Below are 144,179 nucleotides of genomic sequence, written 5' to 3'. Positions count from 1 at the left end.
ATATATCAATGCATAATTAAAATGTAAGTACTCTGGTAAAAAGAGTATAAAAATCGAGTGACTCTAGACCGTTTAATCTGCACTAAACACAGCTCATTATTTCCTTCCGGGACGAAACAAAGGATTGGCTTAGGCGACTGTCACTCTCTCGCAACCATGGCAACACCCCCGCTGCTACATGCGCTGCCCACATGCGCGCACTCGTTTGACTCGAGGAGGGTAAGAGACTAGTAAGAGACACAATTACATGCAAAACACGGCGTATATGTTATGAATCTTACACGAAATTCACCTTCATCACAGTGTAACTGATTGTAATGGGAAAACGTGTATCAATGCAACCTGTTTTTAGCTTTGCTTTATGTTACTAGCTCGTTAACGAATCAAACTCAATATATTTTAAACTTTACCAGTATCGATATGCTAGCTTGATAGTGAGTAGCTGTGAGCTGTCGGCATCGCGCGTTCATGTGTTTTGGGGGCGTGGTTTTGGAAGGAGCCCAGAATGGATGGGGTGGAAGTGAATGGAGATAAGTAGCTGTGTTTATTACAGCCCTGAGAGGACTACAGACACTCGATTTTTATACTCTCTTTTCCAGAGTACTTACATTTTAATTATGCATTGATATATTTAGAAAGTTTAAACAAATTTGGCAAAAAGTTTTTTTTTAAAAAACCCTACCTACAATACCTTTAAATGCTGTAGAAATGTACTGCAAGTGCTTAAAGCTGCAGTCTGTAGCTTTTCTGGGGTTAAAAATTATCCTAAATACATATTTGAGAAAATACATAACCAGCCAGTGTTCAAAACTATCTGCTTGCCGTAGCTTGATTCAAAGCGGTAAGCCTGTAATAATGTTTTTAATTCCAGTGGTAGGCTACTGGTAGCCTGGCTCCGCCCTCCTACGCACTTCCGCTCAATTTTATTTTCCTTCAGTACTACGTCTGGGATTGTGCTGTAGACTTTGGTTTCCAGAAATAATTTTTTTACCGGTCCAATCAGCGAACAGAGGGAGTGGCTGAGAACGATGACGTTGATGTAGCGCGTCAGTTTGAGTTGGAGTTCAGTAACGGCAGCGGAGAAAGACGTGAGAAAATCTATTCGGTCCGTTGTTGCAAAACTGCCGAATATCCAGAAGTTAAAGCCGGAGCAAGATCAATGTTTGCTAAGTGTTGTTGGTGGCCATGATGTTGTGGCCCTCCTCCCCACGGGGTTCGGGAAAAGTTTAATTTTCCAGCTCACTCCGCTAGTGGATGAGTTAGCTAAGGCGAACGATAGGATGCAAAGCCGATAGTTGTTGTCGTCTCCTCTTGTTGCACTAATGGAGGACCAAGTGAGGGAGGCAGAGAGGTTAGGAGTTGGTGCTGGGCAGCTCGGCGTGCACGATGATCACTGTACAGCATTTGCGGCAGATCCGAAACGACCGCAGCGGCGTATTGTTAATGATTACACCCAGCTTCGACAGTTGACTGAATACATCACTGTCCTTAGTGTCAAATATACATTTAGAATTGTTCCTTGAACTCTTAAATTCGATGAACAAAACATGCAGCTCTCGTTGACAGACATCTTATTCTAAACATAATCCTCTGATCATTCGGACTTGTTTTTTTTTATTGCTTAAAACAATACACAAGTAATAACAGAAAACATAATACAAAAACAAACAAAAAATAATAATAAAAACAAAACAAAAATAAAACAGTAGGGGGATAATATAAAATAAACATGAACAAGTTAAGAGAATTACATGACACTGAAAAAAGGAAAATAATTACAAACAGATAATGTTTTTAAGGCTTTTTTTTGTTCTCAGACAACTTAATTGAAAAGAGGTATTTTTAAAATTCTTTCACAAATATAAGAAAGAGAGGTTTAGCATTTAGATATTTAGATTTATGAATATGGAATTCGGACTTGTTGTTTCCAGCCGGTTTCGGCGCATGACATACGTCACGACCACACGTTAGCGATTGGCTATGGCAGATCCTGAGTGACGCTGGGCAGATCCAATAGTTTTGATCTTTAACAGAGAACCCGCCTACAAGGAAGTAAACGTTTCTCAATGGAGCGAGGCCAGACTCTCTGTACAAATGAAATGTACGAGAGTCTGGTAGAACCAGGCTAGGCTACTGGTGGATTTCCGTGGGAGATTCGAGCATGTTTTTGCGTCATTACGTCACATCTGTACACATAAAGGAGGAGTATCGGGCTAGTAGGCTATATTGAGTGTGAGGATGCTGGAGGTGGAGATTTATAGCCTTTTCTCACACCACTTGATATAATTAAACTTATCAATTTGATGGCGGATCCAGAAAGGTTCAAACGACAATCACCAGTGACAACAGATTCACCCGTTGTAAAATGCAAAAGACTTCGTTCGGACTTCGGAGTTTTTTACAGAAAAAAAGAGACTGCAACCGGCCCATGCGAAAACAAGGATACATATCGGAAGGACATACATGTAGTCACGCAATGCTGACGTTGTTAACATTAACAATTTGAGAACAAAGTATAATTTGCACGGTTTTGCATGATATGATAAGCGATTTTTAGATTTAATCAGTGCGATTTACTGCAATGTCAGAACCAGAACAAAAGTGGATGTTACTTAGGCCTACTTGTTCAGATGACATTTTCCGGTGAAAATTATTATGTTGGTCATACTTCCAAAAAGAATAATCTGTGATTCTGAATGACAAATCCACACCGGCGCGGTGACTGACAGCCACACACTCTCCTTAAAGGGCTTTATTATTTAACATTTTTCGATAATATGCACATCAAGCCTGCATTTTTTTAATCAAAAATACTTTTTTTTAATTTTTTTTTACAATTTAAAATAATGGTTTTCTATTTTAATATTCTTTAAAATATTATTTATTTCTGTGATGCTAAGCAGAATTTTCAGTATCAATACTCCAGTCTTCACTGTCACACGCTAATTTATTATCAATGTTGGAAACAGTTGTGCTGCTTAATGTTTTTTTTTGGGGGGGGGGGGGGGGGGGGGGGGGGTTTGGAACCTGTGATATTTGTTTTCAGAATTCATTTTATAAGTTTACTTATAAAACTTTACTATCACTTTTTTTTTTTCATTTTTTATCATTTATCCTTGCTGAATAAAAGTATTTTTATTTATTTTTAATTAAGGAAGAATTGTGTATATTTGGTATCTTTTTTTGTATGGTACAAAAGATTTCTATTTTAAATAAATGCTGTTCTTTTTTAACCGTTTAAACTCAGAATCCTGAAAAAGTATCAAAGGTCATACGTATTTTACAATAGAAAACCATTATTTTCAATTGTAGTAATATAAAAGTAGCCTATAACATTTTCTGTATTTTTGATCAAATAAATGCAATGGATGAACATATGCCCCTTTTTTACATTTGAGCCCCTGCCCATACTCTCTGCACGACCCTGATTTCCACTACATTGTAGCCTATCCGTAACTTTCCCCACATCAATCAAATCGTCATGATCAAATGTCTTAACGAATCATAAATGAATCATCTGTGAGGATGAGACTGTGAGGGATGCTCCATAACTGAATGCCTATCGCTTCACATCATCGGGCGTTTACAACTTTGTTGATTAGAAATCTAGGCTACTTTTGTTTTGCGTCAGTCCAGAGTCAAGATAGTTGTTGACTTTAAAACTTTCTTTTGTTCGGACATAACCCATCGGCTCTGCTCAATCGGTTCATCCGATGCAGTGAAAGATTCAAATGAATGACTGGCTCACAAACCGCACTTCGCAAATCTAGTGTCCAGATTTTGGAGTAAAACGTCTGGAGTTAGAATTAGTCGTCGTCATGGGGATTAAAATAATCTTGCTTTCAGTTGTAATGGCACATACGTGCACTGCCACCATCAACGGTAAGTAGGCTATAAGTCAGTTTTATTATGCATAAAAAATGATTTGCAATTTTGATGTCTTGCTGATGCGAAATTTAATAGCCAGTGGTGTGACTGAAACCTTGATGAGTGCCAGGAATTTTTAAAATTGTATCATGAGTGTCATACCGTAACCATGGTGTGATGGTATATCATGCTTAATAAAAATGCTTTTATTTTAAAAATCGTGTATTCAAGAGATGTTGAAGTTGAACACATATCACTATTAGACAGACCACATAAGGCAATGAGGTCCTTATAGCTGTGTGTGCGTTCGGGAATGTCTGTCTAAACAATGAAACGTTGCAGAGCAATGTTTCCCTGCCTTTGTTGCCAAAGCAGAATGTGCTACTTTTAACTCCTTTGATGCTAGATATAATTTAGAATTATATCATACATTTTTATTAAAATAGTTTAAATGTGCTAAATGGGCTGCACGATTTGGTCCACACAAGCAGGGGCATTTAAGCAGGATGTAAACTCAGTCGTGGATCATTTTTGGTGTAAGTGTATTGTGATTGTCAAAACATTTGGTAACTAAACATCTTTTTTCTTTTTTTTTTAGTGACAACGTATCATGGTACAATAGGCTATTATTATTGCTTAACACAAATTTCACGATTTCAATTTAAAGGTGCTATATGGAACTTTTCTTCTAAAATGAATCCTATTTTTATTGCCTGTGTGTGAAGGGGTTGTAATCACACATTACAATGATCCACTTGTCGGGTTTTGCTATTACCGAAGGCCAATATTCATATTTATATGTGAAGTCTCCGGGTCGGATTTACCGCGAAATCCATCGGATGTGACGTGCATGCGCGCTCCCGAGCCGCTCTCCTTATATACAGTCTATCTATGCGACCGACGGCACTGCAGCTGACGACATAAGTCTGATAACACCCAAAAACGACCTGCCTCCAGCACAACACACACTCCAACACTAACTCCACATAAGTATAAAAAACAAAAAGTTTTATCTGCTGAAGCTCGTCAGGCCAAACGTGATTCTGATCGACTCAGGACGAAAACACGGATCAACATAGACAGAGCTTTTGAATTATTAGTAAACTCAAATGAAATAGCAAGTTAAACTACATGAGACATGGAATGAATACAAAAGACTGTTCCAGGATAAGAAAAGGTGCTTTAAGATACTTGTTTTATGTTATACTAGATCTACGTTATAGATCGTTACGCTATAACGTAATTCATCCCACTATCATATTGTTTATAATAAACATTTCCAGACACGTTCAGTACAGTAATGTTACTTCCTACTGTCTTACTGTTACACTGACATTGTTCAGTATAGTTCACTAACCATTTTCGTTATCATTATTATACATTCACCTATGTTGACATTGTTGATTGTGAAAGATACACAAATAGTTAGTGAAATGCCTTATGCTAGATAACATCACATGTCGGCTAAATGCCGTCAATGTAACGTTATCATGGTACGAGCATGGAGCATTAGTTCAACGTCAAGCTGATAAAAGTAGCCTATTATTGTAACGTTGCAGTGGGAGTTTACATGAGTTTTCAGCATGTTGTGTGATGCTTTCGCCGTTGCGTTGAAAGTCTCCGTGTGGCCTCACTGGCCTGTAGTGAATGCTCGCTCCTGAGATCGCACACGCACACGAGCACGAGCGCTCTTGTTGCAATCTGAAACATCACCACTAGAGGCCGCTAAAAGTTCCGTAGAGCACCTTTAAATCTTGTGATTTGATTCTGGTCTTGATTCAATATTGTTTAATTTGGATAAATATTAGGTACAGTATTTTAATTTTTCTCAAGAAAAAACAACAACAAATGGCTTGAAAAGCAAGACATTTTGAAAGATTCAGCTGGGAGAACATCTAGCAAGTAATTAAATTAATTGGTATCAGGTCTGTGACATGATTAGCTATTAAAGGAATGTCTTAGAGAAGCAGTCTCTCAGGAGTAAAGATGGGCAGAGGCTCTCCAACCTGTGAAAGACTGCGTAAAAAGATTGTGGAAAACTTTAAAAACAATGTTCCTCAACGTCACATTGCAAAGGCTTTGCAAATCTCATCATCTACAATGCATAACTTCATCAAAAGATTCAAAGAAACTGGAGACAATGCATTAATGCACTTGTGTTAATGACATCGCCAAATGGGCTCAGGAATACTTCCAGAAACCACTTACGGTAAACACAATCCTAAAGCTCTATCATGCAAAAACGAAGCATGTGAACATGGTCCAGGCGCCGTCGGGTCCTGTTGGCCAAGGCTCATTTAAAGTAGACTATTTAAAAGTGGAAAAGTGTTCTATGGTCAGGCTAGTCCAAATTTGACATTCTCGTTGGAAAGGTATGTAAAGGTTTTAGAGCAACATATGCTCCCCTCCAGACGACGTCTATTTCAGGGCCTTGTGTATTTCAGCAGGACAATGCAAAACCACACACTGCAGGTATTACAAAAGCATGGTGCAGGTCCACCATCTGGTCTGATGGACTGGATCCAGCTGACTACCTCGGGATAAGGATGAGACAGACAGACTAATATTAGTGTAGATGCCATTCTGTGTAATAAACCCAAAACAATAATGATAGAATTGCATGAATGTTCAAAAAACTAAACATCAAATGAACTATATTGCTTTGTTGCTACGCCTTGTGGTGATTGAAATGGTTCATTTTCCAACATAGTGTCTATATTACCATCAACTGCATTCAAAAAACTAAACCACATCAATGTTACTTTTATAACTGACTTTGCGAGAATTTGCATTTTTATTACATGTTATTTTTATTGAACATGAAATGTTGTTTACAGAATCACAATATGTATTTTGCAAATAAAGGCACTACATTTAATTGTAATTTTATTCAGTTTAGTCATTAAGTTAACAACACTTGTACCGTCACCTCGACTGCCACATTTTCAATGAAAGAAAGTAAAGCAAATAGGGACGATAAACTATATCGGTTGCACCTTGTAAGCGATCTAATAAATTTAATACAATATAAATACCATTCTGTCAAATAGTTTGTGTATTCAGCAGAGTGGTATCATGGTTGGCTAGATGCCACAATCATAATAAACAGCCCAGTGTCTAAAAAAGAGCAGCAGTTTGTAAATCATAAATAACAACAACATATAAAAACAGCATATAATGATATATTGACAAAAAATATTACACAAATGGCAATGATTCTTGAACTCCGCTGGAAGGACGTGAGCTGATAAACGGTTTCAAGGCGTCATCTAACTGACGCTTTTAACTATGCTTCAACATCCGACGCACATGGCCCCCTTTAGCGTCAATATGAGACGCTAACCCTACCCCAGACCTAAACCTACCCATAACGGAAGCGTCATGTAACTGACGCTAAAAACGGAAGCGTCATTCTAACTGACGCTAAAGGCGTTAGATGACGCCCGAGGATGAGCGTCATCTACCTGACGCTAAAGGGTGCCATGTGCGTCGGATTTTGAAGCATGGTCAAAAGTGTGAATAAGATGACGCCTTGGGATGAGAATGCGTTGAATATTCATGTACAAGCAATGCACCATATCGGTTACCAGCGATGAAGTTATTTATCAGATTCAACACGTGTGTGTGCAGTCAGTGAATCACTTGATAGTCTGCATTCTGTCGGTGCAGAAATGTAATTATAATAAACTAATGAACAAAAACGGATTATAAAGTAATTCAAATATATTGAAAATTATATAAAGTATATAATATATATATATATATATATATATATTAAATACAAAGTTATCCTGGTAGCCATATAAATTGAAAATACTCCATGTATAATCGGAGACACATTAAGATATTATATATTATTTAGGCTAATGTTGGAGCTTTAGGGAAAACGCCCAAATGAACCATTATGGTCCATCTATTATTCATTGTGAGCTGCAATGTCTGTCAATTATAGCATGATTTCTCATGCATTAATAATAGCAGCAGAATGGGCTCAACTGAGGTTAGTGATGTCACCAAATAAAAAATCATATTATCTCCACACAGAAGAGACTGAGCACTCAGAGAGGGAAGAAGCACTGTCTAGAGATTCCTAGTTTTTCATTAGTTTGTTTTTCAAGTGACCCCTAATCGGTAGCTACCCATGGAGGTCAAAACTATCTTGCTTTCATTTATACTTATGCATGCATGCACTGTTACCTTTAATGGTAAGTACATTTTTGTTTAAATTACGCAGATAGTTGGCTGAAACCTTGATTGCATCATATTGGAAGCTTTCGGTTTAAATTTAACCAATTAAATGGTATACATTTCGTAATTAAATGGTGTGATGGCTTAAAATGTACACGTTTGCTATTTTTCTACACAAATTGTTTTATTTCTCTTGTTGCTAAAAAGTACTGTGGCAGAACCATTGTATTTTACCATGGGGCTTTGACATATATGGTGCTGAATAATTTGTATTTTCATATAGGCCTACTATGGTATTTTCATGGTACTCCAATTACCATATTAACTTCACATACGATATTAACATGGTACGAAAAATCACAAAAATACACAAAAAGTGTAAACAACCAATTTAATGTGAAATTTGAATTCAAATTCAATGTATTGAATCAACAAGGATAAACAACACATTTAAGTAAACCCAAAAAGGAAAATTCTGTCATAATTTACTCACCTTCATGTTATTGATAACCTGTATGCCTGTCTTTCATCTTTGCAACACATAAAGAAGATATTTTGAGAAAGGTCCAATGAAAGTCAATGGTAACAAAAACTGTTAGGTTAAAAATACAGTAGTATCACATGCTTTGCCCTTTTTGCACGTTTAGTTGTACTGCGTTTCTGTTGTGTCATTGGGTTCTTTCTGACATTACGTTTTACATAAGTGGGCCTTCATTGCATTTAGGGCCAATTACTGCATCTGTTCTCTGCATCATATGACCGTTTCCTGCGAATGCGAGCACTGGACTCTTAGCAATGCTTTCTATATGCCTGCATGTCTGAGAGTTTTTCTTTTCTGTTTTATGCCTGAATCTTCATGAGAGATCAGATTGCTAAGAGATGGGCTCCTGATAGTGCTCACAGGAAATGAATTAGCTCGACATCTTAATCAAGGCCTCTTTGAAAATGAGACTCAATTGCTTTTAGTAGCTTGCGTGCTATCACTGATAGTGTTTTGTCATGTTTGGCTACAGAGAGTCATGTAAGCAGCTTTGAAGAGGCTGATGATCCAATAGATTACAACAACCTTTTTGATGAACTTAATGAAGGTCCGGAAACAAGTGAGTATAACAGCACCGATGGGTGAAATCAAACCAGACCTGCACCCGACTGAAATCTAAGACTGTTCACCTGAAAATGAACATTCTGTTAGCATTTACTCACCCTCATAAACAAGAACACAAAGTAATATATTTGTAATGAAACCTGAGAAGTTTATGTCCGTCCTTTGAAAGTCCATGCAACCAAAAAGATGGACGATCCAAAAAGATCATAAAAGGCATTGTAAAAAAAAAATGCATCCAATCTCGTTAAGAGACACGATCACCTTCTATGATGAACAGATTTAATTTAAGCTTTTATTCACATATAAACAATGATCAACACACTTACATAAAGTGCATTAATATGGTAAACAACTGTGCATGCATGATGCACAAGAACCAATGAGGGTTTTTTTTCTAGCGCGTTTCGAACACACATTTGAACTTCCGTCTTTATCGTATGTTATGTGCTGGATATGTATGTGTTATCCATCCAGCATTTTTTTTTGTGATATCCCAAAATTCATATAAGAATAAGTGGATGGCAACATATAGGCCTAGTGACTACAACCATTATGTGACATTGAACAGTACAGACGCACAAACGTAGTTGTTTAACTAATTATAAGTTGTTTTAAATAATATAAGTAACACAATTCAATGTTTTTTGTCACTTTAAATGGTTCACTTTATTCAAAACTGATTACCGGTATTCTTTGTTCTTCAATGACGTCCTTGCATAAATTTAGTTTGTGTGGATCTTGTTTCAGAAAATTAGCTCTAATTGTTACATCTATCCCCAATCTGTGTTACAACTCACCCGAGTAGTGGGGGGTAGGTTGTAACAACGGAACTATTTATGTTTGAAATTAAAATTATTTGTAGTAAACAAATGTGGCTAACATGTATCAATTTTTGAGAGATCTTACCAATGCTCAAACAAAAGGTGTTACTTCATCCTCGGTCTCCCCTAAAGCTGCACCATGGTACGGTGATGGTATCAGATGCACTGTAAAAATCAAAAAAGCTGGTATTCAAGAATTAAAGAGATGTTGCATGCACCCACATCACATCCATCCATCCGTCTTCATCCGCTTATCCAGGGTCTTTTTTATTAGTTTTTATATATTTCTATTTCATTTTATTTGTATATCAGCTTTAGTTTTAGTTATTTTAGGACTTAAACATATTTTATTTCAGTCTAATTTTTGCTTAAGTTTTTTAAGTTTACATTTACATCTAATGCTTATATTTTATTGCAGTGTTATTTCAATAACGAAGTTTTTAATAGTTTTAGTTTTAGTTAATGATAACACTGTGCTGTATAGAATACAGATGGGTGATAGAAATCTTAATTAATTTATCATATAATGAGAGTAACAGCTATTTATGGGTTGAACTATGAGGTAATCTGTTGTTGTTAATGTATAAAATATTGCTTGATGGATGATTGCATTGAAGGAACTATATTGTTGGAAGGAAGTTGGTTTCCATCAGTGGCATAGGTTTCATTTCAACATTGCAAAGGACAGGCTAATTGCTGTAGATCATATTTCATAGAATCCCTCATAAATAGCATTTTTAAGAAATGGGCATGAGTGAATATGTGTCTGTGTGTGGAGGTTCTGTGTTTATCTGCACATGTAAGGTAGCATTCATGCAATATAAATATATCCAAATTTGGAATTAAATTCCTCCAATACAACAATCTCCATCAAAGCCTTTTCTCAAATATGTCCATGTTCTCTTAATTATTCTCTGGTGGTATTGAGAGCTTTCACTAATGATCTTTTGTGTTGATTACAGATCCTGACTCCGGTTCGCCTGCTTCATCTTACAACAAAACCTTTAATCGGAGTTCTTCAACAATGCCTACTAGTAATATGCAACACAATCTCAATAGCAATTTCTAACTATTTTACATTTTGCAGAATTGGTGTCAATTTGTAAAATTCATATTTCACTTGTAAAGTTTTTGTACAGTCTGCATACACTCCAGGCATGGTAATGTTTAGTGGTGGATCTCATGCTTACCTTTTTTTCTAATAATTGTATGTTGACCTCCACTTTTGTGCTCGTTACAGTTCCTCCCTTTTGTCTTGGTGGGTTTTTAAGAAAAAAGAAGCCGCAAGCATCAAAAAAGACCAATACATCAGAAGCAGCAGCATATAGTCTCAACACTACAGTAATCCCTGAAATATTTAACATCTCAGACGAGGCTGTTCTCTTCCTCAAAGGCTTGATGGTCACACGCGTCATGCCCTCGTTCTACATCTTCATCATCCTCATTAGTTTGCCCCTGAACGCTTTGGCCTTGGTGACGTTCACCTGTAGGATTCGAGTGAAGAAACCAGCTGTGATCTACATGTCTCACCTGGCGTGTGTGGACCTGCTCTTCACCCTGCTGCTGCCTCTGAAGATCCACTACCAGCTGAACGCTTCAGATTGGGTGTTCGGTGAGGTGACGTGTCGTGTGCTCAGTGCTGCTTACTACTGCTACATGTACTTCTCCATACTGCTGATGATGTGCATGAGTGTGGACAGACTGCTGGTCGTGGTGCTTCCCATCGCCTCTCTAACCAGGAGGAGTGCAAGGAAAGCCACGTGTGTGTGTGTGCTGGTCTGGCTGCTGGCGCTCGCTGGCATAGTACCACTTCTCTCAATAACACAAACGGTCAAGATTAGGGATGTGGGCGTCACTTGTCATGACGTGCCGGATCAAACACAGAAGTATGTGTACCTGTTCTCCATCCTCTCCTGCCTCTACTTCTTCTTGCCACTCATTGTCACCTTAGTGAGCTCCTTTACCATAATATATGTGCTCAGTGTAAAGTCTCATCGCTTAGCAAAATCTTCATCATCTTCAGACAAACGAAGGAGAGCTGTGATTACGGTTATCACCGTGCTGATGAAGTTTGTGGTGTGTTTCGCTCCAACCAATGGCATCCTGTTGTATCATTGTGTTCGTTTAGCTACTGGAGGGGAGGGAGATTCATCATATGCTGCTTACCTGTTGGCTGTGTGTTTGGGGAGCGCAAGTGTTTTCCTGGACCCTCTTCTGTACTACTACGGCTCGTCTCAGTGCAGACAGCAGATCAGATCTGTGTTTTGGGGCAGGAAGGCAAAAAGAGTGAAAACGCCATCAAACATATGAAATGCTCTCAGTACAGCTGCACAGTGACAATACAAAACAAAAATGAAGTGGATATCTTTTAAAACAACAACAACTATATCATAGCTTGACACGTTTTTTATATTGTATTTATCTGCCAGTATTAACCGACATGAAATGAAGTGTTGCTGTTGGTGTTCATTTTCTTTGTATGCACTCATATATTGTTCAATTTACTACTACTACTGCAGTGCCTGTGCAAAATTTATTTATTTATTTTTTTACTTATATTTTTATTTAGAGCCACAGCATTGCATACGATACAGTATGGCATTGGGTTTTAACATGTTAGTCTATCATGTTCCCACAATATTGACAATTGTTCAAACTTAATTATATCGTACACATTATAGCTACAGAGAATGAAAACAAATACACCTAGTACCGGGGGAGGGAGGGGAGAGGAACACAGGGTGTGAAATGAAGAGGTTCGATGGTAGACTAATTTGAAGGGATGTGAAACGCAGCAGGCAGTCGGTCAGAACTGTATAAGCTGACACTTAGTTGAGCAAACACACCAAGCAGGGTTTAAACTTCACTTATTTACTAAAGAGCTGGTAGATTTACATATGGGTTATATGGGTGTGGTTCTATAACAAATCAAACAAAGTAGGCTACTTAAAGAGTATAGAAGAACAAGAGGCGAAACTCTGATGCTTTTTTGGTAACAGCCACTAGGTGGCGCTTCGGTAGCGCGGCCGCCATTTTGGGGTGAAAATTCCAACTGGAGTTACTGGACAACAGCACAGATAACAGTTTTTTGAGGTAGTTTTTTCTTGCATTAGTGAGTATTTCCATTTTATGCAACTTTACACATTTACTAAAAACTCTAATAGGCCTACTGAATTTTTGGATTGGTCTGCCCTTTCAAGGGAGGATATTGCTGGCTATTATGCTGATACAAATAGATTGCTGAGTAAAATCAGTCTTCCCAGTGATGCAATTAGGTGTAGTGATCCTACCTGTAATGTCTGGAAGCACAGGGAGGAAATCTCCTCACTATATGATCATGTTGTGAGAGCCCTGTATGAAAGCAGTAGACCCTATTTTAAACGGAAAAACAAAAGGGGTAAAATGAGGCCTGGCTGGAATAAGTATGTGGCCGGATATCATGAGGAAGCTAAGTTAGCGTTTAAATCATGGGTGTTGGCTGGTAGACCAAGGCAAGGGCCGCTGTTTGAACAAAAGAAAAATGCTAATGCAGCGTATAAATATGCTGTTCGATTTATTGATAAAAATGAGCAAGCTATGAGGGCAGAATCTATGGCCGAGAAGGTAATGGATCACCACACTATTGAATTTTGGAAGGAGGTAAAGGGTCTTAACAAATGTAGTATACCACCCCCGTGCACTGTAGATGGTATCTCAGGTGTTGAGAATATTGCTGAGATGTGGAGACAGCACTACAGGACCTTGTTTAATTGTGTTAAAAGTGATATTTATATGTCTGACAATATTAAGTGTGTTGATTTTAAGGCAATTTTTTCACATGAGGTATCATGCACAATAAATAAGTTAGCAGATAATAAAGCAAGTGGGTTGGATCACATCACTGCTGAGCACATTAAATATGCCAGCATGAGGTTAGCCCCCCTTCTTGGTATTTGTTTTAATTCTTTTTTAATTAATGGCTTCCATACCGGATACAATGATATCTGTCTTGCTTGTGCCGGTGATCAAGGATAAGTCTGGTAAGGTTGGATGCTCTGATAACTACAGACCAATAGCCCTTGCCAGTGTATTGTCTAAAGTTTTTGAAAGCATCCTGTTGAGCAGAATTGTGGACATTATCCCCTCTACTGACAACCAATTTGGTTTTAAACCAAAACATGGCACAGATATGGCCATATATTCCTTAAAGGAAATTGTTAATACGTATAGAGATAAGAACTCCTCAGTTTTTATGAGTTTTATTGATGCTTCAAAAGCGTTTGACCGCGTCGATCATTACAAGTTATTTGACAAAATGAGTAAGAGAGGTGTATCTAAATGTATAGTGAGAATTCTGTCCTACTGGTATGCCAACCAGTCTATGTTTATAAAATGGGGCCACTGTGTTTCTGCCCCTTTTGGGGTCAGGAACGGGGTCAGACAAGGTGGAATCCTCTCCCCTATTCTTTTTAACTTGTATGTTGATGAGCTCTCTGTCTGCTTGAATTTGTGTAACACTGGGTGTATGATAGGTAACACTCTAGTGAATCATATTATGTATGCAGATGACCTTGTGGTCTTCAGTCCTAGCAGTGCTGGTCTTCAACAGCTTCTTAATGTTTGCTCTGACTATGGAACTGTTCATGACATAAAATTTAATACAGACAAGAGTGCGGTGATGATTTGTAGAACAAAGGAGGATAAATGTCAAATGTTTCCTCCTTTTAAATTGGCAGGTAATACCTTGATAGTTTTGAGCAAATATAAGTATCTTGGGCATCTCATTACAGACCAGTTGAAGGATGACCTTGACGTAGGCAATGCCGCTCTATATATGCGCAGGCGAATAGTTTGGCTCGTAAGTTTGGTGGGTGCACAGATAGAGTGAAAGTTGCTTTGTTCAGAGCTTACTGCACTCCTCTCCACAATGCCCACTTGTGGTCTAGTTTCAGCAAAGCTAGCTTGCATAAACTTCAGGTAGCTTACAACGATGCACTGAGAATTCTGCTGAGAAGACCACGCTGGTGTAGTGCCAGTGAGATGTTTGTGGCTGCAGGTGTTAATACTCATCCTTCAACCAGTCTATAGGTAACATCTGAAACAAATAAAGTAATCTCGGCAGGACATTCATACGAATAGATTCAAAACGGCCAGCCAGAGAGAGAGAGAGGGAGAGCTGTCCAACGATTTAAATCTTCACTTATATTTTTAATCACTTTTTTATAGTTTGTGTCATATAACTGGTCCAAAGAGGAGGGAATAAAGATACCTAAGTATTTGTAAGGTCCACCCATTGGCCCAACACCGGAATCCAATGGTATGGTCGAAGGAATAATGCGTGTATGTCTTTTCAGCGCTCCAGTGAAGTTCACTTAATTTATTGGAATTTAGTTTAAATAATACTTTAGCTCTACGCTTAATCTGACTCCAATTTCAAATGTTAATCAAATTTAGATTGTGTTTCTTATTAGAAAACAGTCATAAATACTGATTATGAGTTAATTTAGATCTTTGATTATTCTGGCCATTTCATAATTTCAAATATTCGTTCATTAAGGACCTGGTGTCGCTTTGAGACGTCACGTCGCGAGTGTGCGCTCACGATCACAAACTAGCCAGTCCTAAAATAGTCAGAGGGTGCAGTGCAAACTATCTTACCCTACGCGGCCGCTCACTGCTGACTCATAGGTGTAATTTTTCTCAATAGTTGCAGCGTACAACATGCTAAGTTAGGAGATAGTCAGGAATCAGAAGGTCTAATGATGTGCCCCATGCTCCATTCATTAGTGCCTTAGGTGTGATCTATCCTGGACAGAGATTTGCGGGAACAACAGACTACACATAATCTACTAGAAATAATGATTCCAGAAAACTTCAGAATAATCAAGGTTAACATTTATTTTTGTCAGGAAAAATGTACCGTGCCAATTTCACAAGTAAATGATTAAAAGCCAATTCAGAAATAATAAATGCATGACATCAATTACTCAAAGATGATTCTAAAAGTAAGCAATGCATTCCTGACAGAGACACACAGTAGTGTGTGAGAGCTTTCCAAGGGGATAACACTGACACATTACTGCATGGGGGTTTTCCTGGTTACAGGTCCCAAAGATTGCTCTGTTACCTACACTGTAAAAAATTTACTGTAAAATTTACAGCAACTTACTGGCAATTTTGGTTGCCAGTAAGCCTGTAAATTTTACAAGATTACCGTAAATCATAAACTACAATTAACTGTAAAAAATACAGCACACCTGTAAAAGCAGAAAAACAAGAGCAGCTGTGAATTTACAGTTCTTTATTGTATTATTTACAGTGTGATTATTTGATAATTTGAGGAAACTGATTATCTTAAATTGGTCAATTGACATTTCATATTTATACTGTGATTTTATTTCATTTGAGTCCACTAAAAAAAAAAAATTTATTTAAATGAGTTAACAAACCATATCTTTAACTCAATCCTCTTGCAGATAATTGTTAGTTAACAACAGCATACACCTGAATTGACGAACTTAACTAAAAGATCATCAATACATCAGCAACTACAGTCACTGCCTTTAAATAAAGCAACACACAGCATAACATCGGTGTTTCTCTGCTCATCCTGAACTGAAGCACAGGCTCTACTCTTCAACACAATGGTGACACACAAAACACAACAGAAACACTTTAAATCCCAACAGATTAAACACTAACAGATCTCCACTATATCATTATGTGCAAAAACACATAAAATCACACTTCATTTCAGCATTTACTCTCCTGAGCAGTCATTCATATAAATATATATTCACATTTCACATTTATTGTCACATAAATACATGGACAGAAAATAACTTATTTTGTTTAGTAAATTTGACTTAGATTGTATAGTAAACTACTGACTTCCAGCCACAGCCATATATTTAATCAACTGAAAAGAAAAGAAGACAGTACATATCTAAAGATCTCAGCAGAGGAGGAGTAAATAACTAATTACCAGCATCACTTGTCAAGGTCTTTTTGAGAATTAACTGAGGTTTAGATGTTGATGATTTATGGTTTAGTTTGTAGTCACCATGATGGTGATAAGTGTTGGCTTTAGTTGGGCTGTTACCCTTGACATTGCAACATTAGATTTTCTCTGGCTGCTTTACCTGTGTGTTTATAAGGCACAACAGTTATAGCAATAAAGCCAAGAGAAAAGAAATCTGGTGACTCTGGCTGTGTATTGATGCCATCAAAAGAGCTTGTAGATCAGTAGCACCTCATTTCACCCTGAGTTGAATGTCTTCTCAGTCATATGGTTCTTTCCATATAATTGATTAATATAGCGATTTTCCATAAGACAATTTAACAGCATTATCATTTGAATGATTTTAAAAACAATATGGCATAGATAGTTTAAAAAAACATCATGTTAATAAGTCACACACAGACATCAACAATCAGCGTATGAATCTCAAACATGGTGACACTCAATGAAACGCTTCATGTTGCAATGCATGCTGGGTATCACCATAATACGGAACTACCAGCATGCATTGCAGCATGCATAAATTATGCAGCTGAATTGTCTTATTTTCTTTTCTTCTTACCATGTGCTTTTATTTTTGTTGTTGTTTTTTGATGTGACTTTTTAGTAGCTTGATTTGTGATGTTCAGAGTTGATATATCTATATTATGTTTGTCACCATAGTTGAGGTTCATATGCTGATTCTTGATACACGTGTGTTCCAGTTGCTTGAAAGGTTTTGTGAATCTTATATATGTCAAACACAAATTACCTGATATAATCACAACTGAACATCATCATCATGCTGTAGAATCACATGACTATACCAATCAGTAAGGAGAAATCTATTACAACTTCAATTTCATAATCAAAAAATTATTCTGATCAAGATCAGCCACTAGATGCTGTCATGGCTGATATCAATAGACATCCATCAACAACTGAACATCATTTTACTTGACTTTTATTGCCATAACAAATTTGTCTCATAAAGACATGGTTATAGTAGTCAAAGTAAAACTAATGTTAAACTTATCAAGAGTCAAGAGCCCAACTAAAGTAAACACTAATCACGATCATGGTAACTTCAAATGAAATATGTTCAATAAATCATCAACATCTAACCCTCAGCTATTTCTCAGTAAGTCTGATTATGACAGAAATAAAGTGAGTCTGGTTAGTAATAAGTGAAGCTGGTAATGCTGTTTGTGGAGTTGTTTAATCCTCCTCTGCTGAGATCTTCACAGATTTAATGTCTTCTTTTCTCCTCAGTGGATTTCCTCTAAGGCTGTGGCTGAAGTCAGTTGTTTCCTGAAAAATCTCACAGTCAAATATACTAAACAAAAAAGTAAAATTATGTGAATTACTTTATGTGATTTTATGTGTTTTTGCACATAATGATATAGTGGAGATCTGTTAGTGTTTAATCATTTGGGATTTAAAGTGTTTCTGTTGAGTTTTGTGTGTCACCATTGTGTTGAAGAGTAGAGCCTGTGCTTCAGTTCATGAGGAGCAGAGAAACACTGCGGTTAAGCTGAATGTTGCTTTATTTAAAGGCAGTGACTGTGTATTTGCTGATGTATTAAAGTTATTCAACTCATTCATGTGTGCTGTTGTTGTCTAGTAGGATTTAGTTAAATGTATGTTTCTAGTTAACTCATAAAGTCTTTTTCTTAGTAGACTCAAATGAAATTAGCTCACGGTATAACTATTTAATGGCAAATTTCCTCAAATGAAACGAGTTGTCTCAGGTTTTAATTCAATGCATTATTAATAACAGTAACATACTGTAAATAATACAGTAAAGAACTGTAAATTCACAGCTGGTCTTGTTTTGCTGTTTTTACAGGTGTGCTGTATTTTTTACAGTATAATTGTAGTTTATGATTTACAGTACTCTTGTAAAATGTACAGGCTTACTGGCAACCAAAATTGCCAGTAAGTTGCTGTAATTTTTACAGCAATTTGTTACAGTGTAGCCTTAAATACCCAGACCAGAAAAAGGGTTTTACCAATATTTTTCCAGTGTGTTTTGGGTCAGTTCCTGTACCCCAGGGGGTAGCACCTGGTCTCGGGGGAGAGGGGAGATGTCTTGAAGAAACATCACCCAAAGAGGAACACAGGATTCTCCTATAAGTCCTCAGTCTTTCTCATATTACCAATGACTGCAATGAAATTAAGACCATTTACCAATCACACCGAGACACTTAAAATGATACCAAACACGAAAAGGAAAAACAATAGATTCCCAAGATACATCATATATGATATATACGCATTCTTAGTGAACTTTTGGTGACTTGACTCAGGGGGAGAGGGAGAGGGGGATGCAGAGATAAGGTAGGAGAAACGTTTGGACAAGACAATGTCCTGTGCTCTGTCTTTGCGATCTTCTGTCCAGGGTGCGTTTTATTGCTTTATGGTGAGTTTTATGTCAGCTTTTGTCTTAGCAGGAAAATCAGTTCTTACATATTTAAACCCATTCTTGGGCCAATTGCTTTTAATTTGGATTTGTTTTGAAATTTGACCATTAAAGGGTTAAAGTGTAAATTGCAGGTTAACCACCACAACCAATAAATGTGTAAATTAAAGTGCTTAATATGTATACATTTAAAAATTTCTGTCTTAAAATGCGTTAAAATAACAATTATTGGGGTTTCTTCAAAGCATGTTTTCTACAGTAACTGGGTGATGACGTCATAAGGGGAGCGCGGGCGGTAATGCACTCACTCTGTGGCCCAATCCCAAATGGCACACTTCGGCCCAATCCCAAATGGCACACTTAATGTGCACTTTCGGTCTTGTGGACTTACAATGGCTGCCGCGTGCGCGTGTCCGCTAAGTCCGTGAGACCGCAGTGTGTCCCATTTGTCATTTTTAGATCTCAGAAGGGTGCTCGCGAGCGCCCCCTCTGCGGTCGATTTGCGCCCTTGATGCGCACTTTTGCCGAGCCCGCGCTGATGCGGACTCCACAGCAGACTTCTTCCCGACATTCAAAGCGGCGTTACGTCGCGAAAGTGCGGACTCAGAGGAAGACCGCGAGTGCTTAGGGTTCCATTTGGGACAGGGCCTGTGTGTGCGGGTTCCGGGTTCAGGGAAAATAAAACAATTCGCGGGACTCCCGCAAACTAGAAATATCTATGAATAAAACATAAAAACGAATACACTTTTATTCATCTGTTGCAGAAAAGCAACAATAACAACTGAAACAAAATAGAAACGATTTACAGGTAGAGTTTCTATTTCTAACATGTCTGCAGTGTTGAGCGATGTAGCCAATCACAGACAGATGTGTTGATTTCTTGAACGCAATAATGGCCAATCAGAAGTATTTACGATAGTCTTCCCTCACTGCCCAAAACTGACTTTTTGTTCTGTGCTGAATTCTGTATGCTGGCAAATCCTCTAATTATAACAAACATAGTGTATATATATACATACGAACTGTGGTACGAACATACCACACAAACACAATAGTTAACCATTTTTGCTAGCTAGGTCTCCAATATAACGTAACTCTAGGCTTGTAGTATAGACAGTAAAAGCTTGGAGTACCTTTTATGACGTCACGCCCAGCTAGTGGAAGGGAGGGGGCGTGCTTAAAAGCACTGTAAAACGTACCAACTTTTCATATTATATTCAGCATTTTGGTATAAAAAAACAATGGTGGACAGTTTTTATCTTTATGTTTAGTAAGCACATTGCATTATCTTCGTGAAAAATTTTACCTGCAATTTACACTTTAATGCTCCAGTGATCATGAGTTATACCAAAGAACGTATATTGACAAGAAGTGAAAGCCAATAGAACGTTCCATTGCAACACCAGCGCCCAGCAGCAGCCCTACGCGTCCGCCATTTTGGGGTGAAAGCGGCTCGGCAGTCATATATTATACATATATTTAGTCCAGTGCAGAGGTCATTTTTAGGTTGAAATAATTAGGTGATTTATAGAAAAGAGCCTCTGTTCCATATCCCTTAAAATAGTACCCTTTTCCAGTGTATCATTAAAAAATGTCTCCATGGGTGAACGGACCAAAGTTACTTTAAAAAATTGGAGAACTATACAAAGATCAGTTGGTTTGTCTAAGAAAATCTCATTTTCATCGGTGTTAGCCGATGAAGAAACTATGGAAGATTCTTGTAATACTAATATGTTGTTGTTATCGACATATCATGTACACAGTCATTTCGATCTTCAAAGTACCAGGTTATAGAGACCAAATATGCCACACATACGATTCTGGTTAACCATAGTATGCAAAGTCTGGAACATTAACCCATTAGAGTTTACAAGAAACATAGACAAAACAACATACAGGGAAATCATGCGATGGAACATTAGATACATGTTAATACATTTATCACATAGTTATATATATCTAGAATATATAGGATTAAAAAGGGTTAATTTCTTCTTCTCAGCAAGAATTAGGAGACAATTCCCTGCTCATTCTTTTTGGGTCGTAAAATTCATCAGTCTTGTAACAGAACACCGAGTTCTGCCATTGTTGACTGCATTTGTGGGGTAAGTTTCATAGAGAGTCCGTGTATGTGTGTGTGTGGTGTACACATTTGCCTGCCATAAAGGTGTCAAGGAACACCATTTGGAACAGACTTTCTGGCGCTCGCTGGTGAATTATTAGACGCGAGTCAAATGTTAAAAGCTTTTCACATGTAGAATTTGAATGAGTCCCAACTGACATAGTCCAGATACCCTACATTAATGACTTTGCACCATCTCGTACAGACGTGGGTTTCAAAAATGGGTCACAATATGAACTTGATTATCGGCACCAATTATTTCATAATGACACACTTAAATCATTTGAACAAATAAGAAGTGAATTTACACTCTCAAGTTCTGAATTTTTTAGATAACTGAGACATTACCTCACAACGCATAAGGAACTAGAAATTATTTTTTTTTAAAACCTCCCCAATAGAAGGTTATTTTAAAGAAATACAAATTGGACATGCGGTCAAAAAAATGATTTCTAAAGGATATCTATTATTTTTGTCTAAGAATTAAAATAACACATTAGCTACAGAACAAGGAAAAATGGGAGGCTGAAATTAATGAAACAGTTCCTCTTGAAACTTGGGAGGAAGCTTAGAGAGGTACATCTTGTGACCAACTCTAATGTCTGGAGGGAATTCAAATGGAAGATAATAACCAGATTTTTTCAAACTCCACAGATAATTGCAAAATGGAATCCATCCTGCTCACGTGCTGGAGAAATTGTGGCCAGCATGTTGGTAACCACACCCATATTTTGTGATCATGTCCAAAATTAAGAAATTACTGGAAAGATCTATTTGATGCCCTTAAAGAAATCTTCCATTATGAAATCCCAGAAGACCCCATAATAGCCCTTCTAGGTGTGCGTCCAGAGGGCCTTGAGGGTAGAGCTAAAATATATTTACTACAAATTTTACTTGCTGCAGCCATGAAGCGTTTTACATGCAGATGGTTAAAACCTGACCCTCCATCATACAACGCTTGGATTCAAAAAGTATGGGAGTTGTACGAAATGGAACAAATCACATTGGCATTACGACTTCAGAAAACTGTTTTCTTAAAGAGGTGGGCTCAAATAATGCCTTTAATTCACCCAAAAATGAAAATTAAGTCATTAATTACTCACCCCCATGCTGTACCAACCCCGTAAGACCTTCGTTCATCTTCTGAACACAAATTAAGATATTTTTGATTAAATCTGAGAGGTGGATCACTGCTACATAGGCTGCCTAAGGGAATGAAACTTGACGGCCCAGAAAGTCATTAAAGAAAATGTTTAAATATTCCATGTGCCTACAGTGGCTCAACTATAAGTTTATCAAGCGACGAGACTACTTTTTGTGCGAAAAAAACCCATAAATAACGACTATATTCGACTATTCCATTACTTCCATGTGGGCCTTGAGACGAGAGTTGAAGAGATTTCCAGAACGCAGGCGCGAGAACTGAGATGAGGACGTTCTTCTTCGACTACTTCTTGTTACCGGCTGCTACCGTATTACCGCCACCTACCGTATAAGATGACGTGTTGGAAGCGCAAAACTTTCTGTTTACAAGCTGAGGAAGACGCGCGCTGTACATACGCTTTTCAATTCGTAAATGTCTGCTGATTTTGACGTAGATGAAGACTTAAATTTTTTAACCATTGTATATAATATAGCGAGACCTACTGCACATTAAGTGTCTAATTGAAATGAAAAGCCAGCGCGCGTCTTCCTCTGCTTGTAAACAGAAAGTTTTGCGCTTCCAACACGTCATCTTATACGGTAGGTGGCGGTAATACTCCTAAGCGGTGAGCAGCCGGTAACAAGAAGTAGTCGAAGAAGATCATCCTCATCTCAGTTCTCGCGCATGCGTTCTGGAAATATCTTCAACTCTCGTCTCAAGGCCCACATGGAAGTAATGGAATAGTCGAATAAAGTCGTTATTTATGGGTTTTTTCGCACAAAAAGTAGTCTCGTCGCTTGATAGACTTATAGTTGAGCCACTGTAGGCACATGGAATATTTAAACATTTTCTTTAATGACTTTCTGGGCCGTCAAGTTTCATTCCCTTAGGCAGCCTATGTAGCAGTGATCCACCTCTCAGATTTAATCAAAAATATCTTAATTTGTGTTCAGAAGATGAACGAAGGTCTTACGGGGTTGGTACAGCATGGGGGTGAGTAATTAATAACTTAATTTTCATTTTTTGGTGAACTAACCCTTTAACATATGGCCTCAGTTTTATCCATATTCACTTTATATCCAGTATCCATACTTGAGAATTAGCTTTTTTAAATATGGAATTGTTGTCTCGGGTTCTGTTAGGCAATGTAGGACATCATCTGCGTATAACGACAACTTATGTTCCTCTCCTTCAATTACAATTCCCTTAATTGCACTGTCGTCCCGAATTAGTTGAGCAAGGGGTTCAATGCTGATAGCAAACAGCAAAGGCGACAATGGACATCCTTGTCTGCATCCACGTTCTAGAGTAAAGCGTCCAGATCTACATCCGTTTCCTCTCACTGAGGCGAGTGGATTTGTGTAATCCAGTTGAGTGTTTGAACCTACTTTATGAAATTGGGGCCAAATTTAAACCTTTTAAGTGTTTGTATCAGATACTGCGAAGATACCCGATCAAATTAAATTTGATCACTCTTTTAAAAAATAATTATTTATTTACTCTTTTTGCAAGTATGGCAGTTAATATACGTAAATAAATATTTAACAATGAAATAGGCCGATATGATTGACATTCAGCAGGATCTTTGCCCTCTTTGTGAATTACAACAATGGTTGCATCCCTCCACCATTTTTATAGAATGTATTTATATATCCGTCGGGTCTTGGGCTTTTATTATTCTTCAACATAGAGATTGTCTCAATTATTTCACTTTCTTTAATGGGTTCATCCAGATCTTTTTGCCATTGACTGTTAACTCATTCAATTTTATATGATTTAGGAACGGTGCCAGAATATTATCATCAGACCAAGTATCAGAATTTCTGTAGAGTGATTTGTAGAAATCTGCAAAGGATTCTGCAATTTCATCAGGTTTAACAGGGATTGATAGAGCTACCAGATTTAATTTTTTGTATGATGTTTGAAGATATTTGCTTTCTTAATCTAATTGCTAACAATCTACAAGCCCAATTGCCATGTTCATAATATCTTTGGTTAATAAATCTTAGATTGCCTTCGATTTTATCAGCAATTAAGCTACAGTGTGTTCTAATTCTTGTTGTTTAGCTACTCTCTCTCTCTTCTTGGCAATTGCGAATGAAATAATCCGGCCTCTGAGATATGCTTTTGCATAATCCCATACTATGAGTGGTGATACCTCTGTAGAGTTATTTATACTTCGATATAATTTAAGTTCTGTTGTGACAAAAGAAATAAATTCTGTATCATTAAGGAACGAGGCATTCAATCTCCATTGTTTGGAAGTGTGTATGTCCTATAGGTCCACAGGTGAATGGCCCGAAATTGTCATTGGTGATATCTTCATATCTACTATTCTATATAGCTCTTCTTTGGGAGTGAAAAAATAATCTATCCAAAATGCATGTCTATAAGAGATAAATGTATAATCTCTACGATTTGGAAATATACTTCTCCACACATCTACAAGGCCAAATTCAGAAGACTGGTATTTTAACATCTTACTCATTCGGGAGAGTGAAGTAGTAGAGCTGGGTTGTCTGTCCAAATGTTGTGACATAATACAATTGAAATCTCCTCCCATTAATAATATTCCAGTGCTATACTGTGCAATTACATTGAAAACTTTTTTAATAAAAGCAGTCCTCATTTGGTGCATACACGTTCATAAGTGAAACATTAATGCCATTTGGAGCCATTTACTAAATGAATCTTCCCTGTGTCCTTATGAGTCTTTGCAAAGGTAAAATTTACATGCCTATGTATTAGGATAGACACTGATGGATGAGAGGAAAAGTACATAAAGGGAAGTTGTGGTCTTTTGGTTAGAGAGTCGACTTGTAACCCGAAGGATCACGGGTTCTCAGTACCGGCAGGAAATGTAGGTATGGGAGTGAATGGACAGCGCTCTCCTCTACTCTCATTACCCACAACTGAGGTGCCCTTGAGCAAGGCGCCTAACCCTCAATTGCTCCCCGGGCGCCGCAGCACTGGGTGCCAACTGCCCGAGTGTGTGTCCAATACTCACTGCTGTGTGTGTGCACTTAAATGGGTAAAATGTATACAAATTCCGAGTATGGGATACCATACTTGGCTACACATCATGTCACTTTCACTTTCATATATAATGTATGTCACCCATTTCCATATATTAATAAATATAATAATAATAAATAAAACCTGTAATAGCCTACCATTTGACTGAAGCATTTGATCATTGGTTTTACATATTTTGGTTCTGCATTTGCACAGAGGCTGTGATTATGCAATCATCTAGCTCACTGTGTTAATCCGTACCCAACATAAATAAACTAACAGCATGTACTTTTCTGGCAGACACATATATATATATATATATATATATATATATATATATATGTATATATACAACCCATTCTCACTCCCAAGGCGTCAAAAACTGACGCATGGTCAAGCGCCCCCGGCGTCACAATGAAGACTCCAAAGGCACCCCTCTGTGTCTCTCTTGGACAAATTGGGAACTCCATTGCTTTCAATGGGAAACCTGTGGCGTCAACAACAGACGCGAATTTTATTAGTAGGAAATCGTGCTGAAGAAGTCTCATATTGAACACATTGCAATATCTGGCATTTGTTAAGTAGTCGTTTATTTGCTTATGTTTGATATAATGTCTTTTCTGTTTGTCGATATTAATCAGATTAGCTCCCTCATGTTCAGTCACTGCATTATATCTGTCATCTCCATGGAGGCTTTGCGTTTCATTGCTTTCTATTTCAAAACACCTTACTAAACTGGGGTGATTAAACACAAGCTGCCACATGATGTGCTATTGACCTTCAATCAGTTAATCATATTCATATCAGGTTCAAAGTAGTACAATTAGTTCCAAAGTGGTATTTGTAGTAGAAGCACTGTAAAAACAACACTTACAATGCTTTTACCACAGTAACCTTAGTTTTATGTGATATTTGTTGTAAATTAACAGGAACCACAAAACTTACCATGCTTTTTACCTCAGTAACCTTAGTTTTACTGTGATATGTGTAAAAGGATAGTAACCACAACACTTACTATGCTTTTAATGCCTAATAATTTAAAATCCAAAATTTGTAAGGTAAATCTGTTCCTTTAAATAACCCTATATATCATACATGATGATATTTTCTTTTCTCTTTTTTCAGCTGAAAAGACCAAAAGGGCCTTTCGGACTCAGTCAGCTCATTATTGTTTGAGGACAAGTAAACGGAAAGCTGCAAAGGCAAATAATCACAATGTATGTGTTGGTTTTAACCCTTAATCAAACATTTTATGTTGTTTCTTAAACCTTTTCTTACAAAACCTATAGCCCAATCAGTACGAACATAGTCTCAAAGTCTTAATAATTCACAGGATTTAACAAGTTGTCAAATCCGTCCGATACTCATACATATTTGTATGTAAGCTTTTACTCCTACTGCTGTCATTGGCTACTGCCTCAATTCCTGTACATTTGTAAATCAGTTGCGCCCCTTCTTGGAAAGTAGTCGGATGTCCCACACACTGTCAGAAAGTTTATATTAATTGCATTGTATTCATTAAAATTATTACAAATTGGACCCTGTCTGTTCATGTTCCAATCCTCATGGTTTTTTTTTGTTGTTGTTTTTTTAAACGAATTCATGAATATTGCTTGCTATTAAAGACATACTTGTATTCATGGAAATGCCCACATACTGTATCAGTGAACTTACATAAACATAATTACATAAAATAAGGTCGAGCCCCTTATTTGTTGGGGGGTGGAGTTTGAGGACTCTGGGTTCGGGCCAAAATACCGACCTCGGAGCCCTCTCGTGAAATACATATTAATGACTATAAGAAAGAAAACATTAATAAGATTTATTAAAAAAAAACTTTAAAAAAGAATTGAATGAAAGATATTAAGCAAAATAATAAAATTGAATAAATTTGAATACGATTAATTTCAAATACACTATGCTGAAGCTTTAAAGCTTATCACAATGTATAAACACCTTTCAGAAATGTACTTCATATGCTTACTTTTGCGATACATTTAGAATGTAGAGATAGTTACTTGACATTACTAGCAGTTATTATTATTTGTAATTAATATGAACGTTACTATTATTCGAAAACTTTTGATTGACCATTGTCTAATTTCTTTGTCTTACTGGCGCACAGAGAGTGTGAACGTGCAGATAATTTCAAGACCTCCCAAAGTGACCATATCCCATTAAATTAATGGATTCTCAAAGAGACCATCATCAGCATCAAGTTTCAAGATCACTTGGGCTCTTACAGCTCTTACTGCCCAACCAACTGCATCACTGTATGATCTGAGTGCATTGGTTCAGACCGCAAGACCCTAAAATGCTTTTACTCTCCCATTATTGTTTTCTGTGTGTATAACAAAAGTGCTTAATGTTGTTTACAGTGTGTATATGAAGTATTCCTTGTGCTTGCTGTAATTTGGTTTGCAGACCTAGTAAGATAATAGTTGTCTATTGTTGTTTATGGTTAAAAAGACAATACTCTCATAAATACATTGACTGAGCCACTTTGCACCCAATTTGCAGAGCAGAACATGTATTGAAATAATGCTAGAGCTTTAAGAGACACACCCAAAGCAATCAACATCTATTTATCAGTGATGTCACCACAATTTAAAGTGCATCCTGGCATCTTCTTCACACAGATGAGATCACTCAGTTAATGAGTGAAGGACAAACACCGTACAGCCGTGTCTATCCGTCTAAAGACTTTAAATGAAAGTTTAAAGTTGTGAAATACTTTAGAAGTTAAAAACTACGGACTAATCAGCTAATCAGAAATCATGGTGGGCGTACCTGAATTTTCTTCATTTACAGATCACAGTAGATTCAATGGTAAGTATCAGCGATCTCATGATTCAATTCAATTTAATTCACATTTATTTGTATAGCACTTTTCACAATAAATATCATTATAATTGTGAGCTTTACAGAAAATGCATGTGTCTACATTACAATTTATAATGTTTTATTAGAGTTCAGGAGGAGCACGTTCAGATAATTAAGGAGCACATTTACACAATTAATGAGATTAGAGGTATATATCTGTTCCATGACAGTTTTCCAGCATCCCTCCACTACCCCATCTCCTCACTTCTAACTATTCCTATCCCAGCCTGGGATGGCGGGGGTACTCTGGGTTCGGGCCAAATTTCGAGCTCGGAGCCACATCCCCTTGGACAGCACGCCAAATACACATAACCTTTACTCTCTGATTATTTGTAAGTGTGAACTCATAAAAGAGCAATTTGTTATCAGAGGTGACTGTATCCAAGTAATGTCCATATGTCAGAAATTTCTAAGATAATATGAATCATGCAGTTTGCTAACATCATGCATTCATTTAAGCATAATGTTCTCATTAAAGCAGTTAATACAAGTTGTGATAGTAATGATTACATGAGTGACATGATTTTCAGTTGTGACTTGCTGATGTAATGAAATTAAATTTACGTACTTTGAGCAAATTAGTCCAACGGCTATGTGAGTGGAATCTGTTTTTATCAGATGGGTTTTGTTTTGCAGTAAAGCCAATTGATTGTGTTTGTGTTTTGGTTACAGATTCTGGCCGTACTTTTCCTTTTGGTTTACTTAACCAAACAAATCAGATGTTTAACAGAAATAATAGTGCAGTGACATACATTAACCACACTGTTCCATACTCTGAGACATTGGTCGCACAGGATGAGGTCGTTCTCCTCTTTAAAGGCTTGATGGTCACACGCGTCATGCCCTCGTTCTACATCTTCATCATCCTCATTAGTTTGCCCCTGAACGCTTTGGCCTTGGTGACGTTCACCTGTAGGATTCGAGAGAAGAAACCAGCTGTGATCTACATGTCTCACCTGGCGTGTGTGGACCTGCTCTTCACCCTGCTGCTGCCTCTGAAGATCCACTACCAGCTGAACGCTTCAGATTGGGTGTTCGGTGAGGCGGCGTGTCGTGTGCTCAGTGCTGCTTACTACTGCAACATGTACTGCTCCATACTGCTGATGATGTGCATGAGTGTGGACAGACTGCTGGCCGTGGTGCTTCCCATCGCCTCTCTAACCTGGAGGAGTGCAAGGAAAGCCACGTGTGTGTGTGTGCTGGTCTGGCTGCTGGCGCTCGCTGGCATAGTACCACTTCTCTCAATGACACAAACATTCAATGTCCAGAATATTGGAGTCACCTGCTTTGACTTCTTGGACCAAGACACATCACTGTTGTTATACTTGTCTGTGTTCTTAATCCTTCCCTGCATTTACTTTTTCCTTCCACTGGTCGTCATCTTGGTGAGCTACTCTACCATCATATATGTGCTCTGTGTCAAACTTGATCACTTAGCAACACCATCATCTTCCTCAGACAATAGAAGGAGAGCAGTGGTTATGGCTACTGCCGTGCTGATGGAGTTTGTGGTGTGTTTTGGGCCCTCTAATTGCTTCCTGTTGTATCACTGTATTTGTTTAGCCATGGGAAGCAATGGAGTGGACACCTATCCGGCTTACCTGTTGGCTGTGTGTTTGGGGAGCGCAAGTGTTTTCCTGGACCCTCTTCTGTACTACTATGGCTCGTCTCAGTACAGACAACAGATCAGCTCTGTGTTTTGGGGCAGGAAGGCAAAAAGAGCAAACACACCATCAAACACAAACACTTACCTGAGCTGTAAACTCAAATTTTTGCTAGAAATCTGACATTTTCTAAATCAAATAAGTTGCAGTACTCAACAATATCATTTGACACAACTCAATGTTTAAGTAAAAAATTAAAACTTTAAAAATATGAATGAAATGTAAAGTTTTCACAAGGGTATTATTGTCACATTTTGGTTTCTTCTTCTATTAGAGTTTTTTGGCAGTTGGCACACAATGAAATGGTGCATTACTGCCACCAACTGGTATGGAGTGTGGAACTGAATGACTATTACTTACTTTTATTACAAAGAAAAAAAAACTAATTTAAATCCTCTCAATCATATTAATTATTCTCACACATTTTGGTTTGTTTATGTCATGTTCCTTTGTCTTGTCATGTGATTCCCTATTTGTCATGTGATCCTGCCATGTGTTTCCTTGTCTGATGTGTCATGTTGTAATTGGTTCATTGTTTCATTGTTCACATGTGTAATAATAATAATAATAATAAAAGTTTATTCGGTTACTAAACATAAAACAGAATATATACAACAAATTCATTACAAACCCATGTGTCCCTTGTCTTGTCATTAGTCTTGTGTGTATTTCGCCCTCATGTTTGCCATGTGTCTTTGTCAAGTATTGTTTCACGATAACCTTTGTCGGTAAGCGTCATGCCATGGTCTTGTTTTATGCTTCATGCCATCATGGTCTTGTTTTGGTAAATAAACTGCACTTGGGTTCTCTCAAAAAGCTTGCCTTCAGTGGATCCCTTTACAATTATGTGTATCCAACGTGTGTGTATATATATATATATATATATATATATATATATATATATATATATATATATATATATATATATATATATATATATATATATATATATATAAATGTAATTGCGTAACCTACATAAGATGATCTTTTGACCACCTGAGAACTAGTGAAGAGCTTAATGTGAAGGAGTCAAAACAGCAGCAAGATGGGTCCACAGCCATACATACGTTCACAAGAGAGTCGAGTTCTGGCGGAAGGGTGACCTATGACCCGATGTGTGACGTAGGCGTAGCATCAGTTAGGTGAGAATTGACGAACGCGGAAGCACAGAGGAGAGAGCAAGACAAAACGCCGGTCATGAAGTTGAAGTCTAAAACAAGAAGTTTTAAAGGGGTCATATAATGCCATTTTTGTACAAGCTAATATGATTCTTTAGGGTCTAAATTAAAAGTTTGTAATATACTTTAATTAAAAATTCTCATTAGTATTGTAAGAAAACACTTATTTTACTTGGTCAAAAACAGCTCTGTTTTCAGCACGCCGTTTCAGTGCATATGCCTTTAAATGATCATGAGCTTTGCTCACCCCGCCTCTCTGTTCTGTGCATACACCGTTTGTAACACAATAACACAATAACCATAACGCGTTGTTCAGTATAAACGTGGGATTATGAATTATATTGAGAACGTCATACATAGAAAACATGCCGTAATGTACCCTGAGTGTAAACCTTAGACGCATTCATTGTGAAGCGTGCAGCTAGCGATTTGCAAAGATTAATATATTAATAAAGTTTCATAAAACGTTACACTCACTTCCGTTCTTCTGGAGATTCAGCAGGAACACGAATATCTAGTACCGATCTTTTTTCATGAGCAGCTTCTTAGCAAAACCAGCTTTATGCTGATCCTCGTTTATAAAGCAGTCTGGTGTGTGAAATGATTCATGCAAACATGAGAGCATTGACGTTGCTTGTGGGGAATATTCCCTTCGAAAACAAACTCAGCCACTGCGTCTTCAGCGGTTTGGATTTAGGAACATTAAAATGACTGTGTTCGTTATTACACCCAAGAACAGAACACCACAATCGCTTAGACGCCATTCTGCTCATAGACAGTGCTCCAGCATATCAACAATGACCGCGCCTTAGATGCATCGCGGTGCGGACGATTCTGAATCGATTCACATGTCATGAATCGTTAAAAGCTAACATATGGAAAATTGGCATATGTTCATTGTGGCCTTTTTTTCTATTTTTGTATGAGAGCTGCTTCACACGTTTCACACCAACAAATATGTTATACTTACCACATTATACTTATACAGTACTTACTGTACTGCCCTCCATAGTCACAGTGTGTATCAGTGCAATGCCAGTCACAAAAAGTTACATTTTGACTGTGCTCTCTGCAGATGTTCCATTTACTTTTTTGGTATAAGCTGTTTTTGATTTGTGGTATACAACAACAATTTAAAAGTCTTAGACTCTTTTTTGTGTATAAGAGCTTTGTATGTTACTAATTATTCAGAATATGCGCAAGTCCACAAGCATTAATTTTGTATGAAAGCTGCTGGTACATAATTTTTTATATTGCTCATTGCACATGTTGCACGCACAAAAGAGGCTGTTTTTCTGGTGGCACATATATTTTTTTATTTCTGTCACACACTGTAAGATCTGCAAATCCAACAAAGACAACAGTAAATTAGTTTCTGTATCACAGTGTTGAAATAGCTGGCAGTGTGACTTCTTCATATTAAAAAATTGAAAACGCTCTCTTTCAATAAACTCATTTATCTGCAGTGGTGGAAAGAGTACTAACAAATTGTATTCAAGTAAAAGTATTGCTACTTAAGTAATAATTTACTTGAGTACACGTTGAAGTACTAAAAAATAATATGACTCAAGCAAGAGTAAATAAGTAGTTTGCTTAAAAATTACTCAAGTAATTACGCTACAAAGTACTTTTGTATTATTTTTCTATTTTTACCCAAAATGGGTAAAACACTAAACACTCAAATGTCATCTGTTTCATTCATACTGGAAGCCCAGTACTGATTCATCCCTCATGCAGAAAGTCATAGAAGTATTAAACTTATGACATTTCAGGAAATTACTTATAATAACAACATGCAAATAGAGACGTTCTGACTGATGAAACATGAAGACAAACAGGTGATAGCGATAATATATCTGTGTTCATCAAGCTATCTCAGGTATTTTCAGAAGAATAAAGCATTTCTTTAAAGGGATAGATGACCCAAAAAGGAAAATTACCCCATGATTTACTCACCCTCAAGCCATCCTAGATGTATATGACATTCTTCTTTCAGACGAATACAATCAGAGTTTATATTAATAAATGTCCCTTTCTCTTCCAAGCTTTATAATGGCAGAGAATGGCTGGAGAAAATTTGAAGCCCAAAAAAGTGCATCCATCCATGATAAAAGTGCTCCACTTTTACTCCAGGGGGTTAATAAAGGCCTTCTGAAATGAAGCCATGTGTTTGTGTAAGGAAAAAACCCATATTTAAAACTTTATAAACTATAATCACTAGCTTCCGCCAGACGGCTGTACGCATCGATTTACGGTGGAAGACTAACTCCTGACCCGACGCATAGCGTAATGGCGAACGTGGAAGCTCAGAGGAAAGAGCTAAACAAAACACTGTTCGCGAATTAGCAATTTTGAAGAGAAATGTTTAAAGAGCATATTGCAGGTTAAAAAAAAATCTAAATTAATATATAACCTTGTATGAGAATACCATATGAAAAGGTAATGCAGGATTTAAAATGTTTTAAAACGACATAAGGGCACAAATTTAATAGATAAAGTGAGCATTTCTTTGACTGCTCGTAAAAACCGGGTTTTTTTCAACATCGCGTCATTTTACGTCACCAGAGGGAGGGAGCCTCAGCAGCGCAGATAGGTTTGTATTCAGTACAAGCGGGTAAATTTGCTTTTTTAATATCAGAATGACAATTTGGAATGTAAAGAACAACATATTATACAGTTATTTGTTTTATTAGGAAAATACCATATACATAAAAAGAATTGGGCTTTTTTTCACATTTTATAAATGACTTCACATTATATGTACATCTCTTGGAACAAACTAAAAACAAAAAAGCAATGAAAACATGTAATGCTTTGAAAACACTGGATTTTATGTAAAACGTTTTTTGTATTTTTTATTTCCTGGCAGCTAATGTTAATGTGATATTGTGAATAGGCCGATGTAAAACCTCTTGTTCTTGTGGCATCGAATAAAAAAAAAGTCAGTGAGAGCGGTCGTGAATCAGTGTTTTCGGTAGTTTTTGTATTTTAATTTATCATCATCATGGTAAATTATTGTGTTTGTGGAGGTTGCAAAAACTCCGGCCTGTCAGGACATTGAGTCCACAGGTTTCCTAACAAGAAAAGGGACGGTGCTGTGCTGTAATATATTTCGTGCCTGTGTGCGATTTGTGCAGCTGCGAGACAGGATTTCTCTTCTGCATCGGCTTCGAAAAACGCGGTCGTGTGTAGCGTACACCAGATCGGAGGAACAAAAACGTGTATATCAGGAATAAAAATATCTATCTGTCTCTCGATGAGAAAACGCTAAGTTATATCATGTAACGTTAGTCTGGATGGATATTAATGAGCATGACATACGCGCCTGATAGGTATGGCTCGATACCACAATTTTGGCTTCGGTACGATACCAGAACCTAATACCTCGGTATCGATACTAAATCGATACCACAGTTTAAAAACAGTTTAAGTGACACTTAAAAAACACTGCTTGAAATTCTCCACTACCAAATGTGGAAAGAAAAGGTATCAAAATGTAAAATAATAATAATAATTCAGTCAGGGACTCAGGGAACATACAGTAGGTTAAATTTTGAAAAGAAAAAAAAACCTTGAAATTATAGCTACATTTAAAATAGGTTAATATCTATAATAATAGATTAACATATAATAATAATAATAATAGAATAATGAAATGACATGTAAACCATTAGCTGTCATGCATCAACAGAGAATTATCAACATTTATTGCATTTATTCATCTTGGTTTGGTTACTGTTTGGGTTCATATTAATGCATTGCATAAAGTAGGCCTAATGTTAACATGCTAAAACATGTATTAGTATATTTAATTTTCTAGGTCATTTAATTACTGATTGATCTAGATTAATAAATGCTATAATTCTGTTAGGTCAGGTTACCTAATGAACGTTGACAAATGTAGCTTAATTGTAATAGAGGGGTTTCACCAACGTCACGTTCTGGGCGGTAACCCGGATGCGCGGCCATTATGGAAATTGCCGGACGAGCAGAAAAGTAACGTTATTATTTCTGAAACCGGCGCAGACGAGCGTGGGGAAAAAGCAGTAGGCTACATAGCTGCTACCAGCCTCCAGTAGTCCAGCGCGCCAGTAGCTGATGCTGTACCTCTCTCAACCACAAACGCCTTCTTTCATCAGTTTTTGCACTCTTCTCTTTAACTTTTGACAGTCTATAGCACTCAACATGTTTTTTCCCGATGTGACTGATTGGTACAGACCAAAACTCGACCATTTTTTAGCAGCAATAATCACCCAAATTTGCGAGTCCATTCAGTTCAGTGGCATTATTTACGTTCTGTGCCTCCAAAATGGCCGACTTCCGGATTGATGACGCGTCGTGAAACCCCTCTATATTAGTAGGCTAATATTCATACTACTATTTCTCTCTCTCTCTCTCGCGCCAGAGAGGCACTAATATGCCATTCATTTTACTATCACTAATACTAAAATTATTATTATTTTTATTCTTTATTCATTCAAATTCAATTAATATATGTTTGTTTGAAATTGCAAAAATGATGAGACCTAAACTGAATTGGTTCTAACGTGTCATGCAAGGAGATTTGAGCTTTCGTGTTTACCGTATCATATATAATTGATACGCTCTTGTGCAGGGCCGTGCACAGACCTTTTGAGGGGCATGTGCTGAAACTAAAAAAGGGCACCCCCTTCCCTTTTTTTATATCAAGATTATTTAGTAAGCCTACATTAAAGGAGGAAATGGTCTCATCTTCATGACAAATTCAATAAAAAAAAAGTGTCTCAAAAGCTTTAGATTTATTCACTATTAATAACTGTAATAATAATAATAATAATATAGATAATATAGATATACAGGGTTTCAGGGCTTCTTTAAACCTAATTACAACAGCAACCTTCTGTGAGCCATGCTTGAAGATGTTTATGACTTCACTGTGATCCACTGGGCTGTCCCTCTCTATGGCTATGAGGAGAAGGTCTGCGAGTCTCTCCTCTGAGCAAAGGCTTCGGAGTTGGTTCTTAATTAACCTCATTTTGGAAAAGGATCTCTCCACAGTTGCAGTTGATGGCAAAAACCTGATACTGTGGAGGACCAATGTTGGTCTGTTGAAGGTCTTTTATTCACTACACTTCCCATAAAATAAGCCAGCAATGAAAAAAATTATAAAATAGTGTGAAAAGTACAGTTGCAGTGAAAAGCATTTCTGAAGGATCATGTGACACTGCAGAGTACTGAACTAAAGATGCTGAAAATTCAGCTTTGACCACAGAAATAAATGACATTTTTTAGAATATATTCAAATAGAAAACAGTTATTTTAAATTGTAAAAATATTTCACAATATTACTGTTTTTGCTTATTTTGGATCAAATACATTAAGCCTTCGAATGAATTAAATCATGAATTAGATTCTGCATGATAAAATATAAAGATTTCACATTGATCTTCTGTAATGTTTTTTTTTAAATATTTTTTTTAGTTACTACTACAACATTACTGTAGTAAAACCATGTTTTACTACATTTATGCATGTGAGGACGACCGGAGAGTAGGTATAGAATACTGTAGATTAAAAAATTAGATAGCGAATACGTGCATATTAACAGACTTGAATTAACCATAATTTAATATTATTACCATAACATTAAATGTTAAATGATTAAATGTTAATAAATTAAGTGTATCAGCAATCATAAATCAAAGAACACATTTCTTATAAATATATGTTACCTAGGTGACGAGGATCACTCGTTGCTTTGTGTAGTTCCAGTACGAACAGCGCGGGGGCGCACCTGTGCTTATGATTCTCCGATGGGAAACGGCGCCGGCGGCATCATTACATTTTCATCAACAGCTTACCAACTAGATTTTTATAGCTATCTAGGCGCTCAGTTTTTCCTGTTGTAAAATACATTTGGTCAAAATCGCATTTTATAAAAAATGAAATGCTGTATGCACAGGCTATTTAAGTGTAGGCTATGTATTGGCTATGACTATGGCAAATGCTAGCATAGCCCTCTCTCTCTGGTCCCACATATCTTAGTCAGACATCAAATAAATAAAATATGCGCTTTTATAGACAACGTGTTTAGTACTTATTTAAACAACAAGATCTTTGTTTACCCTTGCAAAACTTCGTTCAGGTGCTGTCTGCTGTGTGGCCGCTGCAGAGCTTCAGTTCATTCAGTCATGAGGGGGCGGAGTTATCAGCTTTACTGACAGTTTAAGATCGAACAAGATTTACACAAGCTCTTTTTAAGATCTTTCATTGGCTAAATATTTTTTAAAACAGACAGATAGACTTAAAGGGTGACCAATAGCATTCATTTATAAAAAATAAAATAAAAAAAAACACCACCAGGCACCACCAAAAAAAGGGCACTTCGGCAAAAAGGGCATGTGCTCTGCACAGGTTGAGCCCTACCTGTGCACGTGCCTGCTCTTGTGTATGTGCGCTGTTCAGTGTTCAATAAAAGTCTAAATTAAATCAGTTGAATGATGGACTAACCTGTCGATCTCTGAACTCTTTGAACAAGTCAGGATGAGCAACTGACAAGTGCTTCGGCAGATTTGATGTGTTGCCTCCTTGTTTGCAGAGTGGTGAATTGAGATCTGTTTCTTTACTTTTCTCATTACTTTTGTAGGCAAAGTAATGCCTTATTTCACTCATACTGCTCTCTCTATTTATTAATTTCGAACGTGTAGAAATTCGAATGAGCTTTATGGAAGTAAAATAATCCCAAATGTTTTTGAAACAAAAAGCCTGTTGAATTGTACTACTTGAAAAAAAATATGCATTGCATTAACCCTGCTTGTATTTTAATGCATTGTATTTTTAGGGCTTGCATTTTTATAGGCTGAAATTTAGCATGGTTGAATATTTAAGCTGTGAATATTTCAAATCAAATCATTTCAAACACTATTTCATTAGTAAAATTTCAATAATCCATATTCACCTTTCATATTTCATATCCCAAATATTCAAACTGATTAAAAATACAACCTATAATATTCAACAGGCGGTTTTCGGTCCATTTTATTTCGCTTTGCAAATTCGCTTCCACAAATTCAGTGGTTCAAATTCGACAGTAAATTCAACATTGACATCCAGGAGCTGCAGGAAAAGTAGTAGATTACCGAGCATAATCTCCATCTGCTGTTAGTCGACCACACCAGCAGGGGGTGCAAGCGCGTGTTGTTGACGAAGACCAGAGCAACAGTTAGTGCAAGCCATTCATTCATAAAAACTTATTTACAAAAATGTAAGTGTATTTGTGATTATTATGACGTCTGTTTTATGTGAAATTCAGTGTGTTCACGATTACTTTTCCTGTAGCCTACATGCATCTTTCTCTACCATGAACGATAATGTTATTCCCCCGATGCGGATGTACAGATCCAGTGTTACATTTGACATATTTCTCTTGGTTGTTTAGTTGCCTTAACCTTATATTGCAGTGATGTGCTGCATGCAGTACTAGGGTTTGGTTTCCCTCAATATGTCAGGATTCCCCTGCTGGACATATAAAACGCTTAACGTAGCTTAATGGACATAAAAGACCAAACTCGCAGGCTAGCAGATGGACTCAGAATATGAATTTAACGCGCAAAGTTTAATGCTGAGCGTTTCCCAGTGATATACTGGCATAAATTTGGTTTGACATTGGACATTCGCACATTTAGGGACCGTCTCTAAAGTTACATACGAAATTGGTAAACACGTTTCTAACTTAAATACCATTAGAAAAGAACGACTTACAGTCATAAAACCAACTGTAAAGTGTTCATGTAGGTGTCAGGCTCAGGCATACTGCGCAATTTATTCAAATAGATTGAAGTTTGCTATTGAAGTTAGAAACGTTTAGGCCTATAGGACTTGTTACTTTAGAGACGGTCCCTAAATGTGCGAATGTCAACCCAATTTTACATTTAGTCTTTTAGCTGGCACTTTTATCCAAAGCGACTAGTTAAACTAACAATATAGAACAACAATATGAAAGTGCTACTTCCCAGTTTAATCTAATGCAGTACATGTACAATACATACTTTCCAAATAAGGTGCGAGTTTGGTCTTTTATATCACTGTAGTCCATTAAGCTACGTTAAGCGCTTTGTCCTGACGGAATTCGGGGAATCTTTGAGTATAATGAGGTGTATTGAGGGAAACAGATTATAATCCCGTTCACTGTAGAAAAGGCTGATAACATAAGGCTACACAGGGAAAGTAACAATGAATGAAACATAAAAACAGCTTTTGTGCCTTTATCATCTTTTCCGCATATATACTGACCCAGATAATCGTCACAAAAAACATAATGCATGCTGAGTTTTTATGAATGAATGGCTTGCACTAACTGTTGCTCTGGTCTTCGTCAACAACACGCGCTTGCACCCCCTGCTGGTGAGGTCGACTAACAGCAGATGGAGATTATGCTCGGTAACCTACTGCTTTTCCTGCAGCTCCTGGATGTCAACGTTGAATTTACTGTCGAATTTGAACCACTGAATTTGTGGAAGCGAATTTGCAAAGCGAAATAAAATGGACCGAAAACCGCCTGTTGAATATTATAGGTTGTATTTTTAATCAGTTTGAATATTTGGGAAATGAAATATGAAAGGTGAATATGGATTATTGAAATTTTACTAATGAAAATGTGTTTGAAATGTTTTGATTTGAAATATTCACAGCTTAAATATTCAACCATGCTAAATTTCAGCCTATAAAAATACAAGCCCTAAAATACAATGCATTAAAATACAAGCAGGGTTAATGCAATGCATATTTTTTTCAAGTAGTACAATTCAACAGGCTTTTTGTTTCAAAAACATTTGGGATTATTTTACTTCCATAGAGCTTCGTTTGGTTTGATCCAGAGCCATATAGAGTGAGAGTTGCGACAACTCCATTGACTCCAATGGAACGGTTTTTTACAGCAATGGCGGCTCGCGGAGCCTCTCAATAGTTCCCGGAAGTAGCAGCAGCGCGGTAGAGTTAGAGCAGAACAGACCGTTTGTGATGCACTTTTAAAAGGTAAGACGTTTAAAGAATAAGATTGTATATTATCAGTACATCTGAATCCAATTAACTTGTAAGTTTAACTGTATTAAAGCATGCTAGTTGATTATTGCTCTCTAAATTAGTAGTTTTAGGGGACGTTATCAGGTAAAATAAAGGTCATTGGATAAAGTTAGTACCGCATAACAAACCACGAACAGCATATTAATGTTTAAACCCGTTCTATTAATGCATGTTTATCCTTTGTTGTGTAATAAGAGGGAACTACTTCTAAACAGAGGTTAAATATAACATTGGGGAGTGTGATAGTTGTAATTGATAAAATGAGAATATCGGTTTCAATCCATATTAAATGTGCAATAACGGGGAAAAATCCTTATTTTAGATGTCATATTTGAGTAAGGAAAAACGTATGGTTGGCGTTTTTTATTCATTGTGTTTCTGTTGACTATTACCTGTCTATATTATGATTTAGCTCAGCTGATTTGTATTGATAGGAAAGGGAGATGGAAGTTTATAAGTAAGATTAAAAACATGCTTAAAACGGCAGCAAGCCGTGTTCTAGATCAAATCACACTAGGCTAAATGGGGTATTATAAATACCATAACTGTATTATATACTAACTCCTATATATAATTTATCCCGTTTTTGTTTCCTTTATCTCTTTCAACACAAGAAGCACAAAGAGGATTCGGTGGATCCTCAAGACTCCTGCACTGACGCTGTACCCTCATCAGTCTCAGCTCCTTGGATTTTGCAAGACTTTACTTGCTCCCTATTTTTAATAAACATTAAACTTCCCAGTGTTGGTCTTTGTGGAAAAAGTGCAGATACACCTAAGTATGATTAGCACACAAGTTCTATTTAGATTGCTCCTGACATGAGCATATTTTCTGTGTCTGACAACATAGAGGAAAGGCCAGACAACATGCTTGACGTGCAGTTTATTAGACATTTATAAATCCCATTGTGCTAATTCAGTGCAAAAGTGTATATAGGTCATTGACAAATAAACAAAGTCTAAAATCTTTTCAAAACTGATGTAATGTATATTTTTGTGTCATGAACAATGTATTTGAACAAGTTTCAGTTGTGAAAATTTCTAAGTGTTTAAATTCACCTGAAAGTGTACCAACCTACCCATAACTTTAAAGCAATTACCAGTATTTGATAGAGATCTAAAAGGATCATTATGGCTCCTCTGGACAATGCATTATCATGCACACTGCAATTACCATAATAAGAGAGCCATGTTTGCAGTTGTGCCCCCCCGACATACAAATTGCTAGACAAAAGGTTTTCAATTATCAGCTATAAATCTACTGAAATGTATAAAATTTGTTTATATGAAAGGTTAAAATGATGCCATAGAATTTCATTTTTATTTTTTTTATGATTAAAACACCATTTAAATTAGTATTTTAGTCTGTTAATTTGTGCGGACAGTTACACAACCTGACATTTTGGGGGGTTTAAGATAACAAAACATAAAATATGTATTATCTAAATGTACTAAAAATTAATTTAAACTAAATAGGTTTTATAGATTTAAGTGATGTATGTCATGAATTTATCAAATTATGTTAAGGAAATAATGTACTTGGACACTTAGAAAATAATGTATGTGTGTATAATCATGTTTTGTTTTAAAATGAAATATGTATTCATTTATATAGTAATAAGTGCATAAGCATTGTAAACATTACGATGAATGCAATTTTACTTGTTTGCAATGGCATTTTAAGACAATCACCTGTTTCCTGCAAGTCTCCTGTCCTTGTGAAACCATAGTGAACATTACATGATAACCCTTAAATAACATACAAGTTTAAGAACACAAAAATACTTCAAAACAACTGCAAAACGGTCTTTAACCAAGGTAAAGTTAGCCAGAAAATATGTTAACAAAGGCAGGCAACACTGGTTGACCACAATAAACATTAAATATCAGCAGATTTTTATCTTTTAAAAACAATATTGCTGTAACTACATACACATACTACATCCAAATGTCAATGTATTATATACATATTGTAAACCAACGCATTTATTGACTACAAACTACCAAAAATCACAGTTCAGCTCTCTCTCTACCTCCATCGATTTGAATTGGCGCCGAAGCACTTCCTGGAACTATCTGAGGTCTACGCGAATCACGTGACAACCAAGCATTTAGAACTTCCGTTGTCGCAACTCTCTCTCTATATGGCTCTGGTTTGATCCATCGTCTTCCTCCGTTGTCACCGTTTGCCGGTTTCACATGACCCGCGTCAGTTTAGGTAGCGCACTGCCGCCTAGCGGTGAACTTCGAAACAGCAGCGCATCAAATACCGAATTGAACAAAATTATGATATTGTACCGTTTCAAATATAATATATACCGGTATTTTTGCAGTACCGGTATACCGCGCATCCCTAGCGCCTGATCAAGTTTATTCTGTTATTGGTAAATTCCAATACTCCTAGATGACCAATAATAGCTTTGCTATTAACTGATGGTAATAATCTGTACAATATTGTGAGCACAATGTATATCATTAGCGAACGTGTATAGGCTATATAGCCTATCTATAAGTTAGCGGTGGTCTCTCACCACGACACCTGCCGTGGCGGCGTTTCAAATAGGCCTATATGGCATTCCCCTCTGTGCATTTAGAACAACGACATTATCGAACGATATACACCTCACATTTTACCAAACAGAATGAACGATGCACTATTAACTCTATTACACTATTAATTAAAACTCACAGTCCACAGCATTAAATATAAAAACACATATGCCTTACCTTTTTGTTGCAGTGCAGTTTTTATTGCAGTGGTATAATGTTTTGCCGACAGCACTACAGTCCTCATTTTTTTATTGCTGCTTCCATTCTCCTGATTGCTATTATTTAATTTCTTCGTTAAAAAAACATCCAGGGAAGATTGAATAGGCCTGTTCTTTTAATGTTTACTCAGTATCTGACAGCTAGGCTAATAAAAAATACGCGTGATTAAGTGATGCAATAAACTGCGGCTGCGCACACTCACTCCATGCAAGTTTTTTTATAATAATACTTTTGCAATAATGTGTGTCTCCTCTGACCGTTGTTCTGTCTAACATTAATCCTGGCCTGTCCCTGCTCTCTCAGCAGCATAGCAGGCTCATAATTGTAAGGCTGTCGTCCGTGGTCTGTCATACGAGTAAGTCCGAAATGTCATTGCGATCCATTGTTTTCCTGTTGTTTGAATGGTTTGAATCGACCGCTCTCCCGCCCGTTACATCACGCCCACCACGCCCATTTTCAGATGCGGAAGTAAAATTCTCTCACAAAAACGACTCCAGAAGCCAATGAAACGTATTTATAAGTATATTTTAAAGAAAATCTAATTACTACATTGTTTTTCTATACATTGACTCGTTGGGTCCTCTAACCTGCAATATGCCCTTTAACAAAGTAATAAAGGAGGCACGGTGTAGATCCATCGCAGGTGGGCTTGGAAGACGTGTTATATGGTTAATCTATTTTGCAACACGAACTGGAGGTAAGCAACAGTTGCTAGTTTGAGCTACAGAAGTTAAACATCTTCCTCTTTTCGTTTTCTTTCTTGCTGCAGATGAAATGGTTAACTTCTGTTTTCGTGCAGGCGCAGTGAGGGAAAAAATACTGAGTGTAGGGCAATCGGTTCGTAGCTTTGTTTGAACTGTGCGATATAGTCACAAGAAGCGACCACAATTTCTGACATGCCTGAAATTCATCCGACCATCCGATTGCCGGTCGGGAGAGGTTAATCGCCTCTCGTTTCTTCCTGTACACTGCACGAACACTGCACGACAAACGACGCACGACAAAGCTGAAATCGGCCCAACCCGGAAAAGAGTCGCACAAGTCAGAATTCGGCTCAAAAACGGACGAAAATCGCACAGTGTATGCCCGTCTTTACCTGCAAATCCAACAAAGAAACAGTAAATTAGTTCTTCTTCTTCTTTCCGTTTCATGGCGTTCACTCCTTAGGAGTATTACCGCCACCTGTATACCTTGCGCACACGAGTAGCCTAATGGATCTGATTTGCAGAGAAGAGAAAAAGAAAAAAAACTTTAAAATCCCAGAAGATCAGAGCCCAAGCTTCAGCTGACGCTGCGCGTTCAGCTCCTCCAGCTTCCACACTGAGCTCCTCAACCTCCAGGATGATCAGAGCTATTGCTCCTCCTCCGCAGGCTCTAGATCCGGTGATCTGATCTGTATCAGTGTTGAAATAGCTGTGAAATACCTACTTCCGGTTTCAGTCGCCATTTTGTGAAATAGGCCAATGCAATAAGATTCCAGCAAGAAATAATTTGCCTGTCCACACCACAATTGACCTATGGCTAAGCCACCCCCCCCCCTCCACTCACTCGGACAAACAGTCAACATTCGGTGACAAGGCGCTATGGCAGCTGTCACAGTAGGAGACATTTCACAGGAGGCAATTGATGATTTTTGGAGACAGAAAGATTATACACTCACCTAAAGGATTATTAGGAACACCATCCTAATACTGTGTTTGACCCCCTTTCGCCTTCAGAACTGCCTTAATTCTACGTGGCATTGATTCAACAAGGTGCTGAAAGCATTCTTTAGAAATGTTGGCCCATATTGATAGGATAGCATCTTGCAGTTGATGGAGATTTGTGGGATGCACATCCAGGGCACGAAGCTCCCGTTCCACCACATCCCAAAGATGCTCTATTGGGTTGAAATCTGGTGACTGTGGGGGCCATTTTAGTACAGTGAACTCATTGTCATGTTCAAGAAAACAATTTGAAATGATTCGAGCTTTGTGACATGGTGCATTATCCTACTGGAAGTAGCTATCAGAGGATGGGTACATGGTGGCCATAAAGGGATGGACATGGTCAGAAACAATGCTCAGGTATGCCGGGGCATTTAAACGATGCCCAATTGGCACTTAGGGGCCTAAAGTGTGCCAAGAAAACATCCCCCACACCATTACACCACCACCACCAGCCTGCACAGTGGTAACAAGGCATGATGGATCCATGTTCTCATTCTGTTTACGCCAAATTCTGACTCTACCATCTGAATGTCTCAACAGAAATCGAGAGTCATCAGACCAGGCAACATTTTTCCAGTCTTCAACTGTCCAATTTTGGTGAGCTCTTGCAAATTTTAGCCTCTTTTTCCTATTTGTAGTGGAGATGAGTGGTACCCGGTGGGGTCTTCTGCTGTTGTAGCCCATCCGCCTCAAGGTTGTGCGTGTTGTGGCTTCACAAATGCTTTGCTGCATACCTCGGTTGTAACGAGTGGTTATTTCAGTCAAAGTTGCTCTTCTATCAGCTTGAATCAGTCGGCCCATTCTCCTCTGACCTCTAGCATCAACAAGGCATTTTCGCCCACAGGACTGCCGCATACTGGATGTTTTTCCCTCTTCACACCATTCTTTGTAAACCCTAGAAATGGTTGTGCGTGAAAATCCCAGTAACTGAGCAGATTGTGAAATACTCAGACCGGCCCGTCTGGCACCAACAACCATGCCACGCTCAAAATTGCTTAAATCACTTTTCTTTCCCATTCTGACATTCAGTTTGGAGTTCAGGAGATTGTCTTGACCAGGACCACACCCCTAAATGCATTGAAGCAACTGCCATGTGATTGGTTGATTAGATAATTGCATTAATGAGAAATTGAACAGGTGTTCCTAATAATCCTTTAGGTGAGTGTATATCATCTCGAAGTCACCAAAAGGGCATTAACTATGCATTGGAGGGTTATATTAATAATTTTATTGTTGAGAAGGTCGATGAAAAGCTTCAGCTCCAGGCAAAAATGTACAGGTCACAGTGTAAACGTGATCAACCGCATCTCGTTGTCATCACCATCTCAGACAGCAAGATAGAGGATCAGCATTGTTCATGCACTGCAGTATTTACATGAATCTTTCAGCACAACATTGCTAACATTTGTTATCTCGGTTATTTACAGATACGTTAATGAAGCTAAGTGACATGATGTACAACGCAGCTAGAAGCTAACGTTAACGTTTTAAGCTAACATTACGTTAGAGATGTTAAAGATAACGTTCAAACACGCTGTTGACTTAGAACAGATGTAGACATCCTTGTTTAATTCTTGTTTAATTTATCCACGTTTAGTTGGCGTTGTGGTCTAACGTTACCGCATAACTTAATCCAGAGCAGACACTTATCTCGGTTGAGATGTGGCTTGGGAAAGGGTAAAAAATACACACCGTCGCCCAGCCTCTCGGGATACCTATTGTCGGAGTTGCATGTACCCCATTGCACACCATTTGACCGTTTTAAACTTAAAATGACAAGAAAAAACATATAACAAAGGATGCGCACTGATTGGCTCATCGCGTTTGGGGGCGTGGCTTAGCCATAGGTCAATACAGAGCATATGGGTCAATATTGTGATGCGACTACGAGATGCGTCAAAACCCACAGCCAATCAAGAACAGCGTGTGGGCGGGCTCTCGCGACAAGTGCACAGCACCAGAGAGTAATCTTGATTGAACTCGAAAGAAAGTTGATAAGTACATAATCAAATTCATAAATAATACAACATTTAAACATTATTAAAGCTGCAGTCCGTAGCTTTTTTGGGATTCAAAATTATCCTAAATACATTTTTGAGAAAATACATAACCAGCCAGTGTTCAAAACTATCTGCTTGCCTTAGCTCGATTCAAAGCGGTAAGCTTGTAATAATGTTTTTAATTCCAGTGGTACTGGTGGATTTCGTCTTTGCATCACATCTGTACACATAAAGAAGAGTCTCGGCTAGGCTTTGAGTGTGAGGATGCTGGAGGTGGAGATTTATAGCCTTTTCTCACAGCACTTGATATAATTAAACTTAGCAATTTGATGACTATGGAGGACCAACTCTACCATATTTAAAAATAAATATGAAATAAATAAATTCTCAATAAATAAATAAGCATACAATTAATTGCCCCAAAAAATACAATAAACAAATAAATGTAGGTAGAAATTAAATTATACAGTGAGACATAAATGTATATATCTCTTTTAATTAGCTTCTTTATTTATTCACCTTTGTAATAATTACCTTATTTATTTATTGTCCATTATAATCTTCAACTTTATTTATTAATTACTTATTTTTTGAAGTATTTATTTATGTGCATGTTATAATATTTTTGTCTGTTTTATTCTTCCTTTGTATTTTTTTAGCCTATTTATTTCTGCCTGTCGTTTCTACATTTCTGTATGCATTTCTGCCTCGTTATGCAAATGAGGAGGGGCTGTGTCTTATGGGGTCAACTTCTGCCCGTAGAGAGCCTAAGCCCCTCCCCTCCGCTTCCGGCTCATGGGACCTTATTTCGGAAAAAATATGTATGGAAGTCAATGGCGAGAGACAACTTATCTTTTTATTCCGTCTGAACTGTGCCCTGAATTACACATATGATGTTTGTCAATTTAAAAGATAATTATGAAAGTCAAGAAAGTCGCAGTTTGTCATAAAACAGAAGAGTAACATTTCGTTTTATGTGAAAATCGCTCAATGAACTACATCTCCCGGGAAGCGAAACAACGAGCGAGATCCGCTGCTCGTGTGTGTGCAGTCGAGTAGGAGGTCTCTGCGGAACAAAAGTGGGTGTTTCTTAATTTGTGGGTGTTTTCACACTAGTGGGTGTTTATAAATCATGCAATGAAAATGATGCCCTTCTCCCGACCCCACCCCTAAGACCAGGGCCGTCGCTAGTGGGGTGAAAGGTGGTGACAATTATAGGGGCCCCCGCTGCCCAGGGGGCCCCACAAAATCCAGCAGTTATACTATTTAGGCCCCTGTTGTATGAATAATTCTAATATTTATATTAGTTGTATGCCTGAGATTTAAATGAAAACCACAAAAACGTGCAATTTGGGTAAATATTTTTCCAAATATCTGCTTCTCTTACCTCCATAAAAATGGTTTAGTCCGACCTAAAGTATGTATTAATTATTCAGTCAGAGTCAGTGACAAACATCAGATGAACCCAATAAAATTGTAAGTCCCACCCCAGCTCGTGAACAGAACCAATCAGAGTTGAGGCGGCAGCCTGAAGTTAACGATGAACTTGGTGGAAGAGCAGGAGACTGACTGAATGAAAAATGTCGGGAAAAAGAAAACAAATCAGGGAACCAGAAATGCCAGGAAAAGACGGAGAGGGAGGCAAGGAGAGTGGTTGTATCCCAGTCGATCAAGACGTTCTTAAAGACCGGTTATATATTGTTATTTCGCTGGGAATTAGAAAACTTCCGTGTACAGTCATTTTTTATTATCGGTGCGCGCCACAATCGACCGAATGATTACGTGGTCTAAATTCCTGTCTTTTTACACTATTGTAAATAGAGTTTTAAAAAAATTACACGAGTCACGACGCATTGCATTATGCATCTAACCTGCCGGCTGATGATATTTAAAACATCGAGAAAACACGAATAAAACACACTGCACTTGGATGAATAAATGTATTCGCTTTATTTAATAATATTACCAGTTCCATATTATCTTTATTAAAAAATAAGACAATGAATGCTTTTATTTTTTGAATTAGACTGCATTCTTGTCAATTTTTTAAATGTTTACTTTTTGATTTATGAATTATAACAGACTGATGGGGAAATTTTTTATTACTTTTTAAAAATTGGTTTTATTATTATTTAACAATTTCTTGCTTTTTTATTAGTTGTAATTTTTATATAAACATTTAACTTTTAAAATAAAGGTTTTACAACAACATCACCATCTTCTGTTATATGTGGGCCTCCATGTTCATCTATTGTACAGTATATGATATTGGTGGAGGGTGGTGGGGGCCCACATCAATATTTTTTCAGGGGGCCCCGAATCCTCTAGCTACGGCCCTGCCTAAGACCTACCCACACTGTGACGTGGGCAAATCAGGTAACGCGGTTGAAAACGCCCCTCTGTTTATGGCCTCGCCCCCTGATCTGGTAACTCCTATAACCGTGTGCAGAGACCTCTATTTGGTGCAGTCTGGTATAAAACACTCAGGCATGACGGCGTAACGTTACGATTATAACGTAAGACTATAGAACAAATGACATACGTTAGCTTCAGTAAAAGCTTCATTCATTGAGAGAAAATGTGCGCCTTTTGGGTTTGTAGTCTTTTTAATTAGGCCTACGTATTTTCACAGTCTTATACCTCAGCAGTTTTACATCAAACTGCGACTTTCTTGACTTTAAAATGTATCTTTTAAATTGACAATCAGGGATGAGTTCCCTAATGAATATTAATGAGTCTTCCCCTACCACCCTGAAGAAAAAAAAAAAAAAAATTGCGGCCGGTGGCATGTAGATTCGACCGATGCAGTAAAATGCTAACCAACCAATGGGCAGAAGTTGACCCCTTAAGACACAGCCCCTCCTCATTTGCACAATGAGGCAGAAATGCATACAGAAATGTAGAAACGACAGGCAGAAATAAATAGCATTGAAGAAATAAATAGGGTAAAAAAATACAAAGGAAGAATAAAACAGACAAAAATATTATAACATGCACATAAATAAATACTTCAAAAAATAAGTAATTAATAAATAAAGTTGAAGATTATAACGGACAATAAATAAATAAGGTGATTATTACAAAGGTAAATAAATAAAGAAGCTAATTAAAAGAGGTATATACATTTATGTCTCACTGTATAATTTAATTTCTACCTACATTTATTTGTTTATTGTATTTTTTGGGGCAATTAATTGTATGCTTATTTATTTATTGAGCATTTATTTATTTCTGTATTTATTTTTAAATATGGTATGTTGGTCCTCCATAGATGACGGATCCAGAAAGGTTCAAACGACAATCACCAGTGACAACAGATTCACCCGCTGTAAAATGGAAAAGACCTAGTTCGGACTTCGGAGTGGCTACAGAAAAAAAAGAGACTGCAACCGGACCCATGCGAAAACAAGGATACATATCGGAAGGACATACATGTAGTCACGCAATGCTGACGTTGTTAACATTAACAATTTGAGAACAAAGTATAATTTGCACGGTTTTACTCGATATGATAAGCGATTGTTAGATTTAATCAGCGCGATTTACTGCAATGTCAGAACCAGAACAAAAGTGGATGTTACTTACTTGTTCAGATGACATTTTCCGGTGAAAATTATTATTTTGGTCATACTTCCAAAAAGTAGAATCTGTGATTCTGAATGACAGTATCCACACCGGCGCGGTGACTGACAGCCTCACACTCTCCTCAAACATTGTGTTCATCCGCGCTGAGCGGTGTCGAAGTACAACTCACGTAAAGTTGATAATTCCGCGAATGACTGCAATTGCGGATTTCGAACAGAGATGGCGACAAAGAGGAAAAACTGCGAACTGCAGCTTTAACAAACATAATGAGTTACTAAAACAATCTTTGTCAAAGAATACAACTTGTTTGTTCACAGTTTGAACGTTCTTGTTTCCATTTTGTTTAATTTCAAGATCCGAGGTGAATTATCCATTGTTGATTTTATGGCTACAAAGCAGGGAACACTAAATGATATTCAAAGTCACATTACACGCTTTTGACATTAAATAACATTCTCTCCTCCTCTCTCCGTTAGTGATAGGTGTGTTCGACTTGAAAGGGCACTGGATGGACCAATCGGTGTAATGACATCAAAGTACCACGAGATAACTTTAGGAAGCCACAAACCCAATAATGGATCCTCAAAGAAACGGTGATAAGTGAAACATTTCTAGATCTGCGCTTTACTGGCAACAACACTTGAGCTCTTACTGGATATTCTGTGGTGATTTATGTCCTAACCACATGCATCACTGTATAATTTGGAGAGTGCTGCCGGACCGCAAGACCTTGCATTGTGCACCTCCCATTGGGTTTTTGTTAATAGAAGTGCTTAATATGGAGTATTTATCATTATCATTAATTACAGACAGTCTGTATTTTCAATATGTAGTCAAGTATTTCAGTTTTTCATTTTCTTCACAAAGCGAGTAAAACACTATAATAAAATATTCCTGTATTCCTAAGCAAATTTGCACACTATTTCTTGGAGATGCACCATTTTGTAATGGTAATGGACTAATATATATATTTTTATATATATATATTATATTGTTTATCATAGAAACAAGGATATCCTTTTTAGGATAAACTTCCAGACACACCCAAACCAAACAGTGTTCTTCTCATCTCGCTCTATCAAGACCGAAGGCTTTAGTGATGTCACCACGTTTTAAACCATATCCTGTCATTTTCACTCAGAAGACATTACTCATGAGTGAAGAACAACACTGGACGTCCATGTCTATCCATCTTTTATGTTAAATTTGTGAAATACTTTAGAGTTAGAATCTCAGCTCATCTGTATTCATGGAGAACATAAATTACTTTCTTTCATTTATAGTTAATCAAACATTCGATGGATTAAATGGTAAGTACGTCAGCGATCTCATGAGTGTTGTGACTTTAAGTTGTGTCTAGCTGATGTGATGAATTTAAATGTATGGACTGTATTAGGTAATGTGCAACAGCTGTTTATGAGACTGAAATCTGTTTTTGTCAGATGGGTTTGTTTTGCATGAAAGTCAGTCAATTGGGGCATTGATTGTGTTTGTGTTTTGGTTACAGATTCTGGCCATATGGAGTCTTTTCCATTTGGCTTACTTAACCAGACAAATCAGAACCCTGTGACAAAGTTTAATGGAAATAATCTAAGTGCAGATACATACAATAACCAAACTATTCCATTCTCTGGAATATTGGGCATACCAGAAGAGGCAGTTCTGCTATTTAAAGGCTTGATGGTCACACGCGTCATGCCCTCGTTCTACATCTTCATCATCCTCATTAGTTTGCCCCTGAACGCTTTGGCCTTGGTGACGTTCACCTGTAGGATTCGAGAGAAGAAACCAGCTGTGATCTACATGTCTCACCTGGCGTGTGTGGACCTGCTCTTCACCCTGCTGCTGCCTCTGAAGATCCACTACCAGCTGAACGCTTCAGATTGGGTGTTCGGTGAGGCGGCGTGTCGTGTGCTCAGTGCTGCTTACTACTGCAACATGTACTGCTCCATACTGCTGATGATGTGCATGAGTGTGGACAGACTGCTGGCCGTGGCGCTTCCCATCGCCTCTCTAACCTGGAGGAGTGCAAGGAAAGCCACGTGTGTGTGTGTGCTGGTCTGGCTGCTGGCGCTCGCTGGGACGGTGCCACTTCTCTTAGTGAGACAAACGGTCACTGTCAACAGGGTGGGGGTCACCTGCTTTGATGTGCTGCAAAAAAATGACTTTTCAATGCTGTTTTACTTGTACCTTTTCTCCATCCTCCCCTGCATCTACTTCTTCCTGCCACTGGTCGTCATCTTAGTGAGCTACTCTACCATCATATATGTGCTCAGTGTCAAACCTACTCGTTTAACGACTTCATCTTTATCCTTTGACAAGGATAGAAGAGCAGTGGTTATGGCTACTGCCGTGCTGATGGAGTTTGTGGTGTGTTTTGCACCATCCAATGGCATCCTGTTGTATCACTGTGTTTGTTTAGCTACTGGAGGAAACAGAGGAGTGGACACCTATCCGGCTTACCTGTTGGCTGTGTGTTTGGGGAGCGCAAGTGTTTTCCTGGACCCTCTTCTGTACTACTATGGCTCGTCTCAGTACAGACAGAAAATCTGCTCTGTTTTGAGATGTAGGCAGGCAGAAAGAGCAAACACATGATTGTGATGCCAGGAAATCTGAATAATAATAAGAATAATTCAATGAAATTAGACACTTTGACATTTAAAATTGTCAAAATATAGAAAATTAAATTTTCTAAAAAAAGAAAATCATAAGAACGAAATCAACTAAAATTAAATCTGTATTTAAGCATTAAACGATTTTGGATATAATATCAACATCATTATCATCATCAGAGGTGAGCTCTGCATTTAACAAATGTATTCATTCATTCAAATTGGATTATGGATTAATGTATTCTAATCTTTAACTACAACTACATGCATACAGTATATTTTTCATATAATATCATACTGTGCCAATTAAAGATCTATGTATCTATCTATCTATGGATTTGTGTGATTCCACAATAATATGAATAAAAACTGTAATAACATTTGATCGTTTATTTCTTTTAAACATTTTTTTTACATTAAACACAGAGGCTGTGATTAAGCAATCCTCTAGGTGGCGGTGTTTATCCATATGTCTACCCAACCCAACGCATACACCTAGCAGACTATAGGCTACTGTATGCTGTTTTAAAGCCGTCTAAATAGGACAGGTAACCAAAATATACAACTAGTCCATCGTTAATTATGTTCAAAAGGTTCTTATACATTTTTAAGATGACACTTGGTTAATTAAATGGTATGGTAGAGACAATAATTGCTGTATGGAAATTTTGCTGAAACCATGTTGACCGTTGTTAACGTGGGTGATAGAAAGATATGTTGAGAAGGCTAAGTAGGCTAAAAGTAATAATAAGCCTATCAAGTGATTGATTGTTTGTAAGGAATTCAGACAGTCATCACTTCTACTTATATTTTGATGCTACTACATAAATTCTTAAGAGTGTATGAAGTTTGAACCGTTACGTCATATTCTTAAAGAATTCTGGCGAGCGAGCTTTGTGAGGAGAAAGGAAGAGCACATTTTGGTTTTGGAAATGTCAGGTACATTGAAGTTATGTATATACAGCATGTAAGCTAACTGTGGAAACATATAGGCTACATATTTAAAATTGTCCACGTGAAATAGCCTACCTGTGTAAATGCGTTGCTCTGAAGGGCGTGTCCCAGCCAGGTAAGGTCACATGACTTTGCTGAACGGAGCTGCGCACCTGTCTATAAAGAGCTGTGATTCTGTTTACATTTCAGATGAAAACAGTCAAGCTCAGTTAACTACAGTCTTTCCAGTCAATTTCGCCGGACAATGGCTCACCCATTGACCTGGATTCACGCCGTGCTTCTGTTAATCAGCGTGAACCTGTCAAGTCAAAGTAAGAATTTGTTTGTTATGTTTCTCACGAAACGTGTCTCTCAACTCAATACTTTCATTTATGAAAACGTTTTATTTGTTTATTTCCTACTGATAACCACTTATACAGGTAACAAATGTAAAGAGTTATGAGATTTTACTTTCTGATTTGTCTAAAAAGATATTTTTTTTAAGTATCATATAGCCAACATATATTAATATAAATGGTAAATGGTAAATGGACTGCATTTATATAGCGCTTTCACAGACCCAATGGCCACCAAAGCGCTTTACAATTTGCCTCACATTCACCCATTCACTCACTCATTCATACACCGACGGGTATATAATATAATATAATATTTAAGGACATTGCCGGTTTACGTATGAAAAGTTTGATGTGACATTGTTTAAACCTGCCTACGAAGTATCCTATATGTGGAACAAAAAGTTTTTTAATGCATGTTTTCTTCTGCTATGTTTAACCTTTGCTATGATGAGTAATAATAGCGTGGATCACAACAGACATTTTTTTCCTTTACACCAGACAGATTTCATAATGTAGCCTACATGCTGTTTCATGCAGACCATGATGAATCTTTGTGTCTAGTATGAATCATTTAAGCTCTGAAGTGATGCATGTGGAGTGAATCAATCTATCTATCTATCTATCTAGATTCTGACTTGGACAGAGGCTTTACTGGTGATGAAACTGAGGAGGGTGTATCGGTGACGTCCACTGCTGTTGGTGTACTGAACAGCAAGCTCACCCAGATCTTCTTCCCGGTGGTGTACATCATTGTCTTCAGTGTGGGCTTGCCAGCCAATGCTTTGGCCATCTGGGTGTTCCTCTTTAGGACGAAAAAGAAACATCCCTCATCCATTTTCATGGCCAACCTTGCACTGGCGGACTTGTTGTTCGTAATCTGGATTCCTCTTAAGATCGCGTACCATTTTAACGGGAATGACTGGATCTACGGAGAAGCCCTGTGCAAAGTGCTGGTGGGCTTTTTCTATGGGAACATGTATTGTTCAACTGCTTTCATTGCGTGTATAAGTGTCCAGAGGTATTGGGCCATAGTACATCCTCTTTCCCAGCAGAAAAGGAACAACAAATTGGCGGCAGGTGTGTCTGTGTGTGTGTGGCTGGTTGTGTGGGTCATTACGGTGCCTCTTTATCTTTATGACCAGACCGTGAAGGTCACCAACCTTGAAATTGTCACCTGCCATGATGTCACTCGTCCTAGCCAATCACTTTACCCTTCTATCTACTTCCTGACTATGGGAATTGTGGGATTTGTAGTTCCCTGCATAGTAAATATAGTGGCATATGTGCTGATGCTGCGTGCCTTGAAGAGCTCGATGACAGACGCTAACATCGTTCAGAAGCGGAGGAAGGCTGTCGTCCTCATCGTCACGGTGCTGGTGATGTTCCTGCTGTGTTTCACCCCCAGTAACATCATGGTTCTGGTGCATTACTCCCTGCTCTATTTGGGAGTACAGGACAGCGGCTACGGCTTCTACATCACCACGCTATGCCTGGCCAGCCTGAACAGCTGCGTCGACCCGTTTGTGTATTATTTCATCTCAGATGAGTTTCGAGAACATGTCAGAAACATGTTTCTTTGTCGCAGCGAGCGCACCGCGCAGAGGATGCGAGTTTCCTTCAGCGCACTGAAGTATTCAAAGAAACAGAGTACCTACACGTCAGACACTTCAAACACGCAGAGTACTTCCTATTAAGAATGATGTATGAAAACCATAAACTGTTTTATAAATCTGTGATATGCTCTACAATACCTCTTGAAAACTGTATGAGCTCTTGTTATTATATTCTGAAATGTTGTAAGGGCTGGAGGGACAAGATTCTGCAACAGGCACTGAGTTATAGTTGACATTTCACATGTAATTCAAGCAATGAGTAAACCTCTCCATGAAATCTCACCCATATGTAAAAATACCATAGGGGTTTCATACCAGCACTTCTTGGAACTCCAAATTGTCCTCCTGATTGACGACGTCATCACTATGGAAATGTTGAAGGCAGCATTGTTATCATTATGTTTGCCATTGTGTCACTAGATACAGGTTGCCTTAAGTCTCTGTGTCATGGGATTTCTCAGAATCTTCTCTCAAATGACCTTTAATCCATTTCTGTGGACGTTGACTGGAAGCTGACTGAATAACTTAGTAGATTTGGAGCACCTGTTACAGAAACCATGTTGCATATATTCCTGTCTAAATGTGTGTAGGAGCAGCTCTATAAGAATGTAAATGTATGACCAGCAAAAATAACCTCGTCCAGATTTGTTCTAAAGCACTGAATGCTGAAATGGGAGCACCATTCAATCTTACAATGTTTTCTTTTAGACATTGTTGTCTCTTTGCACACTCATGCCTGAGTGTGAATGTTGTTTTATCTGAGTTTTTGTATTTGTGTGTTTTTAAAAAAAGAATTGTCACTGTATTTATCAATAAATTTGTCTTGCTATGTTCCCTGTGATTTGCTCTGTGTGTGTGTTGGTCTTGTCCTCTTAACAAGACAGACAGCAGGTAGAAAATGGCCAAAGTCCACGGAGCAACTTTTTATGTGAACAGTTAAATCATAAAATATTTGCACACATCAGTTCACACAAGATATGGAGGTACAAAAAATGATGTGGTAAGAAATTATTTAAAAATAAACCATTGATTGAGTGGTTGAACAGAATATACAAGAATAATTACCTAAAATGATAAAACTCCAGAGCCTCTGTGACCTTGATGAAATCATAGGGTTATTTATATTATTTGTATTTAATAAATATCTGATTTATCAGTTGTACAACTTTATCAAAGAGGTAGCCAATTTATTTTTAAAATGAACATTGTAGAGTTTGTCTTATATATGCCATATGCTAATGTTTTTATGAAGATTAATATATTTGACAAGTTCTGTTCAGTGTTATTTTAGTTTTCGTAATTTTTTCTAGTGTTTTTATACATTGTTTTTTTTATTACTTTATCTATTTATTTTTTATTTCAGTGCTAGTGTATTAGGTTATTATTAGTATATTATATTAGTTGACAAGGCAACATTTCTAAGATTTAGTTTTTCTTTAAATATTTTATTTCAGCTTTATTTCATTTTAATTGTTTCACTTCAGTTTGTTTTTTAGGTAACAATAACAATGCAAGTTTGTAATGTCATTTTGATCAAATAAAGATGATTCTGTGTATTGACTCTATTGTGTATTGACTTGTTGTGTTCATTGTTAATTTATTATTATTTTTTATGTTATTATGTATTGTTTATTTGTATTATTCTTAGTGTATTGTCCCTTATTGTGTATACTCTTATTTAATGTAGGCCTATTTGAATTTTATTGTTTATTATGCCCTTCTGCCCCGTCTTTCTTGTGAGGAATGGACAAAATAAGCTAACGTACAGATGACAATCTTGAGTTTTTAAAAGAACATTAAGAATGTTGCTCTTAAAAATAGCATGTAAATACCCTTTAAACAGCACTGGTATTGTTAAAACTGAAAAAGTTTCATATGACCCACAACACAATCTTGGTCTCTCTCTCTCTCTTCCCACGCGCAGCTCATGTGTTTGATTTCGATCAAAACTCGAAACTCACGCGCTACAGGATCTGACTGGAATGCGTCAAGCGTGTGACGTCATGCAGGTGGAAACTCGACCCGCTTTGAGTCCTCTGAGGATTAAGGTGTGTCCTTCCTTCTTTCAGGTCGACTAAAAACATTTCACGGAGAGGAACACAGAGTTCATACACCGCTTCAAGAGACGGGCTGTTATTCAGTTTGAGAAATAACGAGAAGATTGAAAAACACGGAATGGCTGTCTCCGCGAGTTACCGGATCTTGTTTCTTTCCGCTTGTGTGATTTTTGCGTCGGCACAGCCAGGTGAGTCGCTTTAATTCGTCCATATTTTCATTTACTTGTTTTTCTGATGTTTTTTTGTTTGTAATTCACTCATTTTAATATGAATCAATTTGTTTTGTTTCAGATGGCAGAGGGCGAGGTTTTGTAGTCGTGCAGGGTTCAGACAATGAAACCCCAGTTGACCAGGTCGTTAAAGATACACTACAGAGCGGCCTCACAACCGTCTTCCTGCCAATTATTTACATAATTGTTTTTGCAATGGGGTTGCCAACCAACGCGATGGCGATATGGGTCTTACTGTTCAGGTCAAAGAAAATTCACCCTTCTACCATTTACATGGGCAACCTGGCGCTGGCTGACCTGATGTTTGTTATCTGGACGCCTCTCAAGATTGCTTACCATTTAAAAGGAAATAACTGGACTTATGGGGAAGGGATGTGCAAAGTGTTGGTGGGTTTCTTCTACGGCAACATGTACTGCTCCATCCTCTTCATCACTTGTCTAAGCGTCCAGCGGTACTGGGTCTGCGCTCACCCGCTCTCCCAGCATAAGAAAAACAACAAGTTTGCAATCATCGTATCTGTGTGTATCTGGATCTTCATATGGGTCAGCACTACGCCTTTGTACCTCTACCAGCAAACATTTAAATCCACAGAACTCAACATCACCACCTGCCATGACATCAACTTTGTCAGTCAGGAGAACTATCAGACGGAAAACATGTTCCTGGACGTTCAGCTGCCCTATTATTATTTCATGGTAATGGCAGGTCTTGTGTTCTTCATCCCAATGCTGGTCATCATAGCTGCTTACGTTCTTCTCCTTCGTTTGCTTGGGAACTCCGCAGTTGAGGGCAGTGCCGGAAAAACCCGCCAACGAGCCGTGGTCCTCATTGTCACGGTGCTCATAACGTTCCTGGTCTGCTTCATCCCCAGTAATGTGATGCTGGTGCTTCACTACTCTGTGCAGGAAAAAAGCTGGGCCAATAAAAGCTATGGCTTATACATCACCACGCTGTGCCTGGCCAGCCTCAACAGCTGCTTGGACCCCTTCATCTACTATTACGTCTCGGACGAGTTCAGAGAGCACGTCAAGAACACACTGCTGTGCCGCAGCAGTCGTACGGTGGACAGGATGAGGGTGTCGTTCAGCTCCATGAAGTACTCGAAAAAGAAACACACGTACACTTCCAGCACAGGCCCCACAGAGAGCAGCAGCTGCTGAGAGCGGGTCGACATGGACCTTGATAGACAGGAGTTTATGTATCGAGCGTTGACACCATGGATCTCGTGTTCTTCACTGAATAAACTGTTTGAGAACACATGAAGGTGTCGGTGAAGATATTGTTTCAGCTTGTCAGACCTTCGTAAACCCACAGCTGAAGGAGCCCCAAAGAGTTTGAACAGAACAACCTGTTACTTCATCACATTTTCAGTCTAAAGCTCGGGGCCGTGAAGCCAAAGCAGTTTCGTAAAACTTGAATAGAAGCATCTGAGCCAGGTCGTTCTGTTGTTACATTTGATATTGTTCAGATGGGCCGGGCGAAATTATATTTAATGTGAATTTGTCAACCTGTGAACGGTTAAATGGTTTTAACTTTGTCATTCAGCCAGAATTTCTTCTGTTGTTAATACCTGATTAGCAACAATTCTTGCCAGTTAGTCACAATGACTATTTTCTTTGTTATACCTCACTGTACATAATTAAGTCAGCCGCTCTACGTGTGATCCGCGTGTGATGCACGTTTAAATTGTTCCTAAATTCATGCATATTTGATAGTTTAAAACAAAACAGCGGTAACTCTGGCAACAAACCTTTCTTATTGAGATTGGCTCTGTGTACGTCTGTGCAAGTCCTTCACGTGTTGTTTATCATATCATATATCAGAATCTCTTTTTTAATCAAATGTCACTATACGTCTTTCCAGAAAATGCAGCTAATAAAACCGCTGCGACTGTTTTACCCCCCAAGGCACAATGCCTTTTCAATAAATCTTTTGTTTGCTTTGAAATGTTTTACTTCCTGCTGAATTGTTAGTTTCCTATGAATAATTGAATGTGGAGTATGTTATGTATGTCACACTATGTCCAAAAAGGGGGTTTTCACAGCAGTGCCCTGCCTAACCATTTTTGGTTCCCCAAAGAACCTTTCAGTAAACAGTACTTAAAAGAACCGGTTTTTATAATGTGAAGAACATTTTAAAATTCTAAAGAACATTTTCCACTATAAAGAGCATTTTGCCCAATGTAAAGGTTTCATTGATGTAAAAGGTTCTTTGTGGAACCAGATTTTTAAAGAGTGGGTTAGTCATATGTCATTGTTAGAAACTATGACACACACTGTTATCACAATCTATGAAACTAGCCAACCTTGTGACATAAGAATTCATGGTGATATCTTTGAGGCTATAAAATGTTAATGTTCACTTGGTTGAACTCTTTTAGTAACTGTTTTGTGGAGACAAAACGGGCCTCATTCATTTGCTTTGGATAAAAATATCTGCTAAATACATGTAAATTGTTAAATGTAAAACCATTTATATAATAATTTTTAATAAAATAATTTATATACTAAAAAACAACACTTTTAAATGTGCAAGTCTATGCTGTTTTGATTATGAGCATGCGTCATAATGAAAATTCTCTCTATGATGGCATGTCTCACTGTATCTGTGAAACTGCTGCTGTTGTGAATTCACATGCATGTGCTCCGTCGATCAGTGATAGTGCGACACTGTCCACTCCCTGCTTTAGCAAATATGTATGTCAATAGAAACCCTCCAAACCTGTTTAACTAGCTTTAGCCTTTTCAGTCTAAACTTGAACACAGATTTTTTTTTTTTTTTCTAAGGGAAGGAAGTGAATTTTTGGACTTTAAATATTTTTTATTGCATTTATTTCTTGTTTACATGTTTAAGAATTTATTTCTTTTTTACATGTTTATCATCCACCAGGTGAAAGGTATACGAGTCAGAGGTACACTTCTGTTCAGCTTGTAGTTCTTAGTTATTAATTTCTGTTGCAATTAAAAATATTATATGAGCAATAGTAATATGATACCATCTACTAAGTAATAATAAATGAAACAGATTAACTTCTTTATTGGCCTGAGTTGGCTTCTACTTATTAAAGCCCATTTCTGCCTTATAGTAAAAAATAAACTGTTTCTCAGTCGCACTTTATGTATTATCATTGTGAATTTACACTGTTCAAAAGTTTGGGGACGGTAAGTGTTTTTATGCTCACCGAGGCAGCATTTTTGTGACCAGAAATACAGTAAAAAAACTGTAATATTATTGCAATTTCAAATAACTTATTTGTTGTAAAATATTTTAAAATGTATTTTATTCCTGTGATCGAAGCTTGATTTTCAGCATCATTACTCAGTGTCACATGATCCTTCAGAAATCATTCTAATATGCTGATTTGCTGCTCAAGAAACATTTCTCATTATCAATTTTGAAAACAGTTGTGCTGCTTAATATTTTGTGAAAACTGTGATGGTTTTTTTTCAGGATCCTTTGATGAATAGAAAGTTCAAAAGAGATCATTAATTTGAAATTTAAATCTTTTGTTATATTATTAATGCTGTTACTTTTGATCAATTTAATAAAAGTATTAATGTGATATGTCTTATATATCTTACAATGACTTTATATCTCAGAAATTTAATTTTTCTACCTAATTGTGACTTTATATTGTGCAATGTGACTGTATTTCTTGTTTTCAAATGTATCTCTTCATTACCTTTTTACTCTTTGGTTGAAATGGACTTCCATATACTGTACCAGCCCCTCAGTTAGCATCAATTCCAGGAAGAATAGAAAGTGTCCATTCATCTCACTCATTTACATTTCCCTCAGTCTCAGGTGACAATTGTGTTTGGTCACATATGTAGCCTCCAGGCTGGGCTGTGACCAACCACTCTCAAATAAGATACACAAACGGCCTCTCTCTCCTGCGCTCACTCTTTTTTCTCACGCTGTCCCTCTCTCCAATGATCCGATTTCACACACACACACAGATTCTTGATTTTTGACTTCACAGCTTCCTGGCCATTTCGAGATGTGTTTGTCTTTTGATGTTGCTATGGATACCGCACTGGTCTTGTTCGTGCCATTTAGGGTGCAGTTTCTCGCTGGCATCATGATAATTATTAGCCTGTGTGATAGACGGATGTTTTTGCATGCAAGTGTTTTTTTCATGGTGTGGGTGAAGGTAAACTCAGTGGCACTGTCATGTAGATTTATATACGCTATTATGCAAATTAGTCTGAATTTAACAATGGGCTAGTTTAAAGGTTTAAAGGCCTTAGTTTGAAGAGAATAATTCACATAGGTTTGGATTACATATTGTCCAGAAAATGTGAGTTTTGAGTTGTGAATGTGAGTTGTTTTGCCAATGTAGAACTTGACACCACTACATTCAGTGTAAATTGATTGTTTTCAACCAACTGTAAATCGGATGACTAGGAAAGTAATCGCAAACGTTTCCTCAGAAAGCAACACAATTTGAAGTTCTGTGATTGATGTCGCGTAAACAATGTAGGATGCAAGTTAGGCCTAGAATGATGTTTGTTCAAATCTCGAACTGCTATGAGTAATAGTGACACTTGCCTTAGCAAACACCACTTTTAGGTTTTCCTGTACAGGTATTTTAAGGTAAAAAGCAAACTAGCTCTTTTAAAAGACAGAAAGATTGTGAACTTTAGACTATGCTGTTTATAAGAGACCAGCAGTGTTTAAAGCGAGTGAAGTTCCTATTGCATAACACTGACAGTCACAGCGCAGAGAGGAATATGTTACTTCTCTTTCTCTCATCTCGCCCTCCCCCTGTCCTCTCTTTCTATGTCTCTGCACACACTCTTTCCACCCTCTGTGTCTGACAACCTGTTATTCACCATTACATTTTCTCGGGAGGAACAGAGCTCGGAAGTGATTAAGAGTGAGAGAAAAGGAATCTGTGACGGACAGGTATACCTTATAACCTTATAAGGTAATGAGTAGTCAGATTTGACTGTATGAAGGTGACATCTCGGATCATTTCCTGATTGAAATGTGGGAAACTATTGAAATATGGTTTTGTGTAAATATCATAAAATAGTCTCAATTCGGCTATATATATTCAGACCGCGCCACCACCTGTTTAAGATTAAGGGTCACCTCTCACCGCACAATCACCTCTCGTTTACAGCTGTGTGTGTTGGGGTCTTGAATCTTAACAGGTGTGTGTTTGCCTATATTTAGAAAATAGGATTAGTCTGCGAATGTCTTTGTGTCTTGTGTAGTATAAACACATTGACTGGTCAAACCAGTTCAATGAGCATGTTGATGTTTGTTGTTGCCAGTCATGTAATTGGGAGAGTTCACCTTTCACATACTCTTTCTCCTGTGATATAGCTGTATTTGCATCATGTTTTGGTGCATAATTTCTTTATATACATATATAAATGATGCATCAAAAAATGATGCACCTCTTGATGGAAATAACATCACAACATTTATTTCCTCCTGCAGCACATCCCAAACACTTTCAATGAATTTAAGATCTGAACTCATGTGATTCATGTGTGAAAATGATTCTTCATGCTTCCTCCCAACCATTCTTACACAATTTGAGCCTGATGAATCTAGGCTTTGTCATCCTGGAATATGACCATCATGATGTGTCTTCCCACATTAAACGTGTGTGTGTGTGTGTGTGTGTGTGTGTGTGTGTGTGTGCATACGTGTGTGCTTTTATGTTATAACTAACACTACAGCATAGAAATATGGGTTTAAGATTGATTAAAAAAATTCCATGACTAAATTTACATCATTTTTCTTTACTTTTTTTAAATGAAGAACCTATTTCAAAATGTAAATGAAAAATACAAATAATAATCAAATGTTATCGTAGTCTTTTTGACCCCTGGTGTAAACGACCAAAAAGCAGTGACGGTGCTTTGTATCAGGGTTATTATAGTTATTTAAAACTAAAACCAAATCTATAAAAAAAATAGAAGAAATAAAAGACTTAACATTAACTGAAATCAAATCAAATCAAATCTTTAATATAACTTGTTTTATTTCAGCTAGTTGCCAAAGCAATAATTCTTATTTTTTATTTAGTTAAACTTTGAATTTAGCCTACTTAAATTACTAAAACTAAAACTGAAATAAAAATGTATTAAAAAAATATAAAAACAACAAAATTAGACTACTAAACCTTAACATTTAACTGAAACAGGAAAAAGTTCAATAAAATCTAATTCAAAATATTAATTAAAACTATAATAGCATCTCATTGATACTAAAATAACACTGATTTGTACTCTATTTCTTAATTTGATCTTTTATTATGAATGACTACAATTATTTCTGACTTTTAGTCAATTGATGGAAAAGTTTTGACCACAGCGACATCTAATGCACAGATCTTGTAAGTGCAGCACTTGTTTTGTCATGTAATCAGTGGCTGTTCAGTGCCAATACTGCACAGGCTATATACTGTGTACCTACAATTTTACAATAATATGTAAAAAATGCAATATGAAACAATATGTTTCAAAGGGTATATATGCTTCACCGTTATCCCATGACCACGGTCATAGTTATCATCCCGGAAATGGTTATTTTGCATCCTTAATCCAGTTTTTTATTAAAATGAGCCACTATTGGCAGTCAAGAAAGAGAGAGAGATAAAAACATTCAAGTCAAACACATTATACATTATAGCGTGCTCTGCTGTGTTGCAAATGTTGGCAGATGTAGTAGGTCATCTGGATGTTGCATACAGAACATTTGCATGTCCACAGTATATACTGCAAAAATGTAACATTATGGATTATACATTAGCCAATCAGATCAGTGAACTGTAAACTGTAATACTTTCTTCTGAGATATAGGCCTTTTCGTTTGCAGAATCAGAAGTGAGTTTATTTCTTGGTATTTTAATGTCAGTTTGAGTGATCTATGCATATCATTGTTTAATACAAATGTAAATGGAAGGTGAATATGTTTCTGGTTATCATTTACAATAGTTCTAATGAGCAGATGATATCATGTCAAATCACTCAGATGTACACATTTAACCCATTTGTGTGTCTCAGAATTATCTTATCTCTCCTGTCCTGCATAACTACTTGTTTAAAACACAGTCCACATTTTCTCCCAGTTTCCACATTCCTAAAGGACCCCTCTGTTGCAGTGCCAGAGGGGGAGGCGTCCACAACAATGCCTGATGGGAAATGGTCCAAGGTTTCCTGTGCTGAGCTGCAGATAACAACTTACTGTTTAGAGAGCTCAGCCTGAGGTCTTCAGAGATACTGAGCTGCTGGACGAGAGCCAGGTACTGCTCATGCTCAGCCTCGCATGCACAAACGCAGCAAAGCGCAGATTTTCATGTTTGTTTGTTTATTTGGCCTCCTCCGAGCTAGTTAAAGGTTACAGATAGCACCTCTGCCCCCTTTGCTAAAGGTCTTCTGTTATATGACATCGCATGCTGGTATCTTACTGTGGAAAAAATCTGAATCATATTTGAAATTGTTCAGTTCCTGGTGTCATAAGCCAACTTTATCTGAATCTCTCTCTCTCTCTCTCTCTCTCTCTCTCTCTCTCTCTCTCTCTCTCTCTCTCTCTCTCTCTCTCTCTCTTAAAGCATGGGGAGCTATTCTCCATGTGCCAGAGGGATCAGTAGGAGGCTGAAAGAGAAGATGATTAATTAGCATTGCCTCTCTGCTTTGGCTGTAGACTGATCTCAGGCCAGATCCTCTGCGGGCTTCTCTTATGTAAAACTGTCGAATAGCATAGTGTGGCATAGAACCGAACGATGGCAGAAAACAAACGCTGCGTGCTGTGGCGTATGTTCAGGCCGGTTGGACATCCATATCCTGAAGTGTATACACATTGTTCTTATAGTTCACACGTTTTGTAATCGGTACGTTCCCCCCATTGTCGTATCAATCCATAAAAGTAGTCTATGTGAGTCTTATTCTAAGTTTTCTGAAGCCTTTTGATAGATTTGTGTGAGAAACAGACACAACATTTAAAGAGATAGTTCACGCAGAATTTTCTTCTGCTGAACATGAAAGAAATAATTTTGTTGTGTTTCAGCAGTTTTTGTCCATGCAATTTGAGACTGGCGTTCTTCAAAATATATATTTAATATTTTAAAATATTTTGATTTTTAAGCTTTATGCAGTTCTCAAATGTCATTTACAACCTTTTTTTTTTTTTTTTTTTTACTTTTCATATCATGATTGGTCATGTGATATGGTAGAACCTCAGTGACTTTTGGTCTTTTTTTGACAGGTATATAAATCACCATCCACTCTCACTGAAAGAGAAGCTCAGACATTCTACCGAACATCTGATTTTGTGTTTCATAGAAAGAAAATAAAATGTGAGTTGGAATGAAATGAGTGTGAGAATGAAATTTTTTTTGTTGTTGTTGCACAAACTATCCCTTTAAGCCTTATGCATTTCTTAAGTGTCATTTACAGTCACATTTTTCAAAACTTGATTGGTCATGTGACGAGAGAGAACCAATAGCATTAAGCCTTTTTGACATCCCACCTGGCTGACATGATGCATCAAAAGGTGCCACTTTTGAAATAAACACAAGGTCTGGTGGCGTAAATTTTGGTCTGTTTCTCACACAATTATATTGTGTGGCTTCAGAAGACTTGGAATATTGTGCTTTTTTAAATCACAGCTCAGACCTTTTGCCGAACATCTCATTTTGTGTTTCTTGGAAGAAAGACCATAAGTGTCAACCTAATTAGCAAGCTCATATTGTCTGTGCTTTGAGCATTTTTTCTTTATATTAAAGCAAGCGGCACCAGTGATGATGTAAGTAGTCTTTGCGCTTTCTAGCAATCACTGTTAGCCAACATGTGTGTTCACACAATGTTACTTCATACGTTCCTCGCCTCTAACGTTTGTAACGGTCCATGCCTTTTTTTAGAGCAATAAAAAGGTTGCAAAGTTCCTCAAATGCATATTAACACAGCTGAAGGTAAACTTAACAAACAACAGCATTTTATTGACTGAAGTCTAGTGAAAAATACAATAACAAGCATTGGACACAAGCCATTTTAAACACACGTAATCTCTTTAAAAAGACATCGCGAACATAAGGCCAAAACTACTAACCTGAGATATCCCACAAAACCTCCAAAAATTGGGCAATGCTGAAGAGGCTTTTTTTTTTTTTTTACATTTTAGAAAAATAGATAGATTTGCAAGAAAAGACACTTTATACATTCAAGAACCATTAGGAATGTTTCTCCTCTGGTTTGTTAGTAAGACACTTGATCTGCGGTTCGGGGAGAAGATGAATAGCGACGGGGGGAATGTGTGAGACAGGGCGGGACAGATGGAGCGAAAGGAGAGAGATGGGTGTGAAAGGGAAAGCGAGCCTCAGGCTTCCTTTTCGTCCTTTTCTCTCTGTGTTTTTGTCTTCGCGGGAGCCGGCATGGTCGCCGTGCCCCCCAGCCAGTCCCAGTGAGCGAAGAAAGGCGCAAAGTTGGTGCCCGGCTGCTGATGGTGAGCGTCGTGCCGCAGCGCACCGCCCCAAAGGCCGAAGGGAACCAGGCGGTGCATCGCCCAAGGGAAGTCGTACCCGCAGTGGTCCTCGGTGGACACCCAGATGTTGAACAGCATGAACGCCCAGGCGGTGAGACAGTGACACTGGAGCAGCAGAGGATCCACGGTGGTCCAGAAGCCCACGCTGAAGAGCTCCCATGCCGACAGGTACTGCGTGACCAGGCTAAAGGTTTGCCGGTATTGGTGGTGGAGCGCGTGGAAGGTGCGGTACAACCAGCCCACGCGGTGATGCAGAAGGTGCCACAAGTAGTACTGGAAGTCGAACACCACGGTGCAGCCCACGATGCCCAGCAGGAAGGCGGTGAGCGTGGGCGCCTCGCGGGGCAGCGGCACAGGCGGACGCCAGATCCACTGGGCCACGGCGGCGGGGAAGATGTAGAGCAGATGGTTGTACGTGGTGAGCGCCAAAGTGGCTCCAATGTTGGACCAGGTGACGGCGCGGTCCTGGTGGATCTGGTAGCGGCGGATGGAGGGCCAGGTGGGCGCCAGCAGGTCCAGCACGGTGTAGAAGAACACCAGCACCAGGTACATGGACACCGAGAGGACGACGGGAAACAGCGGCGAGCGCAAGCTGCTCTCGTGGTTCTGCTGGAGGTAATCCCACATGGGCTGCAGCACGGAGCGCTCCGACAGAGCCCAGGTTGCGTTGCTGACGTCCAGCGTGCCGCGTATACTGCCGGGACTCATGGCCGGCTACGTGTTGTTGATGCAACAGCCGGCGGCAGGATGGTGAGGATGCTGGCAGCAGCCGGCGGCGACCTTCTCTTGTTTTGAGTGGTGGATGTGGCTTTTTTGTAAATGATCTGATCTGCACCAAATGAGGCAGGCCTTTACGCCTCTAAAATGTGTCCAAGCACCACCTCCTGCATCTGTAGCGTCTCTCTCGCTTTCATTCTCTCTCTCTCTCTCTCACACCCCCCACTACCACCACCACGCTCTTTTTCTCTTGGTATGGTGTGTGTCTGTGTGAACGCTCTTTCATTGGTAGTTCGAGGATGATCCAACATTTGACCAGCCGAACCGTTAAGTCCCTGCACCACTCATTTCTGACCTAGAAATGGAGAGAAAGAAACCAGAGATCTCTGTTTGTTTGCTTGATATGAATCATCTGCATTGCACACATTAAGAACTACTAACAATGGAGATCAAAATGATTCATTGATGAAATTCCGTCTCAAACGATGCACAAAACCTCATGATCAGAATTTAAATGTCATTGTTAATCCTGTTGAATGAGATGGTGTGAATGTATTTACAGTATGCAGGAATCATAATTCATATCATGCACAGACAATAATTGACAATAACAAAGTTTAATGCTGTGATACCCACTTATTCTGTTTCTATTTCCGCGTCAGATCAGATATATCTTGGTACAGGTTTTATGCATAATATTTGCATAAAATTTAGCAGCGAGTCAAAGGAAAGATTTGTGCTCCTACAATGTTTTTAAACATTGTTGTTATTTGCTAACTAAAACATTTTTTTTTTTAAATTAAATAAAGCTGAAATAAAATAGAAAACTTGACCTTAAACTGAAATTAAATAAGTTATACTAAATAAGTACTAAAATTATAACATTTTAAAGAAATAATTATAAAAGCATAACAAAATTATTGAAACTGAAGACGAAAATAAAACAGGAAATATAAAAATATAAGAAATAAAAAATAAATACTATAATAGTATTTAAATTATACTAAAATAACTGTTTGTAAAAAAGAAAAATGCATCAGAAATTGGACTCACTTTAAAATGAAAATGTTGTAATTATTTAGCCTATACTCATGTTCTTCCAAAATATATATATTTTTTCTTCCTTGGAAAGCAAAAGTTGAATTTATTTATTGATGTTTGGAATGCTCTTTTAATGCAATTACAGTGAATATAAACTATTTTTTAAGCACCAAAAAAGGACCTTAAAAATATCATAAAACTGGTCCATAACTTGTGCACTTTACTCTGAAGTTATATGTCATCTTTGTGTAATAAACATACAATTTTAGTCATTACTGAAAACCTTGCCGTTTGTCCTATAGCTTTCACAGAACCATGTCCAATTTGTGAACAGATAATTCACAACATTATTGTGCACTGGATCAAGTGTATCATTGATTTTTTTTGTAATGAATAATGAGTGCTGAATTCACTCAGTTTCTCACCCAAAGCTATTTTAGGACTTGCTTACACTTTTAAAATAAACTTTTATCATAAACTAGGCTTTTTAAAGCAATTTATAGGGGGGAAAACAAGAGTACAATTCTTCATTATTTCTCCATTTTTGTTCTACAGTTGAAAATCATGCGTGTTAAGAGTGACACAAGCTTACGTGAACTATTCCTTTAACCGCTTTAAGTTGCGTTTGTGTAACAGACAAATGTTGAAATGTGTATGCAACTGACCTTAACGTTACAGCAGATTTTTTTTTTTACCACATCATCTCATTTCCTGTCGCACCTTTCAAAACCTTAAATGAATTAGCTTTACATAAACTGACATTACACAACATTTTCATTAATATTCATGTTTGTCTGGCTAGACTTGAGTAGAAAATGCATCTTAAACAACCCATCTCTGGATGAGTAGGACTGTTCACACTCTCTCTCTCTCTCTCTCTCTCTCTCTCTCTCTCTCTCTCTCTCTCTCTCTCTCTCTCTCTCTCTCTCTCTCTCTCTCTCTCTCTCTCTCTCTCTCTCTCTTCTCATTCTGTCTCTCATTAATCATAGCTTTTCTGTCAGCCCTTCACTGAGATGAAAAGCCCTTGTTTATATTTTGATGTTTTTCAGACCAGGAAGTTGCAGTCGGGTGTCGCTGTGGTCATGCATAAATCTTTTTACAGAATAAAGTTGTTTGTTCAAACAGAAAAAAAAAGCTGAGGGCAAACAGCCACTGAGCCGCTCTCTATTGAGTGAGTAATGATCCACTTCTCACGCAAACAGCATCCTTCACAACGACTTCGTTCCTTGATTTGAATGATTTGTTTTTAGGATATATATCTGTAAACTAATTGTTTCCAGAGAATGTATGAACATATCACAGACATTGGTGTTAAAAAGACTTATACTGAATAAAAATATGAATCACTTATGAGTACTTCAGAGGCTGATAGACAAGCTTAATGCTTAAAGGTGAAGTGTGTCATTTTTTTAAAGATATTAATGTATAGTGCTAGGTACTAACTAATTATATGTAATCTGGATTACATAATCAGATAAAAAAATTAATTACTTGTAATAAGATTATATTACATTTTAAAATGCTCATAATCAACAGTTACTTTTTATTGATAACATGATATTCACACAATGTAAATCATTCATAATTTAGTGGTGTTCCCTAATTCTTCTTTTTCATGTTTTAAACATTATTTTTTATCTGAATTAGCACTAAGGTTGGGTACCGAAACTCGGTGCCAATAGGGAACCGGTTCTGACGTAAACGGTAGTAACCAGACCGAATAAGAACGAAAATTTCGGTGCCTGATTTCGGTGCCTAACTTCATTAGGCACACACACACACGCAAGGTCTCTCGCTCTCTCCCTCTCCGCCGTGCGTGTGCTACACAGTTTGGACTGGAGCACAGTTTCTTATGTCTCACATGCCTTCTCGCAAAGTTTGGCTGCATTTCACGTGTAAAATTAGGTGTCAGAACGCCCTCTGGGTGTGCCGATAGTCTGAATCCCATATAGAATCAAGCCAATTCATTGGCTGATGGCGCGGGCGCCGCATCGACGCACTTACGTCGTCATATTATGTTGGCGCGCGCGCGCCATCTGCTCCTCGGATTTCTCTGCCGAAAAAGGAAGCTGGTCGGCAGCGCGAGGAGCTTGGCAGCGTCTCGTTCCCTATTGAGAGATATTTTACACCAGTAACCAGAGATGTTCTCTTTCATAGGTTCACTCAATGCTGCGTAGCTAAGAAGCAGTGGATTTGTATTTGTAGGCTGCTGTATCACGTGTCGCTTGAACTGACGCGCTACAGCGATCTGTCACATTTCAAAGAGCCAAAACGTTGTTTATTGTGTGAATCTCGTTAAAATATTGACAGAATCTGACAGCTGTGGACAACTTGTCTGTCGGTGTCAGTGTCCTCTTTGTCCGCGATTTTTCTGTGTGAAAAGGGTCATTTGCGTGAGTCTCACGGTCAATGCGTGAGAGTTGGCAGCTCTGCCTGCTAGTAATCTGTATTAATCTCCAGTATTAGCTATTACATTGTTTGATACAATATTGTTTCATTTGATATTATGTAAACATGAATTTTTATTTTATATTGGTTTTATTATTACCATATGTTACTTGTATTTATATTGTTTAAAGATTTAAGTTAATATTTTGTCCAGTTTGGCCCTGTAAATTAAAGGGTATTAATTTTGTGTGTGTACGGTTTCATTTTCTTAAGTACCGATTTAAGAACCGTTTAAGCACCGGAACCGTTTAAAAAATACCGAGTAGGTACTGGAATCGGATAAAAACCCAACCGATACCCAACCCTAATTAGCACTCAGTAAGTCATTGTATTGCTGTCTTTGGAAGGTGTTTGTCTTTTTTAAACACATTTTTATTATTATTTTACATTTTTATGATTTATTTTATTATTAGCTTTTCATGAAACTCACATGTTCCTTCACGAACCCCAGTTTGTGAAACCCTGACGTAGCGTAATGTTTAATGCACTTCATGTTGTTGATAAAAATGATAAAGAATATATTCATTTCTCTTTGTATTTTTATATCAATATGGTACAATTGTATCCTATTCAATTCAACGTAATAAACAAGTTAAGTCAAAAGTAACTTAAAAGTAATCAAAAAGTAGTTAGAATATAACCTAACATGTGTAATGTAATGGATTCTGTTACTAACTAAAAAAAATTTTTAATTTGTAAACAACTACATGTAATTTGTAATCAGTAAATAATTTCAATTTGTAAGTACCCAGCACTGTTAATGTAGGCCTATTTGTAAAATATTCGCATAAAAAAATATAAAATTGACTTGACTTTGTTTTCAAGCAGGAATGTTACATTTTAAATTGACGATTTCAAATATGTGAAGACTGGCTGAACACCACTGACCTGGACATATTAAAAAAAAATAAAAAAATCTGCATCAAGGTTTGAAATGAATAAATGATCATAATTGTCCTTTTCGGGTGAACTGTTCCTCTACGCATCTTTCTATTGCATAACAATGTATATTTGTTTGTTTTTTCATTAGCATAAAAGTTTTTTTTTAGCATTTTTGTGATCTGGTGAGACTTAAACTGGCATTGTTTCTCATCACAGATGCTCAATCAAAGCCACTACAGCTTGACGGAGGTTTTCAGCCCATGCAGTTCACTTGCTGCAAAGAGCTGCAGTTTCATATGACCCTCAACACAATCTTGGTCTCGGTCTCTCTCTCTCTCTCTCTCTCTCTCTCTCTCTCTCTCTCTCTCTCTCTCTCTCTCTCTCTCTTTCTCTCTCTCTCTCTCTCTCTCTCTCTCTTTCTCTCTCTCTCTCTCTCTCTCTCTCTCTCTCTCTCTCTCTCCTCCCCCACAAGCAGCTCGTGTGGTTGATTTCGATCAAAACTCGAAACTCAAGCGCTACATGATCTGACTGGAATGTATCAAGCATGTGACGTCATGCAGGTGGAAACTCGACGCGCGTTAGGTACGGATCCACTTTAGTGCGACACATCTGTTGCGCCGCACCAAGCGAAACGCGCCCGCATCCCGGGAAGGCGGCGCTGCATTTGAAAAAATAGGCTTGTTTGAGATGAGCAAAATCTGCGCAGAACCGATCACCGGTGCATGCCGGTTAGAAATGTGTCTGATTGCGGTCCTCCTCATAGACATAATGCCGCACCGAGACTGCTCTCATTAGAGTCACAAATGATTTGCTCTTATCATCCGATCGTGGTTGTATCTCTCTCTATTGATCTTAGTGCTGCATTTGACACCATTGACCACAACATTCTTTTAAATAGACTAGAAAACTGTGTTGGCATTAGTGGAATTGCATTAGCATGGTTTAAATCATACTTATCTGACCGTTATCAGTTTGTAGCAGTAAATGAAGAGATGTCTTATCGATCACAAATTCAGTATGGCGTACCACAAGGCTCAGTACTAGGACTGCTGCTGTTCACTCTGTACATGCTACCATTAGGAGATATCATTAGGAAACATGGAATTAGCTTTCACTGTTATGCCGATGATACTCAGCTGTATATTTTTTCAAAACCTAACGAAGCCTACCAATTCACAAAATTAGCGGAATGCAAATAAAAAATGGATGACTAGTAATTTCCTACAACTAAATTCAGAAAAAACAGAGATTCTAATTGTTGGACAAAAAACTTCCACACGTAATAACCTAGAATACTGTTTAACACTTGATGGCTGCTCTGTTAAGTCTTCGTCGTCAGTTAGTAACCTGGGTGTGCTCTTTGATACCAATCTTTTATTTGAAAGTCACGTGTCTAGTATCTGTAAAACCGCATTTTTCCATCTTAAAAATATATCTAAATTACGCCATATATGCTCTCATTGACAAATGCGGAACAATTAGTTCATGAGTTCATGACCTCAGGGCTAGATTATTGTAATGCTCTACTGGGTGGTTGTCCTGCACGCTTAATAAACAAACTACAGCTAGTTCAAAACACAGCAGCTCGAGTTCTTACCAGAACCAGGAAGTATGACCATATTAGCCCGGTTCTATCAACTCTGCATTGGCTGCCTATTAAACATTATACATTTTAAAATATTGCTGATTACTTACAAAGCACTAAATGGTTTAGCTCCGCAGTACTTGAGTGAGCTCTTAACGGATTATAGTCCTTCACGTCTATTCCGATCTCAAAGTTCCGGCCAGTTGATAATACCTAGAATATCAAAATCGACTGCTGGCGTTAGATCCTTTTCCTATTTATCACCTAAACTCTGGAACAGTCTTCCTAACATTGTCCGGGAAGCAGACACACTCTGTCAGTTCAAAGCTTGACTAAAAACACATCTCTTTGACCTAGCATTCACATAATGCATTATCGACTTGACGACTTCTATAATTCAATGTTAGGCCTGCCGGAACTGGGAACACTTCCCTTAAATCCTGATGTACTCGTTACATCATAAGAAGAATGGTATCTACGCTAATTTTAGTGTCTTTGTTTATCCCGAGGTTTTCCCGCTGCCTGCCAGATCCACACCGTTTCCAGATCTGACAAAGGACCTTCGCCTGGACCCGATGACAACGCAGTGCTGAAGTGCCAACTAGCCTCTCCCTATGGAGGATCCCTATACCACTCTACAGATAAAGCTTCGTGGAAATTTGGGTTCGCGTACCAACCCAGAAGTGATAAAATAAAATAAAATTCTGTATCAAAATTTATAGGCAAGACAAGTAGTTTGTTTAGGCATGGTTTGTAGGGAATTACAAACCTGCGCACATATAAACGCACATAACTAGAATCAATTCTTAATCCGCATGTGAACGCCATCAGCGTTTATCACAGGTTCGCGTTTAAAGTCTGTTTAGAGAGAACAGTGTCGTCTTAGCGGCCCCTAATTAAATAACAAATGATCATTTCAACGGATCTGAATCAATCAAAACTAACTTTAGCTGGAAAATAACATTATTCAAGAACCGCTATAAAACCAAACCAATCTCTGTAGCTACCTTAATGATATGTTTATCTCTGTAAAGCTGCTTTGAAACAATCTACATTGTTAAAAGCGCTATATAAATGAGGATGACTTGACTATAGATTTCTCTATTATGTCTATGGTCCGCTTTGCTCTGATGTCATGCTGACATATGTCAAAAAAAACTCTCGTGACCGCAAGGCGCACGTGTCGGATTCTGGAGTCGCGCGCAGTATCTCCACCAACTGCGCTGATCAAAATCATGATGGGAAACGACTTGCTGACGACACAGCTTAATGCTCATTGGTTTAAACAACCGTGTCCGTGAATGATGTATTGTTCTCTTTTAAAATGTTTGATTTTAAACCTTTTTTATGTTTTATATGTATGTTATGTGTGAATAAACTCTGACAGTGCGATATGGGTTATGTAATGTCATTTTTATTAAAACAATAGCCTATATAGTCTATAAAAACACATGTCTGTATTAAAGAAAAAAATATTGATAAACACGTATTTGGAATGTGATTATAACAAGTAGCCTACTTTGGGTATCTTGTTCATTATATTTGTTTTCATATAAAAGCAACATAACTTAAATTACATCCAGTTTATTAGCAACACTGCATGAGCGTGAATCCCGCGATAACCATCTTTGATTTCACAGGTGTCTGATCCACTGCGAGAAGAAAGAACTGTCCGGCTTGCCTGCGCTTTCTTCACTCATCCTCACACTGCAGCCGCCTGTCTCTCGCATACATTTCAGGCGAGGCAAGGCGCATCTCTAACAAGCCTCTTGATAGTGATGGGCGGATCGATCCTGAAGTATCGATACTTCGATATTGACGTGGTATCGAAAAGGATCGATCCTCACATAAAAATATCGATCCAAATGTGTATTTTTTTTACCAGTTATTTTTTATTAATTTAGCACGCAATTCAGTGCGTAAAATAAGCTTCTAAGTGGAAAAATAAGCGAATGTTAGCGGGTAATTGTGTAGGATAGAACCTTTTCTCCTAGTCATCTGTATACAAGACGAAACCAATCAATCACAGAGAGCGTTCGATGCTGGTGCTTCGCTGAGCTCACAGGCCCAGTGCGTTTGGGAAACTAAGCCTTGCTTAGATGACAGAGAAACAATCGGGAGTTATTTCGCAATAAACAAACCAAAACTGTACATAACGGTTTAAAATGTTGACGTCAGTAAGATCTTTTTTATGAAATTAATATTTTTATTCAACAAGGATCGATGCATTAAATTGATCAAAAGTGACAGTCAAGGGTTTTACACTGTTAAAAAAAATCTACTTCATATAAATGCTGTTCTTTCAACTTTGTTCATCAAATAATTCTGCATAAAATGTATCATGGTTTCCAACAAAATATGAAACTGTTTTCAACATTGATAATAATAAGAAATGTTTCCTGAGCAGCAAATCAGCATATTAAAATGAATTATCATGAGTAATGATGCCGACAATTCAGCTTTGATCACATGAATAAATTACAGTTTATATGGCATAGAAAACAGATAGCCTATGTTAAATTGTTCAATTGTAATATTACAGTTTTTACTAAGAGAAATAAAAATCTTACAGACCCCAAACTTTTGAACAGTAGGCTAGTACTATAATTAGGGTAGTTTTATAAAAGTCACTGACTAATTAAAGGGGAGTTGAGAGCACAAATCACAAAATATTTAGGCCTAGTAGTCATGAAAACGTGTTCAGATTTAGCATATTAATGATGCATTCACCTCATAAATCATGACACACTGCTCTAGCACAGGAAAGTGCATACAAGTTCAAATGCATGCTTTTAAAATGAAAAGGTATCGATATCGACGATACTGGCCCTGTATTTACTTGGTATCGGATCGATACAGAAATTTGCAGTATCCCCCATCACTACCTCTTGAGAAGCATTGTGGGCGTGCAGCCAGGCGCAACCCCGCCCAAATCTGCAGGCTGCAGCCAGAGGTGTGTTCACGAAGAGGAACCTTTTTTTTTTACAGTCTATGAGAGGAACACAGAGCTCATAAACTCGCTTCAAGAGACAGGCTGTTATTCAGTTTGATAAATAACGAAAAGTTTGAAAAACAAGGAATGGCTGTCTCCGCGAGTTACCGGATCTTGTTTTTTTCCGCGTGTGTGATTTTTGCATCGACACAGCCTGGTAAGTCGCTTTAATTCGTCCGTATTTTCATTTACTTGTTTTTCTGATGTAGGCTACTTATGTTTGTAATTCACTAATTTTACTCAATTTGTTTTGATTTTAGAAGGTCTTATAGTCGTGCAGGATTCAGACAATGACAACCCAGTTGACCAGGTCGTTAAAGATACACTACAGAGCGGCCTCACAACCGTCTTCCTGCCAATTATTTACATAATTGTTTTTGCGTTGGGGTTCCCAAGCAACGCGATGGCGATATGGGTCTTACTGTTCAGGTCAAAGAAAATTTACCCTTCTGCCATTTACATGGGCAACCTGGCGCTGGCTGACCTGATGTTTGTTATCTGGACGCCTCTCAAGATTGCTTACCATTTAAAAGGAAATAACTGGACTTATGGGGAAGGGATGTGCAAAGTGTTGGTGGGTTTCTTCTACGGCAACATGTACTGCTCCATCCTCTTCATCACTTGTCTAAGCGTCCAGCGGTACTGGGTCTGCGCTCACCCGCTCTCCCATCAGAGGAAAAACAACAAGTTTGCAATCATCGTATCTGTGTGTATCTGGATCTTCATATGGGTCAGCACTACCCCTTTGTACCTCTACAAGCAAACATTTGAATCCGCAGAACTCAACATCACCACTTGCCATGACATCAACTTTGTCAGTCAGGAGAACTATCAGACGGAAAACATGTTCCTGGACGTTCAGCTGCCCTATTATTATTTCATGGTAATGGCAGGTCTTGTGTTCTTCATCCCAATGCTGGTCATCATAGCTGCTTACGTTCTTCTCCTTCGTTCGCTTGGGAACTCCGCAGTTGAGGGCAGTGCCGGAAAAACCCGCCAACGAGCCGTGGTCCTCATTGTCACGGTGCTCATAACGTTCCTGGTCTGCTTCATCCCCAGTAATGTGATGCTGGTGCTTCACTACTCTGTGCAGGAAAAAAGCTGGGCCAATAAAAGCTATGGCTTCTACATCACCACGCTGTGCCTGGCCAGCCTCAACAGCTGCTTGGACCCCTTCATCTACTATTACGTCTCGGACGAGTTCAGGAAGCACGTCAAGAACACACTGCTGTGCCGCAGCAGTCGTACGCTGGACAGGATGAGGGTGTTGTTCAGGTCCATGAAGTACTCGAAAAAGAACAACACTTCCAAGCACAGGCCCCACGAAAAGCAGCACCTGCGAGAGCGGGTTGACATGGGCCGTTGACACCGCCCAGCAAACATTTTGACGTTTAATGACCGTTGAAAAGACGTCCCTCCGACACGTCCCATCATGGTTGAAAAATAGTTCCAAAATGAAAGTTGAACCGACGTCATCTGGCCGTGAATTCCACGTCTTTTCTGTTCGTCCATGGAAGTCTAAATGTTTTTTTGTTTTTTTTTAGTTCCTCTGGATGTTTATAAGATGTGTTGCTGCCAAATGTATGTGTATATATAATCCTGCACATAAAAAAATCACACCCATATTGTGTAACATTCTGAAAGGCAATCAATCAGGCTATTTTTACACATCTGAACTTGACATAGGTTCTAAATAGGTCCAAAATCAGTCCGGTCAGACCTGGACGTCTATAAAACCGTTTAATCACGTGTACATCAACACATTATTTGTGGACTAAAGCAAAAAAGAGTGTTATAATTTAGCACAACATTTTATTGTGAATCATTTGAAATGTCTTCCAGTTGTTAAACAGCTACTTTTCAAAAAAGATAATAGAAATAGTACAATGTGGTAAATTCTGTGGCAAAAGCATTTTCTCTAACAGTTTTACATTAAGGTTAAGCAACCATTTAATCAAACCAGAATATAACAAAAGTACAGGAACAGTCAACACATTCTATTTTTAGAGTCTTTCAGAGCTGTGGCAGTACTAACTTTCAGTTACTAACAGTCTTGCATTACTGTTAAACAGCCATAAATAAAAGTTTTTAGAGTCTATGAAATTAGTTTATGGTTTTTGTTTTGTTTATGGATTATTTTTTATATCCACCACCCCCAGCTCTTCCTGGAGCGTGCTTCAGGTGTTCCACCATTGCTGCATCAATGTCTGAGTCTGTAGCATTTGGGCTCCACCTCGTCACAGCATCTGAGGAAAGAGAACATGGTTTAAAAAAAAAGGCTAATTTTTAGGTAAATGACGTACTTTGTTTTTTAAATGTCGGAAAATAACCATGTTACTTTACTGCATAATAATCGTATGCCAATAAAATATGTTCTGCGTTAAATGTGTTCTAATAGTGAAAAAAAAAACAAAAAAAACAGCATTTGCTCTCTTCAATACTGTGGTGCCCTTCACTGATAGGTGTGTAAAAGTGAAAAGGATATTTCTGATAAAGATATGTGGTCTTTTAAAGAATGTCCCCTGACTAGATAAAAGTTAACAGTAAAAAAATACTTTAATATTAGACAAGGAACAAGAGATTTTTTTGAATGTCATAAGGCCAAAATGACCTTGAATTACATCTTACAAAGGTGTAGCATGGCTTCTTTTCAATTTGGCCACCACCCCTCATATTGAAATTCGCCATTAAGGCATTTGACATGATTCTGTAAAAGAAATTACACAGGATTACTTCACCTCAAAAAAATTTCACCTAAAGGTCAATTCAGGTGAGACTGAATTTACAGCGAGCGAAAACAATGGTATCAATAATCATTCGATACGTAAATACTTGTACTTCTAACAAAGGTTGACAACAAACTCCAAATAAGCCAGTGATTTAAACACACCACATATAATATTTCTTACTTTCAGTTGACATGGGGTAAGCATTCCTTGAGAATGGCTTAATCCAAGGTAGCCAACCCTGGTCCTCGAGCTATCCCTGCCCTACTTACTGCTGACCAATAATGGATTAGGTGTGTTGTCAGTCAGAAGCTGGAAGGGCAGGAATAGTTGGAAAACAAGCAGGGCGGTGGCTCTCGAGGACCAGGGTTGGCCACACCTTGTCTGCACATTTTAATTTGTGAAGTGATAAGACTGCTGTTCAAAAGTACACTTCACAGTGTAATACTGCATTAGTTACTATGAAATTAGCTGTTCTTTAGCTTTTTCTTGAGCAATGACAGACATAGGCTCTATATTTGTAACTGTATGAACTCAGATTTAGAAAAATGTATGTTCTTTTTTTTCTTTTTTTTTTCTTTTTTTTATTCGGGACAGTGCACAGTAATGAACAATCTTAACATTCCTGTACAGACTGTAAATGAGCCAGGTTATAGCATAAATGCTAATTTTCACCTGTAGACCCGAGGCAGGAAGACAACAACATATAAAATAATGCAACACAATAGAATATGACAATATACAATATCAAGCAAGAAACACATTAGCACACATTCAGGCAGAATACATTGTATCAATAAAATTAGTCAAAATGAGGACATAACTGGGAACTTTTAAGAAGCTGTTTAAAGTGCTTTTAAAATGTACAGTAAGTGGGACATTCCCTAATGTTTGTTGGGATGCTGTTCCAAAAATGACCTCCTCTGATAGACAGAACAGTTTGTCCAAAGGTAGTTTTTCTCTGCGGGATCTCTATATCTCCTCTGAATGAAGCTCTGGTACAACAACCTCTGTCAGACCTTGGATTAATGTATGTAGAAAGTGAAGGTGGGGCCAGTCCATGAAAAACTTTATAAATTAAACAGCTATTTTTAAAATTAATAAAATTTTCAAAATTGAGCATATTGTATTTTCCCAAAATATTACACTGATGGTATGACAGAGGTTTTTGATCAAGTATTTTTATAGATTTTTTGAATAACATTTCCATGGGTTTTAAAATTGTATTTCCAGTGAGTGACCAGGTTGTGATGCAGTAATCTATATGTGAAAATATCATTGAACGTAGGAACATTTTAGCAGAAGTAATTGTCATTGATGGTCTGATTTGTTTAAAATTATGTAAATTGAAATTGATTTTGTTCGCTGTAAGTTTGATGTGTTTTTTAAATAGAAGTGTTGGGCAGTGTGACACTGAGGTAGTTGAACTCCTCTACAATGTCAAGTTCCACTCCCCCCAGGAACACATTGGACCGCTCCAGTTTTATGGGGTTTTTTTGTGAAAATCATATAGCAACAGTTTTATTTTTGTTCAGTAGTGGCAAGATTTAAGCAGCCAATGCTGTATATTCTCCAGTGCTGATGTAAGGATGGATGATGCTTCCTGTGTGCTTTTAGCAGGTTTGACATGTGACTACCAGAAATAGAATAGTGTGTCCCTGAATGAAAGGAGGCTCAAAATCAAAAGTACCAGTCAGTATCTTGTGTGGCCACCAGCTGCTTGAAGAACTGCAGTGCATCTCCTCCTCATGGACTGGACTAGATTTGTCAGTTCTTGCTGTGAGATGCTACCCCACTCTTCCATCAAGGCACTTGCAAGTTCCTGGACATTTTTGGGGGGAATGGCCCTAGCCCTCACCCTGCGATCCAACAGGTCCCAGACGTGCTCAATGGGATTGAGATCCGGGATTTTCGCTGGCCATGGCAGAACTGTCATGCAGAAACTCACGCACAGAACGAGCAGTATGGCTGGTGGCATTGTCCTGCTGGAGGATCATGTCCGGATGAGCATGCATAAAGGGTACCACATGAGGGAGGAGGATGTCTTCCCTGTACCGCAAGGCATTAAGATTGCCTGCAATGACAACAAAGCTCAGTCCGATGGTGATGTGATATACCGCCCAGAGTTTCCGCTAGAAAAAAATGGTGCCGGTCAAAGTGACCGGCAGAGGTTTCGTTTAACGGACATTTTGATGATTTGCCGGTCAAATATCGCCCATTAATTAGTCAAGTTGAGGAAAACTGGAGGCAGGCTATGTAACTTAAAAAATGACATAATCAGGCCGTATAGAATGCAACATGTTATTAGCCTAACTTTCAAATAGACGGGAAAAAACATGAACGTCCGATTGGCGTCAATTAACACCAATTGTTTTTTACTATGGTTTCACACACATTCACTTTTTGAAACATTGAGGCACGGATGTACCTAATACAAATAAATAACTAGCTAACTAGTTAACATCTCCAGTTAACTAGCAGATCATTCATTTAGTTCGCTATTAAATAAGAGATCTAGCGCTAAAATCAGCTGTTTTTTAAATCAAGCTGAGCGCTGTCCGCTGCTATCAGTTGCATGGACGACGCGCTGCGCGAGTTGCGCAATCTTCACTCGGACGCGCGTTTCAATCTACACCGTTGCGGAGACTCTACACAGGCGATCGCTACTTGGGCGCAGAGATATCACGCAACACCTGAAATAAAGCTTGCCACAAAGAACCGGCGAAAGTAATGATTATGGATGAAACATTTAAATTGTTGATAAATTGATAAAGTTGACGATGCAGACTCGCCATCTTCGCAGTAGTGAACGCGCATAGAGAGAGAAATGCACACTTCATATGAATAAATTCTTATTTTTTAATCCAGGCAAATTTGTTGATGAAACATTGATTAAAATGAAGATACAATTTATACAAAACGAAATAAACTTTAAAGAAAGGCTTTCTACAAAACAAAACTAAATAAGTGGTCAAAATCATGTCTGACCAATTCCAAATGTTTTCCGATATATAGGCCTATTGGTCATCTTATGATCCTATCTTACTCATCTCATGCGGTTCCCTTTTCACACAGCCTATCAACATAGATGAAATAAAAAAATAATAACATTTTATTATTTATAAAAATGAAACGTAGCCTATATTTAAGTTTATAACTTATAATAAGCGTCACCGCTCCGCTTTGCTCACATGCTCTGGTGTGTAGTCTAATGCATGTGTGCGTGCATGTGGTGGAGGGGTGCGATTTTCGAATAATAATCAACCCAACGATCTTCGAATATTATTTTTGCTTGAAAATTTCGTTTTGTATAAATTGTATATTCATTTTAATCAATGTTTCATCAACAAATTTGCCTGGATTATTAAATAAGAAGCAAATATAGTGGACAATATAGGCTAATCAGGACACGGAGGCGTCGGCGCATGCACACTTCTCTCTATAGGCGTGTTCACTACTGCGAAGATGGCGAGTCTGCATCGTCAACTTTATCAATTTATCAACTTTATCAATAATATCAATGGACCTGGCCATATTTTAAACGTCTCACTCAATTGTTCGTTGTTTAGGTCTATATTACAGCCGTTATAGGCGTGCGCTTTATTTGAAATGCAGCATGCAATGTTGTTTAATAACTTTCGTAGAGCCTGTTCCTTTATAACATAGCCAAAGGTCGGTGTATTTTTTCTTTATACATTTTAGGCTTATTCTCAAATTCATATTGTGTTAGGGGGGCGGGATTATTACGCAATTTTAATCGGACAATTTGACCGGAGAGATTTAATTTTGACGGACATTTCATTTTTTTCCCGGCCAATGTCCGGTAATTACCGGACAACGGAAACCCTGATACCGCCCCAGACCATGACGGACCCCCCACCTCCAAATCGATCCCGCTCCAGGGTACAGGCCTCGGTGTAACGCTCATTCCTTCGACGATAAACACGAATCCGTCCATCACCCCTGGTGAGACAAAACCGTGACTCATCAGTGAAGAGCACTTTTTGCCACTCCTGTCTGGTCCAGCGAAGGTGGGTTTGTGCCCATAGGCGGCGTTGTTGCTGGTGATGTCTGGTGAGGACCTGCCTTACAACAACCAGCCTCTCTCAGCAGCCCATTCTCATCCCAAGGCGTCATCTAACTGACGCTTTTGACCATGCGTCAACATGCCGACGCACATGGTACCCCTTAAGCGTCAATATGAGACGCGCCTCCTAGTGGTCTAACCCTAACCCTACCCCAGACCTAAACCTACCCATAACGGAAGCGTCATCTAACTGACGCTAAAGGGTGCCATGTGCGTCGGATTTAGACGCATGGTCAAAAGCGTCAGTTAGATGACGCCCGAGGATGAGCGTCTCATATTGACGCTTAAGGGGTACCATGTGCGTCGGCATATTGACGCATGGTCAAAAGTGTCAGTTAGATGACGCCTTGGGATGAGAATGTGTTGCTCTCAGCCTATTGCGGACAGTCTGAGCACTGATGGAGGGATTGTGTGTTCCTGGTGTGACTCGGGCAGTTGTTGTGGCCATCCTGTACCTGTCACGCAGGTGTGATATTCCAACACATTCTCATCCTTTGGCGTCATATAGGTGACGCCACATGGCATCCTTTAGCGTCAATATAACACGCACTGTTATGGGTAGGTTTAGGTCTGGGGTTATGACGCCTTGGGTTCTGCGTCTCATATTGACGCTAAAGGATGCCATGTGCGTAAGATTTCGACGAAATGTCCAAAGCGTCACATGTATGACGCCTTGGGATGAGAACGGGCTGGATATTCGGATGTACCGATCCTTTGCAGGTGTTGTTACACGTGGTCTTCCACTGCGAGGATGATCAGCTGTCCTTTCTGTCTCCCTGTAGCGCTGTCTTAGGCGTCTCACAGTGCGGACATGGCAATTTATTGCCCTGGCCACATCAGCAGTCCTCATGCCTCCCTGCAGCGTGCCTAATGCACGTTCACGCAGATGAGCAGGGACCCTGGGCATCTTTCTTTGGGTGTTTTTCACAGCCGGTAGACAAGTCTCTTTAGGCCCTGTCCACACGGACACGGGTATTTTTATAACCGTGACTTTTTTTACGCGGTTCGTCCACACGAAAACGCACTGAAACCGAACATTTTTGAAAACCCCTGCCAGGGTGAGGATTTTCAGAAACGCCGGTTACAGTGTTGTCGTGTAGACAGTGAAACCGGGGTTTTTGCCTTGCGACGTCAGAGTGTGCGCCGTTATCTGCTGTGTTTGACGTCAGATTTGCGCTTCTGATTGGCCAACATGGCTTTACAGTTAAGGTTTATATCGCCGCCTGCTGGCGTGGCATGCTCTTGACCGCGCTTGATACGTGTTTTTGCGTTTTCATGTAGACGGAGACCGAGCATGTGTGGACGGGATTTTTTTTTTAAACGCTGTAGGAAAAACTCCGGTTATAAAAATACCCGCGTCCGTGTGGACAAGGCCTTAGTGTCCTGCGTTTTTAGAACTGTGACCTTAAATGCCTACTCTCTGTAAGCTGTTAAGGTCTTAACGACCATTCCACAGGTGCATGTTAATTAATTGATTATGGTTAATTGAACATGCATGGAAAACATTGTTTAAACCCTTTACAATGAAGATCTGTAAAGTTATTTGGATTTTTACAACATTATTGTTGAAATACACAGTCCTGAAAAAGGGACGTTTCTTTTTTTGCTGAGTTTAGAAGATGATAGCTCTTGTCGGTTTGTGTGTACACGCAGTTTTGATTCTCTTGCTGACAACAATGCTTGACAGACACAATTAATAGTGTCACAATATACAAAATTATTATCCAACTTTGTAAAAGGCGTTCAGATGGCTGCATTAGATAGTCTGGAGGAAAAGCGCACAGCTCCTGCCAAACTGTGCATGCTTCTAGCCGCCATTTTTTTTTTCACATGTTTGTATTTAAGGTATATTGTGTTTAAAATAAGATGCAAATCGCAAAGTTCTCACATACAACTGGGTGTCCTCTGGGACTGGGATGATAATGCAGAATTTGGAACTGGAGACATTGTTAATGTTAACAACGTCAGCATTGCGTGACTACATGTAATGTCCTTCCGATATTATCCTTGTTTTCGCATGGGCCGGTTGCAGTCTCTTTTTTTCTGTAGCCACTCCGAAGTCCGAACTAAGTCTTTTGCATTTTACAGCGGGTGAATCTGTTGTCATGGCGGATTTCTGGATCCGCCATCAAATTGATAAGTTTAATTATATCAAGTGCTGTAAGAAAAACCCAATAAATCTCCACCTCCAACATCCTCACACTCAATATAGCTTATACTAGCCGAGACTCCTTCTTTATGTGTACAGATGTGACGTAATGACGCAAAGACATGCTCGAATCTCCCGCGAAAATCCACCAGTACCACTGGAATTAAAAACATTATTACAAGATTACCATTTTGAATCGAGCTACGGCAAGCAGATAGTTTTGAACACTGGCTGGTTATATTTTCTCAAATATGTATTTTGGATAATTTTTAACCCAAAAAAAGCTACGGACTGCAGCTTTAATTATTTTTTAAATATATATACATATATAATTAGACAAACTATGGCCTTTTGTCAGGCTTTTTGTCGTGCTTGAGTCAGGAAATGGTTGTAAATAACCCCACTGAACCTTTTTTCTGAGAGTGTGCACTATAGACCTATCAAAATATTTATTTACCTGTGCAGATTAATTTTTCAGGAATTAATTACCGCTACTATGAGCCAGTTATGGGAGTAAATCAAATGCAAAATGTTTCTTTAAAAGAAAATCAGGTCCCGTTAAGCCATCTCTTCCATGCTAAAACCTCTTCAGCACCAAGACCCCTATGCCTCATCCGCCCGATTCAAACTTGACTTTACGTGCCTCCATTGCACAACATTGAGTCTCTTATGAAAGCCACTCTATTTGCTACAAAGGTTTGGAACCGCTTAATTTCATTTTGGATATATCTCAGTACAGTCATGCTTGTCTGTCCAGAATACAGATGAATCCAAATGAATCTGCAACTCCATTTTTAGCATTCTATCAACTCGTACAGCGAGAACAGTATAGCCGTCAGTTCCAACCTCGGGATTTTCATCTGTTTTAATGGAGCAACTCTTGACTTTCCTAAAATAAATGCAACTACAGTCCGTTTTTCACTATTCACCATTCAAGTATGACAGCTTCCCATAGTCATTCCCGCTGGCGTCAGAGAAGCTGAGCGTGTTCGGATGGTTCAAAGTCCTCGGGCTTTACACACCGGTGTACTTTCAGTGCTGCTATACAGTGCCATCTTGTCCATCTTGTCCATCGGTGAAAGAAGACCTGTGGAATCTTATCACCCCAGCCAACATTGCACATTTCTTGGAGCACCTGTATTACAGGCTGAGTAAATGGGGATCATAAATGGAACTAACCAGACAACATGCCACGTCTTGTGTGAGGATGCTCCTTTATGGATAACCTAAAGGTAAATTTATCCTTTTCAGTGCACCAGTGCAGACCAAGGACTCTTTCCATTGGAAGATCATCTCTTTGATTGCCTTTGATCTCTGTCCCTCTGGAATGCTGGACATGACAACACGACTATTCCTCAACCATTTGGACAGCTGAAATCCTCCCTTTGCACAAGCAGCAATGAGATTCTGAGCCAAAGGGAGTGCTTCAGCTTCTGTAGGCCAAGATTTTAAGCAGTCATCCATATACAAGTTCTGAAGAATGGTGTCATATACGTCACTTTCAGGTGTTACATGATGGTATTTTGGCACAACGACAACAGCATGTGCCTCCAATACCAGAAAAACTCTTATGACTTAAATAAGGTCGTTTTTAAGTTGTGCATTGGATTACAGTTTACCAGACGTCTATTAAACCACTGTGATCTTTATACACGGACCTTGTAATATTAGCATGAGTAATTTATTACCTCCTAAAACTAAACCAGTCCAAATAACTTTAATCAACAAATACTGAAACAATAAAACATACACTATACAAAAGATTGAAGTCAGTAAGATTTCAAGAAATTTAAAAAAAGGAATCAACAAGGCCTATCAAAAGTGACAATAAAAACATAAATATTGTTTCAAAAGAGTTCTATATAATAATAAATGCTGTTTTTTACTTTCTATTCATCAAAGAATCCTGAATAACGTGTATCACGTTTTCCATACAAATATTAAGCAGCTAAACTGTTTGTTTATTAAGCAGTTTTCAACATTGATAATTGTTTCTTGAACACAAAATCATCAGAATGATTTCTGAAGGATTGTATGACAGTGTTATACAACACTGTCATACAATCCATACAATCCCCCCCCCCCCCCCCCCCCCAAAAAAAAACCCAAAAAAACATTAAGTGTACTTAAACTGTGAAGTGAAATCGCAAAATAAAAACTAATTCAAAAAACGAATAAGTATAGACTCAATCCTAAAATCACACTGCCTAAGTTGAGCCACTAGAGGTCAGAAACACATCGCCATTAAAACAGTAAGTAGAAACGACCGTCACAAGATGAAATGAAACTACCATGTGCTGCATTCTGCTGTTTACTTTAATCATGTTTAGACAATTACCTACTATAAATACTGAGAATTTATATGAAAAATGAAGAGTTTGTGGGTCACTCATCGCTCATAATGCAAATTCAATAGGTTTTCTCACTCTAATTCACACAGCAGTTCGAAGGGAAACGTTTCATCATTTTAATGAACGGAAAACACCTTTAGCTTGGAGGGGTGGGGGTGAAACACACCTGAGCCTCATCCTGACCCTCTCTGCTCTCTCCCTCAGGTAAAATCAGGAGGTAAAAAATAGACTCGTCTTGATCCTTTGAGAGAAAGACAGATCTCGAAACACGACGACACTTAGCCTATAAGTCTGCCTTTTCGTTCTTTTATTATTATATAGGCCTAAATAATAAATTAATCTTGATTTTCACAGATTAATTAATTTTTTTTAAAACCTATGAGTAAACTCCATGGGATTATTAGCCCAGTTTTAGGAAAACAAGTAGGCCTACGTCATTATGTCCCGTTCCTTCGAGCAATAATAGTCGTGACGTAAACGCTTTTGCTCGGAGGATGCTGGAGTTTCCAATCGAAGCACTGAACCTTTATGAACATGTTGAACCAGACAGAACAGAACGAAAACATCTAGGCCAGTTCACACCAAACGTTTTTTTGCCAAAAGTCCTCACCACAACAACGAATGAACGGATGAAAGATTTTTTTTTTAAATTCCCAAACAGAATCAAGTGACTTTAAAGAGCTTGAGCATTTAAAACGGGACAAAAGTGCAGCGCGTGCTTAAAACAACAGAATGTTATCGTGCGTAAAATATGATTATCTTTATCGTTCTTGGTGCGAACGGACCTTTAATTAATTAAACCACGTAGGTAGGCTATATCACAAGTGAAGCAACGACCTTCAAGCTTGTCCTCTCTCTCTCTCTCTCTCTCTCTCTCTCTCTCTCTCTCTCTCTCTCTCTCTCTCTCTCTCTCTCTCTCTCTCTCGTTATCTGTGTTTAGAATCGAGTACTGGTCTTCTAGTTCTATGAAACACTAATAACCACATGATTTAATAAACAAGCTCCAGTGAAGTGATGAGCCAAGTACAGAACCTTAATAGTAGTCTCTTATCTTCTCTCTCCCTCGCGCTCTCATTCCCCAGGCATAGGTAATAGGCCTTGTTATTTGATCAGTTGCAATGACTTAATGACCAAAATGAGCTCTTTTGTATCCGTCAAGGTCAGAGATGCTGATCGCTTTTAGAAGGGCTTGGTAAGGCAGGCATTGCTATATAATTCTTCTAACCGTATGTATTAAACTTTATTAAACATGAAGCCCCTACCATTTGTGCTGCGAACATGAATTCAATTGAATCATGTGAGATTCCATGACTCTGAACCCTTCGGCACTCCAGCTGTATGGAGACATGAGGGTGGGCCATTTTGAAGTGGGGCAGGCAGTGTACAGAGGCCCCATGTGGGGTCCCAGAAGCCCTGGGGGCCTTTGCCATATCTAGGCACCAAAATGTCTTGGAGATGGCAAACAACTTCCCCATATCTCTTATCATCATACTATAATTGCAATTAAGGGCATCTCCTTTAAATTCATTCTGTTTAAAAGTATGTTTTCTTGTTCTTTGTTCTCTCTTTTTTTTCTATCTTCTGTTGTACTGTAGCCAGTGTTGCCAAGTCTGAGGTTTTCCCACGGAATTGGGCTACTTTTACACTTTTGCCATGGGTAGTTTTCATAATCTTTTTTGATTAATTGAATGCATCGTTGAATAAAAGCATTAATTTCTTTCAAAATAAATCATACTGACCCCAGATTTTGAATGAATGTCATTGCATCATACTGTATAACAAATTATTAAGGTCATTTATTTTGAAGAAAAATGCCATACGCACACCTTTCGAATCACAAAATTGACTTGTTCAATTTTTAATGATAAAACAATAGATATGCTGTTCAAAATGAAGAAAAGTATTTGCAATCTTTGTGTTTGTGATGCTTTAGTGGATCGTCTTTATGGTTAATCCTGTGTGAACTTCACGCATTCACTAAAAAGTTAAAAACCAGCAAAACACCAGTAGATTAAAAAACATTGAGCATAAACGTCTCATAAAAGTGAAGTTAGCTCTGCATGCTCTTTGTGTGTGTGTGTGTGTGTGTGTGTGTGTGTGTCTGTGTGTGTGTGTGTGTGTGTGTGTGTGTGTGTGTGTGTGTGTGTGTGTGTGTGTGTGTGTGTGTGTGTGTGTGTGTGTGTGTGTGTGTGTGTGTGTGTGTGTGTGTGTGTGTGTGTGTGTGTGTGTGTGTGTGTGTGTGTGTGTGTGTGTGTGTGTGTGTGTGTGTGTGTGTGTGTGTGTGTGTGTGTGTGTGTGTGTGTGTGTGTGTGTCGGTGTGTATGGAGGGCTCTCAGGAGGCCGCTGCTCTTTTATTTGGAGTGTGTTTTCTGTGCAGGTGTGTGCTAGGGTGCGGATGAAGATCCCAGGGTTACAATGGTGCAACACCTGAGCTACGACACATCGCCACGACAACAGAGGAGGACCTTTTCCTGCACAGGTTACCTCATAAACAACTTCACCCGCTCCAGAAAACAATCTGTTCGCAAACGCACACTGAAGCTCACTTCTCTGCTCTGAACGAGGTAAGACACTTTTCTCTTAGCCAACAAACTTTAGACCACAGTTGATATTTGAAGGCTAATAATGACTTTTTTTTTGCATTTAAAATGATTCTGAACTGTCTTGCAAACAAAGGTATTTTGGTTGTGACAATATGGCACTTTGATATACTACATCATGGTACTAAATGATAATTAAATTCATGTGCCATAGAAATGCCATGGCACCATATCCAAACATCTTGATATTTTTGAAGTGTTTATTAGTGAATATTGCCACTAAATGTCAAGCTAAAAATGTAACCTTTAAGTTATAACACTATTGGAAGTCTTCATGCATGAGTCAGGTCGGGTCGGGTCGGGTCAGGTCAGGTCAGGTCGGGTCGGTTTGAACCGGACGTTTCTCTTCTCCGCTCCACAGGTGCTCTGCTGCAGCCATGCCCAGTAAACTGGAGGGAGCCATGGATGCGCTCATCACGGTCTTCCACAACTACTCGGGGAGCGAGGGAGACAAATACAAGCTCAGTAAAGGAGAGTTGAAGGATCTTCTAAACAGCGAACTCACCGACTTCCTCATGGTTAGCAATCAGAAATGCCAAAATCTGTTTATTTACACAGTCTCTGCTTTAGCTTGACCGTTTGCATGGATCTTTCTAGCTTTTATCAGAATACGATATGTTATTGGCCCCAAGGGGCCGGCATTATAAGAACTGAATACAGCAAATCTTAATCCACACTGGGATATAGTATATATTTATTATTGAATAGAATTTATACTACATGCACATTTAGAAAATATATTATATTATATCAAGTATTATACATAAAATGCTTATATATTATCAATAAATTCAAAATAAATAAATACAAAAACCCATATATTTTATATAGCCTATATATATATATACCATTAGAAAATATATATTACATTTTGTATATATGTATTATTAAATAGAATTTATACTATATGCACATTTATATATATATATATATATATATATCTTGTTTACTTGCATAGACTGGCATCACAATGAATTTATAAACATGCGTTAAAAGTGAAAGTGTGAAATAAGGAATTATTACCAAAAAGTTGCCTACCATAGTGCATTTGTCACAATCAAGATTTATATTGGATTTTGACAGTGTGTATACAAATTGTATTACACTGTGGATAATTATGAATTCATTTGCAGCCTGGAAATTGAGGTTCATTTTGGTTTCCTTATCAGGAAGTGAATTTAAATTTGTGAATTAATGAATCTTTTGACCTCGTGTCACATGAGAGCTGTTATATGAACGCACCCAGCGAGCGAGAGGGAAAGTTCAAAGTGCTTTCTTTCCTTCAAGAAAACAGCCCATAACATCACCTCACTGACTGCTCAGTCAACCCGAAATAATCCTTTAATTCCATCTTTTAAGATTTCAGATCTTGACATCCAGCGCTCTTTTCCATGTGATGGAGCTTTTGGTTCCGGCGTGTTGATTAGTGATAATGATTTGGTTAATTTTGCCATGAACTTTTCATCTTGTTTACTGTGTTTGCGTTGAATTCATTTCTTGCGTACACAGGCATGTAATTCCAGCTCACATACTGGGACGGACCACTTGGTGAGCTGGCTGCAAATCTGAGGAAGTGAATTAAACGAATTATTTCTTCCCCATCAGATACATTATCGTTACATAAAACTGGCCCCGTTCATAATTAGGAAACTTTATCTGAATCTCAATGAGACGAAGTTCATGAAAACAGAATGTCCTAGTGTGTCTCTCTGATGAAGTAGGGTTTCCTCACAGATCTTTTTCGTATTCAGCATGTGTGTGTGTGTGTGTGTGTGTGTGTGTGTGTGTGTGTGTGTGTGTGTGTGTGTGTGTGTGTGTGTGTGTGTGTGTGTGTGTGTGTGTGTGTGTGTGTGTGTGTGTGTGTGTGTGTGTGTGTGTGAAGAGGAGAGTAAGTTGCCTCTCCTCTCACTTTAAAGGGAATCTCATGAACATAGGGTAAGTTACTCTAAAAAAGTAATCAATTACTAGCTACTAATTACATCTTCAATTATTACTGTACTAATTAATCTCTATTATTACTAATTACTTTCTAAATCCCATATCAGCCTCAACCAGTAATTTTTTTCAAAGAAATAATATCAAATGTAATAAATTATTCTTGAACTGACCAAAGTATTTAAAGGGAGAAGGTTACAGTAAAACATACATTTGAACAATTTGATGTTGAATCCACTATGGTTTTATATAGAATTGTTGTATAGTCTATACAGTATATAATGCAATTACATCAGAAGTAACTGTAATTAAATTACCGAAAAATTAAGAGTAATCCCTTACTTTACTTTGTCAAGGGAAAAAAATATTAAATTACAGTAATTAATTAGGGAAAAGTAATGCCTTCCACCCAACAAAGAATGCATCCAGATCATATTTCACCCCCAAATTATAAATTATTAAAAATAAATGAATGAAGGAAAGGCCTATTTTTTGGACCATTTTTAGTTTTTTGGAGGCATTATTTTCATAACGTTTTCCCCCAAAATATTCATCATCGTAATGCAAAAAGCTCAAATTTTCATTACTGTAATGCACAAATAAATGGATAGATAAATACGCACGCATCTATACAGTGTGTGTGTATGTGTATATATATATATATATATATGCTAATTTATACTAATTTAAATAAAAAAAATATAGTTGAATGGAACTGGAAAAAGTAAAAACTGAAAAGTAGTTATGAAATAACTGAAATGTTATGATTGCATTATGATTATGGGGACAAATGAGCATAATTGTCATGCGAAATAATATCTCAATGCAACAAAATTTGAATGATTCAAAAACTTTTTTTTTTTTTTTACGTAACATAATTATTCATTTTCTTCATTTAATGTTTTGGGTGAAATATGAGCTGGACGTGTTTTCATGAGATGTGGGTCTCAGCTGTGTACGCATCATCAGAAGGAGGCTGTTGCTTACGCATCATCAATTACTGGCTGGAACACAGCCCGATATAGATTCTCACCTCTCCCTCGCCACTACACACTCGCTCTCTCTCGGGAGTGTGTACTGTAACACTAGGAGGCAAAAAGAGTAATGAGTGAGATGTTAAACTGTGTCTGGTGGCATAATGTGTTAACCGCACACACACACACACACACAGATAGTCAATCATACAGTGTAGCCACAGGCTGATGGACTTAGATGGTCACGGCTCAGTGGTTACCAGTGCCACTACTGGGATGGGCGTATGGGTTTTGCCCAAATTGTGCTCATGTGGAAATATTGTCAGGATAAATGGACATCCATGAGACTGATCGATGATATTTTTTGGATGGTCTGGAAATGGGCTATTACAACAGGACATTGACATAGAGTTAGTGCTCATATCAAAACAAACATACACAACCTTAAGCAATTTCTGTAAGAAAGCAATGCATTTTAACAACAAGTCCCTATCAGAGTGTATACTGAATACAACAAATCTTAATTCAGACTGAAAAAGACAATTTTTTAAAAATCAAAATATATAATTTTTGGGATAAATATTTGTATATATTTTTATCAAGTATAATTAATAAAATATAAACATTAATTTATGAATATTAATATATATTAAAAATAATTTAAATAAGACTGCAACATACAAGGTTAACAAAAAATTAAGGGTCTGAATACTTTATATAATACCTTATATAATAACTTTGTTTGTTCACATTTTATATATATTTTTTTTTTTGCTAAATGATTTTGATGCATTTATTGATACATATGATTTATAAAAAACATACTTTTATTTGATAAAATTGTTATACATATATATTATATATTAAATATGAAATAAAATATAAAATACTATATATATCTTATTTTAGCATGACTGGAACGTTGATTTGACCAATCAGCATCCAGGACCAGATTAATTGATTTGTAAATGCACAATATAAAACTGATATATTACATGCTGTGCTGAGTTGTTTTGTTTATCCTCTCTTTGTTTAGTCTCAGAAGGACCCCATGCTGGTGGAAAAGATCATGAACGATCTGGACTCCAACAAGGATAACGAAGTCGACTTTAACGAGTTTGTCGTGCTGGTGGCGGCGCTGACGGTTGCGTGCAATGACTTCTTCCAGGAACAACAGAAGAAGAAAGGCAAATGAAACGGATGCATGAAAGTCCCTGCATGTGAAATGCTCTATGATGCATTAAACCATTTGTTATGAACCATTTTATCAGTCTTGTCCTTCTGTTAGCAGCTGTCATTTCCTTGATTTATTTCCCTGAACATTAAATAAAACTTTTTTATATAAATTTCATATTCTACAGGCATACGATAATAATAGTTCTGATAGTGTGACGTCTCTGTGAACGCTTTCATTTTTTAAATTATTAAAGTCACCATGAAATCAAAAATGGATGATTCTTGTTTTTTTATGGAATATTGCAGTGCTTATTATAAATGATTTATCCGTGTACATCTTTATTTTTTTTTTAATTCATGTGCCCTCGTAATTTTAATCAAAATAACTTCCCTTCCCTCTTGCAGCAACATTTCTCTGTCTCTGATGATGTGTTTACTGGCGTGAGGGCGGGGCAACCTGTCACTCACATGAGATCCACCAATAGCAAACCACAACCATCCAATCAATTCACAATGGACAAAATCAAGTCCCGCCCTACATTTATTCTCGTTTGAGAAGAAGATATTTGTAGGGAAGAAAAGACTATTGCAACTTCTTTAATTGCTTACTGGTTACTATTTTGGTATGTGAAAGTTAAACATTCAGCTGTATACTATATTTCAAACTTGTCCAGTTATTATTAAAAAAATCATAATTTTACTTGTATGGATTTTTCCAAAAGGAGTTAAAAGGTTAGTTCACCCAAAAAGGAAAATTCTGTCATTAATCACTCACCCTCATGTCGGTCCAAACCCGTAAGACTTTCAGAACACAAATGAAGATCTTTTAAATTAAATTTTCTCTTCAGAAAATTTTGACTAAACTACTCAATTCATGTGGATTAGTTTTACGATATCTTTATGAACTTTTTGTAGTGTCAAAGTGGTAGTTGCTTAGCTGTCAATGGAGGGACAGAAATTGCTTGGATTTCATAAGAAAGAGCCTTATTTGTGTTTCGAACTGAAGTCTTACGGGTTTGGAGTGACATGAGGGTGAATAAATGATGACAGTTTTAATTTTTGGGTGAACTATCCCTTTAAAAAGTACAGCTGAAATGACATCTGTTTTATTCGTCTCACTGGAAATGGAAGGTTAATTCAAGTACGTTGCGTAATGGATTGCATGACAAATTTCTGTGCTGTTGTTCTTTTTCACATAATTGATCTTTTGTTGTCCACAGAAGAAAGTCATAAAGGGTTTGGAATGGCATGAGGGTGAGTAAAGGATGAGATGACTTTCATCGTTGTGTGAATTATGGAGTTTGTGAGGTCTGTTTGGCAGGAATGTTGTTCCGGGATGAGTATGAAGACGATGTTGGTCCAGGAACACATCATATTTTATCACCCTGCTATCTGCTCTATAAAGTTAAACCGTGCACTAGATGACCGTGTGTAATAGCGCATCTTAAAGTTTGGAAGTGTCTGAGTTGGGAAACACATCAGACAAAAGGCATGCTATTTATCAGAAGTCTTGTTTGCCCTCACAACACCGCTGTGCTTCAGTAACAGCTTCAGAAACATTTCATTTCCGTTGCCTGTCCCTCAACAGTACGCTTCATCCTCTCTCTATAGAGCACTTGATATTCTCTCCAGAGCTCAGCTCACTGTGACGCATTCACCGTCTGTATCCCATGCATTATCAGTGAGAAGTGTGGCGTGTTATAAAAGAAGCTCGCTGTGTAAAATGTCATTTTAATTAACAAACAAAATCCTTTAATTGAGTTAAGTCATTAATGGATAAGAGAGACTTTTTTGCACATTTCCAGCTTTCCATTTCTATCTATCTATCTATCTATCTATCTATCTATCTATCTATCTATCTATCTATCTATCTATCTATCTATCTATCTATCTATCTATCTATCTATCTATCTATCTATCTATCTATCTATCTATCTATCTATCTATCTATCTATCTATCTATCTATGTCTGTCTGTCTATCTATCTATCTATCTATCTATCTATGTCTGTCTGTCTATCTATCTATCTATCTATCTGTCTATCTATCTATGTCTGTCTGTCTATCTATCTATCTATCTATCTATCTATCTATCTATCTATCTATCTATCTATCTATCTGTCTATCTATCTATCTATCTATCTATCTATCTGTCTGTCTATCTATCTGTCTGTCTGTCTATCCATCTATCTATCTATCTATCTATCTGTCTATCTATCTGTCTATCTGTCTATCTATCTATCTATCTATCTATCTATCTGTCTGTCTGTCTGTCTGTCTGTCTGTCTGTCTGTCTTCTTGTTTCAATAGCAAATGTCAACAGATGTAAGCAAGAGTAACCAAACATGTTTAAATAATTTCATATTAAATATAATGCACACTTAAGACTTTAAATAATAAAATAGTATTTAATTTATTCATTAATGTGAACGTTGTTGTTAGAACAGACCTATTTAGTGTGGCAGTGTGAATATTTTATGATTTTGGTACTACTGTTTACATTAGCCTGTAATTCACTATCTCTTCATATTTAGGTTTCACTGTAAAGACACTCCTGTAAAAGAGACTTGTTTCTGGATCTCGCTCCTGTCAAATAAAGGTTAACCCGTCTGCGTTTGACATGCTTCCCAGTTTGTCCTCCGTCCTCTTTGACTGGAGTTGACTTCTGGTGTCTTCTAACGGACGGTTAATGTTCCACATTTGGGAGTGCTTGTGATGCCGGCGATGATGCGATGTGATGTAAGAATGATACACGACCTCATTTCCAGGTGCTGTCAATCAGCCTGGGTATTTTTTATAAAGGACAAATGAAGATCTCAGCAGAGGAGCGTGACTGCAAACCTGAGCGCGGAGACACGACCTGCAATATCATGGTTCATTGTGATAAACTGCCAGAATGCTGCTATTTATGAAACGTCCTTCAGTAGCCGGACGATCAGTGTTACCTGAGACTTTTCAGACTAATAATAAATAAATAAATAAATGCTCCACGAATGCACACTCTCTCTCTCTGGTTCCTTTCTCTTTGGATAAATCAGTCGTGATTGACAGTGATGGGTAAGATGTGATAATTATCTTTTGTCTCTTAATGGCTTCTAATTCTATTTGTCTGTTTCTCTTTGGTGATTCATCATTGCCTCTTGTTTTTCTCCCCCTTCCATTTCTATCCTATTCCATTACACCTGAGTGGAAGTCTTGCTGAGTAAATGGCCTATTAATGCCTTAATGTTGGTGTTTTGATAGTAGTTCATATTCTCATATTAATTTATATAGAAAGCCTCTTCCATCAGTTCGTTTCAGGCAGGGCCATCAAGGTTTGTTTATTAAAATGTTCTATTCAAAATGTACAGACATAAACTTCATCCAAAACATCCGGCAGCAAAATCATTAACAAAACCTTAGCATTTTTTTTTTAACCACAGGTCTGGTTAGTCTTCCGGCTGATTTAGGGTGTTCACACTTGGTAGATTTGGTTTGATTAAAACGAACCCCTGGTACGATTGCTCTGTTACGTAATGCAGTTCATTGTAATAAAGTGTGAACTCTTATCATCTGAGACCGCTGAAAATGTGGGTCTCGGTCCGCTTCCAAACAAACTCTGATGCGGTTCGACTGAAATATAAACACAACATGGACCAAAGACATGTAAACTAACCAAAAACAGGACATTAAAAGGACAGAATGCTCACTCATATCATTTTTTTTCTTGTCATGAGTCGTGAGTTTGCCCGTCACAGTTCAGTAATAATGCCCCCTAGGGTGACCACATTTTAAGCTGTAAGCCTAGTCCCACAGACATTTTGGGACTAGGCTTTTGGGACTTTTGCCTGAAATCAACTTGCACTATACTGTATCTTAAAATATGTCAGTGCCGTTGTTTTGTCTCATGTCTTCAAAGACATGACACCGCTCTTTTAATTCTATCAAATAAATGATATAAAATTGCATAAACTATTCCTGAACTGATCAAAGTTTTTCAAGGGAGAAGGTTACATTAAAAACATACACTGTAAAACATGATTGTTGGTTTAACTTAAAATAAAGCAAGTTCATTCAAACGAAGGTGATTGGTTTACAGTTTTTCTCAGTCGCTTTGGTGCATTTCTCACATCACTATTTACATTTGCACAACAGTTAATGCAGTTCTCAAAACAATTAGTACAAACTGCAAAACCTAGTTGATAACCTGCAAAAGCGTGTCACTTGCTCAAAATGGATAGCTCATTCCTCAAAAGCAAGTATTCATGTCAATGAAAGTGTCAATGTCATCAAGATGAAAAGTCCTGACACCACTGTTTATGAACAAGATAGTCAAATGGCTTTGTCATGTTTTCATTATGACAGTTTACTCTGTAAATGTTTTCCAATGCAAAAAAATCAGATCTTGGTGACATACCTGAAAATGCTCAAGACAGCTCTATATACTATTTGCACAGCCATTTGAAAACTACAGTAAAGTTACACATTACTGTATTTAGTGAGGTAACTGACTGAGTACAAGACACTGGATATGTATGTTTCACATTTTTACTGCATATGCTCTTTGCAATTCTAATTTGTTCACAGCATTGTGCAAAAGAAAAAATGCACCCTTATTTACAACAAACATAAACTCCCTTTGGGTAGAGCTGTGCACTGCTGTAAACAATATTGCAGTACATGAACTGAACATACAACATACATAGTACTGTAAATCATTCATGCACATCCATACGTTCCTCTCTGCTGGCCACATAAGTTCACCTGAGAGAAACTGTTCAATTTAGGAGACATTTTCATGAAAGAAAAAAATATATTTATTTTTTTTAATTTGCTTGACAGATTTTGACAACTAGTTCAACATTTTTGTATGTGATGACTCAAGCAATGAAATGAGGACTATTTGTTTTATATGGAATGACTATTCAGCATTCACAAGTATAGTTAATTTTGACTAACACGACATAAGCAAATGATAATGTTAATAAACAGCAGAGAGTTGTATGAAAGCAATTGATGCATGTCCAAAAGCATTTGCAATTTGTTGGAAGGAATGAGAAATTGTTACTATGATGTGCACAAATGACTAAATGTTGTGGAGGTTGAACTAACTGTTGTGCAAATGTAAATAGTGATGTGAGAAATGCACCAAAGCGACTGAGAAAAACTGTAATCAACAGAAACACAAAATATTATGTTATCTGAACCACATGAATTATTTAAAGTTGCAGTCCGTAACTTTTTTGGGTTAAAAATTATCCAAAATACATTTTTGAGCAAGTAACCAGCCAGTGTTCAAAACTTTCTGCTTGCCTTAGCTCGATTCAAAACGGTAAGCCTGTAATAATGTTTTTAATTCCAGTGGTACTGGTGGATTTCCGCGGGAGGTTCAAGCATGTCTTTGCGTCACTACGTCACATCTGTACACATAAAGAAGGTGTCCCGGCTAGTAGGGTAGTAGTAGTACTAGCCTTTTCTTACAGCACTTGATATAATTAAACTTATCAATTTGATGGCGGATCCAGAAAGGTTCAAACGACAATCACCAGTGACAACTAGAGATTCACCCGCTGTAAAATGCAAAAGACTTCGTTCGGACTTCGGAGTGGCTACAGAAAAAAAAGAGACTGCAACCGGCCCATGCGAAAACAAGGATAATATCGGAAGGGCTTTTGAAAGGTGGCGTGAACTCCGTATTTTGAAGGTGTTCAAAACGGACGCAGAGATGACTTTTTTTTCTGCAGGATAGGTAGAGCCAGTTCTAAGGAACATTAATTTGTTGGTATGACAATTAGAAATTAGACTGCATAGAAATGGAAACTGAACTACAGGTAGCCCTAATACACATTAAATGTACTCACGCAATGATGATATTGTTAACATTAACAATTTAAGAACAAAGTATAAATGCATGGTTTGACGTGATATGATAAGCGATCATTTGATTTAATCAGCGCGATTTACTCCAATGCTTTTTTCCCCTTAGTTGGTCAGAACAAAAGTGGATGTTACTTACTTGTACAGATTACATTTTCCGCTGAAAATTATTATGTTGGTGATACTTCCAAAATGTAGAATCTGTGATTCCGAATGACTGTATCCACAGTATCCACACAGTGACAGCCGCACATTTTTCCTCAAAACATTGGATTTATGCCGAGGCACAACCCACGTAAAGTTGATAATTCCACGAATAACTGCAAATGCAGATTTCGAACAGAGATGGCGACAAAGAGGAAAAACTACGGACTGCAGCTTTAAGTTGATTAGACAAAAGAAAAAAGTTGTGATAAATCATGATAATATTTTTTGGAGTACACAAAGAAATTTTAAGCCTTTTTATGATTTACAAATTTCAATTGTATAGTAAAATTCCATATTCATATTATGGATTAAGTATTTTAAATGTGTAAAAAAAAACTAGAGCTTAATTTAACATTTTGTATAAATCTTAATGTCAGCAGTGAATGGACGATTTAGTTTATGTGATTCGTATGTCAATTTAAATATATTTAAAAAATATATATATATATATATATGAATACGAATCACATAAACTGAAATGGTCCATTCCCTTGTTCTATTAAGATTTATACAAAATATTTTATTAACCTCTCTTTTTTTAATTCTTAATCAATAATATTAATAATATGAAAGTATTAATCAATTCAATTTGATGAAATTTTACTATACAATTGAAATTTGTAAATCTTAAAAAAGTGTACATTTTAACAATAAACGTAAAATGTTGTTGTTGAACTGTTCTAGGTCTATATAGTATTTAATCCAATTACATTAAAAGTAACTGTAATTAAATTACAGAAAAAATAAGAGTAATCCCTTAGCCTACTTTACTTTATCAAGGAAAAGGAATTAAATTACAGTAATTAATTACATAGCAATGCATTACACCCAACATTGGTTCCTTATGATGAACCCTTTTCAGTATGCCATAAAAATGTCCTTCTCTCAATTTCTAAATTTCATATAATGCTATGGTTTCCAAATTCCATTGAAGAACATTAAGAAGAATCATAAAAGAACATTTAGGTTCCATAAGAAGAACTCTATCCAGCTCCTTATGATGTCATCCAAATGTTCTTCATAATAATGACACAAAACAACCATTAGGCTATAGAACAATTTTGCTTCTACATGTTGCCATAAAAGAACCACAGATGAATATTATGGGTTCCATGTGATGCTACATGAACCGTTTTCATGTCATATGACACCACAGGAGAACCGATTCCAATTTGGTAGTGCTTTTTTACACCACACAGAATTGTTTCTTTATTGAACCCGCGGTGAGCCATTATTTCACCCCCGTGCTCTGGGTGTAATCCTGCTGGTTTTGTTGCTGTTTCAGGTCGAATGAGTTTGGGGAGATGGTGTCTGAGATTAGACCCCTTCTCAGACCAGCTGTCTGCAGAAGAGAGATGCTCGCGTCAGCAGCGGCCTTCACCAAGACGAATCCAGCCCTGTGAAGCTCCGTCTGTTTACCAGTGACAACGATAAGAGAAAACTAGACGAAACAAGGACGAGGAGAGGAAGCGATTACGCCCCCTCTCGCCCTCCTTCCCACCGAACCTGCCATTTATCACCGGGCTCCACAGACACAAGGGTCAAAGAAAGAGGAGGAGGAGAAGTCACGGTGTGCGTTTAATGGGGGGGAAGAGAGGTGCACGGAGGAGTGTGTGCACAGCCCCATTAAAACTCCACTCCGAGATCCATTTCCGGTGTGTTCCCGCAGGATAATCACAATCACCACCCTTCATTCGGCCTTATCTAGGAGACTTTCAGACACCTCCTTATCTCTCCTCGCACACTCCCTCCACACCTCCACTCCTCCGTCAGGCATTGCGTCACTCCCACCATCCACCGACTCTTCATTAGAAGTGAGTGATATGTCGGAGAGCAGGGCGGTTTCATCCATCTTGCCCACGCCCATCCTTCCGGACATCTGTAATCTGTTTGAGACCTGAGTTACGGCCCGCCGCTCCATCTAAAGAGCAGGGCCTGGTAAAACTCACTCAGAGGCCATACGCACACTAGACTGCACAGATGGGTCATTACGCTGTGAGAGAAATTGTATTTATAGCTGAAAATAATGAGGATTATTCACTTAGATGCTATTTGAAGAGCAGGCGAGCCCCCGTAGCTCACCACCGGAAACGTCATCAGAGAATATGCAAGAACAATGTACCTGAGAATTACACTGAGATTGACTATGGAATATGGAATGAAAATAATGATAATGTTCTCTTTTTAAAATAGGATACTTTCTTAACCCTTTGGACCTTATTTTGAAATAAGTTCTGCTGATGTGATTTAAAACTATTCCTACATCAATTTGTTCGTGATATATGACCTCTGACCTCGGAAACACAATTGATGCATGACTTTGGACTATAAATGGTAAATGTATTTCTTATGCGCAAGTATAAAAATGAACCTGAAAAATGAATGTTAAGTTAAATGTTCGTTGTTAATTGGCAATCAAGTTTTATTCGTTTATTTTCAGGTTCATCAGCTAATAAGTTTAAAGTTTAAACAGCGATAAAACAAAAGTTTAAACATTATTTTTCAAAGAAATGTTTATTCAGCAAGGATGCATTACACTGATCAAACAGTAAACAGTATAGACATTTATAATGTTACAAAAAAATCCATTTCAAATAATTGCTGTTCTTTTGAACTTTCTAGTCATCAAGAACTCCTGAAATATATATATATATATATATATCACTGTTTTTCACAAAAATATTAAACAACTGTTTTCAATATTGAAATCCTACCAACATTAGTGTAAATACTTTTTTTAAGCATATTTTGATTGAAAGAACACTGAATGCTGCTTTATAATTATGGCTTTTTCTTTACATAGCAGTATCATATATCAATAATATATAAACATAATCTCGACTATGCTATGCAATAAATATTAAATCATTTGGAACCAAAGTGTTTTAATATTACATATCACCCTGTATATATTTCGAAAATCGAAAATACTTTTAAACAAAAAAAAAAAAAAAAAAAATTTATTTATTGACATGCTATTTAAATAAAATTACTGTCACCTGTTTGTCATGATCTCGTTTATGTTTGCCTAATTAAACCCTGTGTGTTCATTCACTCGTTGCGAAGTCTTGTTGGTGTTACACTGCATTTCTGAGCGTTACTTCAGGTTTTGGTGTCATGGTCTTGATATTCTACTTGTCTCCCTGGATGGTTTGCTCTTTGGCTTTGACCTTATGCCTGTTTTATGGATTACAATAATGGATGACACTGAATAAAGCTCCTAACCCCGTCTCTGAGAAGTGCATGTAACATTACCCAAAACATTAAGCTAAATTTCAGTCAGTTTTATATTCTGTAATTCGATGGGTTATTGTTTTTTTAAGAAATGAAATAAGACCGCGTGGTTTTTTTAATCCATTGAGTGTTTAGCTGAATCAGAAGTTCATTTGAGAAACCGAATGAAACTGATTCTTAGCTGAAACTGACAAATCTGAATCATATGAGGTCAGTTTCTATGGATGAGATCTCCTCACGCCATATATTTCCATCTGCCTATACCGAAGAAGCAGAAGATTTGTGTATGAATGCGTTGCAATTGACAACTTTCAAACGTCCTCCAAAGAAAACTTGTCAAGTGACGTGAGGATGATGAGTGTGACGAAGAGGATGACACTCGTCTCTGTGGGGTTTGCCCTCCAGTGGCATGAGATGAAAGCGCTTATCAGCGCCAACAACGTCACGTCACCCTGAGTTAGTACCAGTGTCTTTCACACCTTTATAGACTTTCACAGCAGGTGGACTCTGTGTGTGCGTGTATGTGAGTTTGTCATGCTGAAGCTAAACCACTCAGAAAGGCTTTGCATCACTTATGGCTCTCATACGATTAACTGAGTGTCCAACGTTATGCTCAGAATCCCATTCTTTGGACATGAGCGGACATCACACCAAATATCCTTGAAAACACACAGACACACACACCTGAGGCTTATGCGTCTGCTGCTTTCTCAGCAGGATTTTGAGAAGGACCGCAGTGATTTCTGAGGAGCAGATTGTTATTTGTTTAGCAAAAGCATTTGATTTCTCATTCAGCCAAAGGAAGACTTTCACCCTCCTCTACATTGATGTGTTTTGGTGGTGTGTCTTTAAAGGGGATTCTTGATTTGAAGGAAAAATGACAAAAACAGATCTCTTTAAAATCCTAATTATTTCTCAAATGCTTAACTCTCCTGCCTTACCAGATTTTTTGAGTTTCAGGAGAATCAATATTGTCTCAAAACGTGCTCAGATTTGCCATAAAGTCTGCAATCAAAAGTCAGAGATCTCAATAAGAAATCAAGCATTTCTCTTTTTTTGCAAATAATCTACACTCCCATTCAAAAGTTTGTGGTCTGTAAGATTAGTTTTGATTTTTAAAATAAATGATTACTTTTATAAGCAAGGATGCATTAAACAGATCAAAATGACTGTTTAAAGACAGTCAAAATAATCCTCAAAAATATTAAGCTGCACAAGTTTTCAACATTGGTAATAATCAGAAATGTGTCTTGAGCATCAAATCAGCATACTGTATTAGAATGATTTCTGAAAGATCATAACACTGAAGATTTATGCTGAACATTCAGCTTTGCGTCGCAGGAATAAATTACATGTATATTCAAATAGAAAACAGTTACTTTATATTGTAATAATATTTCACAATATGTTTTTACTATATGTTTAATCAAATAAATCCAGCCTTGGTGAGAATAAGTGACTCCTTTCAAAAACGGTACTAAATATTACAGACTCCAAACTAATAGTGTACATGCGATCCATAATTTTAGTGTTATGGCAGCAATTTTCTCATTTGTTTCTGTTTTTATTTCTTTTCGCAAACACATCTGAGACAAAGTGGATGTTTAAGAGCGTGTGTGTTGCATTTGTGTGAGCTCACTGCGGTTTAGACACAAACTTTATTCCCCCAGTGACTCAGATAGGAAGATGCAGCTTACCGCACCGATAAGAACACAATGAATGTTGCTTCATTCAACCGGCAGGAAAGAGTCGGTGTGTTACTGTTTGCTTATGTGTGTGTGAGTGTGTGTGTAAGGATATATGTGGAGGTGGAGATACGAACAGCAAACAGGGATATAAACAGAGAAGCGTGCATGACCAAGACTGATAACCACTGCAGAAAACAAGCTCCGCATCCCCAAAACACCAGCAGCAGTGAATGTATCCAGTTGATCGGACACACACTTCAATAAATCCTTAAAATAGTGTTAGCTTACAAAATTAGCCTTTAAATGAGGAAGAACTAACTGATACAAAATCTATAGTCATACAAAAACATGTTCACACCAATATCACAAGAGAGAAAAATAAGAAATTATATGTTGCAGCATATTTTATGTAAAATACAGTTATTTTTGCTATTGTTAATATTCTATAATGTGAGGTTTTAGAATTGTTATAATTCTCTGTAATCATGCCATTCTCAATGAGCAGTGTTATTTTAGTATTATTTAAAGAGTATTATAGTATTTATTTATTATAATATTTTATAAGTTTTTAATATTATACTATTTTGAATTAGCTTTTATTTATTATTTATTTAATTAGCTTTTATTTATAGGCTTAGCTTCATTTCAATTTCAAAAATCACTGACAGAAAGTAAAAAAGATATAACATTTAACATGCTAAAAAATACTATATTTAGGGTTATTATTGTAATGATGCCATTTTAAATCTTTTTTAATGCAAATTTCATTTGTGTTTTTTTGCTTTTTTATTCCCGGATTCTCATGAAATTATCCACAATATATAATGTTTTACTGTAGGCCTATATTGTAGTAACAAAATGACTGTTGAAGAGTTTGCTTTTAAGTAGAACACACACTGTAAAAAATATTTTAGCAATTTAGTTATTTCAACTTATTTTTTGTGTAGAGATAACTAGATTGTCCAGACAACAAGAAATTTTAAGTTTTCTTGTCCTCAACTTATCGAAATAAGTTAGTTAAACTAAAAAAAAAACATGCAAAAAGATAACACAAAATAATGAGTTAAAATACATTTTGTTATAATTTTTTTTAATAAAATTTCTTTCTTTTTTATTTTTGAGTTGAAATATGACCCAGACATGCTCTTCACTCTTAAAAAATAAATTGGTTCTTTATTGGCATTGAAGATAAAACCTAACCATTAACACCCACAGAAACGTTCCTTTGCATAAAAGGTTCTTTATAGTGGAAAAGGGTTCTGTAGATCATTAAAATGTTCTTCACACTAAGAGAAAAATGGTTGTTTTAAGAACTGTTCAATGAAAGGTTCTTTGGGGAACCAGAAATGGTTCTTCTACGGCATTGCCCTTTAGGAAGATTTCTTTTTAAATGTGTTGACAGGTCCTGTGAGATCCACCCACATCTTTCTGCTTCTCCTCTGACAGTTTTTCTGTGGATTACACGGCGAGACCTCTAATGGTGAGTTTCACGCTTAAAGAAGTGGTCTCTCATTACGGCCAAGCGTGAATATCTTCCTCGCACGCGTGCAAGAGGCTCTACGTCAAGAACAAAGACGTTCTGATTGCCCTTTTCAGTCTCCCATCTCAGTGTTTTGAATCCATTAGGAAGACCTGCTACCCACAATACCTTACGGGGAACCGTGATTGCGCTGTGTACGTGACATCATTAACCCTGTATGATAGCGTCATAGTGTTAACATTAGTGTCGATTGTTCCAGTCTGATAAACAGGATACGGGTCATTAGCCTAATCACACACAAATAAGGCCTCTTTTCATCTTTTTTCTTCTTTTGTGGTATTAGCCGGCTGAGAGCGCATGCTGAATTCCAGCCATTTTATAAAATTGCCCCTTTTAGATTCAAGACTTCTTTGAAATGAAGTCTTTTATAAGGCAAACCTGAGGACAAAGTTTGGTACATTCATAAGTACTGTTGTATCAGATGTCTCTCTGATCTCGGAATGATTTCTAAGAACATACAGGATGAATTTGCAGGAGCTTGTGAGATGTGGTCAGGTGGTGGAACATCTGATTGTTATTGTGCCTGTGCATCTGTCCGCTGACGTAAATGACATAATCAAATATTCTATAGCCCATAAAAACCTCTCTAATCAGATTCTTCAATGTTCATTTGATTCCCATCTTAGTTACGTATGTTCGTTGTTGCTTAAACAGAGCAGAGTGAAGAAGCTGATGGAGGGAACCATTTTTTCAGCGTGTATTATAAATGATTTATCCGTGCACATCATTATTTTTAGTTCATGTGTCCTCATAATGTTGAATCAAAATAACTTCCCCATCTCCTGCAGCGTCTCTTCTCTTCTCTGATGATGTGTTTACTGGTGTGAGGGCGGGGCAACAACCTGTCAATCACATGAGATCCACCAATAGCAAACCACAACCATCCAGCCATCCAATCAATTCCTGATAAGCAAAATTTAGACCATACCTACATTTATTCTTGTTTGAGAAGCAATTGCACTCGGATATGTCACAATAGGGAAGGAAAGTCTATCACAGCTTCTGTTTCATGCCGGCTTTAACAGACTCATCCCCAGACAGAGAGTGTCATTAACAACATATAAGGGCAGATCCCTTGAGCGCAGGTGATGATGGCAGTGACGCTTTCCTTTAATTCCTTTTTCCTTTAATTCCCCTATCCTCCTTTTTTTCCTTGCATCCTTATTTTCCTTCGCATGGGGCGAGGGGGTGGAGTTAGAAAGAGAGGGAAGGAAGTGAGGATGCACAATTAAGACATGAGAAGCACACTAGATGTTAAAATGAAATGTTTTTGAGAAAAGATAAGAAAAGGGGGGTGGGGTGGGGGGGGGGGGCTGTAGGGTTTATGAAGAGTTTCTGCTGTGGTGTAGTTTTGGTGGTTACCATTGTGGTGAAGAGTGGAGCTTGTGCAGGTTAAGATTAAGAATAGGAATAGCAACATTAGAGACAAACATGGGTATGAATTTTTTTTTTTTTTTTTTCACAGATATCAGTCAACTGTGATTTTTCAGTTGTTTGAGTTTACATTCATAATAACATTATGTTAAGAACATTTTCATTCAGATGTTTTGAAGCATAGTGATGGGAAGTCGGATCTTTGAGCCTGGTTCAGCAAAATGAACTAATCTTTTTCATTTCGTTCATTTCATCAGGATATAATTGCAATGTTACATGTTAATAGTCAAAGTCCCCAACACATAGAATACGAAAAAACTGTAATGCAGCCAAGGCCAAATTATGAGAAAAATAAATGATTAATTCATTGCTTACCTGGGTCTTCAGCATCCTTCAGGACCTTCCGATCTGAGTCGTTCCTTTTGTTGTCATGTCACATCCCCATAAGCTGAAATATGCAGTCATACCGGAAACAGAAATAATTAGTTTAGGTAGTTCGTTCATAACCAGTTATGAAAAAGAACTATCATGACAGAAATTCACTAATTCATAAACTGTAAAAAATAAAATAAATAAAAAATCGAGACCAGAAACGCATCACGTAACTGTAAGAGTAAAGAAAAGTTGTTTTCACCAGAAGACCCAGTTGATAATTGTATTAAAGGGGGGGTGAAATGCTGTTTCATGCATAGTGAGTTTTTTACACAGTTAAAGAGTTGGATTCTCATGCTAAACATGGACAAAGTTTCAAAAATGAAGTTGTAAGTTTGATGGAGTAATTCTGTTCCAAAAATACTCCTTCCGGGTTGTCACAAGTTTCGTAAAGTTTTTTTCGAATACGGGCGTGTGTGACGTCAGAGTGGCCGGAATTTCCTTATACGGGTCTTAAGGGCACTTCTCCCGGAAGGGCGCGCGCGCATCTGTAGCCTAGTGCGTGCGATAGTACGCCTATGCCCATCAGAGCGCTGGGCTCGGTCGGCTGCGCTGCAATTAAAAAAATGGCACCAAAAAAGTGTTTTTGGTTGCCAGGGCAAGACAACACTGCACAAATTTCCAAAGAACCCAGCGTTAAGGGACCTGTGGATGGATTTTGTTTTTCCAGAGCAGCAACGGAGTTGTGCAAGTGTTTTTGTTTGTTCCCTTCATTTCGACGGTAATAGTTTTATAAACAAGGCCCAGTTCAACGCCGGTGTTGTGCCGAATTTCGACCCCCGCCAAATTATTACCCCCCTAGCATTGGTAGGTTTAGGATTAGTTGTGGGGGAGGGGTTAGGATTAGGGGCGGGGTTGGGATTAGGCAATCAGGTACTGACTTCAACGAGGGGGGTAATAATTTGGCAGGGGGTCGAAATTCGGCACAACGCCGGATTTGCAGATCGCCTAATACTTAAAGATGGAGCAGTCCCAACGATAAAGGTTCACGGTCGTGCGTTGGAACCGCAGGCGGTGAGTAAAACTGCTTCAAATGTCTGTGAGTTGTTAACTATCGGGGTGTAAGCACAGCAAGTAAACAACATGATCACATACAGTTAATGTATATCTATGGATGTATGGTGTGTGTGTGTGTGTTTAAATACATTTGTTTAGCTGGCCACTGTAGGTGTCAGTTTGTTTATTGTAAAAATAAATCATGTCCTCATAAACCACGAGTCTGTGTTTACAACACACAAATGTTATAAAACTCGCGAATGACATGGTGTTCTAAAAACACTGCGCTCAAGTTCAAATCATTTCTATTTTTTTTAAAAACGCTCGAGACCTTGTGGTTTTCACCCATTTCACTGCCCATCTCACGTTCTGTATGAACGAGCCCTTAGTATTGTTTTTAGATCCTTGTTCTGCAAGGGATTACTATCTGATTGTTAGCCATGGTTTATTTTCGGATGTCACTCATAGCTTCCAGACGCTCTCAACGCAAAAGCTTCGCGCGCTCGTGTCGTGATTATTTAGCTCCGCCCACACGGCACGCCTCCACCCGCTCGGGTTTTTCCGGAAAGACTCGGTACAGCCTATCTTTCTTTTATAAATATAATAAAACTAAAGACTTTTTGGAGATATGAAGGATGCAATACTACTCTATAGGTACTCAAGATTAACATGAGATTGAGTGAAACTGAGTGTTTCACCCCCCCTTTAAACATTATACGTGTTAAGTTTTAGTGTAGTAGGCCTACTCTGGGTCAGGCCACTTTCCAAGCTCATCCCTGTGAACTGCACACCAAATACACATATCTATTTAATTATGTAAGTGTGAACTCAAAGAAAAGAAAAAAGAAACGTGCACAGATGAATTGTTTACTTTAAGATCTATAACATGCATTTATTTTCATTTCAAGCGCAAATTTTTAAATATAGCATGCAAGTTGTATGGATTATTTGTATGGTGGGTGTCTTTCTATTCTTTTTAAAGCTGAAAAGCCATTCATTATGGTTACATAAAAAAAAAAGGTAATCAAAAATGTATCTTTGAAAAAAAAGAAAGTTAAACAGGTCTGGAAACTGGTTTAAAGGGATAGTTCACTTTGAAATTAATTTTTGGTATGTTTTAGCTTACCTCAAGGGCATACAAGATGTAGGTGTCTTTGTTTCCACAGTAGTTTCAATTTTGATGTTTTTAGGTCAAACCGTCAAACCATCAAACCGGCGCCATCAGATCACTTGGACGTGGCTGTGGTTACAAGAGGTAAAAACGATATAAATACTGTTCATTTTCTCACACAAACCGCTCGTTTCGTGTCTTAGGCCATCAGTGTGTACTTACATTTACGAGTCATTAAATCATGTTTAATTTGGACTTCTCTGTGCATGCTCTTTGAGGTGGTGACCATAGACCTGCATTATATGACTGACAGACAAGAACGGTTTGACCTAAAAATATCAAAATTGAAACTACTGCGGAAACAAAGACACCTACATCTTGGATGCCCTTGAGGTAAGCTAAAACATATCAAAAATTAATTTCAAAGTGAACTATCCCTTTAAAGTTTCAAGCTTTCAGTTACAACCCCCGATCATTAACTGCACACTGTTATCAAGTGAACAATTATTAGCTAATACATTTTAATGCAACTCATTACTGTAATTCAATTGGAGGAGATTAAATCTGTTTAGTAAAACTCTCAAATTCAGTTGTCATTTTACAGCTTGATTTGATCACTTTGACATGTTTTGCAAAAGGCTACTTTATGAGTGTGTTATTGTGAAACTCAGCTAGGCTGTGCTTAAACATCTCTCATGACGCAACCCTCTCCTTCAATCTCAATATCTCTCTCCCTCTTTTTTGTCTTTCTCTCTTGCTTATTCACACTAACAGTCCCACGTGTGGTGGTGTAATTTCCACTGTTGGCTGATTTCTGCGCTGATGTGCTCAGTAGGGGACTAGCGCAGCTGTGCTTACCTCTTTGCACGTCCTGCTGGGATTCTCAGTTCCTTATCAATTATTCTGCTAATCTCTCTCTGGAGCGCATGGTTCCGACCAGGATAATGTGAACGCCAACCTTTAATCAAGCGTGAGGCGACCCGTCTCATCAAATCCCACAGAGATGCAATAAGAGTTGTAGTTTCACACACACACACACACACACACACACACACACACACACACACACACACACACACACACACACACACACACACACACACACACTTCATTCATAAAACAATCTGTATAAATGTTTCACACAACATATTTAATAGCCTAAACTTTTTTGTTGTTGTTGTGAAGTGATTTTCTTGGTTTGTTTTTTTAGGCTAGATCTAGATCTATATAATGTCTTTATACGTTCCTCATACAGGTAGGCTATATTATTGGTCTTATTGCATACAATAGAAGTCAATGGGGTCCATCAACAGTTTGGTTACCGACATTCTTCCAAAATATCTTCTTTTGTGTTCAGAAGAAGAAAGAAACTCATACAGGTTTGGAACAACTTGAGGGTGAGTAAATGATTTTGGATGAACTATCCCTTTAAGCCCAAAGTACACTTAAAGGGGCAGTCACACTACACATTTTGTTCCATTGACTTCCACTAGCCGCGTTTCCACTGCCGGGCTAGGGCCGGGCCAGGGCTAACAGCGAGTCAAGCAGAGCCAGTGGCCTCGGGCCTCAAGCCCCGGGCTTGCGGCCAGTAGCCCCGCAGCGCTGCCCTAAACCCTGCCCCTAACACGCCTTTCTGGATCAAACGTCATACAACCCAACCCATTTCAGCGGGTATTATGCATTTATTTATTTTTTAAGTTAGGAAGATAGCATGTATAACTCACCGACCGTGGCTGCAATAGTGTCCCGATTGTCTCGCGAGTCGCCACTAAAAGAGGGACGCAGCACACCGTCCATCAAGTCGATCCATGGAAAATCCCTTCTCTGAGCTCCGCTTTGTTCATTGTGCATTTTAATCGCCTTGTACAATACTGCGCCCGCAACTTGTTTTTATTTTTTCCTGAACTTGAAGCGTTGCTCGCTGAATGCTTAGCTTAGAAAGTTCAGCATCGATGTATTTTATAACGTCCTCGTTTCTTCACACGCCGTCAAATTGACGTTGTACCCTTTCTTCTGCCCAAATGCTCAGAAGAGCTTTGGTATCTTCGACAGACCAGTACAGGCGATTCTCCCTTTCGAGCAGCGATTATTTTGCGAGATATAAAAAAAATGAAATGTGCATCTTGCTTCAGATCATAACGTTCCATAACACTGATAAACTCCGCCTTTTACCTTGAGCACGCCTCTAGCCCGAGCTGGCCCGCTTTGGCCCAAGGTATTCGACGGGCCAGAAATCCTGGCCGTTGGCCCCGAGTAAGCCCCGATCAAGCCCCGGAAGTGACAGTGGAAACGCGACTGGCCCTGGCACGCACTAGCACGGCTCGGCCCTGGCCCGGCAGTGGAAACGCGGCTATTCATACGCATGCGAATGCTTCAGACCGGAAACACAAGCTCATGCGAAAAGTTTCCCATTTCAAATTTGATTAACTCTGATCTGCGAATTCACATCACGGGAAGACGTGTGACTAGAAGAAATTTTGCATGCTCAAAGTCTATGTGACCGCGGCTTTCATTTTTTTTACGCATAGCGTCCAGTCGAACATGAAGCCTTTTAAAGTATACTTCAATTGATAGCATGCGGCTGTGCCTGAAGAATGTCGACGCATGCGCAAGAAAGTTTCATCTTAGTCCAGTGTCTGCGCTATTTTTCTCCAGAAGTTATGACTGATAAAAATGTCTTTGTATTCTTTTAAACTAAAGTTGCAGCAACTGTATCTCCAAATCCCCTCACACAAGTGATTGTCAATGCGGGCGTCTGTTGTTGTTGCAGTCTCTGGTAATTTGTTGTTGTTCCGTCTCTTTAATTTTGTTTCTACTGTGAAACAACAGCCCATGCAGACCAGTGTTGCCACCTTATGGAACAACTGATTAGTGCGAAACAAATTCAATGGCCATGTGCGACCTTCATGTACAAAATATGCCCGGTTACAAAAATCAGGCAGCGCACATACTATTCTGGTGGCGTCGGGAATATACTTTGGGATTTCCTCTTTTTTTTTTGTTGTTGAATACTGTAGCATCACAGTCTACAGTATATAGTTCTTATTGGCTGCTCATGTTGCAGTGCATTATGGGTACTTATTTTCTTTCACCTTCTGTCAGGAGTGCAGCAGAGTGTTGAAAATAACACAACTTAACAACACTGAGATAGGAGCGTGCAGTTTTCAATTGTGTGTGAATGTTGCATTCATTAATATAATGTGTGTGTGTGTGTGTGTGTGTGTCCAAGGCCCTGTTTACATCTGATATTATGGTGCGTTTTGGTCGATCGGAACACAAGTGGACTAGGGAGACACATACTCGTTTAAACCTGGTGTTTCAATCCGTCTCTTTTGACCACTTTCAACCACTTCTGTCCTGATTTCTTCGAGGGGAGGGTCTATGGGTTGGTAAATGTACTTGTTTTTACATATTTACATATGAACGCGTCCGGAGATGAACATATGGAAAAACATAAGGAGAGCATCAGCTTTCGTTTCTGCTCTGATAGCCGCAACCAGTGTTAGACATCAGGAATGGTAAGAGAAAATTGTGCTTGGTACGTTTTTCATCTTCAAAACAAACTTGTGTCTTGATATTCTCAAGCAATCATTGCTTTTAGCACATGATGACCGCTGACATTGGGTAACAAAAATTACATACCATGAGATAATTAGATGCTGCTGAATTAAAAAAAAAAAAAAAAAAAACATAAGCATTGCAATTCCATTCTATATAAAGCAAAAGCAATGTGTTTATATTCACCTTTTGCAGAGTATGTTCTGTCTGAATGGCAGGTCACCAAGTAATTTGTGACACAACTAGTTCAGATAATTTGCTTCCAAGTTACAAAAATGAGTAAATGTGAGTGTTTTCTGGTGTAAAATTAGAAATTACTGTCACCAGAGTTTGCTTTGCTCATGTCGACTGATTTTATTACAAAAGTTCTTTAATACAGATCAATAAATAAAGACAATTACATTTTTCGTACATACTGTATTTTAGATTCCAGTGTTTATTTGGGCACTTCAAAATGAAACATGCTGAACAAAACAGTGATGTGCACCAACGCAAGTACATCTTTTATTTAACATCAGCCACAGATCTTACAAGTTCATTATATTAAAAAGAACAGAAGAATCGAATGAAAAGATGAGGCAAAAAAATAAATAATTTTTTAATAAGGAAAATATACAATAAGGGCCCAAAGGCTCAAAACTCAAGTTAGTTTGGCAAGAGCAGGGAACAGAGAGAGGGTCTTATGCTCTTAAACACACGTCTTCAACGCTGTTGCCCTTCATCTGCTGAAGCTCGTGGTGGCCCAGTAGCCGATATTGGAAACTAACTCGATTTACAAACTTCCCGCTCGACACCATTCTGACCACAGTGTTATCGCAGCCGACCTTCATTTGAGCTGAAGAGAGATAAGGAGAGGGTTATAAGATTCTTTGCGCTCTAAACTGCACAGCACGATTGCTGCCGGAATAAATGATGATGCACACGAGATAAAGAGAGAATTCTCACCTGGTCCATTAAAGGAGTAGCAGAGATCTGCCATAGGGAACATCTTGGAAGTGTCCATGCCGTTTCCACCCAGAAGCTCGACAAAGTCTCCAGAACCAGCACAGCCGAGAATGGACCGCTACATAGATAAACCAGAAGTCTCAAACTCGTCGTACAGATTTTTTTTTGTTTTCTAATAGTTGATAAAAAGACACTGGTCTTGTGTAAATGCTGTGTTTCTTGACCGGAAATCCGACGTTTGCTCACCTTGAGATCATTGTGTTGGCCGAGACTGAGCTCTCCAATCTGGATCTCCACTGGATAGATAATGGAGAAACTGCAGTTCCTGTGCTGCTGTGGAATGACCATGGTGAAACTGCCCACTGGGGTCTGAGAGACAACATTACAAGCTACAAAAAGAGACAGAGAGAGAGAGACATATGGTTAACCATCAGTATCTTACATGTTAAGCTTTGAGCGTGGCTTCTGGATGAGCCATATTGAACTTTTGTGACAAAACCAAAACTCTAGTTCCTCAAGTACATTATTACTGCAAAATATATACAAAAATATATATCTTACGGAACGGGTTGATGAGTTTGCGGAATGTTACTGTGAAGCTGCTTCCTGATTGGTGAAGTCTGAAGAACAGCATGGCGACATTCTGAGTCGACCGTGTGATTGGTCGAGACACTCCAGTTTCGCAGTAATCAGAGTAACGCTCGTACAGAGGGAGAGGATGGTCCTGTGAGCTGGGAAACTTCTCGCCCTTCATAACCCAGCCATCAAATACCTTCAAGATTTAAAAAAAAAAAAAAGGTTTGCATTCATTCTGCTCATCTCATCTACTGCATTCAGTGTACTGTAAAAACATATTCTTCAAAGCTAATTATTGGAGCACATTTTACGAGAAAATACCATTTTAGTCTTTCTACTTCAAAATAATGACCATTTCTTTGTAATAATTTGTTAAATTTACTAGCAATATCTGAGTAAATCCAACACCATTTTTCCCCAGTTGTTTTCAGTTCAAGTTAACTGTGTTGAACTCATTTTAGTTTAGTTTACATAATTCCCTTAAGTTAAACCCGACTGAAATCGGTTCAGGTCAGCTGAGTGCTAATAAATTATAATCAATTTCCACTCGTTTTATGTCCATTTCATTGAACACGAATTAATTCATCTTTAACGATATCCCATTTGCGTTAAACCACATTTAATTGGCATAAACCTTGCTCAGTCTATGAAAGCTGAACTTGTTAAGCTGTACTCAGAATCTATGATGCATTTAGTTTGAAATTACTTATGCAGTTTTGCTCAATTGGATTTTTAATGATCTTTTTTTTTAGAGTAGAATGTAATCAAGGTTGTTGGTGTACGGTTTGGCTTAAAATGACATCACATGTGATCTTTTGGCGCCCTGACTTAACCTGGCTTATGTGTGCGATTCACAGCTTAAACACGGTACAGATACACATAAACACACCCGCTGTTCTGTATAATAAAGTAAGTGTCTGCACTACTATTACATTCCTTTTTGTGCTCAAGACTACAAAACAATGGATGTAAGTTGCTGTGGGTGATGAATTGTGTATGTGCATGTGTGAACATTTCACCTTTATGAAATCTCCTCCTCTGCAATCGATGTTGACCGAATCATACTCGATGCTAATGATGTCACTAGGCTCGCCAATGAAAAACACAGCGCAGTTTAACTGTGGCCGTTCTGCTGTGAATGTAAACTGGCCCTCTATGGCCACCATATCCAGACATCCTGAGAGACACGGAGGAAGATAAAGACAAGAAAAGGTGAAAGGGCTGTACCATATGAAAATATATACATAGTATTTGTGATGAATAACCACTGTTTAAATATTAAGGAATGCCATAATGTGCTACCATATCATTTCAGCAGTTAAAAATGTATTTATTAAAACAAATATGAAGTCAAGATCATGAGACGTATGGGTTTTTTGGGGGGGAAATGAAATCCCAGAGGTTTATCACTCACTCAGCGCTCTGCGATACACAAACTCCTCTGGTAACTCTCGCTTTAGTTCAGAGCTCAGCAAAGATAATAATCCTTCTGGGCTGATCTCGTTATCCTGATAAAACAACAAGAAACAGGACATGGTAAAAAAAAAAAAAAAAGCAATATTAATACTTTGCATTTCAATCAGATGTGCTCAAGGCAATAACAATTTTAGGATTTTACCAAAAGGGTTGTGAAAGAGCTCGAAAGTTTCATAAAAGGCTCTGCTCATTATAATGCCAAAGCATATGTGTACTGTAGAAAAGAACACTTGCAGCTGAGGACCTATTTCTGCTTGATCCGACCTTTAAAATTACTTTCACTGGTGTAACCCAATGTAATCAGCTTCTATTAGTCACATTAAACAATATTTTAGCATTGAATCAAACGTCTCAATTTAGATGTTACCACATTAAAGAAATGTTTTGTTACCTGACAAAAATATTGTACAGTGCATATAGGCTATATACTCACAATGAATGGTATGATAAAAGTTGTACATACACATATTTATTTACAAATATTACATTATATCTTAGCCTATTACTATAATATACACACGTTGTAATGAATGTTGAAGGCCAAAGTACTAATAATAAACACACATATTGAGGTCACAGTATATACTACACATGAAAAGTTGTAGAAAGCTACTCTAATGATAGTGTCTGTGTGTGTGAGAGAGGTGAGCAGGTGTCAATATCTCACCTGTATGTCCAGAAAGCGCGCGTGTCCCCGGAGAGCCGTGACGCTCAACAGGAGGAAACACAGCTGTGCGCGCGAAGTGCCCGACATCTCCGTGCCGTCTGTCCGCGTGGATTTCAGCAAAAAGAGAACAATTCCGAGAGCTCCCGAGCAGACTGCTCCTTTTATACCCCCTCACATAAATAGACGAGGGGGGGCTGCCTGTATGGATCAATTGATGTGAGTCCGCGAGCTCGAGTGAGTGTGTGTGTGAGTGAGTGAGTGAGTGAGAAAGAGAGAGAGAGAGCATGACAGACGCCTAGTGTTTATTCTAGTTTTCCTTGTACTAATTGAAAAGACTAGTAGGTACAAAGACTTAAGAAACTATTTTTTTTTTTAATTGTAGGCATACTAATAAAATGCTAAAAAAAACTATAAAGGCACTCACACTAGTAAAATATCAACTGTAGCAGGCTAAGAAATGTAAAAATTGTGATTTCCCCATTTCCTCTAATAAGTACTAATATATAGAATATGCTGTGATTATTAACTGTTTTCTAGTCACTGTTAGAATACATACTAGTAGGATATCTATAGTGAATAACATTAAAAAAGAGACATACAAATAGAGATGTTTTACCATTTTTGTGGTAAAATTATATATACAGTATATAGGTGTGTGTGTATACATACACACACACCTATGTATAATTTTAATATTATTACTATATAGTATAGTAGTAATATTACTATATATATATGAATCATATTTATAAATAAGTACTATTAACCAAACATATACGTTTTTTTATATTTTAAACATATAGGTTACGTTATATAATATGTTTAAATATACATTCACATGTTACAACATCCTTGCAGCTTTAAACACCATAAAAGACTCCTGTGCACATCTAGGACCACCTAAACAAACCCATGTGTGTCTTTTTTCTTTGAGAATTACTTCTTATCTTCATCTATAGTGGGAGGATGATCAGGTGGACTGATTGAAGTAATGATTGTCACAAACAGTGAGTCAGAGAGGTATGATTGGGTGCTTTAAACGAATTGTTCATCTAAAAAAGAAAATTATGTCACTCACCATACTTGTATGATTTGCTATCCTCTGTGCAGAAAAAAAAGCAATGTCAAGTGTTTTTCACATGTTTCTTTTTGTGTTATACAGTCCCAACATGAACAACATGAATGTGAGTAAATAATAACAGTTTAATTTTTTTTACTTTTGGGTAAACTAACCTTTTAACATTTATTCATTATAATATAATGAGGCAGGTGAACTTTTCACTTGCATATTAATACTACGGCCCACTAATTGTCTCAGACTGGTGTTATTTTCTTACACCATACAGTGAAGCAACTATGTGTCAGGTGAGCTGAATAACAGCGTTTCACCGCAGTAAATCAGATGTTTACTGCTCTTAAACCTAATTGCTCTCAGCTTAAAGGTCTTTGAGAATTAGTCGCTAAAAGTCACCTCGGGTGAAAACCCAAACAGAATGTGTGTGTGCATGAGGGTTCCTTGAAAACAGCTTCATAAGAAAACGAAATAATGTCTCAAAAGATATCTGTAAAGGGGTGTTTTAGTAATTAGCTCAATTTAAGAGCAACAGAAGGTTCCAACCATATAAAGATTTAATGCAGTCATATCATGCATATCATTTTTATTAGCTGTTTATTTTTTCTGTGTCGTGACCATTTTTCACCCTCTCTCTATGCAGTCTGTGTAAGAAACGCCCCCTTTGTGTATAAAAATGAGTAACCGCACTGATCGCTGTGCTTGAGTTTGGTACTCGTACAGCACCATGCATTTATCTGTGTGACATCAGGAAATTGTGGAAAAGTATAAATGAGTCATTTTTGCTGTAGTTCAGTAAATGCTTGTTGGACAAAGGAGGTTTAAGCTCCAAGAGTTGCAGTGTGCTTTTACAAGCTCTATTATCTCATGATCTGACCCTTAAGTTCATTCAGTTCTTTAAGTAATATTTTTCACTTGACTTTTTGTTGTTGTTGCATAATGTAAAACGTGCCTTGAATGTGTACTGAGGTTTTTGAAGGGCTTTCTAACATGTTGCAATGAAACCAACGTCTAGCTGTTTGTGTTTGTCCTTACTCAGTGTGTACTACCATCTTGAGGGAGCTGCAGACGTTCCTACCCATCAAACACCCTGTTCTGGTATTTGAAAGCCGGCTCTTGCTCGGGTGTCCGCTTCTATCAGAGTCTCACCTGCCCCGGGTGAACTGAAAGGTCAGCTGTCTTTCTCACACTCCCTCTCTGGAATCAGGGGACATTTGCCTCTTGTGAACTATAAGGACCAGTTCTCCTTTCTGACTTCTGGCAGATTGTGAATGGGTATATTCAGAATGGCATACTATGGTTTTTGTGCAGTGTGCATATGTATGTGCGCAGTATGAGATGTTGTTTGTGTGTGTTGTTGAATGACCTAAATATTTTCACAATATTCAGTATACAACCATGTTGCATTTAAATCTGTATGCACTTGACATCCCATTTTTTTTGTGTTTTGTGAAGTAATATCACTGTCTTGACTCATCAGACTGCCACAAATTAAGTCAATTTACATAAAATTATTTATTTGACATTTACTTCTGATGGACACCAAACAGGTTTCTTGAACACTTTATAGAGTGCAACAGTGCCCGCCCACTTTTTCATCGGCATTGGTTCCGGAAGTATATTTTCCATTTATTTCTCCTATAGGGATTTTGAAAAAGTCTTTGTTAAAGCGTTATAAGCCTTGGCCCAAAAGCTACGAGGTGAGCAATACAAAATTTGAGTGGAAAAAATTATTTGAAAACCGGACAAAAATACAAAGGTAGAAAAATATAAAACTACTCGATTAATAATGTTGATTATATATTTAAGAACAATATATTTTAAGTTGATAGCAAAATATGCAAATATTTAAGCATTTTGAGAGAGTAGGGAAGCCATCTCGATTGCATGTGATTCATGGGAGTGGGCGGAGCTAACAAGACCTTTTGGCACCTTTGATTGGTGGAATTTTCTGTACAGCATCATGGGTAATGTAGTTTTTCACCACGAATTCCGCTGTTAAAGACAATTATTTTAAAAATAAGTTGAAATAACATGGGCTGACATCTTCAACAAGCAAATACTATCGATTAACCTTCCGGCTCACAGCAGGGCTGTCTTTAAAGTCCCCCTGTATTCAATCATTTTATCACTTAAAACTCATCTTTGATCACCAAAATGACATATTTAAAAAAAAAAAATCCTGTGAAAAAATTGTATTCATGCCTTAAAATTGCTTGAATGTAACTCTACATCCTTGCTTCATTTAGTAGCCTATATAGGAAACAATTAATATGCAAATGCGCCCCGCCTCCACTCACTCACACTAACTCAGAGACCCACTCTTTCAACTTTACTGTAAATGCTACACGATGGCTAGTGGAAATATTGGTTTAATTCAGCCATATATGTTTGAACCAGAAACTGATTCAGAAGCAGATGAAGTGTGAATTACTTGTATTCAAGTCGATGTATCAGAATGGTAATGCGTTTTATGTATCGCTCTCTACAACACATAACGCTAATAAATATGATTAGCCTTAAACACCACATAGATAACATTAAAAACTTGATTTTCACCACAGGGGGTCTAGGTTTCTTAGTTATCGTTAAAAATAAATTTCCCTATGGAGAAAACGAATGGAGTTTTTACTTCCGGAATCAGACTGTGGCACTCTATTGGTCAAACAAACAGATAGTCCCGCCCCCAACTCCTGCCATTGGTTGAGCCAGTGTGGCTGTGTCAGGCTGGTTGAGACAGTGTGCAAAGTACAAAACACTAATGTAAGATCCCACCAAAAAATATTATGTATGGGGAAAACTGTTTACCTGTTACCAATTGTGGTGTAATATTTAATTATATATATATATATATATATATATATATATATATATATATATATATATATATAATGCACCTGTGTGTTTGAATGTTTGTTCACTTGAACTCAACCTGTATGAAACCTAATATGTGCCATGTGTTTGCTTGTTATTTACAACCTACTATAAGCTGTGTGATGTGTATTTATTGGAATCCGACCCACATTTCTGACTGATCCCGGCTAACTGTGTGGCGTCCCCCCTGCTTCGTTTATTTCATTCCTGCATCCATGCAGTGGAGAGTACAGCGGGAGAGAAGAAAGAATGACGCACTTTGGCAGATAGGAGGCCACTGTTGTAGCATTAATCTTCCATTTCTCCGAGGATATCATTCGCACACAGACGTATTGACTTGTCTGAACAGGAATGTATTTCCGTTGGCCCTCTAACCAGTGTGCACAGATCGAGATGTTGAAATCGCCACGGTATTAGCGTCTGGAGGTCTCTTGTGTGTGTGTTTCTGTGGCCTCTTTGTGTTTCAAGAATGACTTATTGAGATTTTATAGGGATTAAAGGAATTTTTTAGGGTTCAATACAAGTTAAGCTCTATCGACAGCATCTGTGACATGCTGTCGATGACCACAGAAAATATTTTTGACTTGTTTCTTAGTTTGCAAAAACAAAAATTGTGTTAGCAAAGCACACCTAATGGAAGTCTGGGGAACGACAGTTCAAATAAGAGTTTAAACTGTGAGACTTTACAGAGCTCAAGCATTTAAAGTCCCCATGAAATCAAAATTGAAGTTTTTTGGCTGTTAGTATGAAAATGTTAGCCTTACTGTTCATATATAAGCTAGTTTGCTTAAAAAAATGACAAAATTCACATTTATCAGATATCAGTGTTCAAAACGTACAGCCTCTCACTTCCGCCAAGATGGATTAATGATTTTGATGACATCACTCTGCACTGATTTTCTGTCCAATCAAATGCTCTCTAGAATCTACAGCGCCCCGCCCCCAAATAGACACTGAAGCTGCAGCTTAAATCGGTCACTCGTTCACTCATTTACTATTTTCTACATGTTGAACGCCACATAGTGCACTATATAGGGGATAGGGAAGTAATTCAGACAGTGTAAAAATGCTTTCCATTGGGGCGAATGAAGTCTGGTTTTTACGTTAGTGTCACGCGAACCGCCGCAGCGCACACAGTCTGCTCTGGTCCAGAGACATGATAGCACAGAACTCGCTATGGCACATGAGAAATGAGTTAGGGTTTTGAAAACAAAACTGTCAATTACAGACAAAGCATTATGAAACCATTTACTTACGGTTTGTGATGTAGCCGCTGTCAGATCCAATCATCTGTCAACAAAAGTTTCTTTGCAAACTCTCCATTACAATGTGCCTCATTTGCAAAACAATCTGCTGTCAAGTTCTCTGAACAAACATATAATCTTCTCGACGCCCATGACATCACACCATTAAAAATAAACCATCCACATTTTCCTGACGCTGGGATCCTTCTGAAGTCTGTACAGAGACTCAAACGAGATGTTAAAACTGAACGTGTCAAAGTGAGCATTCCTTTACTTCCATTTACTCTTCCATTTGTCCCGTTGACGACAGACTCAACATATGTATATATATATATATATATATATATATATATATAGTATATATAGACACACACTGGAATACACAGTATCCGTTTACTTAGAGAAACAGAAAGAAGGAGAAAAGGAGCATCAGATCAGGCAATCATTCAGCTGTGAGGGAGGCAAACGTGGGACACATGGAGCATTTGGCTCCAGCATCCTCTTAAATATGATGGATGTGTTTATGAGATGTTCTTGAATGGTTTGATGATGGCAGACAAATAAAACCATGTGTTCATTATGAGAACTTACTTATGAGAGTTTGGAGAGATATGCTAACTCAAAGACATTTATTGTATTTACTCTAAAATAAACTACTGGTCAAAGGATTGTCTGTAACATTTTGTTATGTTTTGAAAGTAGTCTTATGCTCACAAAGGCTGAGTGCATTTGATTAAAAATGCAGTAAAAACAGTTAGTATAATTTTAAATAACTATATTTGTCAGAATTATGCTCCATAGTTACTAAGTTCTCCTTGTTTGTAGCCTTTGTTCACCTGTTTCCTTGTTAAGCCATGTTCCTTGTTTGTCAGTTCTCTCTTCAGATAATGTGGTTTGCGTTTTCTCCTGTTTAGCTTTTATATTCTAATTAAAGCCTTTATTTGTGGAACTCCTTCGCCGTGCGATTTTCGTGAACCATTGTAGCGTTACAGAATTCTGTTGTTATACATTTTAAAATGTAATTTATTCCTGCGATGCAAAGCTGAATTTTCAGCATCATTCCTCCAGTCTTCAGTGTCACATGATCCTTTAGAAATCATTCTAATATGATGATTTGCTGCTCAAGAAATATTTCTTAGTATTATCAATGTTGAAAACAGTTGTGCTACTTAATATTTTTGTGGAAATTGTGATCCATTTGTAATTATTAATGTCTTTACTATTACTTGTGAACAATTTAATACATCCTTATTAAAAATTATTACATAAAAAAAAAAATACTAACCATACTTTAAAATGAAACAAAAGTAACAAAATTTTTCAATGTTATTTTCAGCAAGCAATGACTTAAATGTCAGTCTTTTTCTCACAAAAAAGGGGAAATTATTGAAAAAATGTGTCATTAATTCCATAAAGCATTTCATCACAATGTACGTCCAGGAACCCCAAAAACGCTCAGATGCTGCATGTGACGGGGTTTGTGTTCAATTCTCTTTAAAATGCTCATACTGACACATAAAGTGGAGCGTTTGACGAGGGACTGCTGGACGAGGTCACACACTGACTCTTCATGTAATAATGACGAACATGAGAGATTTCTCTTTTAGAGGCCTACACACACTCAGAATGATGTGCGTGTGTACATCTGTGACAACGGAAAGATAGGATTTGTAAAAGAGGCTCTTTTGAACACTTCAACCAGAGAGAGGTGACTGAAAGAGAGGGAAAAAGTTGTATAAATGGAGGCCAGTATCTGCATGCAGAAGTAAATAAAGCAGTGCCCTTTGGTAAATGAGGGGTAGATAGCTTTTCATAACTGACAGATATGCAATTACACATTTTAATGGTTCAGTGTTTCAGGGTCAATAATGGGACACAAAGACTCATTCGCCTTTATAAAGAGGCTGTCCGTTGAGATGTTATGTATTATAAACATATTCAGTGTTCTGAAAGCCTCCAGCACTAAATTACTCTAGAAATACTGATGTAATGCTAATATAATATTAGCTTAATAATAACGTAATGTGACGCTGAAGCTGCTTTTCACAAAACAGATGCAACTGAATCAGATCTACATCACCCTGCGTAATCTGTGTTTGTGTGTGTAACCAAAGTGCCTGAGGCACACACACACACACACACACACACACACACAAAGCAGAGGACAGATGTTTAACCATCTTCATTAAAACAACTGTAACCTAATACATCAGTATATTTCACACAGTTAGGCTCTTATTTATAATCCAATAAAAATATGTTTTATTTTGTTTAATTTATTTTTATTTTCTAATAAACCTCTGTTCAAAAGTTTTTTTGGTCAGTCATAATTTTTAAAAATGTTTTTGTCTCTTATGCTCACCAACGCAAGGACTCTTTGATTAATAGAAACAGTTCAAAGAACAGCATTTATATGAAATAGGAATCTTTTGTAACTCTATAAATGCATTTACTGTCAATTTTGAACAATTGAATGCATCCTAATTCAATAAAAGTATTAATTTATTTTAAACAGAAATCTTACTGACCCCAATATTTGAATCAAATCTCTCAGCAACCATCCCCAGTACCTTGTTTTTCCTAGTTTTCCAGATCGCCAACTTTGTCGGATACCCACATAATTCATCAGACAAAATGTTGTCTTTCTTGAAGCTCTGTACTTCACTCCTCCTATAAAAGAAGAGATGCATAAATAAAGCTGAGCGCACGTAATAGCTGTAATGTTTAATGGAGCGGCTCATGAGGAAGTGATCCACACGGCCCTCAGAGATATCAGACATTTATGAACGTGAGGAGTCAGCAGTGCATGCACTCTTATATTTGTCTGAAAACCACCCAGATGAACCGCTCATGCTTATGCATCGTCCTAATTATTGATGACGTCGATCTGACAGTGCTCAAAGGAAAGTTTTCTGGTCTCAGATGTCAAACATATTTGGAGCCAGATTGAATCACACAACCGTCAATAAAACACACATCAAACCGTTCATCTGTCGTGCTGCTGTTACATGCGAGGAACAAATTGACTGACACTCTTCAGTGATCACTCCATACTAGCGCCCGGCGAGTCGCAAACATGCACCATGCTGTCAAGATCGATTGATGAGAAATCAATGCAAGCATGAACAAACCACTGCAGTTTACCCGCTTTTCGGTCTGTTGGTGTCCATCTCATCTTGGAGGAGATTTGATCAATTCTCTGAATCTGTGAGCATGTGTCAAACACGTGTATACCCCAATGAGAGCTTAAAAACCAGAGAAAATCAAGCTCGCGTAAAACATCGACATGGCCCAAAGCTGATGCTCATCTTAGAGTCATTCAGAACAAATGAAGACTTCATATGCTTCATCTGAGGCGGGCACTGTAGAGATTCTGCAAACAGACTTAGTTCATTGTTTTTCTACATGGCATGGAGTGTCTTACAGTTTCAGTTCTTAAATTCTCTTCAGGTGGTTCTGAGAAAGAATTATTGACTTAAACCTGCTGGTCATGAATGAAGTACCATTTGTCACCAAGTTCTTCAATCAATCTGGCTAGCTATAATAATAAAAATAATCTAAAAATAACTTCCCCTCCCTCTTGCAGCATTTCTTCTCTTTTCTAATGACTTGTTTACTGGCGTGAGGGCGGGGCAACCTGTCAATCACATGAAATCCACCAATAGCAAACCACAACCATCCAATTAATTCCCAATGGACAAAATCAAGTCCTGCCCTAAAAAAAATTCTAGTTTAAAAAGAAGTTTCACGTCACAATAGAGAAGGAAAGACTACCACAACTTCCGTTTCATGCCTCTAAATATTGTCAAGCCACACTAAAACAGTTTAGATGCTAAGAAAAAAGTTACACTATCTAAAATCATTATCTTTGCACAAGAAAAGAAAAAAAAAAGTGACATTATCTTTTTAAATATGCAACTATTAAATGAAATTATTTTATTTTTGACAGAATCGAACTTGGGATGAATTTACAATAAATATAAGTAATAAGCACCCTATTTTGAAAACTGAAAAATAGTAGAATTTAACTAAACATTTTTTCTACAAAAGGAAGACAGATGTACAATGGTATTTATAGAGTATTTATAGATCAGGGTGTTTATAGATCAGTTTTTTTTATACTGGGGAACCCCCATACAAAAAGAAACATTTGTTTCAAAAAGAAACAAATGTATATAAATGTATGTGGAATTTTTAAACATAATTTCAAAGAAATTATGTTTTATATAAACCACTGTTCAAAAGTCTGGGGTAAAATGTTAAAAGTTTTCATTTTTAAGAAATTAACACTTTTATTCAGCAAGGATGGTAATACTCTTATAAAAGATGTCTATTTCAAATAAATGTTGTACGTTTTTGACTTTTTATTCATCAGAGTCCTGAAAAAACTGCATCACAATTTCCACAAAAATATTAAATTGATTCAACATTAATAATTTCTTGAGCAGCAAATCAGCATATTAGAATGATTTCTGAGTGATCATTGGACACTGAAGACTGTAATGATGCTAAAACTTCAGCTTTGCGTAACAGGAATAAATTACATTTCACAAATATTAAAATAGTTATTTTAAATTGTAATAATAGTTCACAATATAGCTGTTTTTGATCAAAATAATGCAGCCTTGGTGAGCTTAAGAGGCTTCTTTCTAAAACACCCCGAAACGACCTCAATATTTTGCGAGGTGTATCTGTTCACTGTCCCCCTGCAGGACTTTCACAGACCCCCGGTTGAAAAAAGGAGAAGAAACACCGCAGTGATTGACTTGAATCTGGCGTTCGTAACATCAGCGATAGTAACACCACAGCACATTCATCAAACAGGCCATCAGCCCCGAGCTTCCCTACAGCGAGACGCTTCATTCAGTCTGACACAGGTTTGACACCTCACCAACATAAAACCCAACAACATAAACAGCCAAAGGGAGAAAAAGAAGAAGAAAAAAAAAGTACGAGAGAAAAAAACGAGGCCAGACAGGAAATAAGCCAAAGGACAACGACAGGTTGTTGTGATGCAGAACGTCTCTTCAGAAACACACACTCACAGAGGCGTCGGTGAGTTTTGATGTGTGTGTGTGTGTGTGTGTGTGTGTGTGTGTGTGTTTGGTGCATGTCTTCTCCATGCGTCTAAAAAAGGCTCTAATGGGATCTCTAAATATAGATCCTTCATGATATTCAGGTCTGATTCTGGCTGCATGTAGCCTCTCTGCCCTCTGGCTCTTCATCTGCTGTGTCCATCAGCCTGAGCGTCTGATGAAGCAGAAGGCTATGAATGAGATCCAGGACTCTTCCTCAAGTCAGTATCGTCATTCAACTTTGTATTCACTTATATGTTACTTTTAATTCAAGACTATATTTTATTCTTCCTCCAGTAAACACATGAGAACTTCTATATTTGAGCTTCTCATTTCCATGTTTTCCGAGGAAAAAATGTGCTGTAATTCCATGGGATTTTTTTGCCCATTTTTTATTATTTATTTTTAAGTAATATCACACCTATCAACAAAAATACAGTTTACAAAGGTAAATGTATTTTTTAGTATCTCAATTGTTTCTCCTAACCAATAAGCTTTTTAAAAAAAGCATTTCTTCTAAGGTGTTTCTCATAAGAAAAATACCAATAGGCCTACTCACCACCAATGATAGGACTCGCATCACATGCAAAATACTGAGCCCCTAAAATGATGTTTAACTTCTGCGTCCACACAATAGAAAAAAATATTTTCAAGAAACTGTGAGCACGGGAACACCGGAAACGGTATCGGATGAGCACGCGAACGTGCTTCTGTGCCCACTGGAAGAGTCTCATGGGTCTCATGCAAAAGTCTCATGAGTTTTGATAAAGTCTTCTTAGGGTATGTTTCCACAACAATGATGTACTCAAAAGTGGAAACATTTTTCCTTTGAGTAAGGAAAGGAGTAAAAATGATGTATTATTCATGCCAGGCCAGTAGTTGGCGATGTCACTTTATAAAGAGACACTACGTACCTATCCTGAACAAGTAATACGCATGCAGATGACATCGCTGGTTTCAGAAATTAGCGTTTTGGAGACAAAAATTGTATAGTTTTCAAAAACTTGCACTTAAACCCATTTTCAAAAGTACAGTTTTCAGGTTCCCAAACCTGTGTGAACGGCCAAAACGCATAAAAAGTTTTAAATTTTTAGGGTACGTTTATATTAGACTTTCTCTGACAACGCTAAAAACGGAAAGGTCTTTCCTTTGTGTTGTCAAAATGATTCCCGTTTACACGTATCCGCGAAAACCACTAAACATTGTATTATTCATGCCAGGCGTGTATTTGGCGATGTCACTTTGTAAAGAAACACTATATGCACCTATAGCCTGAACACGTAATACACATGCGCATGACTTCACCGTTTTCACAATTTAACATTTTTGTAGTTTAAACAGAGACGATAATGGTAGGCGATAGTTTTCAAAAACGTACACTTTGAAACCCATTTTCAAAAGTTTGCATTTTCAGGCCCCCAAAAACTTGTCGTATAAATGAACGGCCAAAACGCATAAAAAGTTTGACGTTTTTAGTTGGAAAAAGGTGTTGTGTAAACGGCTCCCTCTAGTGTTTGAGCCGTTGTAGTTTAAATATACATTCACTTAATAATAGTGCTTCTCAGGTAAAATGTATTTTATTAACAAAAATGTTTTTAGCTTTAGTTACCTATAATAACCCTACAGTACTCTTCCAAATATTACAGAGGACAAACTGATGTAAGTTCTGATAGTGGGGGATATGAGCTGTTTGGTGTGATATTATCTCTGCGCTTTGTGTTTTTTGGAGAGCTGTTCCTCGCCAGGATGACGTTGTTGTTACGCACAACTCCATGTCATTATAATGCAAGTCCTGCAGAGCCTTCCCTTGTGTGTATGATACTTCTCTCACACACACACACACACACACACACATTCACAGAGGCATGATATGCTTGGCTCCAGGACAGAGCAGAATAAACATACTCTCCCTACACACATACACATGCCTTGCACCGACAAACCCATTCACACTCTTCCTCACAAACACACACACACACACACAGGCTAATCTCTTCTCTGCAAAAGGGTGCAACAGCCCCGACGCGCTGAGCTCATCAGAAAGGGCATTTGCATTTTAAAATCCGAGTGCACAACAGGAATCTTTTATCATTTATGACACTATAACAAGCAGCAATTCCATGCACAAACAAACGCTGATTGAATTCTTGGTGCGGGGAATATGAGAACGAGGCGGATCATATCTGATCAAAAAAGAAACTATCTCTGTGTCTATGTTTATCCCTGCGGCATCCATTTTATTCCTTTTTGTAATTGTTTATTTGATAGCGCAATCTTGAAAAAATAATATATTAATCCGTTATCCATTGCTGTTTTTTATCTCAGATGATTGATAGTTGAGTGAGGTCACACAAACACTGCAGGGTTCATCCTGGATGCAAGCACCTTTTGACCTCTGACTTAATGACACAAAAACCTTTACATTCTTTTCCACTTTTCAAATGGCACTGGTGACATCGAAATAGTTTATGCAATCATAACCAGCTTTCTATGGTGTCCACTCACTCTCGTTCGTACATGTGGTACACTGTAAAAAATGATCGTGATTTTAACGGTAAAAGACTGTAAAAATGCTACAGTGAAAAACTGTTAATTGGTTAACAGAAAGTTTCCTTACTATATACGGTAAATAACTGTGATATATATCATGGTACATTTAATGTAATTTTACTGTAAAATACCGTTAAATTTACAGTTTTTGGAAGTGAAAAAGAACAAGTCATTGTATAATTTACAGTGAAAAAATGTAAATTGACATTCCCACAATTCCCTTCGTGACACTTCACATTTAATGTTTTTTTTTTTTAAATAACTGTTTCTTCATAATTTTCTTAGTTTTTTTCTAATCAGTTATGTACATTAGGGTTTTATGTTACATTTAATGTTGTTAAATTAATGCTTATTGCATTTTTAAAATTTCAACATGTTACCATAATGGTGTTTAATGTTTGTGTGAATGACACTGTGCAGCTTCTTAGCATTAACTTTCTTGTGGAAGAGCTGCTTATGATGAGCTTTGATTGATCATGTGACTCTCATCACTGCTGTGATTGTTGGCTGTCAGTGTATTACAATGGAACAAAACAGATATTAATACTTCAAAAGGTCAGTAAATTTACATTATATAAGATAATTAAATACGGTTTATTGCTGTAAAATTATATATGGTTTGTCTGTAAGTCTGTAAAACCTAAAAGTTTGCTACCGTATTTTTAACAGGAAAACTCTGGTAACCACAGCTGCCAGGTTTTCCCCGTAAATTTAACCGATTTTTTTTTACAGTGTAGAAGTTTAGTCACATGATGTAACAAGCATTGTATTTGAGTGGTTTTTGCCTGCACAAATGTTGTTGGTGGTTGCTAGGGGGTTGCTTTCTGGTTGCTAAGGTGTTTTGTGTGGTTGCTTACTGACCTAAGTCCAAATTTCCCACCTCCATGTCTCTATAATATTTTATATCGCCCATTTGGTGGAGTAACATTTACCAGTGTTCGGCGAGTTTTCGCAGGCAAAATCCGGTCATTTTAAGGTATAATTTAATCAATGATTTCGGATGCAGCCTCTCTCTACATTTTCTTTCATTCAAGAAGCCATTTTACTTGGATATACATCACAACAGAGAAGAAAATATTATCTTTAACTCAGACTTTAAATCAGTAACCCTAAGTATAAGTAGTAGTGATGCTTGACTTAACGAATACCACTAATTATGTGTATATGCTCATAGCTAGCTACAAAGTAAAACGATATTGCATAAGTCAATGGAGATGGACGGTTTACTGTAATGTACTGTTAACGGGAAGGGTTTACTTGTGGGTCATGACACTCACACGTTCTGTCATCAGTGTCAGCTGTTAGTGTGTCCGCTGAATGAGTGTGTATGTGCGTATCTGTGTGTCACTCATGACAAGTTTTTCAACCTGTCAATTTAATGAAGTTTCAACTCTGACTGTAGTGTCTAATTAAAGAAACTCTCTTCCTTCATGTGATGAACATCCTGCTTTTGTAAATTGTTAAGTTTCTGCCTCGCAGATATCTTGTTTGCAGTTTTGTTTTTAATAAGGGATGTACTTCCGTTAGGCCTTCTTATGCTCTTGATGCAAATGTCAATTAGCTAGCGCTTGAGGCGACATACGCGGTGGAAAAGAAAAGCAAATCTCTCGCCCTTGATTTCCTCAGGCTGTCAAGTCTTTTATTTCCTGTCTATTACAGCGCTCTAAGCTTCTCTCATAATAAATGCACCTGTGGTCTCATCTTCTTTACCATGCCTGACACAGGTGTTAGAATAAACACAGTTTTAATTTGATTTAGTCTTATATTCTGAATAAAATTGCTTCATGAGGGACGTCACACAGTCAGTTGTTTGGCTTCCAAACTCAGAACGTTTTAGACAGGAAGGTGGTGACATTCAACACCGAGAAACAGTTTGTTCAAAAGATTTTTAAACATCTCTTTGAAACTAAGGGCCTGTGCTGCCCTCTGCTGCCCAAAATCAAACTGTCACTCAATGTTTTAAATATGTAGTATTTGAGCTTCTTTGGCATAAAGTAGAGTAGACACTTTATTAAAAACAACACAGGGGCCAATTTATAGGGGTCACATGAGAAAAAAAAAGTGCATTTATTTATATTTTCTTCATGTTTTATTGTATCAGGCCTCTGCAGTTATTTAGGTTTCAGGCTAAGTTTCTTATTTGATGTCCTTTGTAACTGATAAAAGGCTGTTTTTTTTATCTGTTTTTTTTTTTTTAAACAAACTTTGCACATTCGTTTCTCAACCATGTTATTTCACAGGATGGTTTTGTTTGTATTATACATAGGCCTACTTTCTGATTTATAATACATTTTGTTTGTAAATCATGGGCAACTGTAAGTATCACCAGTCTGGTTTATTTGCATATTAAAAAAGGAAAAATCATTTGTCATTTCAAATTTCTTTTCTAAGGTTGTCAGTGCAGTAATGCCAGTGTTTTACACTAGCGGCGCTGTGGCGTTATAGTACAAACGGAAGTGATGCAGGAGTAAGTAAGCCATGACATCACAAAGTGAAAGTATGGCAGCGTCCGTTGAAGTGGGACTAAAGTTCATCGCGTTTGTTCCCTGTAACGCACTTTACGATAACACAAACTTCTACACGAATATGTGTCCAATGCACGCTGGTCAAATGATTTTTATCTTTGATTTGCAGATTGACGTGCGCGCAGGAAGTCTGGGAACGCGCAGAGAAAACCGGTGGTTTAAAACGGTGAGGATAATGTGCAAATCAAATCAAATGTGCCGTGTGCCCTAATTCAAATTACAACTTTTCTATTTATTAACTTACTCTTATTCTATATTTTTAAACTGTATATTAAAATTAGAGATGTCGTTTGGTTGATTGTTGTGAATTTGTGCTCAGATTATTGTCGTTTAAATGAATTGTTTTTAGTTTATGCATAACGTTACTCACGGTATCCTAAACGTATCTAGTTACGGTAGTTTTCAAACTTGCTGATGCAAGGTACCCCAAATATGACGTTTGCTAGTAGCTCACTTACTAAAATATATAAATGCAGCTCTATATTTGTACTTTTAAAGACATATTTTATGTGAGGGTGAATAGAGGGTATGCGCATGACGTCACCGTCGGCCGGAGTGAATGCGGTCACGCCCACAAGTGGCAAAAAGACTGAGCGGCAGCATTTGTTTTCAGCGTGAACGCCGTGAAAATCACACAAAACACATCTAAAACGGGAAAGAGCTTTGCGATTGACTGTACAACTAGATTTGACCAGAAATCTGAGGTACTGTATATTTTTACAGACTGCAAAAAGCTACAGAACAGACTATATTCTGCATAATTAGATGTTTTTAAATAAACACTGACAAAAAACTATACAAGTTTTAGGGCTGGACGATATGATGATATACAATATAACATTAATGTAAGTGATCACTCGGATTTAGACCTATCTATATTGTATTTATATAAAACGTTTACAGGCAAATTGTCTTCATTTATTTCCCCGGCGTCGAAATCAGGCACATATAAATGTCAGGAAACACGATTCCTGGCTGCATGTCAATATCCATGGATCACTGGATCTTTGATAAGTTGTAAGGAACACTATATCGAGTCCAACTTTTAGTTTAAACTGATAATAGTTTGTTTTACTCGCGTTAACGCAGTTTCCCCTATTAACTCCAGTCACGCAGCAGCTCTTCTGCCACTCAGTCGCGCTGAGGGGGGGCGTGTTCCGGCGGGGAAGTGACGTTAATGCATTCCCTCTATAGATTTTTGTCTTAGATTGAGACTGGATGTAAATAGACACAAATGAGATGACTTGTTTTAAAGTGGTCATATAATGCCATTTTTGTACAAGCTAATATGATTCTTTAGGGTCTAAATTAAAAGTTTGTAATATAGCCTACTTTAATTAAAAATTCTCATTAGTATTGTAAGAAAACACTTATTTTAGCTGGTCAAAAACAGCTCTGTTTTCAGCACGCCGTTTCAGTGCATATGACTTCTTTGCTGACTCCGCCTCTCTGTTCTGTGCATACACCATTTGTAACACAATAACCATAATGCGTTGTTCAGTATAAACGTGGGATTATGAATTATATTGAGAACGTCATACATAGAAAACATGCCGTAATGTACCCTGAGTGTAAACCTTAGACGCATTCATTGTGAAGCGTGCAGCTAGCGATTTGCAAAGATTAATATATTAATATAAAGTTTAATAAAACGTTACACTCACTTCCGTTCTTCTGGAGATTCAGCAGGAACACAAATATCTGGTACCGATCCTTTTTTCATGAGCAGCTTCCTAGCAAATCCAGCTTTATACTGATCCTCGTTTAAAAAGCAGTCTGGTGTGTGAAATGATTCGCGCAAACATGAGAGCATTGCTGTTGCTCGTGGGGAATATTCCCTTCGAAAACAAACACAGCCACTGCGTCTTCAGCGGTTCGGATTTAGGAACATTAAAATGACTGCTGTGTTTGTTATTACACCCAAGAACAGAACACCACAATCGCTTAGACGCCATTCTGCTCATAGACAGTGGTAGACTATGATTGACAGCTCCCTCATGAGCGAGGGCGGGTCTGTGTTGAAACGCTCCTGTCAATCAACAATCGTGGGAGGGGCGTGCGAGCTTGTGACGTCACAGGCTCGAACGGCTCGATTTGAGGCAGGGGAAAACATATAAGGAGAATAAAACAAAACCACTGGATGGATTTTTATCATTAAATGATGGTTGTGTACAGACACTGCCAACACACATTTCAGTACAATCAACTTGTAAAAGTGCATATGACCCCTTCAAGAGAAAAATACTAAAGTAAATTAATAATAATTTTTGCAGTGTATCATTTTATTATGACTATATTTAATGTGTTACATGGTGATTTGAATCTAAAGAATAATAATTTTAGTCAACTAAACTTTCTTATTCTAATCTATATTTTAGGTAGAACGTCCTCAGCAATGGCTGCAGAAGGAAAACCAGACCCTGAACCCAATGATCAGGGTTTGCAAGCAGAGCTCGTTTCTTTGAAATCACAAGCGGAGGCGCTGCGACAGGATCTGAAGGCATGTAAAGATGAACTTCAGAAGTTACAGAAACAGCTCAGCCAAAGCGAACGACTTCAGAAGACCACAGAAAGCTACAATGAAGATCTCAGACAGCAGGTGAGCCGGGTGCTCGTGGAGAACTGGGGGAGTTGTTTTTTTGTGGAAACAAGACTGTTACCTTTTTTAGGCCATTTTTATGATTAGTGTACTCCCAAAAACATGCCAACACAAGAACATTGTTGATAACATATGTTGCTTTTTATCTTTGTGATTTAGGTTGATAAACTGAGTGGAGAAATCCATGAGCGAAAGAAAAGAGAGAGGGAGAAAGTTGATTCTGAGACTCAGACAGAGGAGTTTGCCTGGACAGAGACAGGTGAGGCTCTTTTATTTCGTTGAACAAAAGATGGTTTACGCAAAAATGAAAACTGTCACTATTTACTCACCCTCATGTCGTTCCAAACTCATAAGACTTTAGTTATTTTTCGTTATTTAGTTACTTTAGTTATTTATATATAATCCCACTGCATTCTAAAAGACAAAAATGATCCCCTCGTAGAATAAAGGATTTATTTTACGATCTGTTTATGAACGTTTTGAAGTGTCAGGGTTTTGGGTGAATAGACGTTCAATAGAGGGACAGAGATCTCTCAGAATTCATAAAAAAAAAATCATAATTTGTGTTCATGAGTGACATGAGTTAGTAAATGATGACAGAATTTTCATTTTTGGGTGAACTATGCCTGGAATATTTCAATCATCTACACCGTATATGTGAGGTTTGAATGTTATTTTCTTTCTGAAACAGATTATTATAATTATTACTATGGTGGATACTACCAGTCAGGAACCGAGACAACAGCAGAAACACAGGAGAATGTTGTCATGGAAACACAAGAGTGTTTTGAACACACTGAGGACCATCCCATAACAGCTGAGACGGCACCAGCCAATCCTGAGCAACCAAATGAATCAAGTGACTTACCACAAACAGAGGTATGAGAAATGTTACTTATTTAAGTGTTATTTAATTCTGATAACAGATCTAGGCATTTATTAATGATGGTATTGACATGGTTTGCGTATTGCATATTCAAGTGAATTCTACAAAATCCTGTTGTAAGTCATTCAGAAAGTTTAAAAAAAAAAGAGTGTTTAAGGGTGCTTTCACACCCGCCTCATTTAGTTCAGTTGAATCGCACTAGAGTTCGTTGTCCCCCTTGGTGCGCTTAGTTTGGGCTGGTGTGAATGCAGCAGTCGCACTCGGGTGCGCACCAAAAGGTGACCAAACAAGCATACCGAGATCTCCTCGGAGAGGTGGTCTCGGTACGCTTTCAAATGAACTCTGGAGCGGTTCGTTTGTGGTGAGAACGTGATCCGACCTCGAACAGACCCAACTGCCAAAGCACCGCCACAGATTTTTTTAAAAAATGGCAGTTGAAATAAAATGCTTTGTGGAATCAACCAATCAAAATGCGGCATGAACTCAACCAATCAGCATGTTCAGCGCCCAAGTCCCACCCCTGCAAGTTCCTGAAATTTGAAAAAGTACTACCACGCTAAGCAGGGAGTTTCTGAGGGGGACATTTTTACCTGGAACTTCATTTAGACCCTGGTTCCTGCAGTGGAAACACACCGAGTATCACCCCAAAGTCCCTAGTTCCTAGTTTGGAAACGCGGCTTATGTTGATTATTACAGTCAGTCAAACTCCAACATCTAGCCAAAACATATGCCTAAAATAATCCAGCACAGAGTAAAATATAATTTGTATAATCTATATCAATAAATATAATCTAAATCAGAGGCAGATTTGGCAGGGGAAAAACTGATCAGAAAATGTAACAGAACGTTGTAGAAATGTAGTGGAGTAGAAAGTATAATAATTGCTGCAAAATGTAACGAAGTAAAAGTAAAAAGTATGCACTATTGATTCTACTTAAAGCCCATCTTTCAAGTTGAAGATCCCTGTGAATAGATGTGTAGATAAATGGTGTAGGAACTTGATTTGCGTGAAGAAATTAATCATAAATGTGCATTAAAAAAGTTTTTTAAAAGAAATTGTGAGTAAAATTACTTCCGCTGTCAAAAACGCTCTGATCGGACGTGACGCAACGGCCGGTAAATCTCATCTCTTCGTAATGGAGTCAGCCATTGAAGAGGTTGCAGTAGGAGTTCATGTCAACTCTTCCGATGGGCTATTGCCGTATAATTATGAGCCACCTAGGTGAGAGAGGGGTCAGGCAGAGTTAAGGGGAAGGGTAAATGGACAGAGGAGAGAGATAGAGTTGTGGTGTGAGGAGAATCGGTGGAGAATTATGCAGGTGTCTTGGTGAGTGACCACAGGCTATAGCTAGCTAATTGTGGCTAACGTTGTCTCCATGTTTATCACATTGCAGTATCTTTAATAAATCGTATTTAGCAATATTGCTGTCGACTTTGTTGTTTTTCAAGCATCCATGTATATTGTCACCATCTATGCTAGCAACATGCGTCTTAAAATGTTTAATTTAGATCCCAGATTTTCCGAACTTAGCCGGCTGTTATACTACTCCCATAGTATTTCCGACGGACATTATGTAAATGAGTTTGCATGTACTGCGGAGTATGTGTATGAAAGCAGTTAGTGTTCCGGTTAGGACGGGAATATGCTGTTCATGTAAATATAGTCATTGTTACAAGGATCTTTTATTGTCAAGTGGACTAGGTGTAAGGCATGCAGATAAATGCCATTACCACCCGATCCCGCCCGCCGAATTTCTGACCATTACCACCCGTTCCCGCCCGCCGAATTTCTGACCATTACCGCCCGTTCCCATCCGGTGTGAAGTGTTTTTCACATACCACCGTGTGTCTTGTCACCGAGGAGGCAGAGAAATTGCTTCTCTTTGCCTGGACGAAACGTATCCAAGCACGGAAATCTTTGTGTTTCTTGTTTGGAAATCGGTGGACCCGATGACCAGACAAGTTGGAGTGGTTGCATCCAAAACAAACACAAGAATTCACCATTGTGACAATTCAAACCAACTCAACTAACGTTATAACGATAACTACAAGCTCTATTTTCTGTACCACCTCTCAGACTACGTAAACCCACACTGAGAACCAGGGCAGCAATGCCTATTTGTTTGCCTGTCGTTGCGTCATATGACGCGTTCTCTGGAAAAGCGCGGTTTTTTGAGCCTAGCTTAGAATAGGTACACTTTTTCCTGAATTTCTGCCTGTGGGTGTTGTAAAACATATGTATTCTTATGTATGTCTTTTTAAATTGACATTTTCATACAAGATTCTGTATAAATTAAGTTATACAATTAAATTGAAAGATGGCCTTTAAGTAAAGTACAGATACGTGAAAAATTTACTTAAGTAAAGCAACGAAGTATTTGTACTTCGTTACATTCCACCACTGGCAAAATGTGACTCTAATGGCCCCGTTTACACCAAAAACGACAACTATATTAGCGTCCACACCAGTGGTCAGTATCGTTCTGTTTATTCTAAGCCCGTGCTTGTCTGCCACTTTAAATGCTCGAGTCGAGCTCATTATAGCAGGATGGATTCTGATAGGCTGTCAATGTTTTTATCGTTCATCAGCTGGATAAAATCGTTCTGAAAGAGATTCTAACCAAATCATTTCTCTGTGCCATTATCGATATAGCTGTGATTGTGATGTGAACTCTGCTATTCTTTAATATTGAGAAAGATTTTTATAACTATATCTTTATCATTATCTTTTTAGTTATCGTCCTTGGTGTGAACGGGCCTTAAAAGCCAAATTCATCCAACATAATGCAGAATGTCTAAAACATAGCCAATATAATCTGAAATATAGTAAGAACGAAACAATCTATATTATGGCTAAAATAATGTAGCATCACAAAAAGTGTGAAATATTGCCGAATATGCCCCAACCCCCTATATATATATATATATATATATATATATATATATATTAGGGGTGGAATGGTACATGTATTCGTATCGAACCGAAGCGGTACGGGCGTCACGGTTCGGTGCACGAATTTACACGGAGAATACACGGTATAAAAATAAATAAAACTCGCGTGCAAATTAATTAATGTAATACGGAACTACTGTTAGATACGCGGGTTCTTTAGGGACACATAATCTGTACCATCGGCTTAGCTCTGAACGCGCGTTCACTTCAAACGTTGGGTTTATACGGGCGTCCTATTCGCTTTGGACTAGCGTCGAACTAGATGCCATATACGCGAATTTGACGGTCTATTCGCGTCTGGTGTGATCGCATAATGGGCTGCGATGTCAATATTGCAATGCCGGAGTGTGTGTGTGTGCGCGCGAGAGAGAGAGAGAGAGAGAGAGAGAGAGAGAGAGAGAGAGAGAGAGAGAGAGATGCGCAGGCGCGAACGAACTCTGTGTGTGTGTGTGTGTGTGTGTGTGTGTGTTAAAACCTGCAAAGTGTTTATATTTGTTTACACTCGCAATAAAACACAACATTGTGATTTTGTCACACTGTAAACTCTTGTCCTAACCTACAACTGTAACCCAACCAAAATCACACACACACACACAGTTTTAAAAGCAAAACATATTTATCCAACTCCATTTCAAAACAGTCTGTGGGTCCCATCTTTTGGACATTCATCATATTGAATTGGTTTTCATTTTTTGTCCTCGGAGCACTAATCTTACACATTCTACATTGATTAAAAAAGATTGTTTTTAATGGTAGTATTATTTTATACAGAAATCAATTATTTATAATTCAGATGAGAATAATGTTACATTGTTAATTAATAATGTTAATTAAAATTAAGGAAAACAAATATATTGATCTGAAATATAGCAAATTAATTTTAAATTAATTCAGATACATTTACCAAACATATCGCAAGGTCTTTTTGTCTTTTTATTAATTTAATTAATAAACTAATCATATAAAAAACTATTGTCAGTGCACTACAAATAAACTGGTTCTAGTCCTTTAATAATAAAACTTATTTAAAAAATACAATGCCTTCTGCATTTTTGTTTTGCTTTCCCTCCATTGTACCGAAATCGTACCGAACCGTGATGTCTGAACCGAGGTATGAACCGAACCGTGACTTCTGTGTACCGTTCCACCCCTAATATATATAAATAATAGCTAAAAATAATTTAGTTGTATTATATAAAATGATAGAACTTGTCACAACATTTTTTAAATAAGGCCTAAATAATCTAAATTAAGATATACTAACAGATTTCCAGAAGTTTAAAACATAGCCACAATACCACAACATACAGCCAAAACAGTCTAAAAGTATGATCAAAACAATCAAACATGTAGGCAAAAAAAGTCTCAAATTATGACCAAAATGTTCAAACATGTATCCAAAACAAATATAAGCAATTGACAGCTTGTAATGTGAATAATTATTAGCCAGTTTCTTTACTGTGTAAACACTGTATTTGTTCTCAGGAGGCCTCTGGTGAAGGCGGCTCTATAGCAGACATGCTGAGAGCAACAGCAGAGGAAGCGTTGAACCAGACCAACTTTGTGTTTGATGAAAGTTCCGGCATGTATTACGACCACAGCACTGGATTTTACTACGACTCTGTAAGTTGTTGTTTTTCTGGGGACGTTTGACTGCTGTTATTTGTGTAATCGACATGTGTAATCTTAATCGCCTGTGTTAATGTGTTTTTTCCTCTTTTCCACCAGTCCAGTCAGCTGTACTATGATGCTAACACTGGAATGTACTATTACTACGACCCAGAAAGCGGGAAATACCAATTCCACTCTAGGATAGAGGTGCCTACAGCACAGCCCGAAGTGGAGCAGACGCCACAGAGGAAGACCAAAGATTGGAAAAACAGGAAGTCGGTGAAGAACACAGATAGAGCTTCCTGTCCTGATGGAGGGGTGAGATGCACACAGACACACATTGTCTTTACATAGTTCTGTAATCACAGAGATTTAGTGGTTGACTCTCAATCCCCCTTACCTTCCTCGACTTGATTTCCCATTTCAAGTTCAAGTTGAGTTTCTGAATCAAGTTTCCCACCATTTTGAGTCTCAGTTTTCAGAATTGTTTCAATCACAGACAGCTTTTTGGCGTCTGGTTCTTGTTCTCATTGATTAGCAGTTGATGATTGTGAGGGTCCGTAGAACAGTCTGGTCTCAGAAGCGGGTCCGTCGAGCAATTCTGAAAATATAATGCCTGATGGAGCTGACCGTGTGCTCTTCTTTCGCTGTAGGTTCAGGATTTGACTTGCTCAATGGCTCAGTTGAAGATAGAACATTTGAGACTGGTTGGAGTGAGAGGTACGCACTTGTTTATAGCTTTAAAGTTATATAGAGTTTTAGTATTTTTTCCCCTAGGCCTAAATGGTCGTAACAAGCTTAAGTCATTTCAGTGCATCTTCATTTTTAATTTAGGTTTTATTAACCTTACTCTTCAAATGTTTGGGGTCTTTTTAAAGATACTAATACTTTTTAGCCTGGTCCCACCAGACTTGTCGTACATTTCATTTCTACAGAGAGTCTGGCCTCGCTCCATTGACAAGCGTTAACTTCCTTGTAGGCGGTTCCTCTGTTGAAGTTTAAAACTATTGGATCTGCCCAGAGTCCCTCTGGATCTGCCATAACCAATCGCTAACGTTTGGTCGTGACGTATGACGACTCAAACTAGCGCATGACATCAACGTCATCGTTCTCAGACACTCCCTCTGTTTGCCGATTGGACCGGTAAAAAATTGACCGGAGAAAACCAAAGAATGCACCACAAGCCCAGACGTAGTACTGAAGGAAAATGAAAATTGAGCGGAAGTACGTAAGAGGGCGGAGCCAGGCTAAATACTTTTAGCAAGGATGCATTGAATTCAGTTTACCAGTAAAGAGATTTATATTGTTACAGAAAACATCTACCGTATTTTCCGCACTATAAGGCGCACTTAAAAGCCTTTAATTTTCTCAAAAACCGACAGTGCGCCTTATAATGCGGAGCGCCTTATATATGGATGGGGAACACACGTTCACCAAGACGGGGAGACAGCGCCGAGCGACTTACGCCACTATCTGCCAATGGATCGTGGATGCCTGGGCTGATATATCAGTCTCAACTGTGATCCGAGCTTTCACGAAGGCAGGAATAATCTCTTTATTCAGCCAGCTCACATAACCCGTATTTACTTCCTGTTTTCGGCCGAAGTCCACAGTAGTTGATTGTCGAGTTTGCGCGCGCGATCAAACCTCCT

The 144,179-nt window shown here is 37.8% G+C and overlaps 9 protein-coding genes across 10 annotated transcripts in view; 7 read left to right on the top strand and 2 right to left on the bottom strand.

The window, feature by feature from the left end:
- Positions 1-3,851: 3,851 nt before the first annotated feature.
- LOC130090712 (proteinase-activated receptor 1-like) lies at positions 3,852-12,322 on the top strand. The gene is made up of 3 exons (XM_056258224.1): positions 3,852-3,882; positions 9,069-9,155; positions 11,222-12,322. The coding sequence occupies exons 1-3, from the start codon at positions 3,852-3,854 to the stop codon at positions 12,289-12,291; spliced, it is 1,188 nt and encodes a 395-aa protein (XP_056114199.1). The 3' UTR covers positions 12,292-12,322.
- A 16,095-nt stretch (positions 12,323-28,417) lies between these two features.
- On the top strand, positions 28,418-53,119 carry LOC130090736 (proteinase-activated receptor 1-like). Its single transcript, XM_056258250.1, has 2 exons — positions 28,418-28,492; positions 52,018-53,119. Exons 1-2 carry the CDS (start codon positions 28,441-28,443, stop codon positions 53,103-53,105), a joined length of 1,140 nt encoding a protein of 379 aa, XP_056114225.1. The 5' UTR covers positions 28,418-28,440; the 3' UTR covers positions 53,106-53,119.
- A 1,087-nt stretch (positions 53,120-54,206) lies between these two features.
- Positions 54,207-56,639, top strand: f2rl1.1 (coagulation factor II (thrombin) receptor-like 1, tandem duplicate 1). The gene is made up of 2 exons (XM_056258251.1): positions 54,207-54,387; positions 55,042-56,639. The coding sequence occupies exons 1-2, from the start codon at positions 54,321-54,323 to the stop codon at positions 56,106-56,108; spliced, it is 1,134 nt and encodes a 377-aa protein (XP_056114226.1). The 5' UTR covers positions 54,207-54,320; the 3' UTR covers positions 56,109-56,639.
- Positions 56,640-58,018: 1,379 nt separating this feature from the next.
- On the top strand, positions 58,019-59,839 carry f2rl1.2 (coagulation factor II (thrombin) receptor-like 1, tandem duplicate 2). Its single transcript, XM_056258256.1, has 2 exons — positions 58,019-58,279; positions 58,383-59,839. Exons 1-2 carry the CDS (start codon positions 58,203-58,205, stop codon positions 59,473-59,475), a joined length of 1,170 nt encoding a protein of 389 aa, XP_056114231.1. The 5' UTR covers positions 58,019-58,202; the 3' UTR covers positions 59,476-59,839.
- A 7,409-nt stretch (positions 59,840-67,248) lies between these two features.
- ch25hl2 (cholesterol 25-hydroxylase like 2) lies at positions 67,249-68,721 on the bottom strand. Its single transcript, XM_056258253.1, has one exon. It carries the CDS (start codon positions 68,522-68,524, stop codon positions 67,652-67,654), a length of 873 nt encoding a protein of 290 aa, XP_056114228.1. The 5' UTR covers positions 68,525-68,721; the 3' UTR covers positions 67,249-67,651.
- An 8,754-nt stretch (positions 68,722-77,475) lies between these two features.
- Positions 77,476-78,980, top strand: LOC130090735 (proteinase-activated receptor 2-like). The gene is made up of 2 exons (XM_056258249.1): positions 77,476-77,638; positions 77,742-78,980. Exons 1-2 carry the CDS (start codon positions 77,569-77,571, stop codon positions 78,845-78,847), a joined length of 1,176 nt encoding a protein of 391 aa, XP_056114224.1. The 5' UTR covers positions 77,476-77,568; the 3' UTR covers positions 78,848-78,980.
- A 12,121-nt stretch (positions 78,981-91,101) lies between these two features.
- On the top strand, positions 91,102-95,688 carry s100z (S100 calcium binding protein Z). The gene is made up of 3 exons (XM_056258255.1): positions 91,102-91,358; positions 91,756-91,912; positions 95,340-95,688. The coding sequence occupies exons 2-3, from the start codon at positions 91,772-91,774 to the stop codon at positions 95,496-95,498; spliced, it is 300 nt and encodes a 99-aa protein (XP_056114230.1). The 5' UTR covers positions 91,102-91,358; positions 91,756-91,771; the 3' UTR covers positions 95,499-95,688.
- Positions 95,689-115,951: 20,263 nt separating this feature from the next.
- On the bottom strand, positions 115,952-119,377 carry crhbp (corticotropin releasing hormone binding protein). The gene is made up of 7 exons (XM_056258252.1): positions 119,139-119,377; positions 118,410-118,503; positions 118,015-118,172; positions 116,981-117,191; positions 116,666-116,808; positions 116,420-116,537; positions 115,952-116,309 (listed from the first exon to the last, which is right to left on the bottom strand). The coding sequence occupies exons 1-7, from the start codon at positions 119,223-119,225 to the stop codon at positions 116,155-116,157; spliced, it is 966 nt and encodes a 321-aa protein (XP_056114227.1). The 5' UTR covers positions 119,226-119,377; the 3' UTR covers positions 115,952-116,154.
- A 15,054-nt stretch (positions 119,378-134,431) lies between these two features.
- Positions 134,432-144,179, top strand: part of aggf1 (angiogenic factor with G patch and FHA domains 1) — an 18,950-nt gene continuing 9,202 nt past the window's right edge. Inside the window, exons 1-7 of one of the 2 annotated variants that reach the window (XM_056258247.1) lie at positions 134,432-134,501; positions 134,588-134,644; positions 136,857-137,077; positions 137,237-137,336; positions 137,769-137,956; positions 142,402-142,539; positions 142,645-142,845. In XM_056258247.1, coding sequence (XP_056114222.1) covers positions 136,874-137,077; positions 137,237-137,336; positions 137,769-137,956; positions 142,402-142,539; positions 142,645-142,845 — 831 coding nt within the window. In that variant the 5' untranslated portion in view covers positions 134,432-134,501; positions 134,588-134,644; positions 136,857-136,873. Of the gene's footprint in view, positions 134,645-136,856; positions 137,078-137,236; positions 137,337-137,768; positions 137,957-142,401; positions 142,540-142,644; positions 142,846-143,180; positions 143,248-144,179 lie in introns of both variants that reach the window. The other variant, XM_056258248.1, reaches the window with a different exon arrangement.

The sequence above is a fragment of the Rhinichthys klamathensis genome, unplaced genomic scaffold (assembly GCF_029890125.1).
Source record: "Rhinichthys klamathensis goyatoka isolate OS25496 unplaced genomic scaffold, OSU_Roscu_1.1 h1tg000150l_1, whole genome shotgun sequence".
Taxonomy (NCBI): domain Eukaryota; kingdom Metazoa; phylum Chordata; class Actinopteri; order Cypriniformes; family Leuciscidae; genus Rhinichthys; species Rhinichthys klamathensis.
Note: the sequence above shows the minus strand (reverse complement) of the source record. Positions and strands in the feature narration are given on the sequence as shown.

Coding starts and splice junctions, on each gene's coding strand:
- crhbp (XM_056258252.1), bottom strand. CDS start 119,225: ATGTCGGGCACTTCGCGCGCACAGCTGTGTTTCCTCCTGTTGAGCGTC. Junction 118,504..119,138: donor CGCGCTTTCTGGACATACAG/GTGAGATATTGA, acceptor TTGTTTTATCAG/GATAACGAGATCAGCCCAGA. Junction 118,173..118,409: donor TGTGTATCGCAGAGCGCTGA/GTGAGTGATAAA, acceptor CGTGTCTCTCAG/GATGTCTGGATATGGTGGCC.
- f2rl1.1 (XM_056258251.1), top strand. CDS start 54,321: ATGGCTCACCCATTGACCTGGATTCACGCCGTGCTTCTGTTAATCAGC. Junction 54,388..55,041: donor CGTGAACCTGTCAAGTCAAA/GTAAGAATTTGT, acceptor CTATCTATCTAG/ATTCTGACTTGGACAGAGGC.
- s100z (XM_056258255.1), top strand. CDS start 91,772: ATGCCCAGTAAACTGGAGGGAGCCATGGATGCGCTCATCACGGTCTTC. Junction 91,913..95,339: donor AACTCACCGACTTCCTCATG/GTTAGCAATCAG, acceptor CTCTTTGTTTAG/TCTCAGAAGGACCCCATGCT.
- f2rl1.2 (XM_056258256.1), top strand. CDS start 58,203: ATGGCTGTCTCCGCGAGTTACCGGATCTTGTTTCTTTCCGCTTGTGTG. Junction 58,280..58,382: donor TCGGCACAGCCAGGTGAGTC/GCTTTAATTCGT, acceptor TTCAGATGGCAG/AGGGCGAGGTTTTGTAGTCG.
- LOC130090712 (XM_056258224.1), top strand. CDS start 3,852: ATGGCACATACGTGCACTGCCACCATCAACG. Junction 3,883..9,068: donor GTGCACTGCCACCATCAACG/GTAAGTAGGCTA, acceptor GTTTGGCTACAG/AGAGTCATGTAAGCAGCTTT. Junction 9,156..11,221: donor TAATGAAGGTCCGGAAACAA/GTGAGTATAACA, acceptor TGCTCGTTACAG/TTCCTCCCTTTTGTCTTGGT.
- LOC130090736 (XM_056258250.1), top strand. CDS start 28,441: ATGGTGGGCGTACCTGAATTTTCTTCATTTACAGATCACAGTAGATTC. Junction 28,493..52,017: donor AGATCACAGTAGATTCAATG/GTAAGTATCAGC, acceptor TTTTGGTTACAG/ATTCTGGCCATATGGAGTCT.
- ch25hl2 (XM_056258253.1), bottom strand. CDS start 68,524: ATGAGTCCCGGCAGTATACGCGGCACGCTGGACGTCAGCAACGCAACC.
- LOC130090735 (XM_056258249.1), top strand. CDS start 77,569: ATGGCTGTCTCCGCGAGTTACCGGATCTTGTTTTTTTCCGCGTGTGTG. Junction 77,639..77,741: donor TTTTGCATCGACACAGCCTG/GTAAGTCGCTTT, acceptor TTTTGATTTTAG/AAGGTCTTATAGTCGTGCAG.